The 144,179-nt window shown below is 35.0% G+C and overlaps 9 protein-coding genes across 13 annotated transcripts in view; 3 read left to right on the forward strand and 6 right to left on the reverse strand.

The window, feature by feature from the left end:
• LOC133173125 (uncharacterized) overlaps positions 1-2,627 on the reverse strand; it is a 5,496-nt gene extending 2,869 nt beyond the window's left edge. Inside the window, exons 1-2 of the mRNA XM_061308057.1 lie at positions 2,087-2,627; positions 245-403 (exon numbers count right to left, since the gene is read on the reverse strand). Of these exons, the coding sequence (XP_061164041.1) occupies positions 245-403; positions 2,087-2,525 (598 nt within the window). The 5' untranslated portion in view covers positions 2,526-2,627. The remainder of the gene's footprint in view (positions 1-244; positions 404-2,086) is intronic.
• LOC133173126 (uncharacterized) overlaps positions 1-11,409 on the reverse strand; it is a 22,038-nt gene extending 10,629 nt beyond the window's left edge. For 2 of the 5 annotated variants that reach the window (XM_061308060.1, XM_061308058.1), the window contains exons 1-7: positions 11,314-11,409; positions 7,872-7,910; positions 7,413-7,475; positions 6,349-6,387; positions 6,080-6,118; positions 5,608-5,670; positions 2,832-2,870 (exon numbers count right to left, since the gene is read on the reverse strand). In XM_061308060.1, the coding sequence (XP_061164044.1) occupies positions 2,832-2,870; positions 5,608-5,670; positions 6,080-6,118; positions 6,349-6,387; positions 7,413-7,475; positions 7,872-7,910; positions 11,314-11,395 (364 nt within the window). In that variant the 5' untranslated portion in view covers positions 11,396-11,409. The remainder of the gene's footprint in view (positions 1-2,831; positions 2,871-5,607; positions 5,671-6,079; positions 6,119-6,348; positions 6,388-7,412; positions 7,476-7,871; positions 7,911-11,313) is intronic. The other 3 variants (XM_061308061.1, XM_061308062.1, XM_061308059.1) reach the window with 3 other exon arrangements.
• Positions 11,410-15,366: 3,957 nt separating this feature from the next.
• On the reverse strand, positions 15,367-92,938 carry LOC133173339 (hemicentin-1-like). Its single transcript, XM_061308328.1, has 68 exons — positions 92,673-92,938; positions 88,430-88,659; positions 87,951-88,073; positions 84,859-85,030; positions 84,313-84,537; positions 83,357-83,541; positions 82,816-83,033; positions 82,604-82,725; positions 81,018-81,195; positions 80,426-80,517; positions 78,654-78,920; positions 76,340-76,464; positions 75,290-75,434; positions 74,767-74,946; positions 71,091-71,186; positions 70,847-70,971; positions 70,449-70,596; positions 68,858-69,145; positions 68,298-68,573; positions 67,540-67,818; positions 63,557-63,832; positions 62,851-63,150; positions 57,325-57,612; positions 56,399-56,680; positions 55,999-56,283; positions 55,172-55,456; positions 51,809-52,087; positions 49,835-50,113; positions 48,837-49,115; positions 47,158-47,445; positions 46,675-46,853; positions 46,444-46,549; positions 44,278-44,559; positions 43,924-44,045; positions 43,619-43,769; positions 42,867-43,010; positions 42,641-42,769; positions 42,148-42,337; positions 41,469-41,551; positions 41,060-41,247; positions 40,571-40,652; positions 38,536-38,667; positions 37,170-37,301; positions 36,724-36,911; positions 36,349-36,430; positions 36,023-36,194; positions 35,435-35,532; positions 35,049-35,219; positions 31,787-31,957; positions 31,408-31,578; positions 30,917-31,087; positions 28,493-28,663; positions 27,756-27,920; positions 27,382-27,531; positions 27,100-27,237; positions 26,661-26,816; positions 26,196-26,396; positions 24,626-24,688; positions 24,161-24,412; positions 23,331-23,450; positions 22,073-22,192; positions 21,498-21,626; positions 19,362-19,490; positions 18,328-18,450; positions 17,994-18,188; positions 17,455-17,577; positions 16,811-16,937; positions 15,367-15,827 (listed from the first exon to the last, which is right to left on the reverse strand). Exons 1-68 carry the CDS (start codon positions 92,917-92,919, stop codon positions 15,452-15,454), a joined length of 12,444 nt encoding a protein of 4,147 aa, XP_061164312.1. The 5' UTR covers positions 92,920-92,938; the 3' UTR covers positions 15,367-15,451.
• A 3,116-nt stretch (positions 92,939-96,054) lies between these two features.
• On the forward strand, positions 96,055-98,756 carry LOC133173512 (perlucin-like protein). Its single transcript, XM_061308493.1, has 4 exons — positions 96,055-96,133; positions 96,862-96,941; positions 97,026-97,119; positions 98,515-98,756. Exons 1-4 carry the CDS (start codon positions 96,055-96,057, stop codon positions 98,754-98,756), a joined length of 495 nt encoding a protein of 164 aa, XP_061164477.1.
• Positions 98,757-105,998: 7,242 nt separating this feature from the next.
• Positions 105,999-121,471, forward strand: LOC133173513 (C-type mannose receptor 2-like). The gene is made up of 7 exons (XM_061308495.1): positions 105,999-106,068; positions 108,770-108,855; positions 109,594-109,687; positions 110,057-110,296; positions 116,684-116,769; positions 120,747-120,840; positions 121,205-121,471. The coding sequence occupies exons 1-7, from the start codon at positions 105,999-106,001 to the stop codon at positions 121,444-121,446; spliced, it is 912 nt and encodes a 303-aa protein (XP_061164479.1). The 3' UTR covers positions 121,447-121,471.
• Positions 121,472-129,971: 8,500 nt separating this feature from the next.
• LOC133173436 (uncharacterized) lies at positions 129,972-131,442 on the reverse strand. The gene is made up of 3 exons (XM_061308418.1): positions 131,287-131,442; positions 130,683-130,829; positions 129,972-130,278 (listed from the first exon to the last, which is right to left on the reverse strand). Exons 1-3 carry the CDS (start codon positions 131,420-131,422, stop codon positions 130,091-130,093), a joined length of 471 nt encoding a protein of 156 aa, XP_061164402.1. The 5' UTR covers positions 131,423-131,442; the 3' UTR covers positions 129,972-130,090.
• A 1,895-nt stretch (positions 131,443-133,337) lies between these two features.
• On the reverse strand, positions 133,338-135,466 carry LOC133173395 (uncharacterized). Its single transcript, XM_061308376.1, has 3 exons — positions 135,262-135,466; positions 133,851-134,006; positions 133,338-133,599 (listed from the first exon to the last, which is right to left on the reverse strand). The coding sequence occupies exons 1-3, from the start codon at positions 135,458-135,460 to the stop codon at positions 133,373-133,375; spliced, it is 582 nt and encodes a 193-aa protein (XP_061164360.1). The 5' UTR covers positions 135,461-135,466; the 3' UTR covers positions 133,338-133,372.
• A 2,276-nt stretch (positions 135,467-137,742) lies between these two features.
• LOC133173419 (uncharacterized) lies at positions 137,743-139,347 on the reverse strand. The gene is made up of 3 exons (XM_061308401.1): positions 139,177-139,347; positions 138,675-138,821; positions 137,743-138,072 (listed from the first exon to the last, which is right to left on the reverse strand). The coding sequence occupies exons 1-3, from the start codon at positions 139,316-139,318 to the stop codon at positions 137,816-137,818; spliced, it is 546 nt and encodes a 181-aa protein (XP_061164385.1). The 5' UTR covers positions 139,319-139,347; the 3' UTR covers positions 137,743-137,815.
• A 1,404-nt stretch (positions 139,348-140,751) lies between these two features.
• Positions 140,752-144,045, forward strand: LOC133172914 (transmembrane protein 41A-like). The gene is made up of 6 exons (XM_061307751.1): positions 140,752-140,803; positions 141,066-141,239; positions 142,026-142,182; positions 142,308-142,469; positions 142,734-142,872; positions 143,809-144,045. The coding sequence occupies exons 2-6, from the start codon at positions 141,136-141,138 to the stop codon at positions 143,985-143,987; spliced, it is 741 nt and encodes a 246-aa protein (XP_061163735.1). The 5' UTR covers positions 140,752-140,803; positions 141,066-141,135; the 3' UTR covers positions 143,988-144,045.
• Positions 144,046-144,179: the final 134 nt, after the last annotated feature.

Consider the following 144,179-nt stretch of genomic DNA (forward strand, 5'->3'; position numbering starts at 1 on the left):
TTCTTGATTTATCAATGCATTCTTTTCCCTGGAAAATCCCTGGAAATGAGGAAGATTCACTTGGACAGGGGGATTTTGAGAGAATTCTAGTTTTAAACCTAACACTGTCTCTAGAACCCAGCAATCTTTTGACAGATTTTCCCAGTTTTGATGGAAATATTTCAACCTCCCCCCCCCCCCCAGGGATGTCCTTGAGATCTTCCGTCAAAACAGGAAATTTTAATTCTGAACTAATTGGTCTTACCTTCATTTCTACTGATTTTCTGTCTTTCTGGAGAGAGGAAACTTTGTTGAACTCCTGCCTCTCTGGCTCTGTTGTCCTCTGTTACTGTGGCCCCCAAACTGGTATCTGTTGTTTGAGGGCCCTGTCCGAAAAAACTGCTGGGGTCGACCTGCACCATTTCTGAAAGAGTTCCTTCTCTCATTATTGTTCTCATAGAAATAAGAGTTCTTGTCAGACTTGAATCGTTTCTTTTGTGGAAGAAGATCTGAAATCTCTTGATTATCTTTGCTGTCTTTTGCTAACAGTTTTCTGAATGTGTTGCCAAATAGTTTGTCTTTTGATTTTCTTAATGCTTTCTTTCCAGGACTATCTTCAATTAGGTCAACACACTCTAGATCTGGTACAAGTTTGCCAAGTAAAGTCTTGCGTGTATAATGAAATATATGGAGATAACGAACAGTATTCAAGCTCAAAAGTCCATTAATCAATACAAAATAGGAGCAGAGCAAACACGGACCTCCAAACATCAGAGGTGGGATCAGGTGCCATGGAGGAGTGAGCATCCCCTGCCGACCGGTCACACCCGCCGTGTGCTCCTTGTCATGATCGGGAAATAACGGAAAAATCCGTCGACAATTCAGTGTGTAAATAATGGCCTAACAATTAGTGTGAAAAACGTCAGTCAGCATTTGACTCAATGATAAATTGTATTTGCTGACAAGGTCATTGTATCGACCATAGAACTTACGAAATGATGACTTTAAACGAGACATTCTTGTTTCATCAACTTATTTGTCAATAATTTACCTCGTTTTAGAAATTGTACATACGTAGAGCATGCTCTTGCGTATCGAATCAACTGAGAGATAGTAACCCCGTATGCAGATGATGAAGGTATATTGCTGCATAAGTAAGGGAAGTTGACGATTGAAAAGTTAAAGTCATCACGTTTATCATAAAGCTTGGTTGTTAGATTACCATTAACGTCTTTTTCAAGTAAAATATCCAAATATGAAACAGATGTGTCAGACTCTGTGGTATCTTTTATCTCAAGTTCACAAGGATATATCGTATCGACATAAGAATGGAAATAGCCATTGTTAATTGACAATACGTCGTCGATGTATCTAAATGTCGAGTTGAAGGTCACAGCAAGTGTTTTCTTCTTTTCACGTACAAGATTTTGGACAAATTCTGCTTCATACGAATACAAAAAAAGGTCTGCTAATAACGGGGCGCAATTGGTACCCATGGGAATTCCAATAGATTGTTGGAAGACCTGGTCTCCAAAAACCACATATATATTGTCAATCAGAAACTCAAGCATCTTTTTAATGTCAACTTGAGAGTACTTGTGTGAACAATCAGAATGTTTTTTAACAAAATAATTTTGCAAATGACCAATGACAATGTAAGTATATTTACGAGTTCCTTTTTTATTGAAAAAGCAGCTGTCAATGATATCAAAAAGCTGGATTTTAATTTATCGTGGGGAATACACATAATGAGCATTTCCAATCAACACTAATGCTCTCTGTACAATATTTATAACATCATTGGGGTCTATGCCTTTATTAGCTTTTCTGACCTTCTCAGCTTCATGCCACAGTATGGCTAATGGGTCAGTAGCATCAAGAATGCGATTTTGTGTATTTATTAAAATTTTCTCTTTTTTGTTAGACATGGCCTGATTGAATCTTTTCCTAAAGAGCTTTTTAATGAACCTGTCAGTTTCTTTTGATTTTAGTCTATTTGTGTTTGGTGTTTTACAGTTCTTTGTTATTTCTTGTCGAGTAGCTTTGGTTTTACCATTGTTAGCATATTTTTCAATATATTTTGTTATTTTCTTTGGTAACTTCTCACCTCCCTTCATCTTCAAAACTTGTGAAGGATTGAACATATCTGAATCTGACTCAGAATCATATGAACTACTGCTGTCATCTGAACTTGATTCTCCTGAATCGCTATCGCTCTTCTCATGCTTTCTTTTTCTACTTTCAGTTTTGGAACTGCATGCATTAACTCGTTCGTTTCTCCACTCCCTTCCCGTATCCTCATCAGAGTGAGGTTCTTCATTAGTGCCCTGAATCGGCGTTTTATTATGAGTGCCCCGTATTGGCGTATCTCTTGTGCCCCGTATTGGCGTGTTTTTGTCTTTATTGCCCTGAATTGGCGTTTGCTCATTATCACTTTCTGCATCGTCGGAAATTTGCTCGTTTTCCGAAACATAAACCTGCAGTCTATCTGAAGACGGAGTCCTTCTCCCTAAGGCAGCTGGGGAGAAAAGCTGACTTTGCGCCATTCTAAACGTCTGCAATGCCTACTAAAACATGTGAAACGTGGAGCGATAAAACTTACGTCCACTCACATAGAGAGCTAAAATTGAAAGCATTGTTTAGTGGTCACTCAGGTGTGTTATTCACCTGTAAATGGACGAGTCAAAGAAACTTTTATAGGGGTGGTCACTTTAAACAGCTGATTTTTGAGCTAAATTTGAAGGCATTGCAATGTTATATCTTATGATATTTTCTGAAATATAATATCGTTTCTTGCCTTCTGTCTTAGTTAAGCTAATCAAATTTTTATTGAGTAATGAAAATACACCTACCTGTCGACCGATCCGAAGATGGTGAGTCCAAGAAATTACCTGAAAAACAAAATCCTTATCATGAATCCAAAGTTAATTTGCTAAGAAATCTGAAACATTTCATATACATTGCTGAGACTTTTGACGATTCAACTCGTATCCTAAATCATGATCAAAAGCATCTGCTGTCCAGCAAGATTAACAACTCGAAATTTATAACAATTTACTTATCCACACCCTTTTCCTTCTTTTATTCAACAGCATTTTCAGTTGGTATGAGAATTCTAAAAACTCATTGTCTGGAAATTTTAAATGGAGAATGGGTTTGTAATTTCTACTTTAAAATGAAAAAAATCAAAGTAAAATCCTTCCTAATAACTCAAATATAATTGTTTAATTATTGTTCTATTTGTCTTTAATTGCCTAAAATGTTTAATTCCCATCACTTTAATTTTATTTTGATGTTCTCTCTGACTGTCAGAATGAAGGGTGGAACACTATTGTTTACTATCACTCTGGGGAGCAGAACTGTGCTTACTTCGTGTGAAGTCATCCGCGTGATGCAGTGGTTAGAGCTTTTGCTCAAGAGTCCCGATGTAAGAAGTTGATCCTTACGTCGCAGTTTCGAATTTTACTGTGGAATGTGGAGACCAGTGAAATATATGGAGATAACGAATAGTATTCAAGCTCAAAAGTCCATTTAACATTACAAAATAGGAGCATAGCAAACACGGACCTCCAAAATATCAGAGGTGGGATCAGGTGCCATGGAGTAGTGAGCATCCCCTGCCGACCGGTCACACCAGCCGTGTGCTCCTCGTCATGATCGGGAAATAACGGAAAAATCCGTCGACAATTCAGTGTGTAAATAATGGCCTAACAATTAGTATGAATAACGTCAGTCAGCATTTGACTCAATGATGAATTATATTTGCTGACAAGGTCATTGTATCGACCATAGAACTTACGAAATGATGACTTTAAACGAGACAGCTGGTATTCTTGTTTCATCAACTTATTTGTCAATAATTTACCTCATATCGAATCAACTGAGAGATAGTAACCCCGTATGCAGGTGATGAAGGTATATTGCTGCATAAGTAAGGGAAGGTGACGATTGAAAAGTTAAAGTCATCACGTTTATCATAAAGCTTGGTTGTTAGATTACCATTAACGTCTTTTTCAAGTAAAATATCCAAATATGAAACAGATGTGTCAGACTCTGTGGTATGATGGTATCTTTTATCTCAAGCTCACCGGGATATATCGTGTCGACATAAGAATGGAAATAACCATTGTTAATTGACAATACGTCGTCGATGTATCTAAATGTCGAGTTGAAGGCCACAGCAAGTGATTTCTTCTTTTCACGTATAAGATTTTGGACAAATTCTGCTTCATATGAATACAAAAAAAGCTCTGCTAATAACGGGGCGCAATTGGTACCCATGGGAATTCCAATAGATTGTTGGAAGACCTGGTCTCCAAACACCACATAGATATTGTCAATCAGAAACTCAAGCATCTTTTTTAATGTCAACTTCAAAGTACTTGTGTGTACAATCCCCAGTCCTTCGGATGAGACCGTACAAACCGAGGTCCAGTGTCGCAGTAGGTGCTGGCATGAAAAAGATCCCTCACTGCTCAATGGCCTTGAGTGCCGAGTATATGTCTATATTTGCAATCCTCCACCGGCAAGTGGTGGCGTTTCCATTGAAAAATTCTCGAGAGGAACGTTAAACAACCAAAAAAAAAACATACTTCGTGTAAGACCTCTTTCTGATTGTTCTCGAACGCGAATCTCAGACCCTTCTAACTGAAACTCAGGATATGGACTTCAGAAAACTAAACTTAGAACTTTTAGTGTATGCACCTGTCACGGCAGCCTAGTGGTAGGGCATTCGCTTCTTGATCGGGAGAACTGGGTTCGATTCTCGTTCGCCGCGCCGCGGCAGACCTTAGACGCAAACATAGGTATTGACAGTACCTTCGCCGAGCGCCCGGCATTAGAAGTGAAAGTCACGGGCCTTTCTTATGAGGCCTAATAAACCGCGGTCCCGTGTCACGTATGTGTTGGCACGATAATGAACCCTCACTGTTCAATGTCCTTGAGAGTCGATTTAGGTCTATTTTAAAGCTTTTCACTGGTACATGGTGAAGTCTGTAAATATGAGTTAAAAATTCACCAATAGGATGTAAAACAAAATACATTCAATCAATTACTGCAGTTCATGCTTTTGCACGCACAGAAGGTTTTGTGCGGCGCTCAACTACATACAATAATTATTAACAACATTTGCGATACTTATATTTGACATTTTCCTTTGTTTAGTGAGTTATGATACATGCTTTATATATAAATGATTCCGATTCCTAAGCTCTACATTGGATTTTTTGTGCGGGTCAATATCTACATCTTTTTAAGGTATCGTCATGAATTTGTCATGAATTTAAAGCAATACCGGTAATGTCTGTATTAATTACAAAGATGTAATGTAAGGGAAAAAATAGTTCTTTAAAATTAACTTTAAAAATAAATCATTTCGATGCGTTAAGTCAAAACAGAGCATGTCAGTAAATATGTAATGAATATTATGAATATTTATGAGCAGTAAATAACGAAATATAATTACTATGTAGCAGAACAGGTTAGTGTTTTAGTAGTGTATATGTACCAAACCAAACCTATTTGTTATGGATACATTTGCTGTAGATTTACTATCATGGATCTTATGGACATAGTTGCTCTATATTTATGGATATATAGAATATTCTTTTCCTAATTAAAACTTCTTACCTCCCATGCCTGTAGAAGAAGAGGGTGGCCACTCGGAGCCACTGGATGTTGGCAATAAACTACCTGTAATAATTTATAGGATTTTGTATTTTTGATTTTAAACTCCAAATGAAACACGTATAATTTTATTAATGATGTTACAAAATCGATTTCACCTCAGTTCTTCAATACATGACTGCTGCAGGTTATTATATCCCCTTATTTATATATAGCAAAGGGTTTTTTTTTAGAAGTAAGAAATACTCATATATAAACGCGTCAAAAGTTAAATTTTGATTACAAGTGATGTTTCAAGTACTTACAGCAATGTGAAAATAGAAATTGCTATACACAAACTGCAAGGTTAGGGGGACTCAGCAAACTTAAGCGTGTAGAATATCATCTCTTGCCTTCTGCCTTAATTAAGCTAATTAAATAAAAGTTTTACTTTCTTCTATGTCGTAATGAAAATGGATCCTTTATACAGTCCTACCTATCGACCCATCCGAAGATTGTGAGTTCCAGAAATTACCTGAAAAAGAAAATCTTTATTGCGAATCACAAGTGATGTTTCAAGTACTTATAGCAATGTGAAAATACAAATTGCTACACAAAGTACAAGGTTAGGGGAAAAATGAATCATATCCCGGCAAACTTGAGCGTGTATCGTTTCTTGCCTTCTGTCTTAATTAAGCTAATTAAATAAAAAACTTTTACTTTCCTGTATGTCGTAATGAAAATGCATTCTTTATTCAGCCTTACCTATTGACCGATCCGATGATTGTGAGTTCCAGAAATTTCCTGAAAAACAAAATCCTTATCATGAATCCAAAGTTAATTTGCTAAGAAATCTGAAACATTTCATATACTTCGCTGATACTTTTGACGATTCAACTTGTATTCTAAATCATGATCTAAGGCATCTGCTGTCCAGCAAGATTATCAACTCGAAATTGATAACAATTTACTTATCCATGCCCTTTTCCTACTTTTATGCCATAGCATTTTCAGTTGGTATGAGAATTTTAAAAACTCATTGTCTGGAAATTTTAATTGAAGAATGGGTATGTAATATCTTCTTTAAAATGAAAAAACCTCCTTCCTAATAACTTAAATAATTGTTTAATGATTGTTTTGATTTTTCTTTAATTGCCTAAAATGTTTAATTTCCATCACTTCAATTTTATTTTGATGCTGTCTTGCGTCGCGGGTTCGAATCACACTGCGGGAAGTGGACACCGGTCCTTCGGATGAGACCGTTAAAACTGAGGTCCTGTGTAGCAGTGGTGCTGGCACGAAAAAGATCCCTCACTGCTCAATGGCCTTGAGTGCCGAGTATAGTTCTAAATTTGCAGCCCTCTATCGGCAAGTGGTCTTCATATGATTGAAAAATTCTCGAGAGGGACGTTAGACAACAACCCCCCCCCCCCCCAAAAAAAAAAAACGTGCAAAAGACCTCTTTCTGATTGTTCTCAATAGCGAATCTCAAACCATTCTAACTGAAACTCAGGATAGAGGTCTCAGAAAACTGAACGTAAAATTTCTTGTGTATGCAGCTGTCACGGTAGCCTAGTGGTAGGGCATTCGCTTTGTGATCGAGAGGACTGAGTTCGATTCTCCGCGTCAAACCTAAGACGTAAACATAGGTAGTAACTGTTCCTTCGCCGACCGACCGCCATTAGAAGTGAAAATGACGGGTCTTTTGGATGAGTCCTTATAAACCGAGGCATGCAGCTCTAGATCTACTACTATGGATCGTATGGATATAGTTGCTCTTCATTTATAGATATATACGAATATTCTTTCTTCTAATCAAAATGTCTTACCTCCCATGCTTGTAGAAGAAGAGGGTGACCACTCGGAGCCTATGGATGTTGGCCATAAACTACCTGTAATAATTTATAGAATTTTGTATTTTTGATTTAAAATTTAATTCCAGTGAAAATAATTTTTATTCACGATGTTGTAAAATTGATTTTTCTCCTCAGTTCAATACAAGACAGCACTTTACAGTCCCTCCGAAATATATAGCAATGGGCTCTTTTTTTCTTTTCTTTGTTTTTTTCTTTTGTTGTACATTTCCATTTTGAGAAGTAAAAAAAAATATATTCACTTCAGAAGCTAAATGTTGAGTACTAGTGGTGTTCCAAATACCAAAAGCAATGTGAAAATAAAAGTTGCTAAACATCGTACATTCATTGCCATCTTTCCTAATTAATCTTATAAAATAAGTGTTCTCCTTTCCATTATGTCGTAATGAAAATACATTCTTTATACATTCCTACCTGTCGACCAATCCGAGGGTGGTTGGTACCAATCATTACCTGAAAAAAAGATGGTGAATCCAAAGTTAATTTGCTGATAAATCTGAAACATTTCTTATACATTGCTAAGACTTTTGACGATTCAACTCGTTTTTAACTCTTGATCCACGGCGTCTGCTGTTCAGCAAGATTATGAACTCAAAATTTATAACAATTAACTTATCCACATGCCCTCCCCCCTTTTATGCCAGAGCACTTCTCAGTATTCAATGTTTTGAAATTTCATTGAGAATGGGCATACGATTTCTACTTTACAATAACCTAAAATCCGCTTAATTTAAACAATAAAATGCTCTCTTTGGTTGTTAGTATGGGAATTAATGTTTCAGCTGTTGCAGAAAAAATGCATAACCCGCGTAAGCGGGTTATGTAATTTTTTTCTACAAAAGCCGCAACGTTAATTCCCATAATCACAAAGAAAAAGACATTTTATTGTTTATATTTATATCTGTACAAACAATCATTTATCGATAGGATTTAGTAGATGAAATATTGTATTGTTGATATGTACGTCATTGTACGTTTCATTGATGGAACAGCCATTGTTCAAAAAATCTGTAGAGGTTATCGATATGCTAAGCGTTGTTTGCTGACTGATAAACGGCAATGGTTTTCCTTAGGTGTAATGTCCCTCTGCTAAGAGAGATAACTTTCCAAGGAAATTATTCGAAGCAATCCAATGAATTGTCTTACATGTACCAGATTTTAATAATAAGGACCATTATATACTCAATTTATTCAAAACTGAACTATGTTTCAAATACTGATTTCTATTTTCTTTTGCCAATATTTTCATTAATTACTTATAATAGTTTAAAATGTATCTGAAACATTTTTACTATAAACTATTAAATTGAGATATTTCCATCTCTTAACATATAATTCTTTTAACTGTTGCAGGAATTTTAGATGCAGAATTTTATAATCAATTATTTAAATTTTTTTTCTTAAAAAATATTTTGAAGAAAGAAAACTCCTGTAGATGGAAAGATAACTCTTGTAAATAGATGCATTTTTTTTAACAAGCACAGACAACAATGTGATATTCTGATTTAAAAAGCAACGCTTCATTATGTTTTCTTACATGAATTATATAGGTACATGTATGACAGTAAATATTATTTTCATATATACCTCATATTTTTAATTTCAAGTTGAGATAAAAAAATTATTGATTCTTCTATTCACCATATCAAATTTTCTTCCTATCATGATTAGACATAATATTCATTTCTGAAAAAGCAAGCAACGCTTCATACTTCAAACTATTTTCTATTTGAATCTAATGTTATTGATGTGGATGAAAATCAATGTTGGGAATTTAAAAAAAAATTGTGAAATTTAGAGCAGAGGGATATTTCACCTTAAGAAATAAGGGAGATAATATTCAGTGGATGTAAATATAATTGTATTATTTTTCTTCAATTGCCCAAAATGTTTAGCTCTGATGACTTTAGATTTCATTTGATTCACAACCTGTGCTTGCACAGGTAAATTAAAGGCACAAAACAAGATATGTTATGAGATGTTGTGGATTTTAAGCAATGGGGTATGTAATTTGGAAATTTATATATTGAGAATGGGAAGGAAGACAATAGTGAATATTAATTTTGATACAAAGCACAAGCATACATGTACAATTTTAATGTACTGTTTAAAGGATGAATTCATTAGCGAATAGGAAGAGTACAGATATATCTAAACTCATATTTTCTTAAAAATTGAAACTTAAGACTTTGAGAATACAATAACAAATAAATTCACATATGGATAGCACCCATCTCTAACTACATGTAGGGCTAAACATGAACTAAATATAATTCCTGATTTTGAGAAAGACTATTCTCTCTAATGAAATAGTGATTACTTCATATTTATTATACAATTACCCTAGTTATTTTTATCTTCATTTTTTTTTTTTTTTTTTTGCCTATATTACTGTTTATTATTCCTACTGTCAGATTAAAAAAGTTTTGATAATTTATAAGAGCTCCTAATACTTTTCCTTCCTAACTCTGTTTTGAACCCCCCCCCCCTTTTTATTATTTTATTGCTCAATTATTTTTCAATTTTTTTCTTTTCATAATTTATAGTTACGCTCTTTTAAAGAGAATACAACATTGTACTATTTAATAGTTTGAAGTAATAAATTAGCAATAATTTGTTCAATTGTTTTATTTCATTTGAGCTTGAATACTGTTCGTTATCTCCATATATTTTGTGTAAATCACACTTTACCAGACAACACCAGACAAACCGTACGAAGAGGTCCAGCTAGAATTATTTCATATAAACTAACATTTAATTAAACATGTATAAACGTTTAGTAGTTTAGTTGTAGGGTTCAACATTAACGTTTGTCCTGCTTATTTTGAGATCGGACAAGTCAATCTCTAGACACACTTGTCCGATCTGATCATTATGAAATATTGTGAATACGAAAAAAATCCTATAGAATTCATTAAATACCGTCTTTTTTTTAATTGCCAACATCAATATTACAATGTTAAGTGCTCGATCAGTCCTATTTTACCAGCTATATTGTTAAATGATGAGGACTATACAGACCAGGTAACAGAAAGTGCTACTGTATTTGATATCAGTAATGTTTAAACAAATCACTTCAAGTCAGTATCATATGCAACTTCATTTTAGAGAATAAGTGCTACAATTTTCTTTTTACCAAGAGTAAACAAACGTAAGACCAAAAAATCTACTCACGATCAGAAAACATAGTTTTTTGTCACTAAGTGAGTCTTTTTTAGTGGTGACTTGACAATATCGTGAAATTTACACAACGAAGAAAAGTATCTGAGACCTCGAAACATCATTCTGCGCCGTTAGAGAGACTTTTTTGGTGAATAGGTTGCAATGTCATAACCAGCAGTTGATGAAATAGTCTTATCACAATTAAAGTGCAGAAAATGTCCATAATTGTATGGTTTGACTTTGATAGCAATAATTTGTAAATAAACGTTCATAACTTTAATTCAGAAGCAAAAAATTGTTTTGTATAGATATAACTTAGATGAATGCAATAATTAATTAGAACATTACAAATAAGTCGTATTTGTTCGATTAACCAGTTATTCCGTCCGGAAAAATTTACGACTAACCGGTTACAAAAATTTACCCAGTTTTACCATCCCTAATAAATAAATAAGTGAATAAATAAACAATTATATTTATATATATATTTGATTATGACAATATACAAAGTTTTGCGAGTTTATTGAGCAGAAGTATACAATTTGAATTTTTATAAAAATGTTTTTGCATGCAATTTTAAAACTTTTGATATAATAATCTTTGATATGGCACAGAAAATTATTAACAGAAAAATTATTTGAAAATAGTCATTTGTGCATCTGATTCAAGAGAAATAATGAAATCATAAGCATACCTCTGCTATAAAAAGGAACAAACACCAAAACCCTCCGTGGTAAACAAAACAGAGAACAAAGAAAGAGAAGTGTTGTCTTCATATCTAGGTGGCAGGTTGTCAAATGTTCGAGGGCGTAACGATACACTATAAATATGTATAATATTTTATACTGTCCAATTAAAATACGACCCATTATTATTATTATTTTTTTTTTTTTTTTTACAAATAACGCCAATTTGTCCAGCTATTTTTATTCAAGTGCTATCTCCTTTCTTCAGAACAAATACTTTAGAATATTTTACATTTATCACTCATCCAGGATTCATTTAAATATAACTTTTTATAAAATTTGAATAAAATGCCTGCATGAAATTACACACTAAAAAAACTTGAAAGGATTCTTGATTTTGTTTACTTTAATAATGAATGGTAAAAAAAAAAATACGCTATCAATCATTGTTCTCCAAAACTAAGAAAGTTTTTGACACATTTCTTTAACCATGAGTTAATAATATACATTTCTTCCCCGTTGGCTGAAGTATCAACTGCGCATTTGTTTTCACCGTGTCCTTATATAGTAAAGCTAATAAGGCAAACAGCTGCAAAGGAATAAAAGTATAGACTATTCAAAACGTTTTGTCTGTTTTCAGTCAAATTAAAAGTATGCATAGAAAATAATAATTTTACTTATAAGAGGACATAAAATCTTGCTTACACTATTCGTATCCCACTGCTGGACGTGGACACCGGACCATCGAAAGAGACCTATTTAAAATAAACCAAGGTCCTGTTTCGCAGTAGATGCTGTTACAATTAAGATCATAGTATACTGCTCAAGGACAGTTAGTGCCGTTAACAGACCTGTGGTCAATTACATTGAAATGTAATGACTCAAATTGCAATTACTTTGCTAATGAAATGAACTATTTAAACATTACATGTATGCCATAGTTCGCATTTCATCATCATATTTGCAAACGTTTTATCAACCTGCAACGCTTTTCCTGCAATACTTAAAACTCGTTCAAAAGGGCAGAAAAAAATGTAGTTGAAACCAAATTGAAATGTAATGGTCATAAATGACTTTTTAATGAAATAAACATATTTTCATGACAATTAACTGTTTTTGAAAGAAACAGGTTCATAAATAGATGTAACAGGTTCATAAATAGATGTAACACATTCCATCCAATTTCTTAAGAAAGTGTCATGATAACTATGCTTTATCATTGCACATTACCATTTCTCCAGGCCTTTCTAACAGAATAAAAATTCACATTTCAGCATCTTATTTAAAAGTGGGGTTGTCGGGAGGAGGGTGGAGTGGGGATACAACACACTCTGCAGAAATAACTCAGGCCCGTAACAACGGTTTTAAAAGGGGGTAGGGGCAACTTCCCAAAAAAAATCCGACAAGCAAAGAAAAAAAACTAAACTGACCAAGTTTTCAAAATTATCTGACAAGCAAAATAAATAAATAAATACTGACAAGCAAAATAAATAAACATATAGATAAATAAATTAATTAATAAATAAAAAAAAAAAAATGCTCAGAAGTGGGATGGCCAAATTCCCAAAATTATCTGACAAGCAATTAAAAAAAAGAGCTAATTTACTGTCCAAATCCTGACTGGAATTCGCCAGTGCTTGGCCTTACAACATCTGAAAGTGGGGGAGGGGAGGGGGGAGAGGAGGGCAACCAGATTTACTATAGCAAAATACTATAGTCAGAAAAAAGTGGGGAGCATCCTCCCTACTTTTACGGGCCTGTAACTGATGTTCTAAGCACATGATTTGCCAGAAATGTTATTGGTACTCTCCCGTTCTACCCTCTCCCCTCCACTTATTAGCAGCTACATGTATGATAATTTATGTTCGTATTCTACCAATGTGCTTCCCTTTACTGTGTTACCCCTCTACAACCACACTTAAAGGCCAACAGTGAATAATTTCAAAATTATCGTAAACATTTTTTTTTTTTGCGGTCTTTAACTCACTGTAGTGAAATGATTTTGCAAATGTAAACTAAATATGATATATGCAGAAAAATCATGCAATACTTTATAGTATGTCACGCGAGTGTTACCGATTAGAAGGGCCGTTTGATATCAAATTCAAGTTTTGGGAGGGATTTCTCTGCCAGGGGACCAGGATATGCTTTAACTGATTATGATAAATTTACAACAATCCATCTAACTCCATGATATAGAATGAAACATAAAATATAAGTTAATTAGATCTTTCGAAGGTCGTCCCAGTTAAGTTCATTTGATTATTTACATATGCCACGTTCAAAAAAGTCAGCGAATTTTCTGTGAGGCCCTATAAAATCACAAAACAATTAAAATAATCGCCAGAACTTTTTCCAGAAAGATGGCTTTTCTTACGCAAGAGAAATAAGTGAAATAAGTGCAGGGATATATATATATATATATATATATATATATATATATATATATATATATATATATATATATATATATATATATATATATATATATATATATATATATACATACCAAAGTCTCAACTGAAGATAACAAACTATACTAACATTCTTTTTTGTTCCCTACCCGCGAATGTTTTTGCATTCTTTTAGTCAGAATTAATAATTTTTCCAGAATATTTTTTTTTTTGGTGGTTTCAGACATTGAGTTTATTCTACCTTCCAGAAACAAGAGGCCCATGGGCCACATCGCTCACCTGAGTAACTTTGGCCATGCTGTTCTTTACCAGATTTCCCCCCTTGTAATACCTATTATGGCCCCGCCCTATCCCCGGGGGTCATGATTTGAACAATTTAGAATCTACACTACCCCAGGATGCTTCCACGTAAGTTTCAGCTTTTCTGGCCCAGTGGTTCTTGAAAAGAAGATTTTTAAAGATTTTTCTTATATATTTCAATGTAAAACTTGGATTCCCTATTGTGGCCCCGCCCTACCCCTGGGGGGTCATGATTTGTACAATTTAGAATCTACACTATCCCAGGATGCTTCCACATAAGTTTCAGCTTTTCTGGCCCAGTGGATCTTGAGAAGAAGATTTTTTAATGACCCCACCCTATTTTTGTCTTTTTTTGATTATTTCCCCTTTGAAGGGGGCTTGGCCCTTCTTTTTAACAATTTACACTCCCCTTCACTCAAGGATGCTTTGTACCAAGTTTGGTTAAAATTTGCCCAGTGGTTCTTGAGAAGAAGTTGAAAATGTGAAAAGTTTACAGAAGGACGGACAACGGACAACGGGTGATCAGAAAAGCTCACTTGAGCTTTCAGCTCAGGTGAGCTAAAAAATTCTACAAAATAGACATCAAATAACTAACAAACTTTAATATGTACACCAAAGTGTGTGAGAATTTATTACAAATCACTGTTTCTTCCATAAAATGATCACATTTGTAATGCATTTTAATAACCTTTGAATTAACATGCTTTCATGTACTCAGTCTTTTAAAATATGATATATCTAGAATATAGCACATGAACAGTTTATTGACTATGTGCTCTAAACTCTACTTAAAGTTACCCTAACTGTACAATTTGGATGAAAGAAATAAATTTAATTTGAAGTGGAAGAAAAATCTCCAAATGAAACATTTTTCAAACACATCTACATGGTATATTTATAATAGTATGTACCAAACTCTGAAGGGTAAGCAAACCCTGCAATAAACACCCTGCTGTTTTCAGTATGAATTTCTAAAACCATACAAGAACTAGAACAGGGTCTATAACTGTATATAAAAGCTGTATGTTTAAAATGACTTTATGAATAATGTCATAAGTGTCTACACAGTTCAATCAAATATAACAATTACATAAATCGGTAACATGGTTCATATTCCAAATAAAATACTGGTTATACGTGTTTCAATAGTTCTCAAGCTATTTACATGATAACTAATATCTATCAGTAGATGTACAAAGTATGGCACAAGGAAAAATCAAAAATGCATTTATACAAACATTAGTAACTAAATTCTATGTACACATACATATATGGTAGAGAACTCAAGACAAATATCATTTACACTCAATGAATACCCCCCTTCCCCCCCCCCCCCCCCCCAAAAAAAAAACATGTTGTATTTAAAAATCATTCATTATCAAAATGAAATCATCAAAAATGATATAAAATCAAACAGGTAAGTAGTCTTTAATCAATATGGGTATGCTGAAATTGATATATGAATCATAAATGTAGTTTGATACTGTAAGACTCCTGTTATGGCATTATAAGATTTTGCTCTCACTTTGATCTTATATGTCTCTAACTCCTCTAGCGGTTGTTCTGTGTACAGAATTCCTGTCCCCTCTGATAGCCTTAACTGGAAATCCACTTTAGGGTCATTCTCCAGGATAATGAAGTCATTTTTAGTCATTTTAACATTATTTTGATTCAGCACTGTGAGTCTTATCAAATCCTGCTGAGGTAAAATTCCACTAGGAAGAGCTAGAGTTCTGAACTCAATGACATCAGCATACTCAGCGCCCTCTGGACATAGAGAGGAATCCACACACTCCAATACACAGTATCTGAAAACAAGGTACACAACTCTTGACAAAGTGGACCACAGTAGTTGTTTAGTTATTTATTATGACTGTATATGTAAACCAAGTTTCTACATGTAGTTATCTAAGTGACTTCTTTGTAAGATGCTCCTATGTGAAGTTATTTTAGGTGACTTAGTACTTTGTAACTAGACCTGTGTGTGTTATCTAACTTTTCTATTGGTGAAGGACATTGTGAATACTTATTTTAGATTTGACTTGCTTTGTAAGTAAATCTTTCATGAAGGTAATTTTAATAAATCAAAATCACTTATTCTATAAAGGGAAATTTTCACCCCCATTTTTTTTGCCCTTTTCACCCCTGTTGCACACAGACAAATTTAAAACAGGATGAATTCACAAAAGATGGCATTTTCTTAAAACACAACTTATCAAAACAGGGCAAAATTGTTTGCAAGTGTGAAAGGGCAAAAATAAAATGGGGCAAAATTGACTTTGCATACAACACTTTAAGTTAGTAAATCTCTTAATGTGCATTAGCAGAGTAAGTAAAAGTCTTTATTTAGTTGTTTTTGTGGCTGTCAGGTGAGTTCGATCACCAATAGACAGATAGCTCAGTTGGTAGAACACTTGACTAATGTTTTAGGGGTCCCAGGTTCAAATCCCAGTCCGGTCTATCCCATTTTTCTCCTCTTCCATTTCATTTTAGATACATCACTTTCTATGTGGATCCTGTTTTAATTTGAGTAACTTTGTTTAAGGATTGTGTGTTTATTTTTAAGATGATTCGACTTACTTTCTAAGTGGGCTCTCTCTGAAGTTACTTTGGATGAGTGACTTATCTTGTCAATTGATCCTGATTGTACTTTAAAGATAACTTATTTGTAAATGGATCCCATTTGTAGTTTATATAAGTGACTTACTTTGTAAGTGGGTCCTGTGTTTAGTTTATATATGTGACTTTCTTTGTAAGTGGATCACATGTATAGTTTATATGATTGACTTACTTTGTAAGTGGATCCCGTGTGTAGTTATCAGGACAGGGAATATCTATACAGCTGACATCCCCTCTCTTGTTGAAGCACATTCTCTCTGGTCCACAGTCAATATTGGAGGTGATACATTCATTGATATCTGTAAACATACATAATTCTCTTCAATTTCCACAATAAATTGACTTTCCCTGTAGAAGTATTAAATTCTTTAGTTTAATATACTATATTCTTTGTGACAACTGACAAGACTTTCCTTTGGGTACCAATATTTTTGACTTCATGACCTTGACCTTGGAGTAAGACCTTCTTGTGAAAAAAGCTTTAACATTCGCCATATTATCTGAATGGTTGACACTAGGACTTTATATATTTCATGTACTTCTTGTGATATTAGACCTTTCTTTGGGTACCAACATTTTTGAACACCTGACCATGACCTTGGAGTTTGACCTACATCTGAGAAACTTTAACCTTGGCCTTGAGCTGCCACACAGGGGCATCAGTGTTTCACAAATACATCTTGTTTTTGTTTTGTCTTACACCTGCAGCTCATGGATGACACAGTTTCTTACTGAGATGATTAATTTGATTTTCTTTCTTTCCATTTTCTTTTTTTTTGGGGGGGGGGGGGGTTATTATATATGTAGGTGCCTTACCCACACAATTCCTGCCATTTCTGCCTAATTTATAGCCCGGGGGACAGACACACTGATATCCTCCTACAGTGTTATTACAGTTGTGTTGACAGATACCTGGATCCTCCCTGCATTCATTGATATCTGTGACAATGGAAAATGTCTCATATTGGTTATAAAAAGAAAAAAAAAACATAGCTTTCATATTATAGCACCTTCTTTTTTTTTTTATCTTAAACTTCATCAAGTATCACATAAAACATTGATCTAGCATATCAGCAGAGAAACCTGAAATTGTTGTATCAGATGTTTTAACTTGAGTCAATAATTTGTTAATTTTTCTCACTAAAATGACTTCCAATACAAACATGTATTCTCCATACATGTCTGTTGCAGACATGTTTTACTGTGATAAGGATGCTGGACTTGTACTTTAATTCATCAGAAACACTGGGTGTGTCTGAAATCTTTTATTTCACAGGAATTGGTATGGCCAATTTATTCATTTCTTAGAAAAATAGTTTTTGTGTGAGATTCTGCAGTTGTGTGCTGGTACATACCTACACAAGTTTTAGAAGTTGAATTGAATCTGAACCCAGACAGACATTGGGATCTTTTACTTCGTCTTAAACATTTGCTGGAATGAGCGCAGCCTTGCTGAGGCCCACCATTTTGTCCAAAAGGTTTTGAATTCTGGTAGCTATGGCTACGTTTAGGCAAAGTCTCAATAGGATCGGATTCCAAATACTCTAGCCCTACAACAAGCATAATTCTCTTTTAATTTTCTTTTGTTGAAGTTATTGGAAACTAATTACTTTCAAAATATCAATTTAGTTTTTAAAGAAAATTCTATAGAAAAGTGTGTGAAATTCTGAAATTGTGAAATGTATGTACCAGCACATGACCGTTTATCTGCCAGTAAGATTTGTCCTGGAGGGCAAATACACACAAAACTGCCCTGGGTGTTTCGACAATGGTCAACACATATACTTGGATTTTCTGCACATTCATCAATATCTGAAAAAAATTGTCATTCAATTTTTAAGCACTCCTTCACATGTTAGCTGTCAAATACTAACATAAATAGATTGGACCTGTTAGGGTTTTATTCACCACTTTTCCTCCCAAGAAGGTTGCCAAATGCTTGTGATGATAACTAACTAGTTATCATGTTTAGTTATCACTGACCTAGACAAGGCTGTCCGATGCCTGTAGATCTGTACCCTTTCTCACACTGACAATTGTACCTTCCAGGGGAATTTACTAATCAGATGGATAAGTTAACTAGTCTTATAACTAACTAGTTATCTAGTTAACTAGTTATCATGTTTAGTTATGACTTACCTAGACAAGACTGTCCAATTCCTGTAGACCTGTACCCTTTCTCACACTGACAAGTGTACCCTCCAGGGGAATTTACTGATCAGATGGATAAGTTAACTAGTCTTATAACTAACTAGTTATCTAGTTAATTAGTTATCATGTTTAGTTATCACTAACCTAGACAAGGCTGACCAATTCCTGTAGACATGTACCCTTTCTCACACTGACAAGTGTACCTTCCAGGGGAATTTACTGATCAGATGGATAAGTTAACTAGTCTTATAACTAACTAGTTATCTAGTTATCATGTTTAGTTATCACTAACCTAGACAAGGCTGTCCAATTCCTGTAGACCTGTACCCTTTCTCACACTGACAAGTGTATCCTCCAGGGAAATTTACTGATCAGATGGATAAGTTAACTAGTCTTATAACTAACTAGTTATCATGTTTAGTTATGACTAACCTAGACAAGGCTGTCCAATTCCTGTAGATCTGTACCCTTTGTCCCACTGACAAGTGTACCCTCCAGGGGAATTTAGTGATCAGATGGATAAGTTAACTAGTCTTATAACTAACTAGTTATCATGTTTAGTTATGACTAACCTAGACAAGGCTGTCCAATTCCTGTAGACCTGTATCCTTTCTCACACTGACAAGTGTACCCTCCAGGGGAATTTACACACAGTTGATTGGAGTAACATCCATGAGTATTCAGGAAGCATTCGTCTATATCTGTAAATAAACAAAACTGTGTTCATTTGTTGCCGTGAGACTTTGTTCACAGAATATCCGTAACATCATTTTACTTCTTTATCACACAATATAAATACCACTATGGATATTTTGCTTTCCTTTCATTGTTAATTTCAGTTTTAAAATAGTTTTTTTGTTTAAAAAAAAACAATAACAACAAAAAAAAAACAAAACAAAACAAAAAAAAAACCCATTAACTTCCCTTGTACAAAAAAAATTAGCCACAGAGTTAGCTTCTTGCACCCCTCACCAAATTAACCTTACTTTGTTTGATGTCCACACTTACTCTGTTTATTCATCCCTCGTACTGTTTACTCACTACACATTTTCTAACACATTGGTAACTTACCCACACACCGTCCATTAATCTCCTGGTACCCCTCACTACATTTCTGGGTACACTGGTAACTATCTCTATTTATATAATGCACTTAACCACACAGCATCCATTAATCTCCTGGTATCCCTCACTACATTTCTGGGTACACTGGTAACTATCTCTATTTATATAATGCCCTTACCCACACATCCATTAATCTCCTGGTATCCCTCACTACATTTCTGGGTACACTGGTAACTATCTCTATTTATATAATGCACTTAACCACACAGCGTCCATTAATCTCTTGGTATCCCTCACTACATTTCTGGGTACACTGGTAACTATCTCTATTTATATAATGCCCTTACCCACACACCGTCCACTAATCTCCTGGTATCCCTCACTACATCTCTGGGTACACTGGTAACTATCTCTATTTATATAATGCACTTAACCACACAGCGTCCATTAATCTCCTGGTATCCCTCACTACATTTCTGGGTACACTGGTAACTATCTCTATTTATATAATGCCCTTACCCACACACCGTCCACTAATCTCCTGGTATCCCTCACTACATCTCTGGGTACACTGGTAACTATCTCTATTTATATACATGTAATGCACTTAACCACACAGCGTCCATTAATCTTCTGGTATCCCTCACTACATCTCTGGGTACACTGGTAACTATCTCTATTTATATAATGCCCTTACCAACACACCGTCCATTAATCTCCTGGTATCCCTAACTACATTTCTGGGTACACTGGTAACTATCTCTATTTATATAATGCCCTTACCCAGACACCCTCCATTAATCTCCTGGTATCCCTCACTACATTTCTGGGTACACTGGTAACTATCTCTATTTATATAGTGCCCTTACTCACACACCGTCCATTAATCTCCTGGTATCCTTCACTACATCTCTGGGTACACTGGTATCTATCTCTATTTATATAATGCCCTTACTCACACACCGTCCATTAATCTCCTGGTATCCCTCACTACATCTCTTGGTACACTGGTAACTATCTCTATTTATATAATGCCCTTACCAACTCAGCGTCCATTAATCTCCTGGTATCCCTAACTACATTTCTGGGTACACTGGTAACTATCTCTATTTATGTAATGCCCTTACCCAGACACCCTCCATTAATCTCCTGGTATCCCTCACTACATTTCTGGGTACACTGGTAACCATCTCTATTTATATAATGCCCTTACCCACACATCCATTAATCTTCTGGTATCCCTCACTACATTTCTGGGTACACTGGTAACTATCTCTATTTATATAATACCCTAACCCACACAGTGTCCATTAATCTCCTGGTATCCCTCACTACATCTCTGGGTACACTGGTAACTATCTCTATTTATATAATGCCCTTACCCACACATCGTCCATTAATCTCCTGGTATCCTTCGCTACATTTCTGGGTACACTGGTAACTATCTCTATTATTTTATATAATGCCCTTATCCACACAGCGTCCATTAATCTCCTGGTATCCCTCACTAATTTCTGGGTACACTGGTAACTATCTCTATTTATATAATGCCCTTACCCACACATCGTCCATTAATCTCCTGGTGTCCTTCACTACATTTCTGGGTACACTGGTAACTATCTCTATTTACATAATGCCCTTACCAACACATCGTCCATTAATCTCCTGGTATCCTTCGCTACATTTCTGGGTACACTGGTAACTGCCCTCAGTATTCTGACATTCCTGTTCCCCTGTACATCTATGGCTTCTTTCCTTACATTCATCAATATCTAAAAAAGAATCCCAAAGGACATTTGGTTTTTCATTTTTTCTCATGTTTTTTTTATTAGGATCATCTTAGCTAGACAACTGTTTTCATTGCTGCAACTCTGACTTAAAAAAAAAGCATTGTTTAAACTTTCTTGCTTCTGTGCTGTGCATGAATGTACATTTCGTTTAAGTAGTCCAGCATGGCTAATTCTGTGAGTGGAGTGGATCAGAAATAATTAGCTACAGAGATGATTAGAGATGGTTATTAACACAGTTCACTGTTGTCAAATTGCTAGGATTAAGTTAAATTGGCATTTGTGCAAGTGAAAAAAAATGATTAATATTATACCAACATATTTACCTATACTAAAAATATAAAAAGTGTTTCTTAAAATCTGCATTGAAATGATAAAAAAAATTAAGCAGAAATTCCCATAAAAAAAAACTCAATTCATCAGACACACACCTTGACAAGTGACATTGGAGGCGAGTCTGAAGCCTGAGGGACAGGCACAGAGATAACTTCCGATCCGATTCCTGCAGATGTGGGAACAAGCAGACAGTCCCTCCAAACATTCATTTACATCTGTATAACATCAAAAATTTCTACTGTGGGGATTACTATTACAAATCATATTAATTAACATTACACAAATATAACCATGAAACTGCCTCAAAAACATCTAATCACATTTGTCATAATAGTATGTATACATGTACCTATAAATTCAATATTTCAAAACTGATACTCAAAACTTTCTTTACACATGGATTTTACTAAATCTGAAGGTTATTTGATAAATTGTAATACTTGGATGCTTGTATAATGTCAAAATATCATATGTGACCTGTACACCTGCCATTTGACTTGAGCTTGAACCCCTGAGAACATGAACACTCATAACTAGCTGTTTACCTGTACACCTGCCATTTGACTTGAGTTTGAACCCCTGAGAACATGAACACTCATAACTTCCTATTTACCTCTACACCTGCCATTTGACTTGAGCTTGAACCCCTGAGAACACTTCGTATTTACCTGTACACCTGCCAAATGACTTGAGCTTGAACCCCCTGAGAACATGAACACTCATTACTTCCTATTTACCTGTACACCTGCCATTTAACTTGAGCTTGAACCCCTAAGAACATGAACACTCATAACTTCCTATTTACCTCTACACCTGCCATTTGACTTGAGCTTGAACCCCTGAGAACACTTCGTATTTACCTGTACACCTGCCATTTGACTTGAGCTTGAACCCCCTGAGAACAGGAACATTGATAACTTTCTGTTTACCTGTACACCTGCCATTTGACTTAAGCTTGAACCCCTGAGAACACTTCGTATTTACCTATACACCTGCCATTTGACTTGAGCTTGAACCCCTGAGAACAGGAACATTGATAACTTCCTGTTTACCTGTACACCTGCCATTTGACTTAAGCTTGAACCCCTGAGAACACTTCGTATTTACCTATACACCTGCCATTTGACTTAAGCTTGAACACCTGAGAACAGGAACATTGATAACTTTCTGTTTACCTGTACACCTGCCATTTGACTTGAGCTTGAACCCCTGAGAACACTTCGTATTTACCTGTACACCTGCCATTTGACTTAAGCTTGAACCCCTGAGAACAGGAACATTGATAACTTCCTGTTTACCTGTACACCTGCCATTTGACTTGAGCTTGAACCCCTGAGAACACTTCGTATTTACCTGTACACCTGCCATTTGACTTAAGCTTGAACCCCTGAGAACAGGAACATTGATAACTTCCTGCTGTATTCTCACAATGCTGACCACAGATCAGAGGATCTTCAGAGCATTCATCTATGTCTGTTATAAAGAAGCAATTTAATCTGAAAATCTGTTGAAGTTGATTATGTAATTTGAATATACAGCTTCAAACTTTGTGAAATTGATAGAGAGCTCTCATTAATATTACTTTAAACTGATCTCTTCTACATTAAATAACTTCTACCAATAAGACTTATTTCTTAGCTCCTATTGTAATAGAACATCCCCCCTCCACTTTTTAGGCTATGATTTAGTCCATATGAGTCTCATTTCTTATGAAAACATGAATTAAAAACTTGACCTTGAGAGTAAATGATGTATGTAGCAGAAGTTTCCCCTGATTTTTTAAAGGTGTGCTATATACTTTATCCATTGATTCAATGACTACATCATTTTAAAGTGAGATATTTATAGAAAACATATTTCTTGTGCATGTACCAGGTGCTAAAACAATTTTTAAAAAATTTATTGTGATGGATTTGAGGAAAGGGAACCTTAAAATTCAAGCAAGTAAATGTCACCATAGCAATCCAGATATGTCACCATATTGAACTGCACATGTCACCATATTGACATGGACATGTCACACCATATTGACCTGGACATGTCATTATAGTGACTTGGGTGACTTATTAGATAAAGAAGCTTAAGAAATACCACTATTATAAATCAAAACAATCCCATTTACATTCTTTCTCTCTGTAAATCTATATGTAGCTCAGGATTGTATATGTCTTACAGACACAGACCTATACAGAACATGTCCTCATTCCTCCTGTATCCTGCCTTACAGACCACCACACAATGGTAGGATCCCACTGTGTTCAGACATTCCCTCTCCCTGCTACATCCCCCATTGTTCCGGCGACACTCATCCACGTCCTCGCATGTCCTACCGCCAGGACCCAGAACATATCCCTGTGGACAGGAGCAGGCAAACTTCCCAGGTGAGTTATGACACTGATGGGAGCAGGGGTTGTCAGGGAAACATTCATCGTTATCTAGGCAACACAACTACATTATCATATATACCCTTTCAAGCATCACCAAAATCTAAACTCACAAAAGGTTTTTCTTCAAAAACAAAAATTATTTGTTCATAATCATTTGTTGTCAGATAATATTAATAATCAATAGCAAACTTTAAATTTGCGGTTTTTCTGGACTGTTTTGTAATTTGATAGAGGGGGACCCCCCCCCCCCTTCTTTCTTACCCAGACAGAACTGTCCACTGTTATCTAGGTGAAACCCTGAGGGACACTGGTTACTGGGAGTTCCTGTTTATTAATAATCATTAATTATACATATATTATATAAACAAGCACAAACATTTTATTTTACAATATATTTGACTAAACTTTAAGTTTTCACAATATTTCTTCCATCTGATGTCTGTTCAGATACTTTTTAACCAATAACACCACTGTACCTCTTAACCATTTTGATATACAGTGCGGACTCGTTATTACGATGTTCATTTTGTCACGGTAAAATATCGTAATACCGAGGGCAACGTAATAAAAGTTCCCAATAAAATCCAGTAAAACATCGTTTTGAAAGCTTGTTGTTGTATTAGGAGGTGCATTTTTCTCCTTTTGTTTCCTTCTTCTGTTCAAATTCTTCATTAAAACGCTATATACATATAATTTATTAATAACTTATCTTGAATAGATATCTTCATGATGCTATTTCTTCTATTTCCTTCATTTTAAAAGAAATGTGCACATTTTTTATAAAAACTTCGGCAATCTTCATTTATCTGCCGCCATTTCCGTTTACTTTTACTTTTGTTTCTGTTTAGATAATGCGTTCGTAAAATTTTCAGTCTTCGTATCGTTACTACATAAACAACAACAATACATCATGGGCGGTTTTGGGTGTTCAGTGAGCTTAGAGCTGAAGTGAACAACTGATGAAAGTGGGCAGTGTTATAGGCATTTCATGGACAGGATTTGAAAACACACAAGCTAAATGTCAAAATAAATTTGAATTTTTAAATTACTGAACAGAGTTCAATTAGCAGTTCAGCAATTATTGATTTGTATTTCTGCTGACACCTGTGAGGTAGTCCAAGCCACTATCCAAGCTGTTAAAACGTTATTGGAGTTCAAATTTTGCCAAAATTATGTTTGATACCCAAGCTGTCCATTCCGCAGTTTAACTGCAAATGAAATTACACATTACGTATTAAAAATACATGCATACGATTAAATGTAACCTTTTATTTAATAATTTAGTTTTACTTATTAACCATAGTACAAAAAAAAAATAAACAACAGAGATAGATAAACTAGAGACTTCATTTATAAATAAACAGTTTAATTGTTTAACAATGGCTTTGACACGTCTCCAATTCTGCTGACCTCGCTAGAACAGTCAAGGTGTGTGCAGTCAAGCGTCACTAATCACCTAACGGCCCTGCAAGTTAACACTCTGTCAGAGCACAGGTGTTTCAATGTTTATTTAGCGTCTCCTAAAGTGTCTACCGTCGATCAACACTGAATAAACACGGAGTGAAAAAAAATTTTGGACAGAATTTTTACATCGTAATACCGAGTCCCGGTATTTAAGGACATCGTAATAAACAGTTCTATTTTGTATAGATTTGTTAAGAAATGGTTTTGTGCTTTGAATTTACAACGTAATAAGCGTTCTATCTTATAAAACCGTCACCGTAATAACGAGTCCGCACTGTATAAGAATAATGACATCTTTTATAAAGTGGTTAAGCAATAAATCCCAATATGTAAGCAAAGTACCATGAAATACATTTCATAAACCTACCTGGAGAAACGTTGGTAAGCAGTGTAAATTTGACCTGGTCACCTGTCGGGTTGACTGACGTTGTAATGTCCTTGGTACGTAGCGTCTCCACCAGGAAGGGCATTATTTCTGTTGTCTCATATGTAATGGAATGGTTCCATGTATAGGGCAAAAGGTGACCATCCACCTTGAGTGTGCGGAAAGATCTTGCAAAAATATTTCCTAAAAAATAAATCTTTATTGAGTTCTGTATCAAACAGAATTCATCAATAGAATTCCATTCCAGTTGTGATCATTTTCCTTGATTAATACTAAGGGTAAAAAAAGATTAATCTGTCATTGTATAAGTATTTTGAATAAATCTCAGATTGGCTTAAAAAAGTGGATAAAAAAGGTTTATGATGCAGTGTTTCCCCATCAGAATTTTCTGTGAAACTACATTTATAAATCCATGAACCTCAATTTGTTTTATTTTTTTGTTTTCACCTTGTCCAGTCTGTATGTAGTTTTCGTAGTAAGGGGCCAGTTCCATTCCTGACCCCTGGGACAAGTCAGGAACCTTCCCCCTAACAATGACATCTATCTGTAATACGCCATCCTCATCTACACCATTAGAATACTGAGTCATCTCTACAATCTCTCCTACAACGGAACAACAGTGGCACTGAACTTATCTTAGAAACTCACGAACTTAACATCTATTATATCAATTTTTCTAAATTCATTTAACTTAATTTTTTTTTTTTAAAAATCAGCATAATGTCAACAAAGTATATTCAGTTATGTTAGTAAATGAATCAAATGTAAAATTAATTGATGCAATTTGAAATTAATTTAGTTCTTTTATGTCAATCAAACTACCATATCTAAAAATAAACACCAATTTTATTTTCAGTAAAAGTGTTTTAACAAGATCATGCCTTACCTGTGGCATATTCTACCTGGACATCCTTGGAGAATTTCCCATCTGTCAGGGAGAATCCGTTTTTGGCCCCTCCCCTTTCTGATGCAGTCACCCAATAGACAGGACTCAGTACGGACACCAGATGCTGAACATTCCTCCCTGTAACAGAAAGGATTCCTAAGTCACCTTGTTACATTTTCTTCTTGAAGAATTAAAAAAATTATATTGAAATCTCCTTTCCTCATTGCCTAAGAATGCAGAATCCTTTCTATACCTCACCTTATAGATGGTATAACAGCTTACCCATAAGGGGAGGTAAGTCTTTGATGGTAGCTTCCACCTTGATGTTCTGCCCATCTTCACTTGGTGTCATTACTGCATTAATGGTAGAATCAGTCAGGTCTACTCCATTGATATATCCTACCAGTGTCCCAAAGGCCTTAGTGGGCATGTCTATAAATACCAGTCAAAAAACTCATACAGTGACTCTTTCAGAGTTACACATTGTTTCAGAATTATACAATAGCAAACCCTGTTTTACAAGGTAACACTTGCGATCATAGGTTACAATATGAACTTGGAATTAAAATTCTAGATCTCAATACACAGGTTTGAAAATGAAAAATAAAAGCCAGAATTAGGATTAAAATTCTCCTTTCCATATTCACACAACTTACTGGAACATGGAGTCAGAGCACAGAGGTCTCTCTGGATGTCATCTCCAACACAGTATCGCCCTCCATTCCGGGGAGTGCTACACACACGGCGACGCTCCCTGTACCCCGCCCCACAGGTCTGAGAACATGAAGACCAAGCACCCCAAACACCCCACTCACTATCCACTGAAAATAAAGGGTAAACCTTATATTGACATTTAAGCATTTTAGTAGTAGATTTTTTCAGTATGTTCTCTCTTTGAACACTCTACAGCTGTACAAACATCAATAAAAAAAAAAAAAAATAAATATTAAGGAAAATTCATTTCTTAGTCCTTTTTATGATTTTTTTTAAATTAGATATTACATACAGTTTGACAAAAATGACTCTTTTTTTCACTGCAGATTTCCAGCTTTATACATAAGAGGTTCAGAAGGAGAGTTAACTGAAGGCTCACCTTAAGGTTCATTGATACTCTGATAAGAGAGATAACTCATAATGACATAAATCTCTGTTACTCCTTTATAGATTTGTCAAGTTTAAACACCTTTTTGGTTTCACTTTGCCCCCCAAACTGGTAAAAGTGTTTGTATTTGACTTATAAAATACATTTCCTTCAGAAAATCATAAAAGTTAAAGCAAAATTTCATATGATTGAGAAGAGGGTTTATGAACCTTAAATTAAATAATAAGTTCCTTGTTTTCTAAGTCCACATTTCTTCAGTGAGGTTATCTGCTTTATTTGTAGAGGACTTACCAGGACATGGTGGTCCATTACACTGCTGATTATCCTCACCAGATCCTATACAGGGACGACCATTAATGCTGGGGGCCGGGTTAGAACATGTCCTAAACCTCTTCTGGAGTCCCACCCCACAACTCACAGAACAAGCCCCCCAACTCTCCCATCCTGCCCAGTTACCATGAACTGAAAAATTACAGTCAGAAGTGAAAATATTGAATCTAAGAATTTTAAAATCTGGTAAATATTAATCTATCAATAATCATAATATGGTCTTGGATAGACCATACATTAATTTTGTACTTTTCCTGCCAGTGACCTTGACTTTGCCAGAATGACCTTAATTCAAGGTCATAAACAATCCTTATACTAAGTATGAGTTTCCAAAGATTCTCTAAAAGACATTAACATCACAAACACAATACATTTTTTCTACCAATGATCTTTAACTTACCTAAATTACATTAAGTCAAGGTCAATACATATCCTTGGGTCACAGGCAATATCTGTGATAAGTATGAGCCTCTAATATTCTCCATTGCAAAATATGGTCATGACAGGAATCACAAATTTTCCTAAAAGTGACTTTGAACTTGATCAAGTGATCTTTGATCAAAATGATGACACACCTCAAGGTCATATGCAATATTTGTGTGAGGTAGGAATTTCCAATGTTTCTCCATTTGGAAGTTATAGATTGGAAACAAAGAGCTAGGTTCACTTTATGCATAAAATGGCCCTGTCCTTTTATTAAACATAGGTAATCAGAGATTACAGAGCTCACCTCAACGAATGTTGCCTTTAAGTAAGGCAAAGTCCCACACTAAACTAATAATCTAGGAGTGTGCATCCCTAGATGCAACATTTATGCAATTTTGGTCTGATAGGGCTTGCAGTTACTTGGGAATGGACTTATCTGAAAACTTAAAACTAGACACTCATTCAGAAAATGCAAGTCAAATCCAGCATCCGAAGCAAGTTTTGAGATTGTTCGTCCCTTGATGCATCATCCATGCAAGTTTGGTTCAGATAGGCCTTATAGTTACTTGGAAATGAGATCTGCTCCAAAAACTTTAACCTGGTCACTCATCCGGAAAATATAAGTCAGATCCAGCATCCGAAGCAAGTCAAGTAGTGTGCATCCTTAGATGTATCATCCATGCAAGTTTGGTCAATATAGGGCTTATAGTTACTTGGAAATGAGATCTACTCCAAAAACCTTAACCTAGTCACTCATCCGGAAAATGTAGGTCAGATCCAGCATCCGAAGCAAGTTCAGTTGTGTGCATCCTTAGATGTATCATCCATGCAAGTTTGGTCAATATTGGGCTTATAGTTACTTGGAAATGAGACCTGCTCCAAAAACTTTAACCTGCTCCAAAAACTTTAACTTGTACCAAAAACATTAACCTGGTCATTCTTTAGCTGAAATTGCAGCATCTGAAACCTTGACTGGTACAATGAAACACACTAGAAGCATCCTCCATGCATCTCTGACTAATATAGGCCATAGAAGTACTTGAAAAGTAAACTGCTCCTAAAACCTTAACCTGGGACGCCGACACTGACGCCGACAGCGACGCCGACGGTATTACATAAGCTCCCCAAACTTCGTTGAGGTGAGCTAATAAATTGACTTTCACCCTCTGTCCCATGTCATATATCTAAATAAAGTAGAGACTTGGTGCTCTCATTTCCTAAAGCAAAATTTCTTTTTGAGAATCCAGGTATTGAAAAACAGACTTGGTGAAAGTGCAATGTTCTTGAATTTTCCTTCAGCAAAGAATTAATATAGATGCACAGCCCTCGATTCAAAAATTAAACATTTTATATGATCTTCAGAAACAGAAATTTCAATATGTAATTGCATATCAGAGGTTGTACTCTATATAATAATTGGAAAAAATACTTCAACTTTTGGCCATTTTTAAAGGAATTTACAGGGTAAGGTAAAAATGACGCATTTCATGACGTCATAATGCATTGCCTAGAGAGAAAATTACGTCATGTTCAATAGATACACAATCGCCAAGGCTCCAAGTGATAAATATTGCATTTTCAACCAAAACTGAGCAGTTTCGATTTTTCAGAAATTCACAGGGCCAAAAAAGGCCCTAAGTGGCACTTGCTCTTTTACATTTTTTCCACCAGTGACCTTGAACTTGCTGGAATGACCTTAGAAAGTCAAGGTAATGACATAGTTTCAGGTCATAAACAATCTTTGTATAAGGTATGACATTTCAATGATTCTCAATCATAAAGTTATAACCCAGACAAGATTGCATGGACAGATGGATGGATGGACAGACAGATGGACAAGGTGACTCCTATATACTCCCCTCAAATTTTTGTTTGCAGGGGGTATAATAAATTTTCATATAAAATTAAAAAAAATTAAAAGAAATAGTCATGGAACAAACTACTAAACGCCATGATTACCTGGGCAGAGCTCAGGATTACAGTAATCTCTTTGGGTGGCCTGGCCTGAACAAGATGATCCTCCATAAATGGGGGCAGGGCTGTCACATCTCCGTGACCTTGACCTTACTCCTCCACCACAGCTCTGAGAGCAGGAGGTCCAATGGTTCCACTGTCCCCACATACCATCCACTGAAATCAGTGTCACACAGTCTACATTTCATCATTACCATTAAAGTCACACATGTAATAGATTCACATATGAAAACCAACTTCTTACAAGAATCCAAGTTAATTGAGATAAATCAACTGGTGATCATTATTACTTTGAATTCAACCTTCAACAAAAGGATAACTTAAACTAGAATTGAGAAAAAGTATACCCTATCCCAAAAACCAATCTTTGTTAGTGGGGGTATAAAAAAATCCTTCATGCAAAATAATATTTCAAACTGTAGCAGTTTTTTTTAATCGAATAATTACCATTTATTAATCAGTAATTAGTCTTGTACCTGCACATTGCTGTACTGAACAAGTTTTTAGCTGGACACCATCTCCATGACAATGGTGTCCTCCATACTGAGGGGGTGGGTTGTCACACAGCCGCCTTCTCTCATGGACTCCCTCCCCACAGGAGACACTACACTCCTCCCAAGATCTCCATCCACTCCAACTACCATCAACTGTCAACAGACAATAAATTCAAAGTTTAATTATTTTATCTTAAGATATTTAACAAATAGGACAAAATGACTATAATGGGGGAAACCTTCCAACCAGATTAGTTAATTGGAAATATTTCTTAGAGAGACTTCAGAATTTTTATTCCTTTAAGAAATGTTCAACTGGATCTCTTAAGTAACAGTTTAAATCATTAATCTATTGACCTACCTGGACATGGTCCCTCATTACAGATGTCTGTGCCTAGAGATGGTCCCTGACAGGGGAGACCACCGTGTAGAGGTGCTGGATTGTTACACACTCTCTCACGAGTTCTCTCCCCTTCTCCACATGTCACACTGCAGGGCTGCCATGGCAACCAGTTACCCCAGTCCCCATCAACTGAAGACAGCAAATATTTCCATTACTTTATTTATTTATCTGAACAGGTCGAACAGCAGAAATAACCATGGTAAATAAAGTCCGAGGTCAAAATCAACTCCATAAGATGTTCAGAACATGTAATGCTGAAGTACAGTTGAACTTCGGTATCTCTAATACCATGGATATGTCGAAGTGATTGGGAAGTTCTAACCACATATTTTTTAAAGTATTTTACCCTCGATATCTTGAACCCTCAGATATCTCAAAGTTTTTTCTTGATTCCATCGAGTTCGAGATAACGAAGTTTGACTGTACTTATCTAAGAGGTCAGAAGAAATACCACAAAATGAGGTGATTGGCTATTTTAAACTGTAGGAGACCATCAAACTTCATCAAAACTTACTAAAACATGCATTACTTAAATCCCAAATAACAAGGTATAAACAAGTCACTGATCGCAATGCACTTATCGATGTGACGTCATTTCGTAAAACTTGAAGCAGTTTGTATGCAGTGAGAGGCGGATCAAGTAATAATTTCTCAACAAAAAAATGTATTCTATAATTAAATAAAATACTATTTACAGATATTTCATAGGCCATTAACTTGGATTCAATGTCTTCTTTAGGATTTTATTAATACATTTTTCATATATTTCCTATTTAATTGATACTGCCGTATACAATGTATTTGTATGCAAGTACATTGGAGGGTAATGTGAGGGTCTTAATAAATCGATCTAGTGCAAGGGCATACACTCAGTGGATCATAGTAAGCTTTTACAAATCAACTCTAGAAGTATTAAGGTATCCGAAAAGTGCTGCGATCCTGATGAAATCTTGAAAATAATTTAATTATATCTATATTTAATGCCGTTGACCAGCAAAAAATACAGCATTCGGTCATACAAATACGATTTTAACAATGAAATAGCAGAATCTAGATCGGATCGGAGCACTTTTCAAAAACTACAATGCGTGTTGAAAATATTTATAAACTAAACTTAGAATTTTAACTTGGTTATGCCTTTGCACTAGTGAAATTTATAGGTGACCTCAATACTGCAAGTAAATGTACTAAAATCACATGACTGCCGCATCACGTGACAAGTCTAAATATAAAATCTAATCATCCTCAATATGTAGTTATTAACCATAATTACAATTATCCGATATAAATAATGTACTAAAAATAATCGCCATCCTGATTATGAATACATTTTTAATCACAAACAAGAGGTGTTTGTGAAACACTGATGCCCCCGTATGGCAGCTAATGGTGAAGGTTAAAGTTTCTCAATTGCAAGTCAAAATCCAGGCCAAAAGATAGAAAATGTTAAATTTGAAAGCCCTAACTGCAACTGTTCAAAAGTTATGGCAAAGGTTAAAGTTTTTTAAAGTAAGTAAAACATCAAGGTCAAGGTCAAACTTGTTGGAATCCAAAGGAAGGTCTTGTCACAAGGATTACATATGTAAAGTATGAAAGCCCTAGCACCAACCATTCAAAAGTTATGGCCAAGGTTAAAGTTTTCAAAAGTAGGTCAAACTCCTAGGTCAAGGTCAAAGGGTCAAAGTGGTTGGTATTCAAAGGAAGGTGATGTCACAAGGATTACATATGTGAAGTATGAAAGCCCTAGCATCAACCATTCAAAAGTTATGGCCAAGGTTAAAGTTTTTCAAAAGTAGGTCAAACTCCTAGGTCAAGGTCAAAAGGTCAAAGTGGTTGGTATCCAAAGGAAGGTCTTGTCACAAGGATTACATATGTGAAGTATGAAAGCCCTAGCTCTAACCGTTAAAAAGTTATGGCCAAGGTTAAAGTTTTTCAAAAGTAGGTCAAACTCCTAGGTCAAGGTCAAAGGGTCAGAGAGGTTGATATCCAGAGGAAGGTCTTGTCACAAGGAATACACATGTGAAGTTTGAAACCCCAAGCACCAACTGTTCAAAAGTTATGGCCAAGGTTAAAGTTTTTCAAAAGTAGGTCAAACTCCAAGGTCAAGGTCAAAAGGTCAAAGTTGTTGGTATCCAAAGGAAGGTCTTGTCAAAAAGAATACACATGTGAAGTCTGAAATCCCAAGCACCAACTGTTCAGAAGTTATGGCCAAGGTTAAAGTCTCATAAAATTTTGCAAAAGTGGGTCAAACTCCAAGGTCAAGGTCAAAAGGTCAAATATGATGGTACCCAAAGAAAGGTCTTGTCACAAGGAATACACATGTGAAATATGAAAGTCATAGCTCCAACCAATCAAAAGTTATGGGCAAGGTTAAAGTTGACAACAGACAGACAGACAAACAGATAAACAGACAAACAGATAAACAGACAGACAGGACAAAAACAATATACCCCCGGGATCTTTCGATCCGGGGGCATAAAAATGATGATATTTCCATTGCGCACCTTAACTGTACTGTGTATCAAATACATGTTAAATTATCTTCATTTATCTACGTGTGAAAGTAGTAAATGATCAGAATAAGTGGTCCTCATCAGAAAATTTATATTTTAAACTTCAAGGTTAAATGTTAAAACCAAGGTGATACAGCTCTTTTGGAAAAATACTCTCAAGATTTAACTTAGTGTGCAAAAAGAAGATACATTAATAGCAAGAAAAGGTCATTTTCTACACATATACGTAAATGTTTTCATTTACAAAGACTGGGACAAGGTCAATCATGATGCATTTGAATCATCTTATCTTATTCACCATCATGTTAAATCTGAAGATTATATAAACATTTCATGTAGCTGAGGGTTACATTCATTGAAAATTTTCACTCAAGAAAACCAGTCAACCAAGGTGCTGCTGAGGTTGAATTAAGTTTTTTAGGGGTGAAAATTCTCATCAAGGAAAGCATGGTTTCTGTTTGCAGAAGGAAACTTAATTTTATCAAATGTCTCTCAACCAATCAGACTAATTGACTTATTTACACAAATGTACAATAATATCCAGTAAAACTAGATTATAGGGAAGTCACTGTGACTTAAACTTTTGCTTCCTTAAATCCAAGATTCTTTTTATCAATATAAGGATCTACTGGAGTCATAAATAGGTTCTTATTGGCACAATGCCCAAGTGTTATGTAAAATGCAACTCTACAAAATCCACTGTTTACCAGGGCAGTGTCCTGACACACAGGTTTTGGAGTCCAGGGAGGATCCTATACATTGTCTCCCTCCATTTTGGGGAGGGGGACTGTCACACTCCCGGGTTCTGAACTGTAGCCCCACTCCACATGTACTGCTACACAACCCCCAGGACGTCCACTGAGAAAACCGACCATGTACTGCAAATCAGGTATAAAGAAACCCTTTAAATTCATAACCCAACAATTATCAGGATAACACTGACAGGCATACAAGTTTTTTTGTTTGTTTATTTTGACTTACTTTTTAATGCAATTAAAAGCTTATTAGACAAAAGAAATACAGTTATAGACACTGCACGTCATAAAATCACACCTGATATTTAGCTTTGTCTTTTTATTCAAGTGACACATACCCACAATTGTCATGTTAGCCTCCACAATAGTGATTCCCAGTCTATTGGCTGCCTTACATCTATAGAGGCCAGCATCTAATAGCTGGGCGGCAATAATCCTAAAGGACGCAAGAGAAACAATTAAAAAATACCTTTACATCATTTCTCATGTTTTGTAGTGAAATCAATGTACCGAAAATAAACTCTGAAAGTTCAAACCTCTAATAGAAATAGCTTAAATCACACTGATTATCATACATTAAGAGTAAGTTATCATTAAGTTGTTACTGAGGTGTCACCTGACTGATTACTTACCTCAGTAAGTTATACTATGTTGTTACTGAGGTGTCACCTGACTGATTAGTTACCTGAGTAAGTTATACTGGGGATTCCTAATTTTATGCAAGTATTTACACATGTATATCGGAAATGGCCCTTAGACTTCAAATCACGAGAACAATAATTCGCGAGTAGATGTTCAATCTAGATATTTTACATGCATTTCAGCACCATAAAAATAAAAGTAATTTTGCGAGTGGTGTTCTTGCAAAATTATGCAATAATTAATCAATTGCGTATATTTGGGAATCTACAGAACTTAGTTGTTACCTGAGTGAGTTGTTAGGTAGGATGGAGATTCTCTCCCCTTGGACGATGTCTTTCCAGCCTCGTAACCAGGAGATATCAGGAGTAGGCTCCCCTTCTGCCACACAATCCAGCACCACTGTGTCACCCAGGTTTATCCTCATGTTGGTGGGCTCTATCTTAAAACTTGGGGGTTCTACAATATTACACAATTCATTCTTCATATAATAGGTTGTATATAAACTGTAATCTGTTCCTCTTAAAAAGATTTTCTGAATTTCTTGTATTTTTTTTTATATTTGCTATACTATTTGGTCACTATATACTCTTAGAACAGGTTTGACCTTCACCTTGGACAGTTAACATGGCAACACCCTCTGATGTTCCTGCATCATTAGAGGCCACACATTTGTATTCTCCAGCATCTGAACTCTGTAAAAACAAATTGACCCAAGATTATCAGTATTTACAAGTGGAAAGTGGGTAAGATTTAAATGAACCCCTAGGAAATCTAATTGATTCCTCAGCACAAATTTTTTTGACATGAACTTTGATATATACATGTAGTAAGAAATGCCTTATAATTCTTATATATCAACCAATTAAAAATGCAAACTTGTCTTAAGACTTCAATACATCAATATGCAGAGTTGTAAATAACAGGGTTAATAGCCGAGTTGTAATTCTAGTATTAAATCAATGAGTTACTGTATCAGAATACACACTGTTGAGTCATAGATGACCAGAGATCCATTGCGTAGCTGTACAATTCGGTCACTGAGTTCTACCGGTCGGCCATTCTTCGTCCACCTGATGTCAGGATTGGGATCCCCTCCCACAGAGCAGGTAAGCATCACCTGGTCAGCTATACTGACCGTGGCTTCACTGTCTGGTACAGACACCTGGGGTGGCACTGAAAATCAAAATGCACTTAAAATCTTGTCTAAAGTTAAAAATACTGGGACAATATTTAAAATCTATTAATAGTAAATTCAATATTTTCTGGCATAAAGACCATAAACTGAGAAAAGACTAAAGTAAAAATATTGATTTTGAATATCTTGTTTTTAATTTATACCACATTAAAAAATTGCAAGTCTGTATAACATTCCAATACAAACATATGATCAGATATGAATGACCTATTCCATTATCTTATGAGCGTATTTACCTTTCATAAGGACTGGAGCTGAGGCTGTAGCAATCCCCGCTGGGTTCTCAGCGATACATGTATACATCCCAGCATCCTGTCTGAGGGCATGGTAGATATACAGGAAACTCCGCCCATTTATACTTGGTGAAGCTTTTTAATGACAAAACTTAAAACATAGGTAATCAGAGATTACAGAGCTCACCTCAACGAATGTTGTCTTTAAGTAAGGCAAAGTCCCACACTAAACTAATAATCTAGGAGTGTGCATCCCTAGATGCAACATTTATGCAATTTTGGTCTGATAGGGCTTGCAGTTACTTGGGAATAGACTTATCTGAAAACTTAAGACTAGTCACTCATCCAGAAAATGTAAGTCAAATCCAGCATCCGAAGCAAGTTTTGAGATTGTTCGTCCCTTGATGCATCATCCATGCAAGTTTGGTTCAGATAGGCCTTTTAGTTACTTGGAAATGACATCTGCTCCAAAAACTTTAACCTGGTCACTCATCCAGAAAATGTAAGTCAAATCCAGCATCCGAAGCAAGTCCAGTAGTGTGCATCCTTAGATGTATCATCCATGCAAGTTTAGTCAATATAGGGTTTATAGTTACTTGGAAATGAGATCTGCTCCAAAAACTTTAACCTGGTCACTCATCCGGAAAATGTAGGTCAGATTCAGCATCCGAAGCAAGTCCAGTAGTGTGCATCCTTAGATGTATCATCCATGCAAGTTTAATCAATATAGGGCTTATAGTTACTTGGAAATGAGATCTGCTCCAAAAACTTTAACCTGGTTACTCATCCGGAAAATATAGGTCAGATCCAGCATCCAAAGCAAGTCAAGTAGTGTACATTCTTAGATGTATCATCCATGCAAGTTTGGTCAATATAGGGCTTATAATTACTTGGAAATGAGATCTGCTCCAAAAACCTTAACCTGGTCACTCATCCAGAAAATATAGGTCAGATCCAGCATCCGAAGCAAGTCCAGTATTGTGCATCCTTAGATGTATCATCCAAGCAAGTTTGGTCAATATAGGGTTTATAGTTACTTGGAAATGAGACCTGCTCCAAAAACTTTAACCTGCTCCAAAAACTTTAACCTGCTCCAAAAACATTAACCTGGTCATTCTTTAGCTGAAATTGCAGCATCTGAAACCTTGACTGGTGCAATAAAACACACTAGAAGCATCCTCCATGCATCTCTGACTAATATAGGCCATAGAAGTACTTGAAAAGAAAACTGCTCCAAAAACCTTAACCCGGGACGCCAACCCGAGGGTATTACATAAGCTCCCCCAACTTCGTTGAGGTGAGCTAAAAATATAGATGTTGCTTCAGTATACTATATAAACATGAGAATATGTATAATTAGGTTGTTTACCTGGGACTGGTTTTCCATTTAGAGTCCATGTTATTGTGGGAACTGGAATTCCTGTGGCAGCACATGACAACACAATTCTGCTGTTCTGTATGACTTCCTGACTCCTGGGGGCCACGGTTATCTGGGGTGGATCTGACAAAACAACATTTTAGATCTGACATACAAGTAAAAAGTTTCAGACCCAAGCACTGTACATGAGTCTTGAAAATATTGGAATTTGGTGAAAATACTGGATATTGCTCATTAAAATATTGTACAATATACTGCACAAAATATCAACAACAAATATTTTGATTTTATAACTAAATTTCAGATCAACAAAAGCATACAGTGTTATTACTCATGGCAAGCAACTTTTGCTGCTTTTAGAATTTCATTCCACAACAATCCCCTGGTGAGCAATGTTGAATTTTGTAGACTGTCCAAAGTACAGTGTACCAAGCGAGTATCTGTCTCCAGTCAGTCAGAATAAATACAGTCAAAACTGCCATAGTGACCCACTGTATTAAGCGTCTCACTCGCATATGTGACCGTAAAAATCCCTCCCTAGACTTTTCCCTATATATTATACCTGTATTAAACAACTACCTGTCTGATGCGACCAGTGACCATGATTTTTGCGACCATTTTTAGTGATTTCAGGCAATTTTACCTTGATTTAACGACTTAATAATTTCCGATTCCTACTTCGATTTCGGTCGAACATGCTACGTTTTTTGGGCTCTAACATCTACATACACATGTTTATACCATTTAATAATAATATAGCAAGTCTTACATGTATACTAGGCTATCATGTAAAAAGAAAAAAAAAAGATTATTAAAAAATTTTCCACAGTTTTCATCATGTGTAAAGAAATCTTAATATTTTCAGATGTTCAAAATTTTCCAATTTTCAAAATTACTCATGGGTGGATCAAGCGCAAATTTTATTACCGAATATTACTATTGTTCCCCAATAATATACCCTACAATATGCAAGCATTTACAGTTGAGCAGTACTTATTGAAAATCAAAAATATACAATACATGATACAAGTGAGAATATACAATACATGATAAAAATATAAATTCCACATACTTTAATTGTATAATACTTTCAGCATTGTACACTTGATCACTGGTGACTGCGGAAAATAAGCAACCTGTACTTAGAGACCACCTGTCATATGTGACCTTTTTTCCTTTCTCCATTGAAAGGTCTCTTAATACAGGTTTGAGTGTATGTCATGGATTGATTTTGTGTCATTTTCATGAAGAGTTGGCTCTGATTCATGTCATTTTCTCTTTGTCATGTTTTCTACCACATGGGCTTGATATCGGAATGTAAACAATATTTATTAAAATAAGCAGGCCTATATAATTTCTTTAATTAATATTGCTTAATTTTCTGAAAATGGGGACAAATTTTCCTTTCCTGTGAATTTTGGTGTCCTGCAGACCATGATCCCCTGATTAGGGTAAAAAAAATGTGATATTTTGTGTACAGCCATGTATGATCTGAACTAATAAATTACACATAGAGTGAAATAATAAAAGCCACATTAGCTGAAAAAAAAATCTTTTGGCATTTCTTATCAATACTAATACACTTTCGTACGCTCGGTCTCTTGCCAGGGAGTCCAGTGAAAAAATGTTCATCCTCTGTCAATGCAACCTACACACATAGCCCCTGGCTAACCATGAACCCCTAGGAGAGGGCTGATAGATCCACCAACAGATGTATACAGTATCTGAGGAATCTATCTACACTCTCTGCATGTCCAAGGAAATCTTGGTTGACAATTTTGAATCAAAATTAATCAGACTGACCTTGAATACTGAGGCCCTTTTTAATGAGCTTCTGGCCCACTTTTACTTTGATCCCTGGGGCTCTTACTCATGGAATCTTTCATTTAAACTTGAACCCTTTCCTTGTTTAGAGTCTTAAGTTGACTTACATTGAACCTAAAGGACCTTGACCTACTTTAGAACCCAGAGGACCTCATTCATTGAGTCTCTAGTTGACCCTTGAACATTGAGAATCTTGACCTACCTTGAACCCTGAGGACTCTATCCATCGAGTCCCTCCCAGCTACATTAATGGCTGTACAGGTGTAACTTGCAGTGTCATCTTTCTGAAAAAGTTAAGTGACTTGACACAATGTTCCTTCCTAATTATATCAATGTTTAATAATGATAAATAACAGAGATCAGTTAAAAGTGGATATATCCTGTACTTTTGCAATCATAAAATATCAAGGGAGATATTTTCAGTAATCATGAACTTGTTTGGCATTTCAAATTTATGTGCAAACAATGGAGGATAATACAATTATAATATTATCATTATTATAATGATAATACAATAAGCAGATAAAACATATACAGTTGAACTTCGTTATCTCAAACATGGATATCTTGAATACCCTGTAATGTCAAAGTGAATTCCAAGCCCCAACCATTCTTTCTTTACGCATTTTAACCATTATTTAATTTCAAATATAAACCAATAAAATTTCCTCCTGCCCTGGGGAATACTTACATCCAGTGAGTTGATGACAAGTGTTCCAGAGTCCTCAATCACGTATTTACCACCTGACCTGACAAGTCGACCGTCCTTTAACCACGTAATGCTTGGTCGTGGTTCACCGGTTGTGTTACACGGTAACCTGGCTGTAGATCCCACCGTGGCCGTCAGTAGACGATGTCCCTCCTCAATCCGTGGTGGTACTAGACAAAGGAAAGGGATCAAAATTACGTATCATCTCCATAGAAACAATCTATCATCAGCTTATAAGGATTTATACAAGGAGCCTTCAAACTTAAGTCATGTTTTCAGATGTTATAGTAATACAGAAAATAGAGTTTCTAAAAGTTTTCCGTAAGATATTTCTGTATACTTTAAAATTTAGAAATTTTAAAACATTAGTTCTGTAAGTGACAATGTGTACCGTGTACAGTAAGGGTGATGCTGACATCATCAATGCCTGCTATGTTTGTGGCTACACATCTGTAGGTTCCAGTGTCTTCTGGTCTAAAAAAGATAAACTAAAGGTCGAGCCAAAGACCTGTAGAGTTTCTATAGTCCTCAATGTTGACATAACATGTAACTTGGCAGCAGACAGGGCTAAGATCTAATACCACCTTATTTAAGGGAAAATATGTACTACAACTTTACACTTAACTAAGAAGGGAACATGTTCATCTAAGTAACTGTTTTCTTCCTGACAAATTTGACTTTTTGTGAACCTGCTGCAGAAGCTTTATTATAATAGAATTCTTTAATTCATATATATTCCCATGTTAAATTTTGACCACTTTTAAATAATAAAAGACTTACTTGTGGCCCTATCCTACCTGCCAGGGGCCACAACTTGAACAAATTTGAATTTACACTCATCAAGGAAGCTTTCATATAACTTCTAATTTTCCTGACCAAGTGGTTCTTGAAAAACAGATTTAAAAAGAAATCACCAAATTTTCATCATTTCTTAATTACCTTCCCTTGAAATAAGTGTGCCCCATTGTATAAAATTATTTGAATCCCCTGAGCTAAAAATTAAATAAATGATTGTAGTAGCTAAGCCATCATACTCCAGGAGACTCCATTATCTATGGTTAAATTCTTACCTTGAGTAAGGGATCAGTAGCCAACCAGATCGTAATAACCTGTAATGGTAGCTACCAGAGAGTTTCTCTCCATCTTTCTCCCATGAGATCTGAGGTCTTGGTCTTCCATCAGCTCGGCAGGGTAACACGATGTTACGACCCTGCTGTATGGAGTACTGGGTCTGCGTCACACCTGTGATCTTGGGAGGAACTTTAACAAAGGCAAAAAAATTCAATTCAAAGCTTATTCTATAAAAGAAAGCTTACGTGAAAATTGGTCACTTTTAAATTCTTTGTATTTGAACCTATTCACCATAACCAGAAAAGGTTAAGCTTTAACACGTGGTAATATATGTAACAGGATCCTCTGTGAGACAAAAAGATAAAGAAATTGCAAACAAAGCCAACGCCTGTTCTTTATGTTTCCGTATTTCTACATTAATTAAGCTTTTTCTTCCCTAGTGAACTATGAGATTGCAAAATGACTAGAGGAAACAATTAACAAAGCACTGACTAAACATCCTGAGGTAGATTTGTGCCATGGCTGTTCCTGCGTTGTTACGTCCTATACAGATATACATTCCTGTATCCCTCTCATCCGTCCTCCTCAATAAAAGGGTCCCATTTGCCATTATGTAGTGATCTGAAGACACAAAATAATTTCAGCTGACAAAATGTAGAGCTTAAAGCAATTGATCCATGTTCTTTAAACAATTTGCTGTATAAATATCACCACATACCTGGACCCCCAGTTAGAATGGAGGTTCCCTTCTGCCACATGATGGTGGGTTCAGGGCTTCCTTCCATATTACAGGGAAGGTAAACATCATCTCCTAGAACAGCCTGCATACTTCTCTGGGTGTCTCCTACTATCTTAGGGGGGACTGTCGACAAGAAACAAATAAAAACTGAAGATTACTAGTACAGTGTACATATATAAAATACAAGGCTACTGTCTTGAAATATAAGCGATATTTGGGCGAGGGTAAGTAAACGTGATAGAGGGCGAGGCTTGCCGAGCCCTCTATCACGTTTTCGACCCTCGCCCAAATATCGCTTATATTTCAAGACAGTATCCATGTATTTTGTTTATCCTGCAATATATTTTTACATCAGACCTCCAAAACGAGCTATTTTCAACCGATTAAGGAACAACTCTGCAGTTGAAACTAAGACGCCACGGCAAAACCATTGCAATGTGTATGACGTCACAATGCTTTTAGAACGTTGGAATACATGCATGAGGCTTTATTAGGGCATTGACTGAATAAAGCTTTGGTTTATTAGGTTACCTTTATTAAGTCAATGCAAGGGGTAGTTGCAGGATAAAATTTAATCCCTCCCTCTTAAATGGATCATTTTATAGGGAAACATCTCTTAAGGTTCTATACTAAACATGCTTTTGAATCAACTTCTGATAATCTTAAAACCTAAAAATTTATACTCAAAATGCTCCCCTTTTGGTATTTCTTTAAATCTAATTACAAGTTACCTTGAACATCCAGAGTTATCTCCCTGCTGTCACTTCCTGCCTCATTGGAGGCAGTACATATATACTTCCCAGCATCCTCTAGTCTCACTGATATGAACTCTAGTGACCCACCCACTAACATTCTGTGTCTCAGTCCAGTGGTAGGAAACACCTACAGACAAAACCATAATGGCAATGTATACTTTACCCTCTCCTACATTCAGCATGGACTGTTACAAGATATTGGATCAGATCCTATCATGATAAAGTAACTTCTATATGTACAAAAGAGAAATCTTTAGGAGAACATATTGTGTACAACACACCTCATTGTTTTTCTGCCACTTGACCTGAGGTACAGGAAGTCCGATACTGGTACAGGAGAGGTCCACCCTGGTGTTCACAATCCCCACTACATGTGTGGGTCCTTCCTCAATGGAAGGAGGGACTGAAAAAAAATTCAGAATGTTACAACTGACCTATATGTTGAAGTTAAATGCAGAATCTAGTAATTTTTAAATGAATGCATAACTAAAGTGCTGAGCAACAGATCATATTCCATTTCCAATCCAAAACAGAGCATCAATAAAATGAAAGCCTTGTCTATGCCACAGGCGACCATCAAATGTCAAACGTCTAGATAACTGGACACACATGTATATAGGAGGAACCCTGAGTACCTTGTACAGACACAGAGAAATCCACTGAGGCATTTCCTGCTGGGTTAGTAACCAGACAAGTGTACTCCCCCTCATCCAGGAGCTGGGCATTAGTCAGCAGGAGTTGTCTTCCCTGGTCCCTAATCCTGACACTAGGGTTCCCATAGGCAGGAATAATCTGATGATGCCTCATCCATGTGACCTTTGGTGGGGGAATCCCCTCAGCTTCACAGTTCAGAGCCAGCTGCTGGTTTACAATCACTGACTTTTGCTGAAACTGGGAACCATTAATTCTGGGTGGAACTGAAAATAGTGATAACAAGAATACATAGTGTTATCTGATCTCTATGGGAACATCTACAGTTTTTAGCATAGCTAGGATTTAGCATGATTTCTCATGGAAATTCTTTTTTGATTTGAATTATAACTTCTTTTAAGAATATTTACTTCTTTAACTAATATGTTTTACAGTCAATAATCAAAAAGTAGTACATGGATGATTTCAGGTAAGAATATCCAGCTTTCAGTGGTATTTTGCTAAAAAATAAAAACTAATTGGTGATATTTGAAATTAAAACCCTTAATTTACTTATGTCTTGAATGCATTTCAGACTGATCTGAAGGAATAGGTGGCTATGATGGACTAGCTATAGTGGGGGAAAAGTTGTAAAATGAGTTATGTTCAATTCATTTTCTTCATTTTTTAAAAAACTAAAATATACCAGTATTACCTTGAACTTTATTCCATAAACCTTGAAATACGAGGGCCATTCAAAAATTACGTGGACTATGCTATTATTTACTTTTACTAACGTCAAATAGCAATGAAATTTTACAGAAACATATTTCTTAATGATTTTAGTAAAAGTTTGGAACAATTTTTTGATAATAATTAATTTCTCTTAAAATTATTGCTGTTTTCATATTGCTGATGGTGATGTACGGAGCATGGAGTAATATTTGAAAAACAAACTCACAGAACCCATAATTTTTCTCATTGATTTTCTATAATTCGCGATATTATTCGACAATTTTCTATAAAGATTCTTTATATTGTTACATTATTATGAATTAAAATTATTGACGTAATATTTCAATTATTAACAGAAATATTGCTATTTTTCTCCGATGTGTTCCCTATAAAAACAACTGCAAAAATGACGTCGAGTGATTCGACAAAGCAGAGCACATTTGTCATATCATGTGTAGAATATGGAAAATGCAAACAGAGACCCAAAATATACTTGATTAAACATGTAATAAATCAGCGATAAGCCAGACATCTGTCCACAAATAGCACAAGAAAATTTCAGATGGTAGGACATTATTAAAAACGGTTTGGGGGGGGGGGGGGGGGTTCGGAAGAAGATCATCGACAAAATCGTGATCTGGACTGTTACCATTTTAACGGCAACCGACGTCACAGAATATTTCAGAAGTAGATGCAGTTTTGGGGTTTAAGAACAAACAAGATTTAAAACAATTCTCTAGTTTTATAGTTCCCAAGCTGGTTTAGGAATGATATATTAATGTCTATTATGAGTGGATAGAGTGACACGAATTGTGTATCAAACAAAAAAGAGAACACTATTTGAGAAAATGAAATCGCATATTTTATATGATGCGACGTCGCAGATTTCACTTTAACTGCGCCATGATTTCTTGATAGGTCTGAAGTAATCACTCCAAATCGAATTGATATTTATTTACAATATATTGACATGAAATTTTGGTGACCACTAAAGTAAAGATTCTGTTAATAATATGTGTGACTTTTTGTGTGTTTTTGTCGTCAAATATTTTTTCTCTGCAACAAGTCCGCGTAATTTTTGAACGCCCCTCGTATTTAATCTATTTTAATCTTGAAGTTGTATTACTGTTAATATCTCAATCTCTGTAAAATTACAGGAATTCCATTACATCATCTTGTATTCCACTACATCACTTTGAAGTCTATAAAGTAACCTATAACACTGGCTTTATCCATATTACATTATCTCAAAACTTGATCATTTGACCTTGAACTCCATTATTTTATCTTGAACTCTATCACAAGTCTACCACATCATATTGATATGTATTACATTAATATCTCAAACATGATAACAATCACTTCACCTTGAACTCCATACACTACTTTGAACTCCAAACATAACCATGAACTCCAAATAACTTTGCACTCCATACCTTGAACTTGTACTCTATAGTATTTCTCTGTCAGCCCAGCCTGGTTCTCTGCCTGACATGTATATTTGGCTGCATCTGTTGTTCTGACAGCTAAAATCTGGAAAATCTGAAATCATCATGTATAAATATGTGCATAAACTGAAATCCTGTCATGAGGTAGACAATTATGTAAATTATTAAATCCCACCTTGAGGCTTGAGCCTCACCATGGATATAGGCATGTTAACCCACCTGTCCCCCCGAGAGGATTCTGATATGTGTGTTGTCTTCCATATTAAGAATATTCCCATCTTTAAGCCATGTGACCAGAGGTTCCGGAGTACCGCCCACCTCACAGTTCATGGTGACTGTCCCACCCTCTACCGCTACATGTAGCTCCTCCCCCTGAGATGTGGCAATGAATGGAGGCACTGCAACACAAAATCAACACAAAGTCAGATAAAGTGTCATCATTATTTATATCCTGGAACTACTGTAAACCAACTTTTATTTGCATGCGAGAAATATCCGCGAGTTTTGTGACATACTTTAACTCGTGAATATTAATCGCCGTGAACCATTTATTTTACTTAGTTTTCATAGAAAATATTTCCTCAGTCGCGAAAATTAGTCGTTGCAGATTGATTTCAAACTGACAAATCGCATATAAGAGATGACGTGAATAACAGTTGGTTTACAGTATTCAGAGTTAAATGTACATGTAACCTATCTCACCGTGAACCTGTAGATTGAACACTCTTTTTTCCTGGCCCGCTACATTAGTCACAGTGCATGTATACTTCCCAGCGTCCCTGCTCTGAGCATTAGAGATCTCCAGGACCTGGTCATTGCTGATGACCCGCATGTTCCTGTATGAGGTGTCCAGTAGGGGTACCCTGTTCTTCAGCCAAATGATGGATGGTTGGGGGATCCCCATCGCTGGACAGTTAATGTTGATGGTCTGATTCTGTATGGTCACTAACTCTGTATCCGAGGACACCTCAGTAAGGATGTGGGCGGGAACTGAAATAAGATTGACACTTGATGATGAACTATAAAGGGATTTATCTCCAGAAAAAACTAGAACTGTCTAAAATGGACAAATACCCCCCGCAGGGTTTTTCAGAGAATGTGCCAAGGCACTAATACTAGTATTTAATGGATGTAAGAGGTGTTCTCAATTTGTTTAAACATTTAGAGTGAAAATTTACCAGTAATTGCTCATTATATTTTTTTAATGAATGAAACTAAGGTGCAGCCTAATAAAACATCACTACTTATATTAACATTTTTTTTTTATTACATTGAAAAAATAAATTCTTCAAGAATTCCTCTATTGGAAAGTATGGATGATTAATTTATCATTTTTTTCTATAGTGACTATAGGTCAAGATCATGACACACCCTCAGGTCATAAGCAATCTTTGTGTGAAGTGGATTCACTCCCAACATTATTCTCCATAAGAAAGATAGAGCCGGACATGAATTATGAACTTTTTCTGTCAGTGACCTTGAACTTGCACAAATGACCTTGGGTCAAGGTAATGACACACCCTCAGGTCATAAGCAATCTTTGTGTAAAAAAACTCACCAAGTTTCTCCATAAGAAAGATATGGACCGGACACAAATTAAGAACTTTTTCTTTCAGTGACCTTGAACTTGCCCAAATGACCTTGGGTCAAGGTCATGACCCATCCTCATGTCATGAACAATCTTTGTGTAAAATGGGAACTCACCAAGTTTATACATAAGAAGATATGGACCAGACACGAATTCTGAATTTTTTCTTTCAGTGACCTTGAACTTGCCCAAATGACCTTGGGTCAAGGTCATGACACACCCTCAGCTCATAAGCAATCTTTGTGCAAAATGGGAACTCACCAAGTTTATCCATAAGAAAGATGTGGACTGGACACGAATTATGAACTTTTTCTTTCAGTGACCTTGAACTTGCCCAAATGACCTTGGGTCAAAGTCATCACACATCCTTATGTCATGAACAATCTTTGTGTATAGTAGTAGACTCTAATGTTCCTCAATAAGAAAGATATGGACCGGACACGTTTGCACAGACAGACGGATGGATGGACAAGGTGATTCCTATATACCCCCCCAAACTTCATTTGTGGGGGGGTATAAATATGATATTTCTAAACATGCTTAACTTGTGTAAAAACTTTCAAGTCCAGAAATTTTATTAAAAATTTTTATTTCTGGACTTTAAAAGTTTAATATCAAACACTTCATAATACAACATTAACTCTATCAAGAACAAATGTATGGGGAGTAAACTTATTGTTGATTGACATTTGTACATCATGCAGTTTTAAAATTAAAGTCCATGTTTCTTTTTAAAACCTGCAAAACATGAAACAAAGAATGCTGTATTAGGAAGTTTGTAATTTCCACCCACCTAAAACTTCTAACTGGAATATTTTGCGTAGTTCCCCTGCCTTGTTTTCAGCTATACATGTGTACACAGCTGAGTCTGCCACCTGAGCCTGATCAATGGTCAGTTGTTTGTTGTTGTTCAGTAAGTGGATTCTGTCTTTGGGGATCAGTGGACCATCATTGATTTTCCAGGTGACTGTTGGCTCCGGCACTCCAGACACTGGACATTCTATTATCACAGTTCGATTCCGGACCACCTTGGGGGTGTACACTACATTGGACTCATCAATGGATGGGGGAACTAGAGACAGGAAACAGAACAAGATGTAATCGTGCAGAACTAAGGTACTTATAGTGATTACTGATTTTAAAATAATTGATGAACTAAATATTTGCAGTGCAGCATCACATAATAAAATGCCACTAAATTAGGAAAGAATGAATAAATCAATTATATGGTTACACTTGGAATTGAAAGCGAGACCCCTGTATCACTAGTCAGGTGCTCTAACCACTGAGCAACCCAGGCCAATATCCATGGTCCATAAAGCCCAAACTACCACAGCTATCAAACCATCTACAGCTAAAAACAACTGTTGTTATCCTTTAACATAATCCTTTGTAACAGGAGAGGAGAAAAATGCAAGGGACCAGACTGTGATTCCAACCCAGGCCCTCTGAATCTCGAGACAAGTGCTCTACCATTCGAGCTACCTGGCCACTGGCCATCAAACCTGTCTGACTGCCATGCCACATTCTCCCCGCCTTAAAGGTCTTTGCCCCTAAAGACACCAACCCAGGCTCTTCCCTGGCAGGTCTTTCACCTGTCACTTCCAGGGCATGGCACGGCACCAAATGTAACGGGAGAGGAGAAAAATGCAGTGGACCAGACCTGGATTCTAACCTGGACCCCCTGAATCTCCAATCAGGTGCTCTACGAACTGAGCTATCTGGCCAAAGGTGATCAAACCCGTCTGACCGACACATACCTTCATATTGTACTAAATTATGAATTCTTACCCATGACCTCCAGTCTCATCTCTACACTGTCCTTTCCGGCAGGATTTACGGCAGAACATTTGAACATCCCAGTGTCGTTAATTGTGGTGTTGGTGATTTTCAGCTGTAGACCACCTGTCAGTAGCTCCATGCGTTTGTCCAGTACCAAAGGGGTGTCGTCTTTATACCATGTGATGTTAGGGGGAGGTAGTCCATGGGCGGGACAGTTCAGTACGGTGGTACGACCTTTTATGACCCCTGTATATTTCTCAAAGGATTCCTTGTCAATTACAGGAGGAACTGCATTAAATTAAAGCAAAAAATAAATAAAGATGGAAATCCTTCCAATTTCAATTATTTTGCAGGAATTTATGAAAAAAAGATGACCCCAAAATTATATCTTGTTCATTTCCAAAATAATTTTAACATTAATAATTAAATGATACACATTTCATTTAACCTGATAATGTTAAAGGACTTATCGCATGTTTCTAAATTATTTGAAATTAAAAGCGTAAAGCTTTCCTTATGACCACATTTCATAAATTTTGTGTTTTTACTGCGGATAAACCGCGGTAATTAACCAATTATTGACTCAAATGAAAACCCCTGAATTAAAAATCTAAGTTAATTAGATAGCGATCACGTGACCCTGTGACGTCAAAGGCGACAATGGCTGATCAGCTCTTCACGTAAATCTTACTAAAATATACGCGATACAACCTGAATTTTCTGCGTAATGGACGACCAAATCACTGATTTTATCGATATGAAATTTAATATCCAACCTTATATTTTAGAATTGTCAGCAAGAAATAATCTGAAAAATCCGTTAACATTGTAAAAATAGCAGCGGCGATAGCGAGGGAGACGCGGCGAAGACGAAGAAACTCGCCATCACAATACAATTTGATTTGTCATTCTATCACATGTATTAACTTATTTGATTCACAAATTTAATATTACATAGCTTTGTTATTCTTCGTTTTTACATAATATTAATTTATGCAAGTATGCTTTCATATGTTTAGTAAAGGATGGCGGTCTTGAAAAATAATTTTCCGATCACGAAACATTGCCGTAATCAGACCTACAGATTCTAAATGTTTGGAATAAAAAACGAAAATATCTCAAAATTCCTATACCTTAGAACTAGTTAATGTTTCTATAGTAATTGAAAATCACGTTAGGAATTAATTTTTTCAGCATTTTTCATAATTAAGCTGCATTTGTCGTTGATAACTTCGTAAATAGTGTGCAACTTCTCATCTCTCTATCACTGAATTGTCGCCTATGACGTCAGAGCAGTATTTCGCCGAAATCCGACTGAAATATGCATATTGCCGTATTTGATTTTCAGCTCTCAATATTTCTTAAAATATGCTTTCAACAACGTTTATTGTATTCAGAATTTTAATAAACAAGGTTGTAGATAATATTTTTCATAAAATTAAGATTTTTGAAAAATCATGCGATAAGTCCTTTAATGTATTATATTTAGCGTGTACGATATTTGGTGGAAATTGATTTTTGAAGTTAGCAAGTTATACACTACATTCCCCCATAATCTAATATATAGAATTGTGTATTACATTTCCCCAGTCTACTATAGCATTTTGTTCTACAATCCTCCATAGTCTACTATAGCACTGTGTACATTCCCCCATCATCTACTATAGCATTGTATACTACACTCCTACATTATCTACTATAGCATTGTGTACCACATTCCCCCATAGTCTACTATAGCACTGTGTATTCACCCAGATCTCAAACTCAATGCCTAATGTCTACTGAGTCCTCCAAGCTGAGTTTGAGGCAATAAAGGTATATATTCCCCAATAGTCTACTATAGCACTGTGTTCTACATATCCCCATAGTCTACTATAGCATTATAAACTACATTCCCCCAAAGTCTACGATAGCATTGTGTTCTATGTTCCCCTATAGTCTTCTACAGCATTGTTTACTATCACTATGACATTGTGTACTTACCCCATACCTCCAGCTCCATGTCAACTGAGTCCTCCCCAGCTGAGTTTGAGGCGATACAGGTATACATTCCCCCATAGTCTACTATAGCATTGTGTAGATGTAGCTCTCTTCCTCCATTCTGTTCCCTCAGACCTGAGGTCAGAGAAAAGTCTATTGGCTGACCACTCTTTAGCCATGTTATCTCGGGCTCAGGGGTTCCAGAGGTGGGGCACTGTAATGTTATCTCCTCCCCTTCTCTTACTTTAGGGTATGGCTCAGTATCAGATATAGACGGAGGAACTAAAAATAGAAATTGTTCTTCTAATCTGATGGTACAAGTTTTCATAGCTGAATTTTGTTTTTAAATACATGTACCTTCAAAAGATACAATTCAATATTGTAACAATAGTCTTCAAATATTTGATTGTTCCTCTTTTTAAAAAAAATCTTACAACTGCAATAAGTATTATAACAAGAGGTCCATGGGCCACATCGCTCACCTGAACACAATGGCTAGGAAAAAGCACAAATCAATTCAGTATTGAAAAGTTTACATGGGGGGGGGGGGGGGGGGGGAGGGCTTGAATTTTAAACTACCTGAGGATGCTTCCATATCAATATAACAAATGGCTTTGCTGTTCTTGAGTAGAAGATTTTTAAAATATTTTTTTCTATATATTCCTTTGTAAAAATTTGATACCCCATTGTGGCCCCTCCCTACCTCCAGGGGTAATCAGTGGAACAAAATTAATCTACACTACCCGATGATGCTTCCATATCAATATGACTAAACATGGTTTGCTGTTCTTGAGACAAAGATTTTTTTCCTTTATATTCCTATGTAAAACTTAGATCCCCTATTATGACCCCACCCTACCCCTGGGGGTTGTGATTTGAACAAACTTAAATCTACAATACCTGAGAATGCTTCCATTTCAATATGACTAAACATGGCTTTGCTGTTCTTGAGAGAAGATTTTTAAAATTTTTCCCTATATTTCTATGTAAAACTTTGACCCCCCTTGTGGCCCCACCCTACCCCAGGGGTCATGATTTGAACAAATTTGAATCTATACTACCTGAGGATGCTTATATATCAATATGACTAAACAAGACTTTGTTGTTCTTGAGAAGAAGATTTTTGAAGTTTTTTTCCCAATATATTCCTTTGTAAAACTTTGAACCCCCATTGTGGCCCCACCCTAACCCCAGGGGTCATGATTTGAACAAACTTAAATCTACACTATCTGAGGATGCTTACATATCAATATGACTAAACAATGTTTTGCTGTTCTTGAGAAGAAGATTTTTTAAAAAATTTTTCCTGTATATTTCTATGCAAAATTTTGATCCCCCATTATGACCCTACCCTATCCCCAGGGGTCATAATTTGAACAAACTTGAATCTACATTATCTGAAGATGCTTCCATATCAATATGACTAAACAAGACTTCCCTGTTCCTGAGAAGAAGATTTTTGAAGTTTTTCCCTATATATTCCAATGTAAAACTTTGATCCCCCATTGTGGCCCCACCCTAGCCCCAGGGGTCATGATTTGAACAAACTTGAATCTACAATACCTGAGAATGCTTCCATATCAATATAACAAATAATGGCTTTGCTGTTCTTGAGAAGAAGATTTTTAAAGTTTTTTCCTATATATTCCTATAGAAAACTTTGATCCCCCATTGTGGCACCTCCCTATCCCCAGGGGTCATGATTTGAACAAACTTGAATCTACACTATATAACAAAGGTTTCCTATAAGTTTCAACTTTTTTGGGCCATTGGTTCTGGAGAAGAAGATTTTTAAACTATGCCACCAAATTTTCACTATTTCTGAATTATCTCCCCTTGAATGAGAGCATGGCCCTTCATTTGAACAAATTTGAATCCCCTTCACCCAAGGATGCTTTGTGGCAAGTTTGGTTAAAATTGGCCCAGTTGTTCTGGAGAAGAAGTTGGAAATGTGAAAAGTTTACAGACAGACGGACAGACGGACAGACAGACAGACAGACAGACAGCCTACAGACAAAATGTGATCAGAAAAGCTCACTTGAGCTTTCAGCTCAGGTGAGCTAAAAACATTCAAAATATGAATAACAAGAAGTCTGTGAGCCAATGCTCACTAGTAATACCCCCGCTCTGATGTGAATATACACTCTTAGCATGGATAAACAGGAAGTTGACATCGGATTCATACAAAAATGAATCCCACCATATGGCATGCCTAAACAAAGAGTGTGTTAAAATTTCAAGCATCTGCGATGAGTAGTTGCTTAGGAAACTGTGACAAAAATTTGTGATGTATAGTATGGACAGATGCACATATAAACAGGAAGTTGACCACGGATTCATACAAAAATGAATCCCACCATATGGCATGCCTAAACAAAGAGTGTGTTAAAATTTCAAGCATCTGCGACGAGTAGTTGCTGAGAAAACTGTGACAAAAATTTGTGATGTATGGTATGGACAGACGCACAGATAAATAGGAAGTTGACCACGGATTCATACAAAAATGAATCCCACCATATGGCATGCCTAAACAAAGAGTGTGTTAAAATTTCAAGCATCTGTGACGAGTCGTTGCTGAGAAAACTGTGATGAAAATTTGTGATGTATGGTACGGACAGACGCACAGATAAACAGGAAGTTGACCATGGATTCGTACAAAAATGAATCCCACCATATGGCATGCCTAAACAAAGAGTGTGTTAAAATTTCAAGCATCTGCGATGAGTAGTTGCTGAGAAAACTGTGATGAAAATTTGTAATGTATGGTACGGACAGATGCACAGATAAACAGGAAGTTGACCATGGATTCATACAAAAATAGATCCCACTATATGGCATGCCTATGCAAAGAGTGTGCTAAAATTTCAAGCATCTGTGATGAGTAGTTGCTGAGAAAACTGCGACGAAAAATTTGTTACAGTCATTCCAAAGACAAGGTAGGTTGATCAATTTCGTCCCTTTTGCCAGGAGACACTAATAAAAATTCATTAGTTTCTAAACACTAATTATAAAAGCCTGTTCAATATTTAAAATTGGTTTCAAGACATAGCATACATACAGACCACATAAAGATCACAAATTCGTTCTAATTCTGCATTCTCTGATCTAGTGTTGATTTTTTTACCTATTTTAGAGTATATTTTGTATACACATAAACCTCGTAAGAGCCTTGAAAATCAAAGAAAGGCTTGTTTCAATCCGAATTTTCCAGAATGTGAATTTTGAAAATGTGAGGGTTAAATGTAGCTGGTCTAATCTGTCACCTTCTTGTAACCTCTGTGTATGTTGTTAATTTAGAATGACTTTAACTGCATTTGCATCTCACCATACCTTGTCCTATGAAGGATAAATGTAAATAGTCCATACCTTCAACAAAGACACCAAAATCCAGTTTAGCCACACCTGCTTCATTCCAAGCCTCACAGCTGTATGAACCTGTGTCCTTGACCCCAGTGACCTTGATGGTCAGTTCCTGGCCGTCCTTGTCCACCTGAATGTTTTCATTCTCGGTGATATTTATCTTCTCTCCGTCCTTATACCAGGTTATGACTGGGGGAGGGATGCCAGTTGCTGGACAGGTGATGGTCAGCGGATTATTAACAATCACCCGGGGCTTGACATTTGTCCTGAATTCATTTATCTTGCTTGGAACTGTCATATAAATGTACAAAATCTACCCTTAGTGTTGTGAACATAAAAATGATGTTATGAGATGCAAAATATAAACTTTTGAAAGTTTTAAATAAATATATTTCTGGTCACAGGGAAAAAAAACAATGCCATCCTACTGGGATCATATTCCGAAGGGGCAGAATCAAAAAGGAGCAAGTAAAATTGCACATAGGAACACTGTACTGTGCAAGAAATTTACCTTGCAACAGTGAGTGGCCTTACTATTCAATGTGACTGCTATTCCTATATATACACCCCTCATACTTCAAACTTGGTTGTAGTATTTAATTGACCCTATTCTGAGGTCAAAGGTTATGGTCACATTTGGACTGAGATGGTACATGTTAAATGAAACACATAATAAAGGACTAGTATTTTAGAAAAGATAACAATAACTAAAGAAGGGGAGAGAAACATGACAAGACCATCAGAAAGATGAGAAAAAAATTGGTTTAATAGCACCCTTCTTTATTGAATAAAAAAACTGCATCAAGAAAATATTAATATAAAAAGGTGTGTACCTTGTATTTGTACTTTGTAGTCCTGTTTGTCTGCCCCTGCTTTATTTGTGGCTTCACAGGTATATGTTCCACCATCCGTAAGCTGAACATTGGGGACCCGGAGTTGTCTCCCTGAGGAGAGAACTTCCACCCGAGGGCTGCTGGAGAAGTCCAGAAGAATCCTTTCTTTGTACCAAGTGATGTCTGGGGTAGGAACTCCTGCCACAGGACAGTTCAGGACCAACGTTCTGTTAAGGATCACTTTAGGCTCTGTTTTTATCTTGTCACGCTGAATGTAAGCAGGAACTGTTGGAGAAACGTATAACATAGAAATTAAACAAAGAATTCCAACAAAGAAACCTATTCATATAACACTGCAGAAAAAAAATAAGGAAAAAAGTCAAGTGAACATAGTTCTTACCTAAGACCTGAAGATCAAAAGCTTTTTCATTACTCCCAGCCACATTTATAGCCCGACACGTAAACCTTGTAGAGTCTTCTTCAGATGCATTCAGTATGGACAATGTCCACCCCTCGTCCAGTAGGACATAGTTTGTAGAATTCTCTTTGATGGCCTTGTTGGCCCTGAACCAGGATATGTCTGGCCGAGGGATCCCAGAGGCTGGACAGGTCAACTGAATGGACCGGCCTGCTACAACCTCAGGGTGGTCTATCTCCCCCTCTCTCTGAATGGATGGGGGAACTACAGCATGAAGAAACATTTTGTTTTTACTCTCAAAATGTTTAGGGCCAAGGGAACCAATAAACTAAATTGTTTTAATTTCTTCAAAGGCAGAGCTAGAATTTCACATTTTTTAAAATCATCATTAGTATAAATGTAATGTTTTAGGATATCATAATTTATTACAAAGATAATGTGTAGCTTTTATGTCTTTTTGAGAACTTAATGAAATCAGGTTTAATTTCCATATTTAGCAGCTGCTGATAATCAATTAGTTTTCCACTCTTGATCCACTAATTGTGCACAGACAACACTTCTACTGATTTCCCACAATATACATGTATATTGTATAAAAGTTTCATTGATAATGCAAGAACAGCTCCAAAATGGAGCTTGAAATGTATTTATACACCTAGAACATTCATTACATTGGGAACTAAGAAAATAAAAAACTTTCTTTACACTGTGATGAAACTTAACTATGGACTTGTTTATACACTAATTAAAATTAACCTTAGATCAAAGTGTTGATGAGGTATTTATCCTGCTTAATCCCTCTAAAGTTTATGGTATTGATAAAACAATATTAACATTTAAATTTAAAAGGATGTGCCATGACCTTCCTCATTTGAAATAATTAATAAAAGCTTATCATTTAAACCTACCGAACACCTCTACTTCATATTCATTTTGAGTCTTGCCAGCAATGTTGACCCCCTCACATCTATAGAGCCCGGTGTCCCTCACTCGTGCACTGGCCAACTCCAGTCGCTGACCAGCAGCAAACAACCGGAAGTTTGGGTCCAACTCAGGGGAGATAACCTCATTATTCTTGTACCAGGTGATTTTTGGAGGCGGGATCCCGGACATGGGACAGCTGACGAACAAGGAGTTACCGAGGACCACGGAGAGGTTACCAGGGCTAAGGGAGGCGTAGTCAATAATAGGGGGAACTGCAATACAAGTTCAACTACCACAATATTGTTTTGTCAACAAGTTATGTAAAATCAAGTTTGTGTTACAAATGAAACAGAGGCATACAAATCAAAGCAGAGTAAGCTCCTCACTTAGAAAGTATCCAAAATATAACAGTGTGTGGGTAATTGTCCTGATGAATGCAAACAATTATTGTCAACATTCTAAACTTTTTTACAGCTCCTGCATTTCTTATCTATACTTAGTATTTACAATGGAATAATAATGAGTTTGAGTGATAGTTCTAACCTCTTTAAGTCACTTTTGGACTCATTTACTGGATTTTCAACATCATTTATTGTAAATAATGATCTACCAAATGAATCTGTGAAACTAGATTTTGATGTGCCAGATTTCCTACAAGTTAAGGAAATTCAGAAGAGTGTCACAATAACTTTTGATGGTGACAAGTACCCTATCATCTTGGACCTACTACAGAGTGAACTTGTACTGTTTAAAAATCGTGATAAAAGAAGACATGGATCTATTTATAAATCTGGAGATGACTCTGTCACAGTTACCATTTATGAGAAAACAAATACCCTTCACATCCAAGGAGACTCATATTTCTCGTGGTGCCAAGAGTTCCTCAAGGATTTGAAGACCTCTAATAGATATTTGGAGACAAGATGTAAGACCATAGATGACACGTACATCTCCCCAGTGTACATCTACTCCTAAAGGTAAAGCCCCACAAAATGATGAACATCCCCAAATGAATTGCCATCAGTGCATTGACAGTGCAAAACTCATTAAGGAACTTTCAGATACTGTCCAACTTCTGTCACAAGAAGTCAGTGATCTTAAACAACAATTAAATGCATGGCCACATCTCTTCTTACAAAAAGTACCCAAACAGTTCCAAACAGGACAAAGGAAAAGGAGACATCAACAGAAGGAATTCAGATTCCTGGATCTGGTGTATCAAGGCATAGTCAGTGTGACATTAAAGGTCCCTTAATCAGTAGCAGTACTATGACAGATACCAGCGAGTCTTCAGATATCAAGATTTCTCCTGTTTTATCCGATCCCACAGATTTCACAAGGGGGAAAAATCAACCTGGAAAGAAACCAAAGGATAAATCTGTCCTCATCATTGGGAGCTCGATATTACAAAGGATCCGTACCAGAGGATTGCATTCAACAGTACAGGTCAGCACAAATCGAGGAGCAACCATCTCTAATATAAGGGCAAAACTTTCCAAAATGGACGTATCATCCTATCAGAGTATTATTGTTTTAGCTGGAGGAAATGATGCATCAAGACGGCGAGATGCAGAGGGGATTGAACACGATTTTGCGGAAATAATTGCAGATCTCCAAAATCGGAACCCTAGTGTAGGTGTGTTTATTTCAGAAGTGTTAGCAAGACGTGATACGGATATTAGTGATATAAATGGAATTATTAAAAATATTTGTGAAATGTATGGTGTCACAGTGATCCCTACTTCAAAGTTCTTTGGAGATGGAAAGTTTAAACAGGGATTCTACTGGAAAGATGGAATCCACCTGTCAGACAGAGGTACCGCAGCACTGCTGAAAATTTTTCAAGGATATGTGAATATTCTGAAAATAGGAAATATGCGAGCAAATGTCAAAAAAATGACAACATCGGTTGGCGATGATTCCTTCCGTTCAACCTTCTGCTATTTCTGTGGGGAAAGTGGCCATATATCGCGACACTGCAGACATGGAAGAGAGCTGGACTGTTGGAACTGTGGAGAGCTAGGACACAAAACCAAGCTCTGTCGCATAGCCACTAGGAAACAGGCAATGAAAGTGTAGCCGTCACCAGTTCCCGAGTGTTAATTAATAACAAAAATGTATATTCTTTTCTTAATAGTTTATGCTCAGAATGTAAAAGGTTTATTGTTCATGTCGTGTTTATGAATATTCTTGTGCATCTGTTCAAAATTCTAGTATTAATTCAAATACTTTATCTAATTCTTATAAAATCATTCAGAAAAATAGGAATATCAATAGAACTGCTACCAAGAAGGTTTCACATTCAGACAAAGACAAATCTACTGTATTTATAACAAAAAATGACAGTGTAAAAAGCAATAATGAATTCGGTTTGATTAAAAAAGGCTTAAAATTTGGGAACCTGAACATTTGCCACCTAATGCCCAAAATTGAAGAAATTAAAATTCTGCTCCAAAACAAACAAACTCTTAATATTCTAGGACTTTGTGAAACCTTTTTGAATGATAACATTAGTGATTCTGAGTTGAATATTGATGGTTTTGATATGGAAAGGAAGGATCGCACATTGAGGGCAGGAGGTGGAATTGTGGTATACATTTCTAATAATATAAGATACAAACGTAGACCTGATTTTGAAATTGGTAATATAGAAACAATTTGGCTGGAATTAAATACAAAGAATTCTAAACCAATTTATTACTGTTCAGCATATCGTCCACCATCTGCTCCCTCCTGCTGGGCGGAGGATCTGGCTAGAGAAATAAATTGTGCCTCCTGCTGTGACGATGCAGAAATTATCTTAACAGGTGATTTTAATATAGACTTATTCAAAGGACCCCCACAAAGTTGGACATATGCTTTAGAAGAGTTTGGTTTTTCACAATTAATTACAGCACCAACCAAAGTAACTAATACCTCAAGTACCCTAATAGATCACTTTTACACCAATAAACCAGATAACATGTGTGAAGTGAATGTACCTTTTATAGCCATCTCTGATCACTACCCAATATGTGCCACTAGAAAAACTAAATGCATGCAGCAAAAAGGAAAACACATAGAAATTCAGTATAGAGATTTCAAAAAGTTTGATGAAAATAAATTCCTCCAAGACTTAAAAGATGTAGACTTTAACAATCTCCTCCAGATGCATGACCCTAATGAAATACTAACTGAATTCTACGAATTATTTAATAGCGTACTTGACCAGCATGCACAAGTTAAAACCAAACGAGTAAAGAGTGAAATCCGTCCCAAATGGATGACACAAGAAATAAACGATGCTAGACACTTACGTGACTCTTACCACAAAGAAGGAGATATGGAAAACTATAGACTTTATCGGAATAAAGTTAGTCTTCTTATAGATAAATCAAAATCTTCATACTATAAAACAGCGATTGAACAGAGTTCAAATCCCAAAGAAATGTGGAACTATCTTAATCAATTAACATGTAATTCAAAGACTATAACTCCATCTCATGTGTTTTCTAATGGGGGAATTATTGATAATTTACAGGATATTGCAAATACTTTTAATAACCACTTTTCAGATGTCTCAAACAAGCTTCTTTTGGAAATGCCAAAACATGAGTATGATCCAAATATATTACGTACTAATTTTGTTAGGTCTAAGCTTGATAATGAAACCTTTTTTAGTATTCATCTAATTGAGGAAAGTGAAGTTTTTAACATGTTAAATTCTCTTAATATCAATAAATCAGCTGGCGTTCGACTTTATTGGACCACGTCTTTTGAAAGTCGCATCTAAATATATATGTAAACCTATAACTCATCTTATTAACACTAGCATAGTAAGTGGTATTTTCCCGACAAATTTAAAACAAGCCAAAGTAACACCTATTTTTAAGAAAGGTGACAAAGCTGACCCGAATAATTATCGTCCAATTTCTATTCTACCGACTATATCTAAATTGATAGAAAAACATGTAGCTAAGCTAATACAAAATTTCACCAATGAATTTAATCTACTAACACAATCCCAGTCGGGGTTTAGAGAACTCCATTCGTGTCAAACTTCACTTACAAAACTAACAGAAAGTTGGCTTAATGCAATGGATCGTGGTGAACTAATCGGTATTACATTTATAGATTTTAGTAAAGCATTTGATTTGGTGAATCATAATATTCTTCTAGAGAAATTAACCCATTACAAATTTGACCATACAGCTATAAAGTGGTTTAAGTCATATCTTTACGACAGGACCCAGTGTGTTAAATTTGGAACATGTGTCTCCAATATTCTACCCGTCACAGCAGGAGTACCACAGGGCTCAATTTTGGGTCCACTTTTATTTTTATTGTACATAAATGACCTTCCATTACATGTAAACAATTCCAATATTGATATGTTTGCTGATGATGTAACTCTGTACTCTAATAATCATAATGCAAGATGTTTAGAAAATACACTAAATTCAGATCTTTGCGAGATTGAGAAATGGTGTGCTCAAAACCAAATGGTATTAAATGTAGACAAAACAAAATGTATGCTAATGGGGACACAGTAAAGAAAATCAAAACTAGATAATCCAAATTTACAACTTTATGCCTCAGACAAAACAATTGAAATGGTTGAAACTGAGAAACTTCTTGGTGTACATATTGATGATAAGTTACAGTATGCAAATCATATTGAATCAGTTTGTAAAACCATAAACTATAAGTTATTTACTCTACGTAAGATAAAAAAATTTCTTCCCCTACATACCAGAAAACTATATTACAATGCTTATATTCTACCATCTATTAACTTATAATTGTTTGACTATTTGGGGTAATGCCCCCAAGCAGGACATGGGTAGACTATTTAAATTACAAAAAAGGGCAACTAGGATTATTCTTGATGCAAGTCCTGATTCTTCTTCTAAACCACTGTTTGAGAAACTTGGATGGTTAACAGTTTATGAGCTAGTTGATCTATACAAATACATATTATTATACAAAATTTTCAGCGGAATGACTCCCGAATATCTTTGTAATTTATTTGAATTTCACTCCTCAGCTTCTTATAACCTGCGATCTGAAACTAATTATGACCTTAAATTACCTAAGTTCCGTACAAACTTATTCAAGACCTCTTTTCAGTACTCAGGTGTGCACCTATGGAATAAACTTCCCCAGCTCATAAGACTCTCTCAATCTCTACGAGCATTTAAGTGTAATGTAGAAAATTATATTATCAGCTGTCGTACAATTATTTGAGCACAGTAAGATTTTGATATCCTATCTACAATGTGATTGTTAGTTGTATGTACATATTACCAGGCATGAACACTTTATTCATAATTTTGTGATTGTAATTCCTTAAGACTATATCTGTTTTATGTTGAATTGTATAAGTACATTTACATGTGTACTTGTTTATCTTTGTAATTGATATATAGAAGGCCCTGGGGAAGTATAGTGCATGCACTAACCAGGTTACCTTCTTTAAATAAAGTTTTATTATTATTATTATTATTATTATTATTATTATAAACTCTTACCCAAAATATCTAGAGGAAATGAAAGGTCTGTTTCTCCAGCTTCATTCCTGGCAGTACATGTGTACCGAGCTTTATCTGACACCTCGACATTCACAATAGTCAGGTTTCGTCCCTCGTCCGAGATAAAGACTCTCACCCCGTCCTCAAGGAGATCCTCCCCATTTTTCTGCCATGTGATGACAGGTTTTGGATCGCCATGGAGTGGACAATGGAAGGATACTGTGCTATTAATCACTGCTGTAGTCTTGATGGGAGTCCCAAGTGATAAATTGATTTCCCCTCCTATCAGTCTGGGTGGAACTATAAGAAATAAAAATAGAAAAAAGCTGTTGTATAGCACCAGACCGACATTACTTCTGGATAGAAAAAAAATACTTAGTTCTTTATAAATAAAACTTTAGCCATGAGATATACATGACAAGTTTTTAGTCTTTATATACACAACAAAAGGTCTGAGTATTGTGAAAGTGCTTCTAAGCAAAAGGACTTTTGATAACCTATAGGCTTTATATCAGCTCTATGCAAGAAAATCTGGTTTGATTTATAAACTGTAAAAATCTATAAAAAAAAAATTAAAGACGTTAAACGGTTTCAGATCACACTATCTTACATTTCTGGAAAAAGAAAATAAATCCTGCCTAACATTGCAAGTTCACTGAAATGACAAACATCTCCTGATAGTGACTGATTGTCATCTAAATCTTACTGAGTACATGAAGTGCCACAGAGTGATCAATCTCCCCTGCTGGATTGGAAGCCACACATTTATAAGTCGCCGTGTCCTGGGCGCCCACATTGTCCAGCTCCAGCGCTCCGTCATCAAGGAAGGTAACTCCACTCTCGTCACCAGTCAGCAGAACGTCTTCTTTATACCATCTAATGACAGGGGGTGGGGTCCCTACGGCAGGGCAGGGAATTGTCACAGGGTTGTTCTCTATCACTTGTGTAAAGTTGGATACAAAGGGAGGGATAGATGGGGGATCTGTTATTAGAACAAAATTTAATGGTGCCTTAAAGTTCACTCAATTTTAAAGACTTACTAAGAGATTAGTCTACCTAAAAGATTTATGCATTTAATGCTGTGTAAACTTTAGTGAGAAATAATTTATTATTATGCATAACAATTATTAGTAATGATAAAAATAGTGGCCATGGACATCTCTTTCATAGGAATAACCACTTTTTAGCATCATGATCCATGAACAGCTAAGATGATGGAAACATTTTTTTAGCCAGTGAAATAACTCCTCCTCCTTCCCAATGAAACACATCAACATCAACATAATGTGTGACTTCTTTTCTTCTTGGTTAAAGGAGGAAGACATTCCAAAATAATTCTTATATTGATACTTTTTGATCTCTTTTAACACGCTTTTTATAACCCCTTATAGTGGTGAAAAAAATACAGAAACATAAATTTCAGTGAGGGGCAGTTGTAACGGCATGTAAATATGGAAATGTGAAAAATTGTCTACATTTGTTAGCAGGAAACATGGTGGATTGAAGAAAATTCAAAAATGAAACAGACATGAGCCAGATAACCCTAGTTATAACCTATAAACTGTTGACTACTCACCCTGTACTATCAGAGTGAAATCTCTCTGTGCTGAGCCAGATAACCCTAGTTATAACCTATAAACTGTTGACTACACACCCTGTACTATCAGAGTGAAATCCTTCAGCACTGAGCCAGTTATAACCCTAGTTATAACTTATAAACTGTTGACTACTCACCCTGTGCTATCAGAGTGAAATCTCTCTGTGCTGAGCCAGATAACCCTAGTTATAACCTATAAACTGTTGACTACACACCCTGTACTTTCAGAGTGAAATCCTTCAGCTCTGAGCCAGATAACCCTAGTTATAACTTATAAACTGTTGACTACACACCCTGTGCTATCAGAGTGAAATCCTTCAGCTCTGAGCCAGATAACCCTAGTTATAACTTATAAACTGTTGACTACTCACCCTGTACTATCAGAGTGAAATCCTTCAGCTCTGAGCCAGATAACCCTAGTTATAACTTATAAACTGTTGACTACACACCCTGTACTATTAGAGTGAAATCCTTCAGTTCTGAGCCAGATAACCCTAGTTATAACTTATAAACTGTTGACTACACACCCTGTACTATCAGAGTGAAATCTCTCTGTGCTGAGCCAGATAACCCTAGTTATAACCTATAAACTGTTGACTACTCACCCTGTACTATCAGAGTGAAATCTCTCTGTGCTGAGCCAGATAACCCTAGTTATAACCTATAAACTGTTGACTACACATCCTGTACTATCAGAGTGAAATCTCTCTGTGCTGAGCCAGATAACCCTAGTTATAACCTATAAACTGTTGACTACTCACCCTGTACTATCAGAGTGAAATCTCTCTGTGCTGAGCCAGATAACCCTAGTTATAACCTATAAACTGTTGACTACACACCCTGTACTATCAGAGTGAAATCCTTCAGCTCTGAGCCAGATAACCCTAGTTATAACCTATAAACTGTTGACTACTCACCCTGTACTATCAGAGTGAAATCTCTCTGTGCTGAGCCAGATAACCCTAGTTATAACCTATAAACTGTTGACTACACATCCTGTACTATCAGAGTGAAATCTCTCTGTGCTGACCCAGATAACCCTAGTTATAACCTTTAAACTGTTGACTACACACCCTGTACTATCAGAGTGAAATCTCTCTGTGCTGAGCCAGATAACCCTAGTTATAACCTATAAACTGTTGACTACACATCCTGTACTATCAGAGTGAAATCTCTCTGTGCTGAGCCAGATAACTCTAGTTATAACCTATAAACTGTTGACTACTCACCCTGTACTATCAGAGTGAAATCTCTCTGTGCTGAGCCAGATAACCCTAGTTATAACCTATAAACTGTTGACTACACACCCTGTAATTTCAGAGTGAAATCCTTCAGCTCTGAGCCAGATAACCCTAGTTATAACTTATAAACTGTTGACTACACACCCTGTGCTATCAGAGTGAAATCCTTCAGCTCTGAGCCAGATAACCCTAGTTATAACTTATAAACTGTTGACTACACACCCTGTGCTATCAGAGTGAAATCCTTCAGCTCTGAGCCAGATAACCCTAGTTATAACTTATAAACTGTTGACTACTCACCCTGTACTATCAGAGTGAAATCCTTCAGCTCTGAGCCAGATAACCCTAGTTATAACTTATAAACTGTTGACTACACACCCTGTACTATTAGAGTGAAATCCTTCAGTTCTGAGCCAGATAACCCTAGTTATAACTTATAAACTGTTGACTACACACCCTGTACTATCAGAGTGAAATCTCTCTGTGCTGAGCCAGATAACCCTAGTTATAACCTATAAACTGTTGACTACTCACCCTGTACTATCAGAGTGAAATCTCTCTGTGCTGAGCCAGATAACCCTAGTTATAACTTATAAACTGTTGACTACACACCCTGTACTTTCAGAGTGAAATCTCTCTGTGCTGAGCCAGATAACCCTAGTTATAACCTATAAACTGTTGACTACACACCCTGTGCTATCAGAGTGAAATCTCTCTGTGCTGAGCCAGATAACCCTAGTTATAACCTATAAACTGTTGACTACTCACCCTGTACTATCAGAGTGAAATCCTTCTGTGCTGAGCCAGATAACCCTAGTTATAACCTATAAACTGTTGACTACACACCCTGTACTATCAGAGTGAAATCTCTCTGTGCTGAGCCAGATAACCCTAGTTATAACCTATAAACTGTTGACTACTCACCCTGTACAATCAGAGTGAAATCCTTCAGCTCTGAGCCAGATAACCCTAGTTATAACTTATAAACTGTTGACTACACACCCTGTACTATCAGAGTGAAATCCTTCAGCTCTGAGCCAGATAACCCTAGTTATAACCTATAAACTGTTGACTACACACCCTGTACTATCAGAGTGAAATCCTTCAGCTCTGAGCCAGATAACCCTAGTTATAACCTATAAACTGTTGACTACTCACCCTGTACTATCAGAGTGAAATCTCTCTGTGCTGAGCCAGATAACCCTAGTTATAACCTATAAACTGTTGACTACACACCCTGTACTATCAGAGTGAAATCCTTCAGCTCTGAGCCAGATAACCCTAGTTATAACCTATAAACTGTTGACTACTCACCCTGTACTATCAGAGTGAAATCTCTCTGTGCTGAGCCAGATAACCCTAGTTATAACCTATAAACTGTTGACTACACATCCTGTACTATCAGAGTGAAATCTCTCTGTGCTGAGCCAGATAACCCTAGTTATAACCTATAAACTATTGACTACACACCCTGTACTATCAGAGTGAAATCTCTCTGTGCTGAGCCAGATAACCCTAGTTAAGCTGTTGACTACACATCCTGTACTATCAGAGTGAAATCCTTCAGCTCTGAGCCAGATAACCCTAGTTATAACCTATAAACTGTTGACTACTCACCCTGTACTATCAGAGTGAAATCCTTCAGCTCTGAGCCAGATAACCCTAGTTATAACCTATAAACTGTTGACTACACACCCTGTACTATCAGAGTGAAATCCTTCAGCTCTGAGCCAGATAACCCTAGTTATAGCCTATAAACTGTTGACTACTCACCCTGTACTATCAGAGTGAAATCCTTCAGCTCTGAGCCAGATAACCCTAGTTATAACCTATAAACTGTTGACTACTCACCCTGTACTATCAGAGTGAAATCCTTCTGTGCTGAGCCAGCCGGATTAGAGGCAATACAGTCGTATCTTCCATCATCCAGAATCTTCACAGAGCTAAACTGTAAAGATCCAAAGGGGGTCAAGGTTATGTCAGGGTCACTGGTGGGGTCAATAATGACCCCATCCTTCTTCCATGTGACTTGAGGTTCTGGGTCCCCTTGTGTATCACAATTCAGGAATGCTGACTCCCCCTGCAGGACCACTAAATCCCTCTCTCCTTCAGAGCTGATTGTGGGTGGGACTGAAATACCATGCTATATTTAAGGTCTAGCTAAGATTAGTTTATTACTGTGGAATCATTACTGTTTGCTGGTGACCACTGTCCGTGGATTTCATGGTTCAATCTTACAGTCCCACGAATTTACATCCCCTCGAATGATAATTTTGTCATTATATTGATTCTCTGAGTCTTTTGTAAAAACAAGTTACCCACGAAATTACATCCCCAAGAACAGGTAAAATTTTGCTTGCCCTTAATCCCAACAAAGTAAAATGATTCCACATTAATCTCCAATACTGAGATCATTTTACACTGAATGTAATTCATCAGAGTTCAATAAGAACATAAAGCATTAACTCTTGAGAAATACATTGTATAATACTGATGGTAGATATATACAAATCTGTAATATTATTTAAATTTTTTTTGTCGTACCTATCAGTAGTTATTTTTTGAATACTAATTTACGACTGTGCTAACAACTGTAACAATATATTTACTCTGCACAATAAGTGTGATAATCTTGGTTGTCTCCCCTGCCACATTACTGGCCACACACTCATAAATAGCCCTGTCTGAGATCTCCGCAGTAAAAATTGTCAAGCCAATGTTACTGGACAGGAAACGCTCGGAGGAATCGGGTGAGAATCGGACAAAGTTCTTCCTCCACGAGACCTCTGGGGTGGGTTTTCCTTTCACAACACAAGGCAACACGATTGTCTCGCCCGTAGTGATGGTATACTCCTCTGTTTCGTCACCCTCTATCTCTGGGGGCACTGAAAATAAAGACCAGAAAAAATCACATCAAGGATAAATTACAAGAAAAAATCATTAACTGCAATTGTTAATATGTATCTGAAAATAGAAAACATTAAAAAATAATTAAATCAAATGTCATGAAATAATTAATGAATACTAAATGGTGTGTCGTTTATCAAAATCATTCAGTATAGCTAAAGAAAAACTTGTGATATAAAATGAAATATGATGTTTTAACATGACCACATCTACTGACCAGTTTCAAAAAGGTAGTTTTAAACACTTTTAATCATTTGTTTACCTTGAACAAAGAGCTGCACAGTTTTATCGACATCTCCGGCCTCATTAGTAGCAGAACACCTGTAGGTGGCGCTGTCCTGGGGGTCGGCACTAAAGATCTCCAGACTACCATCCTCCCTGATAAAGTAGTGGTAGTCAGTCAATGAGATCGGGCTCCCGTCCTTATACCAAGCTATGGTAGGGCGGGGATCACCCTCCACACTGCAGGGCAGGATTATCCCCCCACCCTCTACCACCGTGAAGTTATTTTTACTGTCATCCTCTTTGTGAAAGGTGTGACGTGGAGGCACTATCAAATAAACAACGATGGTAAATGAATAAACAAAGGTGTGAGGTAGGGGCACTGTGTAAAATAAATACAGGACTGATGGGGGAGTGTTCAATAATAGGCATTTGCACTGTCACATAGATAAAGGTGTGTAGTGTTATTAAAGTAATAAACAAATTTATGTTATTAAAGAAACAAATCCTGGAGTTTCTGATGAGATTGTAGCTCTATAGTTTTGTTCCTAAAATTACGGAAGAGAAAAGTTGCACCTGAACTTGAACCCCCCACCCCCACTCAATCTGGACCCTGAATAATTATACTAGTTTTTACATCTACAGAGGAAAAATAGTTCATTTTTAACTGGTATGCAGAATACATAGTGTACATAGGCCTATATTAGAGATTAATTTGAAAAACAGACCATAGGAACTCTTTATAAACAAAAAAAAAACACCCCCCCCCCCCCCAAAAAAAAACAAACACATTGCAGGAGCTATTACTGAACTGATCTCTAGTTTTTTTGTTTTTGCTTTGGATTTACACACCTATAAGCTAGGTAATGCAGTATAAGTAGTGATGGAGAGTTAGTTAAATATTCATTTCACTTAGTAAAGGGTAGTGTCATTTTATAAAGCATAGGTAATCAGAGATTACAGAGCTCACCTCAACGAATGTTGTCTTTAAGTAAGATAAAGTCCCACACTAAACTAATAATCTTGTAATGTGCATCCCTAGATGCAACATTTACGCAATTTTGGTCTAATAGGGCTTGCAGTTACTTGGAAATGGACTTATCTAAAATTTTAAACTAGTCACTCATCCAGAAAATGTAAGTCAAATCCAGCATCTGAAGCAAGTTTGAGAGTGTTCATCCCATGATGCATCATCCATGCAAGTTTGGTTCAGATAGGCCTTATAGTTACTTGGAAATGAGATGTGCTCAAAAAACTTTAACCTGGTCACTCATCTAAAAAAAATAGGTCAGATGTTGTGAAGCAAGTCCAGTAGTGTGCATTCTTCGATGTATCATCCATGCAAGTTTGGTCAACATAGGACCTATAGTTACTTGAAAATGAGACCTGCTCCAAAAACATTAACCTGGTCATTCTTTAGCTGAAACTGCAGCATCTGAAACCTTGACTGGTACAATGAAACACACTAGAAGCATCCTCCATGCATCTCTGATTAATATAGGGCATAGAAGTACTTCAAAAGAAAACTGCTCCAATTACTTTAACCTGGGATGCCAATGGCGACGCCAAGGGTATTACATAAGCTCCCCCAACTTTGTTGAGGTGAGCAAAAATTGACAATATCATGATACCTTGGACATTAACAGAAACAATGTACGTCGAGTTTCCTCCCACATTTGTGGCGACACAAATAAAGTCTCCTTCATCTGATTTCTGAATGTTTTTTATGGTTATCTCCCCTGGTTTTGTCACATTGAAATGATCACTGCTTTCTAACACCTAGAAAGAAAATCTCAGCATTACATCAAACACTACAGGTACACTAACACTTGGGTAATCCCCTAACATATCATCAAACAATGCAGGTACACAAACATCTGTTTAATACTCCATATGTAACATCAAACAGTAAACATTCTTTTACCTCAGTAGCACATACATGTATAATCAAACATAATTAAGGTACTCTATTCCCTACTATAGACTGTGCATGTTTACACTTTTCCATCATAGAATCAGAGTTGCCTACCTTAGAACCTTTCTGCCAGTGGACGGTCGGGGAGGGATTACCCTGGATGACCACACAACTGAGGTCCACCTCTGACCCTTCCACCACATCGAGGTAAGGGTTTGTATAGGCAATCACAGGACTCACTATGTAACGTACAAAAGATTCTCAGCACTCAGCAAGCAGTTATAAAATATAACAAAAAGAGAGGAAGTTTTCAAACAGAAATGCCTTCACTTCACTAGGAAGTATTATGTCAGCGTACCTATGCCAGTAATGCTGAGATATGCTGAGATCTCATGCATTCCAAACTGATTCTGAGCAACACACGTGTACCTTCCTTCATCTGTGTACTTCAAATCTTAAGGAATTACAAAAAATAAAATAAAATTTGAAATACATCAAAGCATCTGATGAAGAGTTGTTTATCATTAAATTCAGATTTTCAGAAAAGTATGTCCAAAGTTGCTATATGAAATCAAAGTACTGAAAGTACTGGGAAGTGCTAAGCATATTGCAATTTGAAATTCATCAGAATTATTTTGAATTTAAATTGCCTGTTGTATTGGAATTTAAGCGATATCTTGACAGTGTGGCTGCGCTAAGGCGAGCACAGTTGTTTGTTACAGTTGTTCGCTGAAATTCCTTTCATTTATGTGCAACACCGACAGCTAAAATGTTCTGGTGATAATTTTAATAATAAATTCATTCCGTGTGTACGAGTGTTTCAAATTGAAGATTGGTTGTTAGTGACTGTGCTTTAATTTTAGAAACTGCACTCGGAAAATAAAGATGCTATTTGTTTATTGCGTCGATAAATAATTCCTTATTGATAGCATAATTACAGTGTATTTATCAAAGTTATGAATAAAACATCTCAAAAATATCAATTACAAGTATTCTCACTAAATTGTTTTTAGTATATCTCTTTTTTCAGATTCATAAGCGATTTATAAATTTAGGATTTTATAAAAAGGATTTTTACAAGAAATACAATAATGGAGTGTGTAAGATATATTTTGTTTTGAATATGCTACAGCTGTGTTTTATACATTTTTAATACTTCACATTCATCGCGCTGCATGTGCAGCATATCGGCATCATGTTTGTAACAATGTCATGTGAAAAAAAAACCTTATGACAATGAAATGAGCACCCGTAGAGTTAACGTCCTTTTGTCAGAGATAATTGTTAAATATACATTTTGAGTATAAAGATATTATATTTGTCTTCTTTGTTTGATGATAAAACATTCGGTGCTATCCTTTTATCTCTGATTTTCATATACATGATTTATAATGTATTTGCAACAAAAATTGTCTTTTCTGTTGATCTCACAATATGTATATCTGATTTGTAATTATTACTTTTATAAAATAGAAATTTTATACTTTTCTTCTTCGGTTTAAAAATATGTCATTAAATCCCCAAATGTATTTTGGACTATTGTTGAAATACGTGTACTTTAAAATGCTTCAGTATTTTAATATGGACGTTTGATGCTCTACACCATTCTTTACTTGTTTATGTATGATTTTAACTACCACAAAAAACGTGTTTAGAGAGAAAAAATATCCACAGCACTGTTGTGTTAGTTGAAAAGGAATACTGAAAATGATTGCCTGTAATTTTTCTGCTATTTCCATGATAAATAATTCAACAGCCCAAGAAAGAAAATACAGTATATTAATCTCAAGTATTAAAAAATTGTCATGAAGGTATACAACATTGTTTAATTCTGTTTTTTGTAGTCCTCATTAAGTTGCTTAGCAGTCAAATCGGCAACACACGCACATCTTTACATAAACTATTTCTTCCTAGTTTCCTAATATAAGTATTACACTGTTTGCTTAACATTTCATCAGCGCTATTCCTGTCCATTGCTAAGAACGTTTAATTAAGGTTTTTGCATTTTTCGCCATATCTTGCGCACTGCACACACAATTAGTTTTCCCATTTGAGTGGATTCGTTGGAAACACAGCCACCACATGCGCTACATGTATGTAGAGCCGCAAACTGCCTTTCCTTGAGAATTATTTACATCATATTTTTACCCATATTACAAGTATAGAGTACAACACAATTATAGACAGTCCATGAATGCATTCCAGTCTGTTACTAATTGATACTGAGATGCGAAAATCAACTTCATTGATAGTTCTCTGCATGGTGAACGGGTGATAATAGGAAGACTTGTTTTGGTTACATTGCCTGAAATAAGGGTCTAGAAGAAGAAATAATAGTTTATATGGATATAAGTTATATAGAACGTACATATGTACGTATTTTGTTACTGAATTATATGCCAAATTTTCTACTAAATAACTCAATTTCAGTTTGAGTTTTAAATACTTATTAAAATCCCGTCTGAGTTTTAAAAATATGTACTTATTCAATCACTGCATTACAGGTACATGACATATACATGTAATAAATCGTTTTTAATTAAGTACCGTATAACGGGTATTTTCTGCGGTTGTCCAATTTTTGCGGAATTTTGCGGATAGGACAAATCCGCAAAAATTACAATCGCAAAATATTTTTCAATATCTCTACAGATATATATTTTATACATGCAAGTATGATAAGTGAGGCGTATGTCCTCGTTAGCGAGAAAATTCGGGTGTCATCGAAATTCGAAGATTTTAGATATATGGATTTTCCAAAACATTTTGCATTAAAACATTGCTATAAATAATATCAAATTAATAAGTTTATACAAAAACATCTTTTCTTGTACCTACTTCTTTATTTTATACGGATATACATGTACATGTAAATGACTAAAAGAGATTTCGCAATTAATAGTCCAAACTCCGATAGCTGCAAACAACACATAGTAGCTTTTCTTTCTTTCTTTAACACTTTTTTCAATCTTGTGTTTTATCTGGAGACCATAATTACTGCTTGTATACACAAAGCGGCTTGATTGTCTCGTGAATTTCACTCAATGCAGACGACTGACAGGATTAGTTACGCCTCAATGCACATGGCACCTGTGATTGTACAAGGTCAACTTTAGGTTACTTGATTATGCAACTGTTTGTTTGAGCTTAAAATATAAACACCAGATTAATTTTGATGGCAATAAACTATAAGTGTATTTTTTAGAATATGGCTTGGATGCATTAATTATCTATATATTAAATATTTTAATAGATCGCATAAAACGTTTGTTACAATGTAGAATCAAGATTTTTTATTGTTGTTTGGGTGGACCGATACTGCAATAATTCATTTAAATTGGGACTCGACATAATTTTACAAAGACTAACTGAAAGATAGTAGTTTAATTAATCTTAATAGCTTAATACCGGTACTCATGCAACTTTGATCAATATGTCTCAATGAATTTAAAAAACATAAATATGGCAGCTATCTGATAATTCTTAGAGATTGGTGATCATACCCAGTAAATAATTTTTTGCGGTATAATGCAACCGCAGAAATTGAAAACACAGAAATTAATTTGCTATCTTTTAGGGGTTAAATCGCAAAAATTTCCAACCGCAGAAAATACCCGTTATACGGTATTTGCGCCATAGATGCAGCAATTGTAAGCCACATGGTACACAAGTGATGAGTGCCGACACGATTTTAAATGAACTACAATGTATAGAGATAAGCATGACAAGAACCGCCCTTATCTACTAACAGTGAATTTTCGTAAAATGTACATGCATATATCTTTACCTTATTAATTGACTCCTATTAATAGAACTGCACGTAATTCAGTATTACACTAAAATAGCCGAAAGAGAGTCGGGGATTTCCAGTTGCATATTTTTAGAAAACCCAGTGGAGTTATCTAACTTGCTTAGTGGCGCTGGATCGCGAACGGAAGTAGATTTAAGATTACAGTAAGCGCTTTGCGCTGCGCTTAGCGCTTAAAAATGATATGTAATTGGCTGTAGTTCCTGCTCATCAAATAATAACTCACTGTCAATGAACAGATTGCCAGTCTTGTCCTGCCTGAAGCGTCCCCCCGTTTTGACGGGGTTTCCCTTGAAGAGCCAGTAGATCCTGGGGGCGGGGTCACCAGTAGCCTCACAGGGTAGAGACGTGTTGGTGGAGATGTCAGCTCCCATGTTAAACGGAGCCTTTGTGATCCTAGGATCAGCTGTAAAGGAAGTCCTAAAATGATAAGGTGACCAGAAGTCTCTGATGAGACTTTAGCTCTCTAAGATTGGAGCTTATATCATATTCACCCCAATAGGTGCCCGCTCCTTCAGAGCGGGGGGTATAAAAACTAATGAAGGTGAAGCATTCAGAATAAAAATTGTTTACAAACAGATATTTGGACCACAGATATATGCATAGCTCTCTTTATTGTAAACCAGTTTCTAACCTGATATCACTAAATAGAATATTTACCCTTGAAAAGATGTTTTAATCTCATGCTAGTGGAAATGAACATACATCATATTTGCTATAAATTTGATGACTTGCATGTGTTTACTGACCTCCGACCTCTAGGTTAATAATGACTGAGTCACTTCCTGCGGCGTTGGTGGCAATACACATGTAGTCCCCTTCATCTTGTTCCTGGGCCCCCAGAATCGACAGATCACCATTAGCTGCTATCTTTACATATGAAAGCTGCTTCAACTGTCAAAAAAAGAGAAAACTTCTCAAATGATTTCAGACGAACCACGGTTATGACGAACCTTTGTCATACATACATATATAGTTAAGATCTAGTATTCTAAGAGCTAGTATTCTAAGTGCAAACATGTATAAAGTATGGATTCACCAGTAAATACAATATAGTGTATAGATTCAGTAGCCTCAATAAATAGATATAAAGTGTGGTTTCAGTAACCTCAACATATATAAGTGAAGATTCAGTAGTCTAAGTACAGATTCAGTAATCTTAATACATAGATATTTAAAAGTATGAATTCAGTAATTTCAGAAAATACATATTAAGTATGAATCTCATTACATACATACTAAACATTTGAATTTCAAATTCTGACTGCATAAGTAGCATTAATCATGTTAAAATTTTACTGTATTTGATTTGAACTTTGAATGTTTAATTTATTCCAAATCTATTACCCTCCAAGTGTTTAAGAAATAAGACAAATTCAAAGTGAAGCAGTCATCAGAAAGTACTGGAGCTCATCCAATGACCCAGTGACCTAATTGAAGATCTCTACTGCAGTTTATCTATTGACCCAATGACTTAAGTGTAAATCTTTACTGCAGCTCATCCATTGACCCAGTGACCTAATTGTAAATCTATACTGCAATTTAATTATTGACCCAGTGACCTAATGTAAATCTTTACTGCAGTTAATCCATTGACCTACTGACCAAAGTATAATTCTTACTGTAGTTCATCTGTTGACAAAGTGACCTTATTGTAGATCTGTACTGCAGTTTATCTTTTGACCCAGTGACCTAATTAAAATAGATCTCTACTGCATTTATTCACTGACCCAGTGACTCAAGAGTAGATCTTTAATGCAGTTGATCTGTTGACCCAGTGACCTAATTTTAGATCTTACCTCCAGTTCCCCTTTAAACCAGTGGATTTCAGGTGAAGGAATACCTTTGGCAGAACACTGAAGTGTGGCCATGTCCCCACTTCCAACCAAAACTTTCTTCTCATACATATCAATCTGGGGTCTCTCTGAAATTGTTCACTTACACATATCAATCTGGGGTCTCTCTGAAATTGTTCAGTTACAGCTACATAATATTCCTAGTAACCACTGATTGATATTGATCAGCTTACATACCTGTGTGTAATAAACATTCACTTGGTGAACTTTAAAAAACCAAATGCTCAAAAAAATATCTGCCTTTTATGACCTTGACTTTGATACAACCTTAGACACCATCAAGTGTTATAACTTGCTCTGATAAATATTACCATGGTTTCACCATGATTTTATTGTTTTTTTTTCTCAGACAGAAATGTCACATTTTCATTGGTTTAAATGTGACAGCTGACTGCCGTCTACATTTCTGTGTCCGCCAGGTGAATATTCATATCTGGCTATATGGTTAACCATCTCAATATTAGGAATCATTTATTACAGTCTATATATCTATCACATTATGATAATCAAGAAAATAAATATCTTATTAGCACAGGCAGAAATGAGACCTTTCAGTTAAAACTGAAAAGCAGCAGTACTTTCAATGACTTTTCAGTGGCTAATCAGTCATTGAATGACAGATACATTTTAGTGACTTTTCAGTAATCTTTCAGCCACATATCAGTCACCATTCAGCAGACACATTTCAGTTATCTTTCAGTGACCTTTCCATGCCCTTTCTGTCACCTTTCAGTGACCATTCAGTTGTAGTTCAAGAACTTTTCATCGGCTTTTCATTGGTTCATTAGCAATCATTTCTTAACCATTTGGTAACATTATTCAAATCTTTAACTGTTTTCCTGTTATTCTTATTGTGGTAAGAATATTCAGGTAGAAATCAATACATTCTGCTGGTAATTGCTTGATGTTCAATTATGTCTAAATTGTTTACTAGAGTTTTTAAAATGTGATTATAGACATGAAAAAATTTACAATTCAAATGATTAAAATGAGTGTGGATTAATAACTATCTAAATCATTTCAGAATTTATTTTTCCTTGCACTTAAAATAGATGTAGAAAAGAAAATTATGGTTAAAAAGATAAATATTCTGTACTGCTGTAGCCTATGTACTGTAGTGATGTTGTAGCCTAGTACTGCAGTGTTGCTGTGGCCCACCTACTTATTACTTAACATTACTGTAGCCCATCTACATATGTACTGCAGTGCTTTGTAGCCCACCTTCCTACTTACTGGACACTGCTTTAGCCCACCTACCTATGTACTGCAGTGTTGCTGTAGCCCACCTACCTATGTACTGCAGTGTTGCTGTAGCCCACCTACCTATTACTGGACACTGCTTTAGCCCACCTACCTATGTACTGCAGTGTTGCTGTAGCCCACCTACCTATGTACTGCAGTGTTGCTGTAGCCCACCTACCTAGGTACTGCAGTGTTGCTGTAGCCCACCTACATATATACTACAGTGTTGCTGTAGCCCACCTACCTATGTACTGCAGTGTTGCTGTAGCCCACCTACCTATTACTGGACACTGCTTTAGCCCACCTACCTATGTACTGCAGTGTTGCTGTAGCCCACCTACCTATGTACTGCAGTGTTGCTGTAGCCAACCTACTTATTACTTAACATTACTGTAGCCCATCTACATATGTACTGCAGTGCTTTGTAGCCCACCTTCCTACTTACTGGACACTGCTTTAGCCCACCTACCTATGTACTGTAGTGTTGCTGTAGCCCACCTACCTATGTACTGCAGTGTTGCTGTAGCCCACCTACCAATGTACTGCAGTGTTGCTGTAGCCCACCTTATATGTACTGCAGTGTTGCTGCTGCCCACCTACTTATGTACTGCAGTATTGCTGTAACCCACCTACCTAGGTACTGCAGTGTTGCTGTAGCCCACCTACCTATGTACTGCAGTGTTGCTGTAGCCCACCTACCTATGTACTGCAGTGTTGCTGTGGCCCACCTACTTATTACTTAACATTACTGTAGCCCATCTACCTATGTACTGCAGTGTTGCTGTAGCCCACCTACCTAGTATATACTGTAGTGATGCTGTACAAGTAGCCCACTTATCTATGTATTTTACTGATTCCATGATCCACCTACCTATATACTGCAGTGCTGCTGTACAAGTAGCCCACTTATCTACATAGTTTAGTGTTGCCATGATCCACCTACCTATATACTGTAGTGATGATGTACATGTAGCCCACTTACCTATGTATTTTAGTGATTCCATGATCCACCTACCTATATACTGAAGTGTTGCTGTTGCAGTGTCATCTCCAGCCAGGTTTTCTGCCAGACAAGTGTAAGCCCCGCCATCACTCCGTACCATGTTGGTAAAAGTCAGTCGGTTGTTATTTATAGATATCCTGTTGTTAGGGATAACCAAAGCTCCGTCCCTCAGCCAGAAATAAGATGGCAGAGGAAATCCATCAGCATAACAATTCAAGGTCACAGTGTCCCGGACCTCAAAGGTCTGTTGGGAAGGTTTGATGTAAACATCTGGTGGCACTGGGAACAAATTCTCAGAATAAACCAAGAGTTGGACAATAACAGACATAGCATATAGCAGCTAAACTAACAGAGGTCAAGTCTCTGGTGGTTTCTCTTTCTAAATTATTATTTAATCCATTAAATATAAAGAATATATTTCTGAGAACACAAGTATTTGTTATCTCTTAAGCAAAAAAGTAATTATTTTTGTTATACATTTTTTCAGTTTACAGTATAACACATGTACAAGAATTGCATACAAATATACATAATGCTTTCATTCAAAATTCTTTTACTATGTAATTCTTTAAACCTAATGAATTTAGTCCACTCATATTTTCACAGACATTTTGTTGATACTTACCATCACACAAGTTCCACAGGCCACAACACTGACCCGAGTCACAATTTTCACTTTGATAAACATGTATATTTAGATAAATATAAAACTCCTAATTGTGGTCACCAAATATGGCTAAGATTCCAACAATTTGAATATTTTTTTGTTTGTTGAGGCTTCGTTAATATTAATATATTATAATAATGCGACCATTTTTATTATTGTGAATGTCAACATGTTTCTGAATAAAACACATAATACTCAATCTCCAAGGCCATAAACTGAGAACAAACTAAAGTCAAAATTTCAAATTTTGTAGTTTGAATTCATTTTGTCTTTTAGAAAAATGTGCAACCTTTTATACATTTGTTAAATAAAAATGAAGATATTTAAAATCTGAATTTTGACTTTAGTCTATTCTCAGTAGGGCTGTCACGGTTGTAAAATTTTTCTGGTCAGGTCAGTTCTGTAAATTTTTGGTTCGGTTTCAGCTTTCTCTGTTCGGTTATTTACATCTATTTTAAGCCTTAAATCCATGAATTTAACTTGAAAAATCTTTATTTGTTACGTTTAATTCACCTTGAAAACAAATCTTTACCATGTTAACGTCTTAACATCTGTGTTCAGGACTACTAGGCCGACTATTACCTACAACCTGACCATTCTTGCTCGTTCCGATAATTACCTAATTCTTTTGCGACAAGTGTTTTGTCATAGAATGAAGTAGAATTCACTTCAATTCAGCTGTGATGTTAATTCATCACTGTTATCATCATAATTCTTTTGATTTTGACGCCATTTTTAGTATAAAACAGATTCTAATATATAAACCAGACCCAAACCGAAATCCGGAAAAATGGAACCGAAACCGAACAACTTGGACCGCAGTTTTTGTTTATTTTGGGGAACCGTGTCAGCCCTAATTCTCAGTTATTAATCTTGTGGCCTGGTCTGCATCAGTTAGAATAAATATATGCATCTACCTGACATGGTTTAATTATCTAATTATGAACAAGGGTGTCTGGAGATTAACTTCTCTGATCACAAGATAAATTGGACATGGACAATCGGACAAGTGTTAATCTTGAGGCCTGGTAGCATTTATTTGTACTATTCTTTCTTACATTGTCAATTCTGACCTTGAACTTTGTCAATTCTGACCTTGAACTCTGCCATTTCTTACCTTGAATTCTCAGGAACACTTTTTCCTGAGAGTACCCTCCTTCATTGCCAATTCTGCAGACATACTGTCCTTCATCTTTCAAGTCAACAGATCTGAAAAAGCATATTAATAAAGACACCAAAATAAGTATGTATAGTACAGTTCCCAAATAATAGCCATTCAAACCACAAAGTGGGAAACAAACATGGAGATACATGTACATGGTCACAGTGTGTAATATTGTAAACACATAGCATGGAGCACATACTACATGTAGAGCCATTTTTTTCCAGCAGACTGAATATACATGAACAAAGTGATTTAATTGAAAAAAAAAACCTATGCCATCAGCAACAATCTATTTATTCTATGATACAAACTATGTATGGTAAATGCACATATAATGATAAGGTTAAGGTTAGGGTTGCTTAGGAGAAAAAAAATAAGCACATAGTGGAAATTTATTTTGATTTTTGAGTCTCAGTCTAGTGTAGTGATTTCACCAACATAAATCTAGCTATATTTTACTCTTTTTTTTACACGGTAACAAAATGTCAGACATGTGTGTTAAAAAAATCAATTTTATGAAATGTTACCTGTGCCAAAAACTTACCTTATAATTAAGGATCCATTATTGAAGATAATGAACTGTTGATTGTTACGGATGAGTCCCCGAGGTCCATACCATGTGACATTATACGGGACGGTACTGAATACATTACAGACCAGTGAAGCACTGTCTCCAGGTAAGACGGACACATTGACAGTGGGGGCAATATCAGGTGGAGGTTCTGTAAATACAATAGTGTATAATACTGGGGCGATATCAGGAGGGGTTCTGTAAATACAATAGTGTATAATACTGGGGCCATATTAAGAGGGGTTCTGTAATATGAATTTAGGTTAATATAATACTGGGGGCAGTATCAGGAGGAGGTTCTGTAATATGAATTTATGTGAATAAATAATACTGGGGGCAATGTCAGAAGGGGGTTCTGTAATGCAATAAGGTGAATGTAATACTAAGGGCAGTATCAGGATGGGTTTTATGTAATGTAATAAGGTGAATGTACTACCCTAATATCCAAAAGAGTGGTCCTAGCCAAACTACCGGAGCAACTTACCACTGATATCCAGTACAGTGGTCCTAGCTGTACATCCAGAGTGACTTACCACTGATATCCAGTAGAGTGGTCCTAGCTTTACTTCCAGAGTGACTTACCACTGATATCCAGTAAGTGGTCCTAGCTGTACTTCCAGAGGGACTTACCACTGATATCCAGTAAGGTGATCCTAGCTTTACTTCCAGAGTGACTTACCACTGATATCCATTAAGGTGATCCTAGCTTTACTTCCAGAGTGACTTACCACTGATATCCAGTAAGGTGATCCTAGCTTTACTTCCAGAGTGACTTACCACTGATATCCAGTAAGGTGATCCTAGCTTTACTTCCAGAGCGACTTACCACTGATATCCAGTAGAGTGGTCCTAGCTGTACATTCAGAGTGACTTACCACTGATATCCAGTAGAGTGGTCCTAGTTGTACATTCAGAGTGACTTACCACTGATATCCAGTAGAGTGGTCCTAGCTGTACATTCAGAGTGACTTACCACTGATGTCCAGTACTGTAGTCCTAGCTGTTCTTCCGAAGTGACTTACCACTGATTAGGAGTGAAACGGTTCACCACGGTATGGATTCATCGCGGTATTTTCTCTCGGTTTGATACACGGTGCAAAATCTCTAATTTTCGGTTCGGTTCATTTTTCGGTCAGGATCGTTATTCAGTCGAGTTTGGCATAAGGTAAAACACGTTACTCAGTATACTAAGTAAGTATAGAAAACGTAATTTTTTGAGGACTGATAGTTTGTCTAGTCAATTTGCAAATAAAATTTGTAAATAAAGTGACTAGATTTAGTAAAAGAAAGCATAAAACAACGTTGAATTTGTTTCCTTCTATCAAAATGTATCATATCGAAAATAACCGTACCGAGACAAAATTATACAATACATATCGAACCGTGAAGGAAGTGTATCGTTTCACCTCTACCACTGATATCCAATAGAGTAGTCCTAACTATACTTCCAGAGTGACTTACCACTGATATCCAGTAAAGTGGTCCTAGCTTTACTTTCAGAGCAACTTACCACTAATATCCAGTAGAGTGGTCCTAGCTGTACTTTCAGAGTGACTTACCACTAATATCCAGTAAGGTGGTCCTAGCTGTACTTCCGGAGCGACTTGTGGCATTACATGTGTAGATGCCTTCATCACGAGTACTAGCTGTTGAAATCTGATATGTTGCATCACTCGACTCTCTAAAATAAATTACATTTTTTACAATTACATAATCTGTACACTTAAATTTTTAAATATAATAATTAGTTTAAATATAAATCAAATCTTACTGGAAAAGAACCTCCGATCCTTCTTTACGGCCATTCTTGTACCACTGGACGGTGAAGGGAATGACCGACTCCACCGTACATACTATAGTAGCTGTTGAGTGGTAGAAACTCCGTGTAATCTCAGGCATGAACACAGTGGGTGGGTCAGGTGTCCGGGGACTTATGGCAGTGGGCGTTGTCCTCCACAATACGTTACCTCTGTCATCTTCTCCTACAACCTGTATAAGAATATACAAAATGCAACAATTATTACATAAACCATCTGTAAATTATCTGATTTATTTTGACTTTATCATCAGTTTTTAAAATGTACATCTTTTTTCAAATTACTTGAGAGTTGTGATGATTAAAAAGTTAATTTTACATTCAAACATGCATTCAAGGCTAAATATCTGTATGAACCATTGAAAAGAATCACTTTCTTTTTCATATACCTCATAAAATTTTTACTAATTATATAATTGCATTAAGTAAAGATATCATTTTTCACTGTCAAACAGTCACATTTGCAGAATTGACATTTGCTACCGTACTTTATTACCTTAACGTAGAAGTAGTTAGATGGAGGTTTAAAAGCCTCTGTCAAATAAATATTTTTGAGGCTCGTGTCCACTTGGAGGGGGTACTCAGACAGTACGATGCCATTCAGACTGACCAGCTGCAGTTTTTGTAAGTAACCGGGAGGATCTAGATCTGTGGTATTGACCAGCACATAACTAGAAACACCTACAACCAAAGATGTAGGGTCAGCAATACACAGTCTTACCAGAGGACTCATGGTGATTAGCAGGGTTCACAAATATTACCTTATGTTGCATTTCCTGCAAACTTCGTATGCTTTTATTAATAGAAATCTCCAGAATAATTATGATGCACAAGAAATGGACAAAAAAAGAAATTGTCTGAACACTATGATAATGCTTTACCTAACAATATACAGAAAAATTCCAAGAAAAGATATTTTTATACATTACATTAGGCAATATTTTAAAAAATCCCCGATTTTCTTCCAAATATTTTTGAGAAAAATTTTGGCGGTCAGGTTGATTTTTTTTTTTTATATTTACGATATTTTTTTTTTTAATGAACACAATATATTTTTGTTGACCTCATCGATCAGTGCAGATTTATCTATTGCAAACGAATAATCGAGTTCTATTTAATGTATATTTCTCATACTATGCATCCTCACCAATCTTTAACAATCAGTGGTCCTATAATCTTTGCGAACACCATCCTGTCAGCTGTCAAAATATTACACTGAAATTCGCGGGATTTAAACGAAAGTTGAAAGGTAAGTTGAATATTGATCCCGATCAAAAATAAAACGAATAAAAAATAGAAAATTTAATTTACAGAAAAAAATCGAGGTTGAGAATCTAGATTTTTTTTTCAAATTAAAGGCCTAATATTACCATCATCAATATCATTAGATTATTTCTTGGAAAAAAGATTTTTGGGAAAAAAATCATTTTGAAAATTCCCCCAAACCCCCACCTTCTAAGGGCCGTAACTCTGTAGCAGCTATGTGGCGTGGTTTTTCTTTGGCAAATCCGGCCGCGAAGTCGATTTTGCTTAGTCCTGTCACTCTCAGTGTATGCGCACTCCCACTGTCCACACGTAGTCGCCACATTCCAGGGTCTGGACCCCGAACATTGACCACCTTAACATTCTTAATGTCCAGTAATTCATAAAGACCATTACTGACTGTAACCTCTGCACCTATAGTATTGAAACAGAATTTTCCATCATGAAAAAAAAGATTGCATGCAGACACCTTACTTATAAATTATAATCTGCTCTTCCATGACACCAAGCTAAAAGTAAAAGTTTTCTCATGACAAGAAATATACCAACATGTACATCTGAATGAGAACTTAAAGACAGTGGCTGATCCAGGATTCTTGAAAAGGGGGGGGGGGGTATTTAAAAAAAAAATCAGTCTTTAAAAAAAAGATATGGTCTTTAATACCGCTCTTATCTGATAACCTCTAGGGTTGTAAAGTCTGAGTTTTGGATTATAGAGCTCTGTTATCTAGTTACCTTTAGGGTTGTAAAGTCTGAGTTTTGGATTAGAACCACTAAGCGACACAGTGAACTCCTGGAGCCTGGAGTCTATAGGAATCTGTATAAACTGGGAGTTAGCTCTTTCCTGGTCCACAGACATTAGGTTCACCTTTCTGGCCTTGACCGTCAGACGGACAACTTCTAACACCTGTCAAAAGATGAAATATACACTCACAACTCTTGTAAAATGGTGCAAATTAAGGTGATAACAAAACAAACAGTGCGCCAGACACTAATGTAACTGGTGTAAAAAGGTCAGAGGTTATAACAAACAGTCCAACAGACAGTGTATAGCTTTTGTAAAAAGGTTCAAAGGTTATAACAAACAAAACCAGAAGTCTCTGAGGAGACTGTAGCTCTACTGGTGTGCACTTATAAATAAAGAAAGATATATCATAGTATAGTCTTAGTATATTCTAATCAGACCAAAACTATAGCAGAAGAAACATTTAAAAGAATTTCGAAGAAAATTCTATTTTTAGTAACCATGGCAAAACATTTCTTGAAATCAATAGCAAATAAATAGAATTCTAGTATGGTCTACTTGTGTATAAAGTCTTACTGAATTGTAGGAAGACTAGCATTATGAAATTTCTAGTTTTAGTAACCATGGCAAATTTATTTGTTGAAATCAAAAACCGATAAACTGTAGCGTTTTGAAAAATTGTTTACAGACGGATAGACAGCAAGACAGACAGACGCACAAATGACAACACCAAACCAATGCATAAGCTCTTCTAATCTCTGACCAGTAGAGCTAAAAATGGACATACTAGTATTCTAGCTCCAAGCTCCTGGAATATAATAAATTGTAGTGGAGGGGAAAAATGCTATTTATTTCAGAAAGCAGTTTTTGTTTTATTTCAGTAAATCTTAAGATAAGCAATTAAGAAAGTACTTAAAGTGCATTTCAGTCAAAACAATGGCAATCCAAGAAATCTGCACAATTTTCTTTCTGATGATTGAATAGAAATTATGATTCAGTGGCATTATGACCCCGTGGAAAAAGTGCATTTACAGTATATCACAAATGCAGATATAAATGTCAATGTCATATTACTTGTCCAATGCATTTAACATTCTTTCCAATAAGTCAATTTGCTGAAAACATAAGCCTATTGAATTAAAAATCATGGGTTTTATTTTAGCAGTATTTTTAATTTTTTCTCTGAGATTTTACACAAACCAGAATTTTCTGATGAGACTTTATCAATTATGTATAGCTCTCCTGGTGTGTACTTAAAATGAAGATGTACAGTGTATACATGTATCTTATAGTCTACTTTTGTAGTAACTCTATTTGAAATCCGTTTGTGCAATATATGGCAACATTGTTTATTGAAATCAAAAACATACAAAGAAATGTGTATTTTAGTAAAGTCTACTTATGAAACAAGTCTTACTGTAAATGAACAAAAACTGCAGGATGAGAATTTGGCGTTTTGAAACAATCACACAGAAATTTCTATTTATAGTAACAAATGCAAAATCGATCGTTGAAATTTAAAAAAAAATTAATAAATTATTATTATTATTTTATCTAAGTTAACTTGTGTACCAAGTTTTATTGAATCAGATTTTAACTGTAGGTGGAGAAATAACAACGATTTTTTCTATTTTAGTAACCATGGCAATATCATCTGTCATGATCAAAAACCAGTTTACAGAATTACGTATCTTAGTAAAGTCAACTTGTGTACGAAGTCTTATTGAAATGGGATAAAAAAAAATATAAGAGGAGTAGAGTTTTGAAAGAATTTTACAGAAATTTCTAATTTTAGTAGCCATGGCAGTACAGTCTACTGAAATAAAAAAAAAACACAGAGAAAATACGAAGAATTAAGCATTATAGTGAAGTCTACTTATGTAACAAGTCTTACTGAAATCGACCAAAACTGCAGGATGGGTACCTGACGTTTTGGAAGAATTTCACAGAAATTTTATTCTTAGTAACCATAGCAACCCCCTGTGTCAAAATCAGAAACTGATTATACATATATATATATATATATAGAGAGAGAGAGAGAGAGAGAGAGAGAGAATTTTATTAATGTTAGCATCTTCAGTCTATATGTGTACCAAGTCCTACTGAAATTGGACAACAACTGTAAGGGAAGTAGCATTTTGGAAGAATTTAAACTTATTTCTATTTTTAGTAATCATCGCAAAACCATTTGTCTAAATCAAAAACCAAGAAAAAGAATTATTATTTTAGTATAGTCTAACTGTGTAAGAAGTCCTATTGAAATTGGACCAAAATTATACGAGGAGTAGCGTTTTGAAAGAATTTCAAACTAATCTCTATTTGTATTTGCCATGGCAACACTGTGCCATTGTCAAAATTAAAATATAATATACAGAACTATGTATCTTAGTATAGTTTACTTATGTACAAAGTTATATTGAAATCGGACCAAAACTGTAGGAGGAGTAGCGTTTTTAAACGTTTACAGACAGATCGACGAAGGAGGAACACCGTATTAATGCCAAAGCTCTTCTGGTCTCTGACCAGTAGAACTAAAATGAGTTAATAATGTGTAATATGTCAAAGTTTCATTTAATTTCATCTAATAATTAGCATGATATAAGGAGATAACGAACAATATTAAAGCTCAAAGTCCATTGAAACAATACAAATCTGGAGCAGAGCAAACACGGACCTCCCAAAACAGAGGTTGGATCAGGTGCCATGGAGGAGTGAGCATCCCCTGCCGACAGGTCACACCCGCCGTGTGTTCCTTGTCATGATAGGTAAATAACGGAAAAATCCGTCGACAATTCAGTGTATAAATAATGGCCTAACAATTAGTATGAAAAACGTCAGTCAGCATATGAATTGATGTTAGATTGTATTGCTGACAAGGTCAGTGTATCGACCATAGAACTTACGAAATGATGAACTGTCGATATTCTTTACGCTATATATTCTTTAATAGCATCCATTATGTTTTTATCCGACATATTACAAGTGTTTAATAATATACCTGGTAGACTTGTTCTAATAATTAGCATCCATGAAGTTTTTTTTTTCTTATTTTCAGGCATATTACATCTTTGTAATAATATACCTGGTTGACTTGGTCTTTTTTGAGCAGAAAAACCTGACCAGAGCTGGTGGAGGCAATTCTCTCGTAGACTTTGTATCCGGGACTCAAGGGATTCCCACAGTCCCCTGTCAGTACGAACACAACCTACAACACGACCGTCAAGGCAAAATTAATAAATAACAGTCAAAGGCATAAGTAAAAAACAAATATTCACAACCTTCAACACGACAGTCAACCATGCAGACAAATTAATTACAAATACACAAAGAGATCTGACGGATTATTTTTTTTTTTTGCACCACAAATATAAATATTTTACATTTAAATCAAAATCTAGATAAGAAGTTTGCTAAAGTCAGCTTTCTGGAACAAAAAAAACAAAAAAAACAAAAATAAAAAAAAACAAACAAACAAACAAACAAACAAACATAATTTATGATGTCAAAGTTCCATTGCTAAGAAATAGAAATCTAAAGAACAAGATGACATCATGATCTCACCTGACTCTGTTTTTGCTGAATGAGGGCGAGAACCTCCTCCCCAAGGTAGAAATCCTTAGATAAGGCGTCAGTGAACACATAGATGTAAGAGTTCGGGAGGGACACGTCCAGGGCCTCCTTGATAGCCCTCACACTCATCTCAGGACAATCCCCACCACCCTGGACGTATAGGTTACGGAGCTCAGTCTGGAATTCATCAGGGTCCTTCGTTATCACAATAGGACCAACATCTGTAAAACGTCACAGTTTTATCAATTCTAACTTTACCATTTAAAGCATCTTACACGTGTACAAGAGGAAAAAGTGTTGGTTTTAGTATTTTGGTACAAACATGCAGTTGTATAAAATATATAAGGACATTGTCTAACTTTATTGAACAAGACTTTTGGGTGTATTCAAATTTGTAGCAGCTACTTAGCTACAGAGCAACCAACATCATGAAATAAAAGATCGTAAGGAGATGCCTAGGCGCCCTGGCTGCTGAAGATTATCATTTCGTTTACTTTAGTTTCTGATTGACAATATCTATGTAGTTTTTGGAGACCAAGTCTTCCAACAATCTGTCGGAATCCCCATGGGTACTAATTGTGACCCGTTATAAGTAGGCATAGTTTTGTATTCATATGAAGCAGAATTTATTCAAAAACTTCGACATGAAAAGAACAAGTCTTGCGGTGGCCTTCAATTCAATATTTAGATATATCGACGACGTTTTATCAATTAATATTTTTCATTTTCATTCCTATGTTCATTCGATATATATATCCCTTTGAACTCTAAATAAAAGATATCACAGAGTCTGACACATCTGTTTCATATTTGGATAATTTACTAGAAAAAGACGTTAATGGTAACCTAACAACAAAACTTTATGATAAACGTGATGACTTCAACTTTTCTATCGTCAATTTCCCTTATTTATGTAGTAATATACCAAATCACCTGAATATGGAGTTATTCGATACACAAGAGCATGCTCTACATACGAACAATTTCTAAAACGAGACAAGCTATTGACAAACAAGTTGATGAAACAAGAATATCAACAGTCTCGTTTGAAGTCAACATTTCGCAAGTTCTATGGTCGATACAACAACCTTGTCAGCAATTGAATACAATCTATCATTCAGTCGCATATTGACTGACGTTTTTTATACTTATCGTTAGGCCATTAGTTTCACACTGAATTTCTTCAGATTTTTTCCGTTTGCCTGATCATGACAAGGAGCACACGGCCGCTGTGACCGGTCGACAGGGATACTTATTCCTCCATTGCACCTGGTCCCACCTCTGATGTTTTCAGAGGTCGGTGTTTACTCTGCTCTAAATTTGTATTGTTTCAATGGACTTTTGAGCTTGATTACTGGTCGTTATCTTCATATTTCATTACATCACTGTCAACCAGGAAACGAACAATGACAATACAATGTAAGGAATACGACTTATTATAATACTTTTTTATCATAATAGTAAAAACTAAAGGTGGACAGTTATGAGAATTCTGATATTTCGAAATTGGAAGAATAAATAGAGAAACTGTAAGGCGTACTTTAGAACTGTACGCCTTAAGCCAAATTTGTAGGGGTTGACAGCAATGTAGCTACCATTTTAATACAACATTAACTCCTGTTCTCGAGATGAAGATTTTTAATGATATTTCATGCATGTACATTCCTATATAAAACTTTGAGCCATATTGCAGCTGCATTATACCCCCAGGGGCCATGATTTGAACAAATTTGAATTCAGATTACATAATGAAGCATTCAACCAAGTTTTTCTTTTCTGGCCAAATGTTCTTAAAAAGGAGATTTTTATACGAAGCTGTCGAATTTTCACTATTTCTCAATTATCTCCTCTTCAAAGATCTAGGACATGGCCTTTAAATTTGAACAAATTTGAATCTACTTCTCCCAAGGATGCTTGGTGGCAAGTTTGGTTGAAGTTGGTCTAGTAGTTCTAGAGAAGAAGTCGAAAATGTGAAAAGTTTACAACAACGAAGATGTACAACGGAGTCTTTGGCACAGGTGAGCTAAAATCTGAGCTGGCTCCCTTATGTGTTTTGTAAATTTCTCTTTCGTGTAACTGAGCCACAAGACAGTGATAATCAAACCATCCATAAACATACAGTGTCTGTATGTTCAGTAAAATTAAATAAAATATAATGGTATATTGATTCAAACATAAACTGGCTACAAAAAATTTCACTGGCAGTACATGTTTTGCCAAAATAAATATATCATAATATTACTTTAAATCTTACTAAACATGTTGTTTGAGGATGATTAAGATATCATTTATAGCTTTAAATCAGTGACATCTTAATTTCTATGCGGGTCTCAGCTGGAATGACTCGTTACAAAATAATACAGTTGAACCTTTCTTCTCTACCGGTGATCTTGCGGTCATAAAGTGAGTTTTGAAACATAAATGCTGAATATAAATATTCAAAGTCAGGAAGTGGCTTGCTGGGAGGTTTTTCTGAATACGCCAAAAACTAACTTTAGATAATTCTAATTAAATCAGATGACATATAGCTTAAAATAATTAATGAGATAATATAGAAGATCACAATTTTGTCATGTATACATACTAACTACAAAATCAAATTTTAATCTAATTAATCTCTAACATATGTCCTTACATTGTTGTGAGTGAGATTAACACCTGTGGTATTGAATTGATTGTGATTAGAGTACTTAATTGAATTCAGATCATCAGGAACACGCATTCCTGTAAAAACACATGTCTGTAATGGTACAGTCAAGCTAGCACTGCACATTCATGCTGTAACATATAAACTGCTTGCCTCTCTTCAGCTAATGTAAGAGACATGCAATTTTTCATCTGTACTTAAAAACACATCAGCATGTTTTATAATCAGTAGATCATGAATCTTAAATAAAAACGTCATAAATTTCCAAAGAGCTGATAACCGCTGCTAAGTTTAGGTCTGACAGAGAACAGATGGGGACAAAAACTACTGGCAGGCAGGTGCCCCTCCAATGCTCCACAAAGACCCAACAGTACAGGCTTTATATCATTTTCCATTTAACATGGAAACACTGCTCTAAATCATAAAGCTAATTATAAAGATTTTTTTAAATAAAAATAATGGTTAAAACCAAGAACATTTTTTTATCTTAATTTACTTCGTTTAAATAAATAACTCTATTACTGTAACTTGATTTTCCATAAACCTTATGAAGTCAGTGTATATCCACAATTACTATAAAATCAATTTTTTTATTATTATTGTTTTTTTTTTTTTTTTGAGGGGGGGGGGGGGAAGGTGTCTCAATATAAAAGTTGTTCATCAGAATAGAATCACAACCCAAACTAAACATGCTAATTGATACTTTCAAAATAGATCAGGGATTCAATAATAACTAACACGTACACTCCAACTACATGTATTGCAAGCTTTTAAAAATATTCTAGTAAGAAATGCTTCAAGATACACTGATTACAGTAAGCAATCTTTATAACAATGAAAAAAGGGGGAAGCTTTTCTGAATCTAATACGTGACCTTGATTTAAATGACCTTCCTGTCAGAGGCAGATGTACCTTAGGTATGAAACTTGAGCATATCCGATCCCAAAATTACACACTGTGTCTTCAGTTGATACATATTTTTAAAAAGTTTAATCTGTGTTTCTCCTATACTGTCCAAAAGTACCAAATCTTATATGAACTTTATATAACAGTAAAAAATATCAAATATCTGAATCTCTTGGACCAGCTCAAACTGACCCCAATGATTTTTTTTGAAATCTGAGTAAATGTGTTTTAATGCTTTTGACCGATTTGCTAGATGGATCAAAGTTTAATGACAACTGTAACGATATCTTCTTAAAGAAATTCTACAAGCCCAGCATCGGGATAGTAATTTTTAATCAAAGAAGAAAATTAAAATATTAACTTTTTACTTTTAATAAAATTGTCTTAAATAGCCAAATCTCTTATAGCAATACATGTGGTATAGCCAATTTTCTCCAGACTTTCTCTATTCACAAACCCAAAATTGATAAAACTTTGTGCCAAAGTAACAAAGCACGTGAAAATGGAAGTTAGACTTTTCTACTTTCTAAATTCATTTGCAGGAATATTGTACTTCGACCACGATGTTAAACCCTCTTAAAAAGAACTTTGATATGACAGATTTTTTTTATTTCTTGCATGCTATCTATTAAATTAAGTTACTTTTGCTTTTAATCTTTAAATTTTGTAAAATTCACTCACCTGGATCATGGAATGGTACAAGTACATAATTATATAGTGGTTTTTCTATACGGGCAAGCGTTGTAGCCATAATTTTAGCTGCCCCATCGATGACCTGAACCAAGTCGTCATACATAGACCCGGTAATGTCGAACACAAAGGCCAGTGTAGCAGCTCCAGGGGGAACATCGTCCTGGGAAGCTACCAAGGCCGAGAAAGTTAAGAAAATTGTCACCAAAACACACTGTTGCAAGCAGTTAAACATCATCAATATGGTATGTTGTATAACAAAATATTAGTTCCTAGAAGTTTTCATAGAAAACAGAAGGAAATTTACATCCAAACACTTGCACACATTGTTCAGTCTTCTTTACATGCTTAGTTTACATTGATAGAATTCCGCCTTGTTTGTCGGTGAAATGATAAGACCCATAATTGTCTTAAACTAATTAGATGAAGAATTAAATAGAGATGTGAACACTTGATCTACTTTGTACAAGTGTGTTTTACTATCAGCTGTCTTTTAAGATAAACTTCAGCAATCTTCTAAAGCTAGGTTTAATTCTAAATAGATTAGATCTCAGTGCTCACATTTGATTTACGAGTTTCACCAAGTTTACAATTTTTTACCTAGTTTCATTCATAAAAAATGTATCTCGGGAAAATATATTTAAAAGCTCTGTACAAATAATTTATCGTGCATATTTCTAGATAAAAAATATATATTATAGAGCTTTTCGGCTATTTTTTTTCTTTTGGTTACATTTCTGCACTTTTAAAATATCACGATGTATAGAAATGAGAAACATGCATATAGTATAATGTGGAAGTTTTTTTTTTAACTTTTCATCTGAAAATAACCAAAAGCCAAAAAAATATTGTTAAAAAACCAAAAGTAATGAAAAAAATAACCTCTGATCTCTCACTTGTCAAAGATTGTTCACAAATCTTTTTTACGCAACATTTTCTTTCCAAAGATAATATAAGGCTGGCAATTAGAAAGATAGTTAAAATTAAAATGCCATAGAAGTGTTACCTGACACAATGGTTTCAAAAGTGATTGGAATGGGGGGGGGGGCTCCCCAATACAATCTGACAAGGAAAAAGAAAACCTAAATTGTCCAAAAGTGGGGGAGATGGGGGGACTTCCACAAATCATCGGACAGAGAAAACATTAACTGTCCAAATCCTGGAATTTGCCAGTCCTCGAACTTACAGCAAAAAAAGTGTGTGTGTGAGGGGGGGGGGGGGCAGCATCTTAATGAAAATTTACTATGGCAGAATGCTATACTCAGAAAAAAATTGCCCCCATTCCCTACGTTCTTAGGGTCTGCATTTGCGGTTCAGTAGCACATACCTTGACCTTTGATCTGAGAAATTCAGACTAGTTCTCCAAAAAACTGTTTCACCATAAAATGCGGTGCTACTCTTCTGCAGGGCAACTTCATGTAGATTAGACAAAAATGACACAAAAGCAATTGTATAATAAGTGTCATTTAATTTATCATCTATTTGATATTTTAATGTTCCCAACAATCAAATTGAATTTGAATTCCAATACTTATATTGGATTCCTTAACTACATCAAAATCCTTACATTCAAATAAAAGATGCATTGCGGTTTCCAGTAACTGTTCTACCAGAAGCCTCTTTCTTTACTCCTCACTAAAATATCAACAGCAGTAAAGGAGAAACTTCACGAGTACTATACAACAATATATTCGAGAAGTGGTGTAAATCAGATGTGGATACTTAAAAACTCCAAGAAACTTTTAGAAAATTTGAAATAACAAACAATTACCAAAATCAACAACATCAAAACGTACGACTTTTCAACACTTTAAACAGCCAATCGCCTTAGCTTAATAAATCCAGGCTTTTTGACATCATAGACAGCTGCTTTTTCAATAAAATGGAACTCGTAAAATTACTGACCTTGTCATTGGTCATTTGCAAAACTATTTTTATTATTCAAAAACATTCTGATTGTACACACAAGTACTCTGGAGTTGATATTAACGAGATGTTGGAGTTTCTGGTTGACAAAATGTATGAAGTGTCTTCCAACAATCTGTCAGAATTCCCTTGGGTACTAATTGCGCCCCGTTATTAGCGGACCTATTTTTATGTTCATGTGAAGCAAAATATATTCAAAAACTTCTACATGAGAAGAAAATATTTGCTGTAGCCTTCAACTTGGCATCCAGATGTATCGACGATATTTTATCAATTAACAATACACTGTAGTTACTTCAATTCATATGTCGACTCGATATATCCCAGTGAACTTGAAATAAAAGATACCACGAGTCTGACACATCTGTTTCATATTTAAATATTTTAGTAGAGAAAGGCGTTAATGGTAACCTAACAACAAACCGTTATGATAAACGTGATGACTTCAACTTTTCTAGTGTCAACTTCCCTTATCTACCGGGTATATAGCAATATACCATTGTAACCTGCATATGGAGTTTATGTCTCCCAGGCCAGTTGATTTGATACGCACGAACAGTTTCTAAAACGACTCGAGCTTCCACAAACAAGTTGATGAAACAAGGATATCAACAGTCTCTTTTGGAGTCAACATTTCGCAAGCTTTATGGTTGATACAATGACCTTGTCAGCAAATACAGTTTATCATTGAGTCAAATGCTGACTGACATTTTTCATACTAATTGTTAGGACATTATTCACACACTGAATTGTCGACGTATTTTCCCGTTTGTCTGATCAGGTCCGTGTTTGCTCTGCTCCCGATTTGTATTTGAGCTTTGTGTGTGTGTGTGTGTGGCTGGACGTGTATTGAATCCATCACCCCTGCATCACTACTTTTTAGTGGCTCCAACCATTGAGATGACCAGGCCGATATCCAATGCCAGACAACTATTTTCATTGTTTTGCCATCTTAAATATATACAGCTTATGCAGGTTTGTTTTGCCCCCGTAGGACTGTAAGTCCAGGGGTGTCAACAGAACCAAATTATGCAACTTGAAAGGAGAAAATGTATGGTTGGACTGGGAATCGAACCCGGGACCCCTGCATCTCTAATCAGGTGCTCTAACCAGTTACCCTGGCCGATATCCACAGCCGAAACCATTTCACAACGTTTAGCAGCTCTCATAAACTCAGTTGTATCTAATCCCAATAAATTTCTATCGTATACAATCCTATGGCACTTCATTGTTGTTTGTATAATATATCCTTCGAATTGAAATTACACTGCGTTTTGTTGAAAAATAGAAAGAACGGATTTACACTGTGAAAACAATAATTTTCCACCCTACACCTTAGATGCAAAATAAATGTTATCACGAAATCATTAAAATGCAACGTTATCCATTATAAATAGGAGCTGTTGGTCATCAGATGTAATATCCCAGCTAAGCTAGTGTAACAATCATGACGTACATCGGTCTTCTCCTGATGTGTTGGCTGTATGCTACAGTTTTACGTGTGTCTCCTTCTTACGCCAGGAAAGGTAATGCATGCAGTGATTGAACGGGAATTCATAGAATATTGATTGATTGTTTGTTGTTTTACGTCCCATTCGAGAATTTTTCACTTATATAGAGACGTCACCATATACCGGTGAAGGGTTTCAAATTTGACCTTTACTCGGCACTCAGGGTCATTGAGCAGTGAGGGATCTTTATCGTGCTAACGCCTGCCGTGACACGAGGCCTCGGTTTATAAGGTCTCATCCGAAGGACCTGCAACTTTCACTTCATAGTGCCGAGCGCATGGCGAAGGAACAGTTGCTACCCATTTTTTATCGACTTAGGTCAGTCGCGGCCGAGATTCGAACTCACGACCTCCCGATCACGAAGCGAGCGCTCTACCGACTGAGCTACCGTGAACGGTAATTCATAGAAGAGAATTCTTCCATAGAATTGTTCTGTATAGATTTTTTTTCTGCAATATAAAATAAATTATCGTTTTAGATTTTGAATTGTAATGCATTAGACTCTTTTTTGTGTAATATTAAATTTTTGCTGATTTTTTATTTGAACTCTATTCTCTGTCATTAAATATCGCCTAAAATATTGGTTATTATTGGCTAGAAATGAAGATCATTCTGTATGATGCCTTTAATAAATCCGGGCGCACAATAATTGTCGGAGTTACATCGGAATCTGTATCTTTATTATCAAGTATGCGCATAAGATCTTGACATAAAATGAACAAGTCAGATTTTCATATTTTCAGCATGCAAACCTCCTTTCCGTATTTTTGGGGAGAGCTGTTACTACATAAGCAGGCACAAAGTGACAGGAGATGGGGCTTTCGTAAGTTGATATAAAAATTATACACGAAAAATAGAACAGCCTGCATATTTTTTGTATACTCAGGAAGTTTACATTGTTGTTCAGGCTCGTTGTTACCATATGGGTGGATATCTTGCAAACTTTGAAACACTGGAGGAAGCTATGCTAATGAAAGAAAAATTAATGCGAATGCGTACAGGTGAAGTATAAAACACAATATTTTTAGATTAGTATTTTTTTAATGTAAAAAAGGGATAAAAGAATTATAAGCTAAAGAATTTCTGAAAAAAAAATGAATACTAGTACTAGTAGATTATGGAAACACATATAGAGGTCTACAGTTGTGTTATATTTTGTTAATTGTTGAAGCATATTTTAAAGTACATTGAGTATTATATCTTATTCATTTATACATATCTAGATGTTTTGACATACTTTGAAGCACTTTCTTTTTATTTTATTGCTATAAGTTAAAAGCCTTAACAAAATATTGATATGAAAATATTGATCTAAGCGTGAAATTGAAACACATCAAATTACGTAACTTAAATTTGACATGCAAAAAAAAATATGTACGTAGTTGTGTACGTTTTTCTGGGAGAAAAGTGAGAGTTTATTTCTATCAATTTCACTTCACATATTGCCGCGTGCCGCGAGTCCGATCAAAAACTTTGGGCGATCGTAGATTCGATAGAGTCGCACCAACACCTTGGAATCAGCTTCCAGTGAATTTTGACAAATCGACACGTTTAAGTTTTAAAAGGCGAACTCAAGACTCATCTTTCTAGAAAAGCCTTTCTTTGAAGTGTGTATATACAAATGGTTTGTCTTAATATGTGACTGCATTTAAGATTTTCTGATTCATTTTATAGGTGTATATAAGATTATTTTAGTCCTGCTTCTTATGCCGTTTGTTATATTTTTTTAAAGCGCTTCAGATTTAAGAAAAGGTGCTATTAAAGCGCTTCAGAGTTTATTTAAGAAAAGGTGCTACATAAATTTTGTTTATTTATTAATAATTATTATTATTGCAAATTTATACAAATCCAATAAAAAAATTATAATTTCTTTAATTCATAGAAATTATGTCAATCTCTTTTTAGAATAAACATAATATTTTTCAAAGTAGACATAATTACATTAATTTTTGCTTCATTGTAGACAATGTACGTCCATTTTAACTGACATATAAGTCCATTCTTTTTGTGAAACTAGAGTTAACTACGGATTATTCCGTCTATTTAATCAATACATATGGATCACGGAATAAAAAACTGAAACGCAGAAATCAAAGTGTATTTTAAACACTATTAGCAACTACCCTCATTTTAAACAAATTAATTTTTTTATTCAATTAAGTTGCTGAAATATGTAATCGTCCATCTTATTATATATAACCCTCCAAAACCAGTAAAATGTTTGGTTTTATTTGTTTCTTTAATTTTTACTTTATGTATTTTTGTTAGAGTGGACAATGTTTCAAAATCTGTAATTTAAACTATACCACATGTGACCTGATTGTAAAATATTGTACAATTTTGCTTCATCGTAACTTTAACAATAAACTTACTTATTCAGTGCTTCTTTTTCACAGGTCACAATTATTTCGTCGGTGGGAGAAACATAAACAGAAGAAAACCTGGAGGAGACTGGAGATGGATCAAAAATGGAAAAATGAGCAAGATGACATATTTCGCCTTTGGTGCCAGACAACCTGATGGAACTGACAGGGCTCCCCAAGACTGCATGTTCTTTTATGCCAGAGAGCGGTACATTTTCCACGACGTCTATTGTGACCATGATTCATATTATGCTATGTATATTTGCGAGAAATAAAACATTGAATTCACTAAAAAAAGAATTTGATGATTATTTGAAAATGTTATTTGGTTGCAAATGAAGAAACGTTCAGACAGATCTGTATAAACACAATGGACTATTTCCATTTAAAGACGAGGTAGTCAAAGATGAACTAAAATTTTAGCTTTTTCTGTAAGTGTTAAAATCAAGTTTCGTTTACATACTATCAATCGGTACGGAATTAAAAGTATTCAGAATTTCAGTATAAATGATCAATTTAGTCACCTTCATAGAGAATTAGCTTTTAAACTTAAAATCGATTGTATAAATCGTACACAAATGTTCATATCAGTACAGCGTAGAAACACGAGATGAAAATACATGAAGAATTTATCTATTCAAAGTCCTGATACATGTTTATTGAATTAGACGACTAAATGGCAAAATGAACATCTATCCCTCCGTCTTCCGTAAACTGGAAGTGATAAAGAAAGACACATGAACAATGTGCTGATAAAGCCTGTGCCAATATTTATTTTTGTAAGGATTATTATTATAACTGCATTCCTTCAGGTTTGGGCTTTAATTCTTCAGTTCTTGGAATCCAATTCATTCTCATAATGATATCATTCATACTCACGATTCAGTAAAATAGCTATTCTTTAAAAAGAAAATATATAATGCAGAGTCCAGAATGTTCAAACAAGCCTCTATCTTTACTCCTCATAAAAATATAAAGGCATACTTTGAAACCTAATCCCGGCACCTAACCATGACCTGACCTCAAAGTTGATCCGCCTTCTATTTTGGCGGCCAACCCATTTTTTGACTTAAGGAGGTTGGATCCTGCCTTCAAAAGTAATGAGAATTTTTTATAAAGTATATTTTAAGAATTTATACACATAGCTTAATTAAAAATCAAAACAAAAAATGGGGGTCAATGCGCATCTTTTGGCGCTACAGAGCATTAAGTTTGACCTTTTTGCACTGTGAATACGTCTTACACATAAATCAATTTTTAAAGTTTTCCTCCAATATTTTTTATTCAAATAAATTATGGGAACAAACACAGCTTTATTTCATCTTGAATAGACAACGAAAAAATTTTCAAATTACTCCGCACGTTCAATTATTTGACCTTTTTGCACTCAAAAAATTTCATTTTTCTGGCATTAAAAATTTAACAAGCAAAAAAATAATTTGAAAGTAATGACATTTTACTGAATTTAAGAAGAATGGTTAAAAATATCTTATATATTCAGAAAAGAAAATAAAAAGTGGGGGTCTGTGATGTTGATTTTTAGATATTACTAAAATAGTGCTAATTTTAAGCTTAAAATAGGGATATTTTTTCTTGATTTTCACAATATATTTGCTATATTTATGAAATATGATGATAGAATTCATGACAGTTTATTTGATATATAAATTAGGACCAGTACAAAACAGTTCACTGTACAAAATAACTTTGTGTGCAGGCTGCATGGAAAAATGGGAACCCAAACTTAACATACTTTAACACTTCAAAAGAGAAAACATGATCATTTTCTTCTAAAAAAAAACTTCCGCCACAAAATATAGTTCCTCACTTAATGCTTTTGGTATGGAATTTAATCATTGAGTTTTAACTGAATATAGTTTAATTGGCATTGTAGAATCCAAATTTATTGTAAGAACTAAAACTTTATGCAGAATTTTTAAAATATAGGTTAAGATATAAATCTGCTCAAAAGCTCAGGAGCGAACCTCGTTAAGAGTTGGCCTCAAATTTGGCCTATGAAAAAATGTTTGGTATTAAATTAAATTATGGCCTCAACCGCAAAGAGTTTTTTCTCAGAATTTGATTTCACTGATTTTTTACTCGTTTTAGTTTTTCATAGCAAATATATAATACATGTCTGTTGTTTTGTTGACGTTGGTATATAAAATGTAAGGAATAACTGTCTAGTTTTTGGTTTTATGATGTGATCAATAAGTTTGCGCGTGTGATAAATTGCTTCGGCGTTTATGCGTAAAATTATCACGCGAGTAAACTGATTGATCATCATCAGAGCCCGTGAGAGCGAAGCTCTCCCTATAGGTAACACGTATGTATGTAAAATATATTGATTTCTACTGTAATCTATATTTTTATTACAATACCTATGGAACTGAGAACCTTGTCGCCAGTATGGCGTCCATAGTCTTTTCCATCTTGAATCTCGCGTCAAATTCCCGCATAAACGAGATGCTGGAGAATCGCAATTTTAATTCCAATCCTGCGTTAATGAAGTTTTATCTATTCTAATAATCAAAAACGTCCTTATAGTACATATCCTTGTTACTTTCGTTTTCAACTAACTTGCACTCGATCGTCAAAGACCTGACGTGTGACGTCATTCATTGACTGAATTAGCTGAAACTGTTAATTTTTTTAACAACCCGTAATGTTGTGATGATATTTCATGTGCGTACTCTCTTTTTAAAAACAGATTTATTCACCTTTTAATAAACCTTACTATATTTTGGTGAAACAAAAAAACTCAGTTTAACGAATTCCAGTGACGCCACTGTCTAGACTGCGTACTACGCACTATGGAGGGTAGGATCTTTTTGTGGCCCCTTTCACCAGACTTTAGGGAAAAGAAACAACTCTAAATTATTTTTTAATAAAATTTATTAATTAAGAATGTCTTCAGGATTATTTTCAATACACAAACTAGAAATATTAGATTTTTTGTGATATAGTATAATTTTTCTATTGAATAATGCATTTAAAAAAAATGTTTTAGTGGGAAAATATTGCATGAAAAGCTTTACTGAATTCTGGTATGAACCCAAGAAGGGGGGAAGGGTATGCGTTTTAATTTTTTTTATTTTTATTTATTTTTTTATCTATCTCTTCATTCATTCATTCTTGTCTTTGATTACTTGCTTGTTCCTATAAACATTTGCAGGTGGAGGCCTGTGTCTCATTCTTGTTGTTGTGAATTTTTTTTCTCTCAAAAAGATTTATCATTTTTTAAGTGTCAAGTTTCAGTTTCGTGAAGCTCACCATCAAAAGAAAAATCTTTGGACATGTCTGAAGCTCAAACTACCACACCAGACACATGTTCCATTTATACATATGGATAAGCCTCAACGGATAAAAAAAATATTTTTATTTTTATTTTAAAAAGTCTATAGAACAGAAAATCCATGTATTAAAGACTTCAATGTTGTTGAGTAGTACTAAAATATCTTTTTTTTTTAGCTTCCTTATATATGATCCTTTTTATTAATTATGTGGTGGATAGGGATGTCACAAAACATCAATTGGGGGGGGGGTTCGATACATCGATAAATATTCTATTCGATACTTCCCAGAAATGTACCCTATTATTCACAAGTTTTGGTTTTAAAATTCTAATAGTTTTCGCATAAACAATTCAATATCTGGATAAAAAAACTTTTATTGAGTTAAATTCGTTTTTAAAGATATTAAAAAGAAAATATTTTTATCTTGCTTTTATATTAGTTTTACAAAACACTAAAGACTATTCGAATCAGATTAGTTTTTTAAAAATGCAGAAACGTTAAATGTACTCTACATTTTTTCCATTAAAATTAAGAAAATAATTCTCAGAAATTTTGCGATGCTGATACTTTTAGCCCTCACGATACACAGCCCTTGTGTTGGTCAGATGATCAGTTTCCAAATGTCCTGATAACCCAGGAATTAGATCATCTTTCTGTAGTTTGGGTCCCAAGTTCGACTTTCGATGTAGTCCCTGACAATTGTCCTTATTTGGTTTGATGTCATGACCATGCATTTGGGAATTAAATGACTTGATGTTTCTGGATTGGGGTTTTTAAATTAAGTCGTGAAAGATAAAGAAATGATGCTCATACAAGTTCACGTATCAATTGTTGGATCGATATATAGATGAAAGAGTTTAAGAGTTCTTGGGCCTTGGTAGGTTGAATCTTTGACTGGTCTCGTGCACGCTCTTTCCCCGTTATGGTGCTCTGGCTAGGCATTTCATGATGAAATATCTTAGTAAAAGTTCTCCAGATTTATAAAACCAAATACGCTTAAATTTCTTTATATGAAATGAAAAAATATTTGAGGTAGGCTATAAGAGAACTTGAAGCTTTTTTTAAAAAGGACTGAGGTCTTTGTTATGATTTTCTGACAATAATTGCAACTTGATTTTAACACTGATTTATCATTAAACAATCAAATTTAGAAATGTTCACTTGATGGCTCCGCCCTCACCAACGGTCGCACCGTCTAACATATTAAGTAAAGTTTTCCCTATATTTACATTTTTACCTAATCCCTGATTCAATAAAAATATTTTTATTTGAAAATAATAAATCTCAGCATCCCCCCCCCTTTATAACTAAACAACACACAATGATAAAGCATGCAGTTTTCTGACGTGCTGAGCAAATCGCTTAATTAATTAGAAGTTATAAAGCCATAGCCTTATTTGTAGTTTTATTTCGTACATACAAATGAAAATGCAAATATATGAAGATAATAAACAGTGATCAATCTCATAAATCCAGTAAACAGAACGAATCATGAACAAAGCAAAAACACGGACCCCTAGGAACACCAGAGGTAGGATCAGGTGCCTAGGAGGAGTAAGCATCCTCTTTTGACCGATCACACCCGTCCTATGTATGAGCCCTATATGTTGTTCAGATATACGAAATACTCTGAAGTCAAATTAAGAAGATAAGCAATAGTCCAATCCACACTTTGCAAAAGTTGTTTCCCTTTGTGGGGTCAGCCAAAAGGTCATACGGGAAAGAAACATTTCAACTCTTTATACTACCAAACCTTTGGGCGTGCTCCGAAAATCCACTGAATTTAATTTTTTTTCTTTCGATGTATGGGTAACCTCATCCCTCTGGACAATCAATATACAAGATGTACAGATTTTTCCGAGTCAAATGACAATGTTACAAGCCAAACTACAAAGGCTACTGTGAGGATTCCATGGTTTTTTTTCCCAAAGATAGTGACCAAGGAACATAACTTTTGAAATGTGTGGATTCAACTATGACCTATCAAACATGTCAGACAAGACAAAATATGGTGACTGACATATTTAATACCAATTGATAGGCCTTTGTTTTTATACTAAATTTGACTGCGGAATATTCCGTCTACCCAATCAATACTTAGGGCTCACGACGTATGTGACTGGTTGACAGCGGATGCTTACTCCTTCTATGCAACTGATTCCACCTGTAGAACTTCTGGGGGTCCGCGTTTTATGCCCTGCTCACAGATTTGTATTGTTTGTAGGTTCTTTATTAGATTGATCACTGTTCGTTATTGTCGCCTTTTTCATTGTCATCGGACTAATTTTCAAATCGAACCAGTGTTTATCAACGATTATCAAAATAAACTAGTTAGATAAAAATGACATTAACCGTAGAATATGTTGATCGGGTAGAATAATTTTGAATTACAACTCAAAAGATATTCGATGCAGAAGGTTTAAAAGGGAAAAATCTATTTTACAAATGCTGCTTTCCCTAAATATTGGAACCGTACATATATTAAAAGTCCCCCGGCTATGCCCTGGTCAACTTACCACACGCAAACAAATGCCTCTACTGATATTCCACAGTATAAGTATGTCAAGTCGCTAAATTAATTATATGCAATGGATTCATTTGATTATTTTAAATTTGGAATATATCTGCTTAACTGGTGATGATGTACGTTTGAACAAAATAATTTTGCAGATCACCCATGACAAGATATGTTAATTTACGAATCCCATTTTTATTAAACAAGAGACCACAAGGCCTAATTGCCGGTCACTTGAGTATAATACAACACTGAAGTAGGAAATAAAACAAAATAAACTGAGAGATGAAGGTATGTTGCCCCAATGCAAGAGAAATAGGATAATCAGGGATCAACGAAATGATTAGTCTAAATCATAAAGTATATCTATTTATTCCCCAGTACTTATGCATAAGCTCTTATGTGATTGTCATCATGCAGAATAAACAATTCAATAGTGTTTGAGAACATGCATTCAATCACACATTGGCCTCTCTTGGTCTTTGAAGAAATATATAATGTATGAAGATAATGTGTTTTTGTCTAATTTTTATTTCTATTATCTACAAGTCTACCTGACCAAAGTACTTTTCTAAAATTTCTTGTTTAATTCTTTATTCAGTTGACCTATCAGTTATATGATATACAGTTATTATTTTTCATAAATAAATAGCAAAGGGAAATAACTTCTCTCAGGAGAGTGCAGTTTTCTCTACAGCATCAATAAAGCCGAGCCCAGAACCAGAACCACAGATCCAGGGGTCAAGAATTTCACAAATCTGGTAGAAATATCCTTGCTCATTACAACAACATGTATGTACTGTTTGCCTCCTCCTAGATGCCCGGGAGCAGAGAATAAGATTTTCAAAGAATTTATGCATTTTCACTATATAATCAGTAGATTTAAATCTCAGCCTTACCACCAAAACCCCTGACCCTAGGGCCAGGAATTTCACAATTTTGGAAGAGGCACTCTTGCTTATTATAATCATACACTTATGAGGGTGAAAGAAAAGTTTGCGGACACAATGATTTACGGAAAATTTGTGTACTATGAAGAGTGGCATATGTTTGATTACATTCTTATATTTTGTTTATGGTGTTTATACCTCTCACTGGATTCTATACGCAAGAGCATGCTCTTAGTATGAACAGTTCATAAAACGAGGTAAGTTACTGATGAAACTAGAATATCAACAGTCTCGTTCAAAGTCATCATTTCTTCAGTACTATGGTCGACATAATGCCCTTGTCAGCAAATTCAATCTATCATTCAGTCAAATGCTGACTGACGTATTTCATACTTATCGTTAAGCCATTATTTACATACTTAATTGTCGATGTATTTTTCCGTTATTTCTCGATTATGACAAGGAGCACACGGCGGCTGTGATCGTCGGCAGGGGATGCTCACTCCTTCATGGCACCTGATCCCACCTCTGATGCTTCGCCTTGGCCAGCAATGGTTTTCGTGGGATAACAATGTCACATGATACCCTAAAACATATAATATTTTATAATGATACCTGAACCAAACAAATGTGGTACCTGAAGCTAGAATGAATAATGTAATTTTCAGTTATTTTTTTTCAAATTGGTTATTATTGCTTTGACAATGTCACAGATTATTTTGTCAGATTACTCAATCAAATGATGTAGCACATTTTTGCTTTTATTCACTCAGCGTTATATTTATAAGGTTTCCTATCTTCAACTTTATATTCAAAATGAAGACGTGGTCAGTTGTTGTGTGTTGGCTGTGCGCTACAGCCTTGGTAGGGAGCTCTGACAAGCAAGGCAAGTAGTAAAGTCAGAAATGATAAGAACATTTACATTTTAAAAAATAAATCAAACTTAATATGTCTTTTAAGATACATAGCTCTCATCAATTTACTTGGAATATCTACACGGTGCGTATATACTGATTAATATGAAAAGCACATTCTGTAGTAGTAGAGATTGTTCTATCTGACGTATCCGTATACGTATCCGTATCCGTATACGTATCGAGGTGAGAGAGGCATCTCGATCCCGATGATTTAACCGTTGGGTAACACTTCCATCGTTTCTTGTTTTATTTTAACCTCATTCATTGGAAAATAAGATATATAGTAATATTTCTACTAAAACGTATCAAGTTGCTGTTCACACCTATCATTTTATGGAAGGATTAAAAAAAAAATAAAATTAGTAAAAAAGTAAGAATATTTTTATAAATTTGTTTAAAAATAAAAAAAAGGTTAAAAAAGGTACTTCCCCCTTCTCTCTCTCTCTCTCTCTCTCTCTCTCTCTCTCTCTCTCTCTCTCTCTCTCTCAATATCAGGATATATTATTGTTTCATTCTCGAAGTTACCTTTACCAGTACAAGACATATTCCCCATAATGCATACAGTCAACGCTCGTTATCTCAAACTTGACTGGACCAATTCAAACTTCGATATATCCAAGGATTTGAGTTAACAAAGTTTAAATGTACGAGGTGTCAGAGATCAAACATTCTAGATGAGTATAAATTTGTCTACATCAAGCAGACACTTAAAATTGATTAACAAAGTGGAGAAGGGGGAAGCTGGGCCAAGGCATGGAGAAACCAAAAAATACCAAGTCACCTTTGCAAAACTTTGACAAAAAAAGATGTAGAAATTAATCAAACCTTTAAAAAACCTATTACTGGGTATGTGTGTGTGTGGGGGGGGGGGCAATTTTCTTCTAAACGCTTGTAGATATTGAGCTGATTTTTGGTATGTGGCTTTACCTTGATTAGTTAAAGATCAAGTTTGCATTTCCTCCCGCTTCATTAATTTTTGACGGAATTATGGCATTTTCAATTTTAAACGGGAACGGAACCAGATTACACTTGCCGGTAGGGGACTTGTATTGCTAATGCAATACTCTCAGAATGCTTGTTGAAATTAAGATGACTGTAGTTCTTTGTGTACAAGAGGGATCAAAACTCTGAAAAAATGCTGACATTTTATCAATTAAATGTTTTGTATAAATTTTATTCTTTATTCTGTGTTTTTTATTTTTCTGCTACGTTGAAGAGCCTCTTCTCTTCAATTCTTTAAACTGCGTGTTGAATTGACTCACACTTTTGGGCCAAAATGCATAAATAAATAAATAAAAATAAATGAATAAATAAATAAAAATCAGCTAGATGGACAAGGTAGCATAGAAGAAATAGATATGTCTATTGTTTTGGCATTTTTTAGCCTAGTGTTCTTTTCTTTCTTATAAAAAGAGAGTTAAGATAATAAATACCCTATTCTGAAACAGTTTCTATATCAAACCATGAATTATAATACACATGTACGACAACAAGAGAACTAAAAGGAAAAATCAAATTTAACAATTGCATTTTCATTTCATTACCTATTTTTTTTGTCGACATGAAGTCTTTTCAAGTTTATACTGCTGACAGGACAAAATATAAAGCAAAATCAAGCCGTATGAGAATAGGCACGAAAGTAGCAATTTCAACTCGGGAGGGGAAGGGGAGACATACAGGTATTTGTCAATTAGTTCATTGAAAAAAGAATGAAGAAAGTCAACAGACGCTATGAAAGTATATGCTTAAAAATGCCAGTTCCCCCCCCCCCCCCGAGAAGGGGGGGGGATGAACTGGCATTTTTAAGCATATACTGGTAAGGGTCTGGAAGCTAATTCTCTTCAGAAAACGGCTACACGGTTTTATTGATTGTATGGATACAACGTCCTTTGCATTTTACTGTGTGTGTGTGTGTGAGCTGGCGGGGGTGGGGGTTAATTTTATGTCATCTAATGTAAATTACAGAATCAATCAATAAAATGTCCTGATGTTAAAGGAGAGAGAGAGGGGGATCCCGATAAATGTTTTTAAACAAAATTGCAATTAAAGTTTTAAATAATATAATGAAAACAAATACATCTATTTTTTAAGAAATTTTCCAGCGAAATGATAGACGTTTACAGCAGCTTAATACATTTTATATTAGAAAAAAAACCCATATGCTATTCTTAAATGAATGGGGCTGCTTTAAAACCAAACAAATAACGATGGAAATTATAGTAATAGTTTAGACATCGGGATCGAGATGCCTCTCTCACCTCGATACGTATACGGATACGGATACTTATACGGATACGTCAGAAAGAACAATCTCTAGTAATAACACTTCAGCTACGAAAAATGTAAAAATGGTATTGAAACTCTTTTTGTAAAAGATATTGCAGTAAGTGATCGGAAACAATGTCAGCCTATAATATCATGGCTCAAGAGCGTGAAAAATCCTTAAACACAAACATATTTTTGGAACAACTGCAACTAACATAAATTGCCAAATGGTGAATTTGAATAACAGCTAGGAAACCTATATTTTGTCAGCCGCGTAAGTATCGGATAATGATCTTTCAGCTTTTCCGCACATGTACTGTAGCGGTCATACAAAGTTTAGCTCTGTTTCTAAAAAGGAAAGTGTGCCATAACATAAATTACAGGATATAATTTCTTAATTAACAGCCTACATATGCACACCTCCATTTCAAATTTACGAGGGAAACTGCTATCACATCAGCAAAGATAAAGTGTCTGGAGACGAGGCATTTGTAAGTACACATTTTACAAAGATTCAAAATTCGCACCTATTTTGAGTAAGAAAAATGTTCACACAATTCTTAATGTCTGAGGTGGTTTAGTCCCTTTTCCTGCTCCAATTAGGGATTCCAAAAATCCATAATTGTTTTTATTATATAGTCCAGGATATAAAGGAAACGACAATGAAGGCTGAATAACGACACATTTTCACAAAAGAATATGAAACATGAAGATAACGAACAGTAATCGAGCTCAAAAGCCATTTGAAACAATACAACTTGTGAGCGGAGCAAACACAGGCCTCTAAAACATCAAAGTTGGGATCAAGTGCCATGGAGGAGTAAGCATCCCCTTTCGACCCGTCACATGCGTCGTGTGTTCCTTTTCATGATTGGGTAAACGGAAAACCCGTAGACAATTCATTGAGAAAATAATGGCTCAACATCTGTTGCTCAGTTTGTTCAAATATTTTGAATGTTATCTGAGGTGTCGTGAGTGATATCACTTTTTATCTGAGGTGTCGTGAGTGATATCACTATCTCACATGCGTGGTCCCCCGCTTCATATCGTTGCATAGGCAATTAATATTGAATTTCATAAACAGATTGAATGTATGCCTTAGAATAGACTGTACATTAATTAACTTTGAGGCATTTGAAAAAAAAACAAACATTATACAACCACTGAAGAAAAACAGACTTTTGTTCTTCGAAGTTAGACTTCATTTTATTTTAATGTATTTTTCTCAGGCCCGCTGTAGTCGTATGGGGGCATATCTCGCCAACTTTGAGACACTTGAGGAAGCAATGTTGATGAAAAAAAAATTGAAGGAAATGAATTCAGGTACTTTTTGATACATCAATGTATAATTTGATTTTCCCCCCAATATATATATATTTAAAGAGATAACAAATCAAAATTGTCACAACAGTTATTGAAGCACTAAATTACATCACCATCAACATCAATATATCAATTTATGTAAGCAATTAGTGCAAATTCGTGCATTTATTTGCAGATCAATAATTCATAATTATAATTTTGTAAAATAAACTAATGGTTAGTCAAATATAGTTTGGAATATGCATTATTCATTGAAACTTCTAGTTTGTCAAATACATCATTTTACAAACAAAAGCAATTACTAGTAACCATAATTCAGTACACACAGTTTAAGACACCAATTATAGCCATTACGTTCTGTTTTTACAGGTCTTCACTTTTACGTCGGTGGAAGAAACATTAACAGAAGAAAACCGGGAGGGGACTGGAGATGGATCAGAAATGGAGAAATGAAGGAAATGACGTATTTTGCTTTTGGTGCCGGGCAACCAAACGGTTCTGACAAAGCTCCGCAAGAATGCATGTTCTTTTATGCAGCAGAACGGTACATTTTCCACGACGTCTTTTGTGACCATGATACATACCTTGGTGGTTATATCTGCGAAAAGTAGATCAAAGAACATATTATAATAAAATATATTTTACATGATTCCTTGAATAAAAATTTGTCGGTGATAATTCAAGTGAAATGTGAAGATAACACACAGTAATCAATCTCAGATCAATCCCATTAACTTTTACAACTTGAGAAAACGGCAATAATGGACCCCTTGAAATGTCAGAGATAGGATCAGGTGCCATGAACAAGGAAGCAATTACTGTCGACAGGTCACACCAGCTTAAAGTCTCTTGTTTTGATCGGGTAAACGGAATAATCAGTCGAAAATCAGTTTAAAAATAAAGGCTTAAAATTTGTTTAAAAAGTCATTCAACACATTTGACTTAGGTCAGGTTCTCCAAAGAAGGTCATTGTATCGACTTAAGAATTTTCCAAATGTTGTTTGTAAACGAAACTTTGGATAATGTTGTCGTAAACTTATTTGTCAGTAGCCTATTTCTATTCAGAAATTACTCGTATGCAGAACATTTAATTGTTTGTTTGTTTATTGTTTAACGTCCCTCTCGAGAATTTTTCACTTATATGGAGACGCCACCACTTGCCGGTGGAGAGCTACACATTTTGACCTATACTCGACACTCAGGGCCATTGAGCAGTGAGGGATCTTTTTCGTGCCAGCACCTACTGCGACACGGGACTTCGGTTTATACGGTCCCATCCGAAGGACTGGTTTTCACGTCCCACAGTGGGATTCGAACCCGCGACGTAAGGTTCAACTCCTTACTCCGCGACTCTAGAGCGAACGCTCTAACCACTGCACCACGCGGGCGACCAGAACATTTAATAAACTTAAGGATAAAATAAAACAAATTAAAATTAGAATACATTACGGATGAAATGCTTTGAAGTTAAACCTTTCTAGATAGGATTTTGGTTAATATAGTATTTTATTTTATAAAATTTAAGTAACAATAAATGATCAACTTACATTGAGACTTGAATCAGGGTCCCAGGGGTGATGTTTTCATCACCTAGGGGATTTAAATCTCTTCAATATATTCATCTAATTGTTTTCTGAGTAATGGCTCGACCTTTATGCCATTAAGAGAACATAAAAGCAAGATGTTTACATCTTAATTCATAAATGATTATTGTTTAAACAGAAAAAAAACTGAGTTTAACAACTATGAATAGGTAAAAAATGCTAAAAAGTTTTCTCATGTACGAAGAATAGCGATGGAAAAAAACAGGAAACAATGTTACCGGATTGACTCGGATAAAGTTTATGTAAGTATGATTGTGGTAAATTTGCTTTTTGAATGTATTATATTTTGAAAACTTTCAAGAAAGTTCAGTAAGTCACCTTATAATATAATGTAACTTATTTTCTTGGGTCGTATTATATTTCTGAAATACTGAAATTTTTAAAATTGCAGAAAATTTTTCAATTATACAGAAAGCTGAGACAAAGTATATGAATACAGATTATCTTTCTTTTGTCATTAAAAACCCGTAGGGAAAACTTACAGAGAATTCTATGCATGATCCTTTGCTTCTTAATTTTCTTCAAAATGAATTTCAAGTGTATGAGATCAAAAGAGAACAATTTCGGTCCAAAAAAGAATAATAATGAAATTCGACTAAGCACATCTAATTGCCAGGTGCTTATTCTTGATGCAGTAACAAGATTGATTCATTGTAATTGATTGTTTGTTTATAATTTTACGCCGAGTCGACAGTACTTTGGCTATATTGAGGCGTATAACAAGAACAAACTTAGATTTGTCATTCTACATATTCTATTAAAATTTAAACATAAGTGAATTCATAATGAACACTACATATGCAGGTGATACTGGTACATTGCTACATAAATAAGGGGGTTTCCAATAGAGAAGTTGAAGTTATCACGCTTGATAAATGAAGATAAAATGTAAGTTCGACATCAGTGTCTATCTCTATTAAAATATCAAAACATGAATTAATTCATTAATGTCAATTTTAAATATTTGTAACATTCCCAAAATCAAGTTGCATTTAATTACCATACTTATACTGGATTCCTAAACTTCTTAAAAATCCTTACAAATAAAGATACAAAGCGGGTTCTAGTAATTGTTCTAGCAAGCCTCTTTCTTTAGTCCTCAATAAAATATTAACAGCAGTAAAGGAGAAAGGTCAGGGCAAGCATCTTGAAATATTAAATACAAATTTCTTGTATATAGAAATAGAATGATTTTGAACAAAGTAAGTTTGTATCTACTCCTTAGCTTGACTACATTTGTGCAAAAAGGTGATAATAACTATCTGTGACCTTTGTGTAAAGAAGGAGAGCTAAATTTAATATGTTGGCTATGCTCATAAATCATATTTATATGGAATTTCGATCACTGTTCGTTATCTTCACATTTCATTTTTAACCATCGAACATGCATCTCTGCTGGTGGACAGTCTGTTCCCTGGAATGCATGTCGTTCTGTACTTATACAATCATGAGAAGAAGACAGAATAATAAAATATACTGGCTGGCGAGTCGCCTGGGCGGCACTCTTTGAGTCTACAAGGGACACGGACTCTAAGAGTCGGGTGGTGTCCATCAGATTATATTTCGGGATATTGAACATATGTCTTATCTGCAATTGTAGATTACCAGTTTTGGTATGAATCCAAAAAATCATATAAAAAATGAATGACTGTAAAGTTTCAATAAGAGGTATAACAGATGATTCCTTTTAAGTACCAAATCCAAGATGACCTCCTTAGTTACAACTTCGCAGCATACAAGATTTTAAGAAAAAGGGGGTGTTTTCGATATTTTAGCGAGTTAAATGTAAATTTACGTATAAAGGAAAAGATAGGCTAAGACCCCTTTTTGACCCCCGGTTCGGGGTGTCTTTTAGAGGGATGCAACAGTTTATCAGTTAAAAACCTGCTGTCACCCCTGCCACAAAATGAGTATTGGTTCTAAGTTATGGGATACACAGAGGTCACAGGAAGGTCAGGAAATATGTCAATTTCCGAATTTTCTCATTTTTATACAAATTTTCATCGATTTTACAGCACATTTTGGTTCAAAAAACATAGAGCACAAGCTTGCCTGTCTACCAAATTTATATATTTCATACACTAGTATCAGATGCACCTTATGTATAAAAATCTCAGATAGGCAAGCTTGTGCTCTATATTTCCTGAAGTGAAAAGTATCTCAAATTTGACGAAATTCGACCAGAATTGAGGAAATTCGGGAAAACGGCCCACTTTGCACCCTCTTGTGGCCTCCGTGTAAGCTTTGAATCAAAATAAGTGCTGGTTTTAAAACCAGCATCACTTAAAGTTCTTAACTACAAACTGTCACAACTTTAACTGTGTTCTGATTTTTACTTCAAATAAGGGACCAGATTCGGCCGTTACCATACCTTGTCCTTTTCTCTTGAAATAAACCCTTTTTGATCCAAAAATAAGTTTTTACTAATTTTCTTTTTATCCAAAATTTAACATTTACCAGCTAGTCTAGCTGTCCGTTCAATAGATATCTACTATCTAGCTGCTAGATTAGCCGCAACGATCTTGAACACAGCCCTGAAGTGAAATCTTCTTACGTTGTCTACGGAATAGAATGATTTATTTGTGGATTTGTTTATTTCGAATCCAGGACTTAACTGACCATTGGTAGAACTATACGTTTAGAGAAAGGGTATTCTAAGTTTGTCGTATCCTAGTAAACTCTACAGTGAATTTTGACTCAACAATGGGGAGTGCACAAAGGGCAAAAAATTAACACCTTGTTTTAAGCTGATAGAGTTTTCCATGTCATGTTAGAGTAAAAACTCTCAAATCTTCCAATTCTGAGCATTTATGTAGGTTTCCTATGAAGCCTTACATTTCAATCATCTAATCCGATTTTAGTGGTGTAAAAGAACAACCAGTTCATTAATTTATCTTAATTAAGTCTGTGGCATTATTTTGCCATCATCATGACAAGACATATCTTTAATGAAATATCTAATCTGTCAGTGACTGCACAGTGATGGTTCTACCCAGCCGACAAGTATTACTGGTCTATGGCAATACAAGAAAAAACGAATTCACCAATTTCTTTGATGATTATGATATACTATATACTGTTAAGGATAGGGACAAGAAGGTATGCCTCGGTCGAGTTAATAGTTGAAACATTTATTTACAAATTAGCTCAATAAATTCATGTGTACTGTCCTCAAGAAACGCCTTCTTGTGAGGGGTATTGAAGCATAAAATTAAAAATCAAAATTTGAGAAAGGTTTATAATTATCTCTTTTCCAAACTCTTGAATTTTAGATCAAATTATATTGCAAAATGCTCCGCCTCATTATTCTGCAACATCTGTTTCATATTTGGATGTTTTCCTGACGATAAGTACTGACTAACAACATGCCTGTATGACAAATGAGATGACTTCAGCTTTTCCATCATCATCTTTCCTTATCTATTTAGTAATATTTCAACATCACCTGCCTCTGGTGTTTATGTATCCTAACTGATTCATGACCCTAAGGATTCTTTCAGTACGATCATTTCTTAAACCAAGGCAAGCTATTGACAAATAATGTGATGTTTCAAGGATTTCAAAAACTCAGTTTTCATTAAGCTTTCCGCAAATTTCATAGTCGTACCTTATATATAGTGACCTTGTTTTAAAATACAACCTATCATTGTATAGTATTTTAGTTTAGCATATTTCATACCTTTTGGTCATTCCCTTTTATACTAAATTTGCCAACGGATTACTTCCATTTATATGATCAACACAATTATGATTAATACAATTGTATGGCTCACGGAGGGTGTGACCGGTCAACAGGGGATGCTTACTCCTCCTAGGCACATGATCCCACCTCTGGTGTTTCCAGAGGTCTGTGTTTTTGCCCTGTTCACGATTAATTTTGTTTACTGGATTGTTGAGATTGATGACTGTTCGTTACCTTTTACCATTTGAAGTACACACATACAAGCATGGTCATTATAATATAATAACCAGAAATGTATGTATCTACTTTAAATGTAATCATCTGCTGGTTTATGGAATCACCTCTAAATCTTTTATGCATTTATTAGAGTTTTTATAATTTTAGAATTCTTGTATCATTTTGAGTAGTTTCATAACAATTTAGGCCTTCCACTTACGCTTCTTATACTTTTTTATTTAATTTTGAAGAGGTTACAAGTCGTTAGGCGTACAGCACATCAATTTATCTTTAACATCATCAATGTAAATTGATAAATACATGAAGTTTAACTTGATGTTGTCTTAGAAAATCCCGTTCAAAACCCACGTCTAAAATGCCTGTTTGTAAATCAACATTGAATCTTTCTTGTAAATCTTTGTTAATATGAAGAATGACAAGAAAGATGAACAATGTATATCTATCAAACAATCATATTCTAATGACTGGCTACTATTAACCGACAGTAAATTGCCTTAAAACTACATTTTCCTTTAAACATGTAAAATAAGGTACTAAATATCTGAATTTCATTAATTAGAACATTTTTATCACGGGTTAAGTCGTACAACAGACTGGATGTTGTTTATATACACTATAAATTAAACACAATAATTTTGTTTAAATAATATTCACTCAGAATACTGAATACATACAATAATTTATGCCTGATGCAGAGCCAAGCATTTGTAAACCAGCAGTCAGAAAAAAAAGCTGCTTATATTTATATTGTCACAGATAGTTTTGTCACATTACTTTATCAAATGATGTAACGTATTTTCTGTTTTTTTTAATTTAATGTTATATATATCTATCCGATTTCTGATCTTGATACTTATATTTAGGATGAAGATATGGTCATTTATTGTGTGTTGGCTATGTGCTACAGCTGTGTCAGGGTGTCTGGAAAAGCAAGGCAAGTATTTAAGTTAGAATTGATTTATTTACCAGTATTTTTTTTTATTTATTTTAAATTTTTAGTGAACTTTTTATATGTAGTTAACTGTGCCTCTTATCAATTTTAGTTTTTCAATTCTCGCAGTGTTTATGAAATTGTATGGCAAACTAACAATTAGGTAATATTTATTTAATTAAAGTATTTACGTTCTTTTTGTATTTAATACGTCAAATGTTTTGTGGTTACACAAAGAAAACTTGATAATAGTGGTAAAAGAGAGTGATAGGTCTTTGAACACCAAAGCAAGTGTTTATAAAACAACTTTAAATAATATAGATTGCTTATTATACATAAGAAAATCTGCAGACAATAAGCATATTTTTACAGTCTTTACATATAGATGATAACCTATGAAACTTTTTACATATGTAGTGGTCAGATTCGACTATTTTCGTTCTAGCTAAAAATTGACTATGTTTGTCGAAATAAGATTTTCACGAAAGAAGAAATCAAATTTCACGATAACAGAATAATACGTGTAGTTAACTAATTCACAGCCTACATATGCTCACCTCCATTTCAAATTTACGAGGGGAACTGTTATTACATCAGCAAAGACAAAGTGTCTGGAGACGAGGCATTCGTAAGTAAACATTTTACAAATATTCACTAAGTCATAGTTATTAAAATTTTTGAAAATCTATCTTATTTCAATAGAATGAATTTAATGAAAGACTTTTTGAGGTCGTCAATATCCATTGATGTTGATATAGAAAATATAAATACTGACCCAGGCGAATCCCCTTTCCTATCCATATTCATAATAGACAAGTTTTATAATTGTTTTCTTTCATAGTGCAATATATACAAAAAAGAAAAACCAAAACCACAAGGAATGTTGAAAAAGGAACATAATTTTCATCAAGAAACCTCTTTTTGTGTGTCTATTTGTAGGTATCACATGGTAAAATTTTGACCGACATGTTTCTTAGATGTGCATATTGTTAGGTGACTTTTTTATATAAATTTTATCTATGCATATATACATTTCCAATGTCTTTCTCTGAGATAAAACTACAAATAAGGTAATAGCTTTATAACCCCATAAATCGATTTGCTCAGCACGTGACAGAACTGCATGCTTTTTGCTGCGTGTTGCTTGGTAATATACCTGGTGGGGATGCTGAGATTTGATTTTTTTTATTGAATCAAGGATCAAGTAAAAATGTAAATATGAGGAATATCTGTCTGGTTTTTGGGTTTTATGATGATGATCAATCAATTTGCTCGCGTGATTATTTTACGCATAAGCGCCTTTGGCGTTTATGCAATTATCACGCGAGCAAATTGATTGATCACGTCATAAAACCCAAAAAACTAGACAGTTATTCCTTAAATATTACCAGATCAACACAGAGGGATCACTGGGGATTTGTCGAAAATTGTTTAAATTCAAATACAAAGATAGGCATATTTAAATCATATTTCGGAAAAATACTGCTCTGGCGTCAAAGGCGACAATTCAGTGATAGAGAGATGAGAATTTGTAAACTTCAACGGAGTTATCAACGACATTAGCAGCACAATTACGTGAAATGCTGAAAAAATTAATTCATAACGTGTATGGCGTGTAAAACGTTGCATTATTATATTTTTTGTTATTCCTATTCAAAAATTTTGTTATTCTTATTCTAAAACATATCATTCCTATTCGATAAAATGTGATGCCTATTCGATGAAATATGACGATAACGAACATTATTCAATCTCGAATATCCAATGAAACGATACAAATTTGGAGCAGAGCAAACACGGACCTCAAAATTTAGAGGTGGGATCAGGTGCCATGGAGGAGTGAGTATCCCCTGCCGACTGGTGCTCCTTGTCATGATAAAAAAAACCCCGGAAAAATCCGTAGACAGTTCAGTGTATAATAATAACAATCAGTATGAAAAACGTCGGTCAGCAGTTGAATCAATGATAGGTTGTATGTGCTGACAAGGTCATTGTATCGACCACAGAACTTGCGAAATGATGGCTTCAAATGAGACTGTTGATATCCTTGTTTCATCAACTTGTTTGTCAATAACTTACCTCGTTTAAGAAATTGTTCGTACGTAGAGCATGCTCTTGCGTATCGAATCAACTGAGAGACATAAACCCCATATGCAGGTGATAAAGGTATATTGCTACATAAGTAAGAGAAGTTGACGATTGAAAAGTTGAAGTCATCACGTTTATCATAAAGCTTTGTTGTTAGGTTACCATTAACGTCATTTTCTAGTAAAATATCTAAATATGAAACAGATGTGTCAGAATCTGTGGTATCTTTTTTCTTAAAATCTAACTGGGATATATCGAGTCGCATATGAATGAAAGTAACTATTGTTAATTGATAATACGTCGTCGATATATCGAAATGTCGTGTTGAAGGTTGACAAGTCGGTCGAAAATGGTTTTCCTTGAAGTGTCAATTTCAGCTGTTACCCTCCAAACAGACACCATAATGTTGTGTAAGTTATAATGGTTGTACATCAAAATTGTGAAAATCATTCGACTCCGTTTATTGTTTGATTGTTTGCTTTTATATGTCCATTTCAAGATTATTTCACTCAAATGACAGGTCACCCTATACCGTTGAAGAGCTTCAAATATTTTACTCCTCACTCAGGGTGAGAGATCTTTGTCGTGGTAACGCAAGTCGTGACATGGGGCATAGTTTTTAAAGGTCTCGTCTAATAGACCCACTATTTTCCCTTTAAAGTACCGAGCGCTTAGCATAGGAACAGTTGCTACTTATTTTTTTCGACTTGGGTTTTTCGCGACCGGAGCTTAAACCCACGACCTTCCGATCGAGGAGCACCGGTTGAGTTACTGTGACGGTAAAATTCTATAAGTATAGGCCCTATTGGCATTGTTTCATATTGAATTACACCATTAAAAGCACTGTCACAAAATTTAAATGAATTATTGACGTTTTGCTATACTTTATGATTGGGAGTATTTCCGGTTTTGAGAAGAATCATCAAGTTGTGTACTACGTCATTGGTGATTTACTAGATCCGCCAAAAATACTAAATAAACAAGCAAAATCCTTTAATTTGGAGTACACCAAATTGACAGGAATTTCCATAGCTCTGTTTATTTTGCTGCAGTCATATTCTATTTGGATACACCTTTTTACTTACGTTGTATGTAACCGGCGAGGGAAAAAAATGCGACGGAGCAGACCAGGATTCAAATCCGAGCCCTAGTCACTGGTCAGTTGCTCTTCAAGCTGGGCTTTCTGGTCCCCGGAGATCAAACCTGCCTGATCGCCAACTTCGTTCCTCCTTTAAGGTCTTCGTCCCGAATTTACCGACCCAGGCTTTTCCCTGGCATGTCTTTCACCTGTCACTTCCAGGGCATGATCACGGCCCCAAATTTAACCGGAGAGGAGAAAAATGCGACGGACAAGACCGGGATTAGAACTCGGGTCCCCTGAATCTGAAGTCTGGTTCTCTACCAACTAAACTACTAGTATCTGGCCACCGACAGATCGAACCCCGCTGATCGCCACACGAGCATGTATGTAGTACCTTCCTTTTTGAAGTAATACACGTATTAAGTACCAAAATGTTCAAGTGATGGCAACTTTGTAGGAATAGAGAGATTGACATTTTTCATTATCAACTCCTGCGATACCCCAATATCCTTTTTCATCGCATGGACGTTGTACTCAAGGATTTTGTATTGTTTCTCATACCTGATCGTTGAACTGCGTAAGATTTCACTAACGTGTATATATATATATATATATATATATATATATATATATATATATATATATATATATATATATATATATATATATATATATATAAATCAGAACACCGAAATAAACTCTACCGGTTTTATTTTCAATCTTCAGGAGTTTTGAAAACTTTTGAAAACTTTTTGAAAAAGTTTTGAAAACTCCTGAAGATTGAAAATGAAACCGGTAGAGTTTATTTCGGTGTTGTGATTTTTTTGATGTACGACTACGTGTGTGGATTTATACTATATATTTCTGGTATATATATATATATATATATATATATATATATATATATATATATATATATATATATATATATATATATATATATATATATATATATATATATATATATATATATTCCGTAAATCAATGTGTCTGCGATATTTTCTAACAACCCTCGTATGTGTACTTAAAAAAATTTGCTTCATATTTTAGTGGCATTAGCGCAGACAACAATGCTCTAATTTAAGAATACCATTAATAAATCATAAATAAGTTCAATGAAATGCGTGGACAACAGTAATTTATGACATCTCCAACAACTCCATACCAAGTTACTGTGCTAAATTTTGAATACGTTAATTTATGTTCAGGTACGGTATGTCCACAGAGAATAAGACTTTTTTGTGAAATTATACTGTCTGATAAAACAAGAATTAAGATATTTTAGATATTTAGTTTATAACATCCTGCCCAGGTACTTGCAGCCCCTCTGCTTAATATCGTTTCAAATAAGGTTAATATGGATTCGGATGTTGCATTAGTGTAGATGTTTACATGTGTATGTTTTTAAATAGACTACAATAATTTCCTTTTTTCAGGCCCGCTGTAGTCGTATGGGGGCATATCTGGCCAACTTTGAGACACTAGAGGAAGCAATGTTGATGAAAAAAAAATTGAATGAAATGAATTCAGGTACTTTTAAGAGAACATATCTAAAGATCATTAAAATAAAGCTATGATTTTTTTTATAAGTCACAAGCATATCTGAAAATTTTACCAGACTTAATGCTATAGGTACATATTCTTTCTATTAGCTATAAATGGAACATTGATAAACAATGAATATGCTTTCTTTTCACAATGCACTAAATATATCAAAAATATTTGCTGGTTGCAATATAAGGCAAATTCATCATTAAAATTTAGTTTGATAAACTTCTAGTAAGTTACATATGTAACGAAATATGCTTGTTCCTGTAGAATTGGAATTTGTAACTTAACATCTAATTACAGGAAAATAAACATTCATTTTTTTATTACCCTTTTATTTTTACAGGTCTCCATTTTTACGTCGGTGGGAGAAACATAAACAGAAGAAAGCCAGGAGGGGATTGGAGGTGGATCAAAAATGGAGAAATGAAGGAAATGACGTATTTCGCTTTTGGTTCCTCACAGCCTGATGGGGCCGATACTGCCCCACAAGACTGTATGTTCTTTTATGCAGCAGAACGATACATTTTTCATGACGTTTTTTGTGACCATGATGCATATCTCGGCGGTTATATTTGTGAGAAGTAAAAAAAAAAAAAATGAATATAATGACTTTCGAGTATATTTCTTCAAAATGGACTGGTTGACAAGGGTGATATACAGTGTATCTTAAGAAGACTTTATTTATTTGCTGAAAAGCAGGATAAAAGGATGACTTTAATTTAATTTAATTTTAATCCATATTTCTTTTAATATGAACTATTAGTATTCAATAGAATTTAATTTATTTTAAAGCAAACTAAAGTTGATTTTTATCATATTCCCAGGGCACAAGTTTTCACAATTCTTCAATATTATTTCTTTTTCTAAAACCAAACTCCATTAGAAAGTATAGTTTTTTTAAGATTAAGTATAGTATCGAATAGCAATAAAAAAAAAAAAATCTATATTGAGAACTAGCAAAATTTAATTTCCTATGCAAAATGCCGAAAGATTGCTGAAATATTACCGACTCGGTGTTAAACAATAACAATCAATCAATTAATCTGTTGTTATTGCGAATGTTGACTGGTGTCTATCATGCAACTGTGGGGCCATTATTTTCACACTGAATTGTCTAAGGACTTTTCCGTTCACTCAGTCAAGATAAGGGACACACGGCGTGTATGACAAGGGGTGTTTACCCATGGCACCTGATCCCAGCTCTGCTTTCAGTGGTCTGTTCTGGCTCTGATTACAATTTATAAAGTTTAAAAGGACCTCTGAGCATGATCATTGTTCTACTAAAGCTCACTGAGGACCTTATCAAAAATAATTTTAAATTGGATATTACGAATGTTTTATTTTTCATTGTTTTTAGTCTAATAGACCCAACAGAATGACACCTTTTTTTTACTAGAGGACGTGTCAGTCAGTGTGGAATTCTTCATCTTTCCAATATCCTAGATGAATATGTGTAATTATCGACAAGTATCCTCGTGGAAAGATTGTCTACTAGCAGCGATACATTCTCAATGGATAAAATGTAAAAGATTAAGATTACGAACAATCAATTTAGTAAACAAAACTAAATGTGAAAAGGGCAAAAACAAGGAACCCTGAAAACATCAGAAGTGGAATCGGATGCCTAGGAGGAGAAAACATCCCCTGTTGACCGTTCACAGTTCACAACCACCGTGCAGTGAGCCTTATATATTGATCACGTATACAGAGTACTCCGTATTCAAATCCAGTACAAAAGAAAATGACCTAACAATTGGTGTGAAACAAATCACACAGAATAAGACCCAACCATGGCTTGTATTTACATACAAAGTTATTAAAAATACCGTGGAATATTTGAAATGCTGACTTTAAGTGGGGTTGTTGAAATACTTTATCGACTTATTTTTCAGTAACTTGACTCAGTTTAAAAATTGATTGTATTCAGAGCATGCTCTAACGTATCGAGTAGGTTGGGATACATAGACACCATATACAGGTGATGTTAGAATATTACTACATAAATAAGGGAAGTTGACGATGGAGAAGCTGAAAACATTCCGTTTGTCAAACTTGAATACTGTTCGTTATCATCATTATATAGTTTAGTTCTAAGTTGGTCCTTATCGCCTATAGTCAGTAAAACATCCAAATATGAAACGGATGTGGAAGACTCTGTGGCGTCTTTTATTTCATGTTCACTGGGATATATGGAGTAGACAAATGAATGGAATAACTATTGTTAATTGATAAACGTCGTCGATGCATGTATATTATATCAGAATGTCGAGTTGAAGATAAAGGAGAGGTTGATTTTGTTAATTTATGTTCTCATTTTCCACCAATATATATATATATATATATATATATATATATATATATATATATATATATATATATATATATATATATATATATATATTACATATTATATTATATATACTATATATATATATATATATATATATATATATATATATATATATATATATATATATATATATATATATATATATATATATGTGACCGTCACTGGCAAGATGGGCCCAGATGAGGAAAATTCACATTTTCTCTTTTTCTTCTTATTTGATTTGTATGAGTCTAGAACAGAGATCCAAAATATTTTTGAAAAATTCCAACCCTAAAGGAAACTATGCCAATTTGAATGTGTCAACAATTTTTGGCGTACGTTCTTTGCTGCAAGAATTTAGGAAACGCATTTTTTTTTACATTTCTAAACAAAGTACTGATATTCGTTTGTTTTATGTTTATATATCTATATATATATTTTTTTTTCATAAGAACTTTATGAATGAAACATATCAAATAAATACTGTTTTGATTTCTTAGTTTAGTATATTTCAAAAGTATGTTGCCATGGTAACACTAACAAAATCATGCTAAATAAAAACTTTTAATTTTTTTTTTCTAAGAGAACACTATCATACTGGTGATAATTTCATAAATAAGAAATGGATGACATAAAAACATATAATATACATTTGTACAATTTTTCATATTTTCAAAAGAAATATACAAGGTATATTCTGATAAAACAATAAACATACAATTTAAAAGAAATGTATGTAAAATACACGTTATAAAAGTTGTACAATTTAGTATTACTACATGTTCGACAACGATGTTGCATTGAAAGTTCACTGAATGATATCCTGTTATTTAACAGGCAATGATTTTTGTGATTGGTCTTCAGATATAAGTTATGAACTTGTAGTAAGGATTACATCTGTTTTGCATTAGCAGGCTTGTCCTTTTCTTTATCTGTAAGTGTAATAACCTCAGGTTAGGGTTGCACAGGCCTTGGACAAACAGCATCTTTTGCAGCATCTGATGAGCAGAATTCTCTGATACCTTTAAACAAGTATCCGTGTCTTCCAATATCAAGTCTTCTCTATGTGATATGATGGTATTTAGTTTAAAGTTTCAAAGGTCTGGAAAACATTCTAAAGAGATGTCACTGATTTTTTCGGTCATAAAACACCACTGGGTTCTTCTGGTCCTGAACAATATGGTGAATGTTTTGTCCATGCTTACTTGACTTATGAACAGATTTTGTTATCTGGAGAAAAATAAAAAAAAGTGTTTTCTTTCAATCATTATTCAAAAAACAATTTTACAATACTGAAAGGATGACTTTGACAACATGAAAATACCAATTCATTATCTGCATTAATAAATTCAGATATTTGAGTTTCTCCACTTTAGCTTCTATGCTCCAAAGTGTCAGTCAGGTTCAAACTTGGTTGAAAACTGTATCTGTTTATGCAGAACTAAATTGAACAATAATAGCGTTAAATTTTTCATTGTTTGCAGAAAAAATAATCATCAATGTTAAGTAATAATAAGGAATGATATGAAAAGTTTGTCATACAGAATATCATCTCAGTATAAAAGCTATAACAATGTTCTAAGCACAAGATCTTTAAGTTGTAAAGAAAATACTAGTAAGTTCTACTAAAATACTTTCTCTACAAAGCAAGTAAATACATGTATATTTAAACTTTGGTATCTTGAACATTGATATCAAACTCTTGGATATCTCGAAGTTTTTTTATCCCAGTCCTATAGAGTTCGAGATAATCAGGTTTATCTCAAAGTGGGAAAACCCACTAGCCCAGGGGCTAATGATCAGTAAAAAAATTACTAGCCCAAACCTCAAACTAACTAGCCCAACAACTTTTTCATGCAAAATGAAAACATAACAAGTTGAAGTGTTATAGGCTGTGTTGACAGAAACAAATTAAACTACAATGTAGTTCTCAGTCTAATGAAACCACTCTACATAGAAATGTGAAAGTAAACTGTTGAGATTTTTTTCCCATTCTGCTAGTCCGATGGACTATCATTACATTTATATTAGCTAGCCCAAGTCTTAAAATGACTAGGCCCGAGCATCGGGCTACCATATATTTCAACCCCTGGTTCGACTGTTTAATTTTTTTTGAAACAAGTACATGTACAAACAGTTTTTGCACGGTACCAAGGAATCCACAATGCATGTTAAAAGCTTTCCTTCACCTCCAGTTTCAGATACTTTCCTACGTTCAAATGTTTTACTTAAAAGTAATTAATATTCTTTAAAACAAACCAAAAAAGGCTGAAGTATATTTCTAAAAAATCAATTTTTAATAAAATGCAAAACTTGGTCATGCTACAGATAAGTGATATTCAAGAAGAATTGATAGCGAAAAGATACCAAAGAAGAGCATTAGAGAGTCGAGAGAATTTTCTTTTCGGTAATCATGGTATTTTATGCTCAGAGGGTATTCATGGTACCTGATATAAAAGTACTTTTATTGTCTTTCTTGTTCGTTGACCTATGAACCCCAGTAAGACAACACCTCCAATCAAGGTATGCCTATGATTGTAATAGTATGGGCTCAGTCCCCATCTCATCACCACAGCACTTCTAGTCCAAAGTTCATTTACTTAATATCTACTTGAAATATATGGAGATAATGAACAGTATTCAAGCTCAAAAGTCCATTAAACAATACAAAATAGGAGCAGAGCAAACACGGACCTCAAAAACATAAGAGGTGGGATCAGGTGCCATGGAGGAGTGAGAATCCCCTGCCGACCGGTAATACCCGCCGTGTGCTCCTTGTCATGATCGGGAAATAACGGAAAAAATCCGTCGACAATTCAGTGTGTAAATAATGGCCTAACAATTAGTATGAAAAACTAGTCATTCAGCATTTGACTCAATGATAAATTGTATTTGCTGACAAGGTCATTGTATCGACCATAGAACTTACGAAATGATGACTTTAAACGAGACTGTTGATATCCTTGTTTCATCAACTTGTTTGTCAATAATTTACCTCGTTTTAGAAATTGTAGTAGAACATGCTCTTGCATATCGAATCAACTGAGAGATATAAACCCCGTATGCAGGTGATGAAGGTATATTGCTGCATAAGTAAGGGAAGTTGACGATTGCAAAGTTGAAGTCATCACGTTTATCATCAAGCTTGGTTGTTAGATAACCATTAACGTCTTTTTCAAGTATGGGTACCACATCTAAATATGAAATAGATGTGTCAGACTCTGTAGCATCTTTTATCTCAAGTTCACCGGGATATATCGTATCGACATAAGAATGGAAATACCCATTGTTAATTGACAATACGTCGTCGATATATTTAAATGTCGAGTTGAAGGCCACAGCAAGTGTTTTCCTCTTTTCACGTATAAGATTTTAGACAAATTCTGCTTCATATGAATACAAAAAAAGGTCTGCTAATAACGAGGCGAAATTGGTACCCATGGGAATTCCAATAGATTGTTGGAAGACCTGGTCTCCAAAAACCACATAGATATTGTCAATCAGAATCTCGAGCATCTTTTTAATGTCAATTTCAGAGTACTTGTGTGTACAATCAGAATGTTTTTTAACAAAATAATTTTGCAAAAGACCAATGAATTTGCAAATGACCAATGACAAGGTAAGCAAATTTACGAGTTCCATTTTTATTGGAAAAAACAGCTGTCAATGATATCAAAAAGCCTGGACTTTAATTTATCGTGGGGAATGGTTGTGTATAAAGTTGAAAAGTCGTTAGTTTTTAAGCTGTTGATTTTGGTAAAATCTTGTGTTTTCAAATTTTCCAAAAGTTCTTTGGAATTTTGAAGTAGCCACATCTGATTTACACCACTTCTCGAATATATTGTTGCACAGTACTCTTGAAGTTTCTCCTTCACTACTGTTAATATCTTAGTGAGGAGTAAAGAAAGAGGCTTGGTTGAACATTTACTGGAACCCGCTATGTGTCTTTGTTTGTAAGGATTTTTATGAAGTTTCGGAATCCAATATAGATATGGTAATTCACATTCATTTTGGTTGTTTGGAATATTTAAAATATTCAAAACTGACATATGATTTTTAAGAATTTCTTACTTAGAAAGGGAACTATGAGTATAAGGTGGATTACCATTTGTAGAATTAAATCCAATTTCCTCTAAAATACATTTAATATAATGAGCCTTACAAACAAAGACATTGTTTTTACTTGCTTTGTCAGCAGGGACCAGTACATACTTCAAAGTTTCCAATTTTATTACTCATAAGAATCATAATGGTAACAGTTCCTTTCAAATTTTATTACTTTAGTTAGTGTTTAGGGGTTTTATTGGTCTATTCAGCTCAATTCCATTGTAAAACAATTTATAAAAATTATAGTTCATTGTACCAACATCGAAATCCTATCTGTTCTATCAAGATAAGTATAGTTCACAAAATTATAATCTTTTTGCTATTGCAGTCATTAAATGTGTTACACCATTAATATCCATCTCGTAATTGATGTATAGAAAATGGAGATAAAGAACAGTAACCAAGTTCAAAAGTCCATTGAAACAACACAAATTTGGAGCAGAGAAATCACGGACCTTTAAAAACATCATAGTTGGGATCAGGTGCCACGGAGGAGTAAGCATCCCCTGTCGACCGGTCACAACCGCCGTGTGTTTATTGTCATGATAGGGTAAACGGAATAATCCATTGACAATTTAGTGAGTAAATAATGGCCTAACAATTTGTATGAAAAACATCAGTCAGCATTCGACTTAATGAAAGATTTGCTACAAGGTCATTGTATCGACCAAAGAAATTGCGAAATGTTGACTTCAAACGAGACTCTCGATATCCTTGTTTCATCAACTTGTTTCTTAATCGCTTGCCTCGTTTTAGAAATTGTTCGTATGTGGAGCATTCTCTTGCGTAACGAATCAACTGGGAGACATAAACTCCATATGCAGGTGATAAGGGTATATTGCTCCATATTCAGGTGATAAAAGTATATTGCTACATAAGTAAGGGAAGTTGATGATAGAAAAGTTGAAGTCACAAAGTTTATCATAAAGTTTTGCTGTTAGGTTACTATTAACGTCTTTTTAAAGTAAAATATCCATTTATGAAACAGTTGTTTCAGGCTCTGTGGTATCTTTTATTTCGAGTTCAGATGGATGAAATATATGGAGATAACGAACAGTATTCAAGCTCAAAAGTCCATAAAACAATACAAAATAGGAGCAGAGCAAACACGGACCTCTAAACATCAGAGGTGGGATCAGGTGCCATGGAGGAGTGAGCATCCCCTGCCGACCGGTCACACCCGCCGTGTGCTCCTTGTCATGCATCGAATCAACTTGGGAATTAAAATGAATATTGCTGGTTGTTAAAACGTCGTCGATATATCTAAGTGTTGAATTGAAGGCAATAGCAAGAGACTTCTTCTTTTCATGTAATGTAGAAGTTTTTGAATAAATTCTGCTTAACGTGAATTCAAAACTAGGTCTGGTAATAACGAGACGCAAACTTTGTTTTTTGTATAACCTTTGATTTTTTCTGTCACTAATCAGTCCATTATTAATAACGTGTGTGTGTGTGTGTGTGTTTTAAATGTTCTGATGAACAGATAAGCTTGAATGTGATGCTCACTCCTCCATGGCACCTAATCCGTCCTCTGATGTTTTTGAAGTGCGCGTGTTTGCTCTGCTCCAAAATTTGTATTGTTTAATGGACTTTTCAGCTTGATTACTGTTCGTTATCTCCTTTTTTTATACTTTCATGTTAAATACTAAAATCTGATTGGTTTAGAGGCATTTAACAATCCGTAATGTTACCCTCAGCAGTAGCAACACACTTGACAACGGGTAACATTACGAAAATATCACATGCGTTCAAATGATGCGCGTACGGTTCACCGTAGAATTCTCAAAACGTCGGTTGTGCGTTTGAAAGAAGTCGAATAAACAACGACAATAAAAGCTTGCGTCCGATGTAGCTTACTTGAAAACAACAAACGACAGACGAAACATCCTTGCGAGTGCAAAATTTAGATCATAAAGGACTTTTTGAGTAGCAAACAAACAAAAAAGAGGTTGGTAAATCTTTTCCGAAGCTTTCTTATTGAAAAAATAGAAGTGGGGAGTGTGAAAGCTTTCTAAGCGTGAACTTAACGACGATCTCCGAATTTTTTGTATGATATCCGAAATCAAGACATTCAGTATAATAAAATAATTAGTGCACGTTTTTGAGGGTAACAGTTGAAATTGACACCCCTCGGAAAACCATTGTCAACCTCCGCTGACGCGTCGGTTGACAATGGTTTTCCTTGGGGTGTCAATTTCAACTGTTACCCTCAAAAACGTGCACTATTTATATAATATTTCATGAAAAGTTCCGTTTTGGATATCAACCTTTGCATAATTCGACCTTTCCATTTCTTTTTCTAATTTTTCATTTGTATTGTATTGTATTCACAATCATTTTGTTTACTTTTTATTCTATATTTTCTATTTGCATTCTTTAATTTCTATTGATAATCTGTTTTATCTATATTGTCTTATTTCCGTTTGTATTATATAATACAATATTTGCATTCTATAATGTTTTTAAAAATTTGTATTGTATGTGAATTCCTTTTGTATTCGCTCACAATTTTTATATTCTATAAAAAATATAGAAAACAAATAAAAAATCATACAATACAAAGAGAAATATACATAGCAATTGAAAATTATGGGATATAAATAGAAAAGATCGAATATTGCAATATTTGACACGCAGTGTACATGTACTTTGTATCACATAAGGACTCTGGAAAACGTAAATATAGTATTGATTTTATTATGGCTGTATTCTGACAGAAAAGATAAGAGCACAATCAAAACATTAATAAAATAATGTTCCAAGTTGAAAATATATATTATATATCTAAACATTCTATTCATTGACCATGATGTCGTCTGGGTAGGCGACTTTTAAGTAGCGTCTGAACATCTGTGTCGCGATCCAGAACATCAGTAGGCCAGCGGAAATGATGCAAGCAAAGACGCAGAACCAGAAGTACCAATAGATCCGTGACGTCACTAAGGCGCCATACACTACTGTTCCCATCAGAAATCCCAAGGCTGAAAAGGAAAGCGAAAGAAATAAAAATGTAACTTAAAGATAAAGATTACTTCTCTGTGCAATAAAATGGAAGAAACTTTTCCCTACTATGCCATTGATGAATTATGAATATAACGAACAGTAATCAAGTTCAAAAGTCCATTGGAATGATACAAATGAATCAGAGTAAACACTGATATCTTAAAACATCAGAGGTGTGATCAGGTGCCATGGCGGAGTAAGCATCTCCTGTCGACCCGTCACCCCCGCCGTGTGTTCATTGTCATAATCAGGCAAATGGAAAAATCCGTAGATAAATCAGAGTGAAAATAATGACTTAACAATTTGTATGAAAAACGTCAGTCAACATTCGACTTAACGATAGATTGTATTTGCTGATGAGGTCATTGAATTATTAACTTACTTCCCATAAAATGGCCTACAACAGATATATGGAACCAATCTGCCTTCTTTTGCCCACAGCATTTCTTCATTGCCAGAATGAAGAAAAGAAACGTTTCTACAATGGCACCACAGGCTATCAACCCAAAGGAAGACTGGAGAGCACAAGCTTGTTAAAAAGAAAAACAAAAAAGATCAGTATTATTGATTTCGACATTCACTATGTCAGTCTCTGAGGTACAGTTGATGTGTAATAACATATTAACAGTTGAATATCTTATATTAATTTGTTCAAGTTGAATATTTAATAACATGTTGAGATTTGAATATCTTAATTTATCTTATTAATAGTTGAATATCTAGTCTCGTGTTAAAAGTTGAAGTTTACTAACATGTTGACGTTTATTCATCTTACTTGTTTACAGCTGAATAAATAACTTGTAAACAGTTGAATAGTTGGCAACATGTTAGCATCTTGTTGTAAATCTAATAGATCTTACATGTTAACAGTGGAAATTCCAAATGCTTAAAATGAAAAACTGTTCTTTTTAAATACATCAGAACTTTTAATTAATATGAAATGTTTGAACTTATATTTTGTAGAGTGAATATTACTAGATACTTACACTCATTTGTAAATAATCCTGCAACAGATATGTCATTGTCCACCGCCATCCCGATTACTCCTGTCAATCCGAAACTCATGGTGACGAAAGAACCCACCAGACCAATCTTCTTTCTAGAATCCATCAGAGACGCCATTTTGGAGATTAGTCAATATAATCTGTGAATTATAGGTGGAAAACGAGTCGTAGAAAAAGAAATGAATAAAATTGTCCGGAAAGACGCTTTGTAAATGAACAACTACTTTTTCCGCTCCTTACGGAAACGAATATTGCCGACAAGTCCACTGACATCTCGTAAAATACATTTGATAAATATCTATCCCACACTGCTCTTATATTATTATTGGTATTGCATTAGAATTTTGTAATGGTCCTGATAATTTATTATAAAATCAAACAAAAAAGTGTTACTCCTTATCCCCCCACTCAGTAGAAAAAAAAAATGAAACGTCTGGGGAGACGGATAACTCTGTGGTACAGCTACGTCCATTACTCTTCCGATACAATCTAAAAATAATATTGAGAATTTAAAAGGATAATTAAAGCCAAATGTTTCCCTGTTCAGTAAGCCTTCTCATGAAAAAGGACAATCAAAGTTATATATATATACTATATTTTTGCGGAAAAACATGCATTCATGCATATGTATTCATGCGCGTTGATGGAATACGAAGTATCAGGTTTTGTGACTGCTGCATTGATAAATATTTATTTGTAATCTAATGTGTCTCTTTTTTTAATGCCAAAGGTAAATAGTTCACTTTGTAGCTCAACTGAGCCAAAGGCTGAAGTGAGGTTTTCTGATCAAAATTTATTTTAACAATTTCATCTTCTTCTCTAGAACCATTAGGCCAATTCAAACTTGCCACATAGTATCCTTAGGTTAAGGGGATTCAAGTTTGATCAAATGAAAGACCATGCCCTGGATCTATCAATGGGAGATAATTAGAAATTAGTAAAAATTTAATGGCATCGTTTAAATATCTCAAGAAAGGATATAACATGGCATAGATTCAAATTTGTTCAAATCATGAACCCCTGGGGGTAGGGTGTCACAGGCCACAACAGGGAATCAGTTTTACATAGGAATATATAGGAACAAATCTTTAAAAATCTTCTTCCCAAGAACAGCAAAGCTATGATTATGAAAATATATATTAGTTTGGATTCAAGTTTGTTCCAATCATGACCCCCTTGAGATAAGGTGAGGCCACAAAAAGGGGTCCAAGTTTTACAGGAGTGTATATATAAAAATTCCTAAAAAATCTTTTTCTCAAGAACATTAGTTCGATGATAGGTCATACTTATCAAATTGCAAATAAGATTAAAATTTGGGTAGGGCGGGGAAATAACAGGTGATCAAATTTTTACATAGGAATATAAAAAAAATCTTTTAAAAAATCCTCTTTTCAAGAACAACAAAACATTGATTATTTATACGTCTAAGGAAACATCGTCGGGTGGAGTAGATTCAAGTTTGTTCAAATCATGACCGCCGGGGGTAGGGTGGGTCACAGAAGAAGGTCAAAAATTTCCATAGGAATATGTAGGAAAAAATTTTTCAAAAACTTCTCAAGAACAGCAAAGCCATTGTTATTTGTATTAATATGAAGCATCCTCGGGTAGTGTAAGATTTAAGTTTGTTCAAAATAATGGTCCTTTGGGTTGGGGTTGGATTGGGCCACAATAGGAGTTCAAATTTTTAAATTGGAATATACAGGGGAAAAACACTGCTGAAGGGGAACAGCAAGGCCATCAGTGACTCAGGCGAGCTATGGTAGTGGGCTTGTAAGCACTGATGTCATAAACAAATGATTTTTTTTAAATATATGTACTGCAAAATATTTTTGGAAGCAAAATCATATATGATATGTAAATGGAAGTTTTACAAATTAAAGAACTCTTTTAACTAATGTTATTTTCAACAATATCTAAATAAATGTCATTCGATACTTTCTGGATTTTATTTTAGCTAAAACAAGAAAGACTACTTTGATGACAGACAAGAAGAAAAATTTAGCATTATTTTAGTTTTATTTATTAGGGTATATTGCAAATATGTAACTGAAATAGCACGGTGAAACATTTAGCTTTCATCCTCCTCGCTACTAGACGGGTAAGAAACATCGTCCTTCATTTCTCTGTAGGTTAAGTATCTCTCGGCATGGCGATGGTAGTACTCTGTCACGAACCAGAGGAACGTGTTAATTAAGGCGAAGGCCACGCTGTCCCAACCCAAAAAATAGTACCAAAAATCCATAGTAGACGTCAGTAGTGCCACGTACATCGTCATACCGACAGTCAAGGCGAGCACTGCAAAGGAAGATTGGGTTATTATTATTTATAGATGACAAATGTATATAAAAGTAAATTTATCATCAGTCAATGAAAAGAAGAAACTGTACATAAAATCTTCACATTTTTCATAAATGATAGCTTTGATTTCTTTTCTTCTTCTTCCTGTTCTTTTTGATAGACTAGCTTTCGTATTTCAAATGAGTCTTAAGCCGTTGTAGCCAGAAAAATATTGCACCAAATTCCAAAACGTAGCATCAGAAACTTACAGGATAAAAAATTAGCAGACACGTTGATGTGGTAGTCATCTACACGTGTCTTGCTAAGCCTCGTTCTGAAGAACTCGTACAGCAGATACAGAATCAGAAGAAACTGAATCCCAGAGCCCACACTAATTAACCCAAAGGAGGCCTGCAGAGCACAAGCTGAAAGAAAGGTCTTCATATTCTTAGTAGAATAGTAGTTGTTTACACTGGTCAAAGTCTAAATGTACAATTTGATATTCAGATTCATATTTTATGTCTAATGCTTTATAACTGATATTAATTACACATTAAAGTGCATGCAATCGTAAAAAAAATATGTAATTTTAATATAACTTTTTGTACAATGATGTAGGATGTATAATTGGTTGATGACAGAACAAGCCGTATTCTTTAATTGTAAAATGAATAATAAATGCATTGTTCCTCCTAAAATCAATACCCAAACTTGCTTTATTTACCACTTTTGGGGCAATAAAAATTCATTTCAGCTTTATTATTGATATCTTTACAGAATAAAATATCCTTCTATAATTTTACTGATAGATCAGAGTATAATTGTTAAAATAAGATCAAAATATTGGTAGAGTCACCCCTAAAATATTCTCTCCTTAAAGATTAGACTGCATTGAAATCAACCCAAACTACATGACGTTCTATGTGAATTGTACTCTCATTCTTTGTTGTAGTAATGTAGGGGTCTAAGGTCCCTATCAAATTGTACTCACATTCTTTATTGTAGTTCTGTAGGGGTCTGAGGTCCCTATCAAATTGTACTCACATTCTTTGTTGTAGTTCTGTAGGGGTCTAAGGTCCCTATCGAATTGTACTCACATTCTTTATTGTAGTTCTGTAGGGGTCTAAGGTCCCTTTCGAATTGTACTCACATTCTTTATTGTAGTTCTGTAGGGGTCTAAGGTCCCTATCGAATTGTACTCACATTCTTTGTTGTAGTTCTGTAGGGGTCTAAGGTCCCTATCGAATTGTACTCACATTCTTTGTTGTAGTTCTGTAGGGGTCTGAGGTCCCTATCGAATTGTACTCACATTCTTTATTGTAGTTCTGTAGGGGTCTAAGGTCCCTTTCGAATTGTACTCACATTCTTTGTTGTAGTTCTGTAGGGGTCTAAGGTCCCTATCAAATTGTACTCACATTCTTTATTGTAGTTCTGTAGGGGTCTGAGGTCCCTGTCGAATTATACTCACATTCTTTATTGTAGTTCTGTAGGGGTCTGAGGTCCCTATCGAATTGTACTCACATTCTTTATTGTAGTTCTGTAGGGGTCTAAGGTCCCTATCGAATTGTACTCACATTCTTTGTTGTAGTTCTGTAGGGGTCTGAGGTCCCTATCGAATTGTACTCACAAACTTTGTTGTAGTTCTGTAGGGGTCTGAGGTCCCTATCGAATTGTACTCACATTCTTTATTGTATTTCTGTAGGGGTCTGAGGTCCCTATCGAATGCCATCCCTACCACCGTCCCTCCGCTCAGTGTCAGGGTAATAATGGACAGGAGCAGCCCTATCTTCTGTCTGGAAGCAGTGACCAGCTCCCACGAGCTCTGACAAAGGGCTCGAAGGAAATTGTAACCAAAGCATGGTTCCTTGTTTGTGGACATTTTATTTTTGTTGGCCACCCGAACATATGTGCTCTGTTAAAAACATTACAAGGCAAAATAGCGGAAATATTGTCGGTATATCCTGTGCTGTCGCTGTGTAAAAATTAATGATTTGAACGTGGATACACATTGGATTGTGACGTTTTTGTCAGTGATATTGTAGACAATTTGTTAAAACACATTTTATTTAATTTTATTTTTTTTCCCTTATTTTTTATAACAATGAAGTTTGTTGCATACATTGTGGTAGACTTACTATAATGGACCTGCACAAGCTGCAAGTGTGTGACCTGCGTATATATTTGTTGATGTAGAGAAAAATCAGAGCCATATTTATGTACATTACGAAATAAATTGGAACATATAGTAAATCAAAGAAAAATAAATAAAAATGTGATGTCAAAATAACAATAGATTCCATTATCTCAGACTAAAACTTATCAATGAATTCTATCAATATCAGTTAATGTAACAATGAAATATGTGGAGATAACGAACAGTATTCGAGCTCAAAAGTCCATTAAACATTACAAAATAAGAGCAGAGCAAACACGGACCTCTAAAACTTCAGAGGTAGGACCAGGTGCCCTGGAGGAGTGAGCATCCCCTGCCGACCGGTCACACAACAAGATATTCTATATGTTCAATAGTTACATCTCAATTTGGAACAAAACAGAAATCAAAGAGGATGATGCAGAAACCCGTGATTATTCCCTATATCGAGAAGGACATTTAAATACCCAAGGCGCATGAAGAGTTATCTCTAAATATAGATAATGCTACGTAGATGACTTTATTTATACGACGGGTATTTCCAGCTTGTTATAACAAAACATTTCACATTTTACGTTTATTTCATGAATAGTTTTTTCCTAACATAGACTAGCGACCTGTAATTAAACTTTTTTTCACATCTATGTTCACTGTCGCCATGTTGCACGAGAAAAGTTAGAACGATAAAAATCACAATTAATGGCAAGTGCACCTAGCTCGCACATCATTTTGAAAGATGTGTACTGTAGCCAGCGTGCGTTAATATTTTTCAATATATAAAAATGTGTCCAATAGTCACGCCGTTGATGCAATATCCAAGAAATTCCATTGAGTCATTTCAATTTTAGTTGTTTCAAGTCAAATCTGAGCCACTAATTAACAGAACAATAATGAAACGAAATGCGTATGAAAAAATGAAATTATTTAAAATGATAGTACTTTATTTTTTAAGACATCGCCACTAAATAATAACATTAAATATATGTCTTATTAGTTTTAGATCACAATATCGAGGAAAACAATTTAATTCTGCATACATTTAAAATATTACCCATGAATTTTCTGACATTCTCTCCCTCTCTCTTTCTCTCTCAAGAGAGATGTGACACTGTACTTCCATTATATAAGAAAAAAAAATATGTTTATATATAAACCAGCCATTCCAGGATTTGAACCCATTCTAAGGTAAAAGAATATTTGCATAAAGTCCACACACTTTACCACTAGACCAGCTCCGACAGTGAACTATCATGTGCTATTTTATGTGCACATTTTGCATTTCGGATGGATAATAATTTTTATTCGATTTTTGTGATTTTCAAAAATATGCCTCTTTGAAACAAAAATCGGAAATGGCAGTTTTGAAGAAAAATTCTGTCTCTTTATGCGTATATCAAATTCATTCTGTTTCAAGGAGGCAATTTTTCAGAACAGTGGGGATTCCCTATTTGAAAAACAGAAAACTTGACTTATTTTGCTATGTGACTAATTTACACTTCATTTAATGGCAAACTGGAAGTCGATATGCAGTTTCTGAATATTGTTCTACATTGTGCTGTATATATCGTTGTATCTGAAAAAATTTAAGACCGTTTTCTGTTACTTAAATTTTTTCTTTTAAACTGCTACAACTTTAGGGAAAATAACAAAAGAACTGCAACACCCTCTTTAACAGAAATTCTACCCATTCAATTTTTCTTTTCATCTGAACCCCCCAAAGCCTACAACTCAAATATTTCCAATATGTATTCTACAAACTTGGCATGAACAAGAAAACAAGTATTTGTTTTATGCCATGTTCCTGCATTTAGTGTTTAGTTCCCGGGACTTATCTGTAAACATGCTACTATGTTTGTAGGAAAATCGCAACTAGCTATAATTTCCTAATTTTAAAAATGACAAATAACTTATCGTATATAATAATTTATTAGATTCTGTTTTATAATCAAAACTTAAAAGAGTACAGTGCATGTATAATTTAAAGGTTTAACTAATGTACAAATCTTCATACGATACATTAATTTATGTATTTTTTTGACACTGCATACAAAATAAATAAGAGCACATTAAGTAAATGGGGATTCAGTTGTCATAATCCATATCGTCGTCCTGTCCCCCGTAACTCGCAGTGTCGTTTTCGAGTGCGTCACCTCCGACATTAAATATTGGGTCGTCTGGGTGATGTCTTTTTAGGTATCGGCGAAACATTTGTGTACTGAACCAGTACAGAAAGTTTCCGAAGGCCAAAACCCCGCCAAGCAGTCCCAGCCAGAAATTCCACGTGATCCGAGTGTTTAGTTTTACGCCAAATACAATGGAGGCGGAACCAAGAGCTAGGACTAAGGGGGAAAAAAGAGTATTGAGAAAGTATTTCACAAATTCAAGTCAAGTTTTGAAAAAGTATTAGCAAGGCCGTAACTACCATTGAGGCAAGTGAGGCAAATGCCTCACTAAAAATTCAGAGTTTTCTGAAAAGTGAAAAAGTTTTACTTTGATCTTAAATTAATTATGTGTGTCTTTGTACTAAATTAATACTTTCAACTTCAGTTTCAATTTCCGTGAATCGATCATCTCACCAGGTGCTTCATAATAGTTTAGAAAGCATATAAAAATAATTCAAAACGTGAAAACTTTCAAAGATTAAGTCTTTAATTCGCTAAAACTCAGGATTTGGGACCTCTCCCTTCCCCGAGAATCCCTATCATGGACACTAGCCTGGGACTACCCCCAGATCCATGGCCTCACTAAAAAATTGAGCCTAGTGACGGCCTTGATAAGAAAAGTATTAACTTCTGGTCCTCTTTTTTCAAATTTTGATCAAGTAAATAAACCAAAAATTAATACGTACATGTAAACCTTCATATAGAATTCAGGAAAAAAAATCATCATCGTATTTTTATTATTTCTGAAAAAAATCCTCGTAGTGACTTTGAAAACTTACAGGCAATGGCGTGACTGAGAAGATTAACGTAGTAGAAATCCTTCTTAAGGATTTGGATGAATATAGTGAGCGCAACAAATACAGTCACCGCAAGTTCGACAATCGTCCCCACCGTGTACATTCCATATGAGGACTTCACCACACAGGCTATGATAAAACAGTATCATTGCTGAGTTACACACAGCATAATAGCATGATTCTTTTAATTATTATTCATAAATGATATAATATGCATTTTTTCAACTGAAATATAATATTAATTGCAATATAAGAATACATCAATCTTGCCGAAAGAAGAATTTTGATGACGTAAATGCTTGAACAGATTACCCTTATCTTTTAATTATTATTCATATATATAAATAATATAATATACATGTTTTCAACTAAAATATAGTACTAATTGTAATAATAACTCTTGCCGAAAGAAGAGTTTTGATGACATAAATGCTTGAACAGATTACCCCTATCTTGATTTTTTAATCTAACTTTCAAATATTACCTGCATCACTCGCTACAACGATGTCTTTCAAAGTGACTCCATTGCTGACACCCATGGCAACGATATTGACTATACTGAACGCTGACGATATCGAACCAGTAACGAGAGAAACCATTTTTCTGTGCTTGATTAGTTGTGTCATGACTGGAATTCTTTTTGTGGAGTTTTAATGCAAAAACACCCATACATGAACGACAATGAAAAAACGGAAATGGAAAAAAGCCGACCAGCATTCGACATCCTGTGATGTTTCCTTAAGAAAAAAATTGTGCACTTGTTTATTTGTCAATGTACCGAGAACATGTATACTTCATTTTTTTTTCTTTTTTTCTTTTTTCTTTTTCTGTATTAGATATCTAATTAGATAGACAGTCAATTTTTTTTTACTTTTAAAATACACAAGCTAAAACAAAAACTGATCACGAGATTTTTTTTCACTTTAAATTTTTTTCTTATCTTTCTTTGAAATTCTCTCTGTCTTTATAAGGAAGCTAAGGATAAATTCTGTTGTAACGTAAAAAAGTTTTTTCTAGACCCCAGTGTTTTTATCTTCCTTAAATGCAGACACCACTAATTAGTCATTATGGTTATTCTCTGACTCTATTTTTTTCAATTTAAATAGAAATTAAACATATTTTCATAACACAAATAGTGGGAATTGACCCAACTCATATAGAACAGCAATATTAGATGATTTTCTATGAACATCCAAAACGTCTTTAAATATCTGGAGTTGTATTTTTTTTTTAAATGTAAAATGATCTGAGGATAATAAATCACATTTGTAGTCAGCAATCCAAATTTCAGAACCATAAGTTAAGATTGGAGTAGTTATAGATTGATAAAGTTTTAATATAGTTTGAATATTAAAAAATTTATATTAGCGGGAGATTTTATAGCATGTAGGCTTTTCTAGCTCTTTCTGACAGCTGTTCTGCTGAGAATTTCATTTTTCCATCAGATCTAAATACAAGTCCCAAATATTTATACTGATTTGTTATTTCTATAGAACTATGATTGTAGTAAAAACTATATTCATTTTCATTGTTTGTACTTTGAGAAAAAAAAAATCATAACGTTTGTTGTTTTTATTTTCATGTTCACGCATAATTTCCATTCATGGCAATATTCACTTAATATATCTATATACATTTCTGTAAACTAATCAGAGACAATGTCTTTTCTCTATATAATACAAGAATAATATCATCAGCAAAAACTTGTGGTTAATAGGCATTGAAACTAATGAGCTGGATCTGTGGGAATAATAAAGAGTTGTTGTTGTTTTTTTTTTTTTTCATAATAAACTTTCTTTTATATCTTGATATTTTGTTTTTTTTTTTTAATTTTACATATATGTAAAATACTTATATTATGTATTTTTCTTGAATTTCCTATAAAACCATTTTAAAAAGAGTTCCTTTATCAATTAAGCAAACAATTAAACAAATCTATTCATTTTCTCAAAGAAAAAATACGTGTATTCATTTTCTTATGACTTATCTAGATACAGGGATGTGTACTTTTTTGTCGGGCTCGACATCATTATAATGTGGTCATGTGACTCAGATCCGCAGCCGATGTAAACATCACACAGAAGTTTCCTTGTTGGAGCGTCAAATGTAAGGTAAGTTTTATAAGTTTTATATTTTTTTAATCAGTTTATTCAATTGGAAAACAATTGTAATAATTTGTTGGCAGTACGTAAATTTATGAAATCATGGAAGATCAGGTGGCAACAGCCCTAGGGTACTAATTAAACCCGAAATGACTCAACAGGGTAAAGGTGAATCACGGATTGGTGACGTGTTGCTTGTCAAGTACATGTAATTATGTAGTTTTACATCCGAAATATTGCACGTGTCGTATTTTTTCCTTATTATTTTTAGGTGATCATAAAACTCATAGATTGATGTCTGATTATTGAAGAATTCACATGCCATTGGGAAGTTGAGTACGATGGAACCGATTTTATGGATTCCAGCGATTTTGGCTGGGATGACCTCGTGGTTGTACATTTTATCGGTCAACATTCCAGAGTTAGGAACAAGCAGCACTCAAAAGTTGGTGTCTTACTTCTGGCTGTACATAATCTTATTTCTAAAACAAGAATAGCTGAAATAATATTAAAGAAATAATATTAAAGTAGATATATATATATATAGATATAATTTGAATTAAGCATAGAATGACCATGATGACCAGCTGTTATTTATTTTTAATGGGAAAACATGTGGAATATTTGAAGTTTTTCATAATTCGTTTTTCTTTAATTATAATATGTTGACGGTGTGACCATTGGGGCGAGCGCATTGTTACTTAATTTTAAGATCCACCTCTTCAAACCGCAAGAGACATTTAGAACGTCTAGACTGTGACGTCACATGACGTCGTATATGTTAGCTACATTTCCATAAACGAAGTTTGAGAAGTGCAAAAATTTTAACAAAGAATGTTTAATCTACTATCTGGATGCAATATCCATTAAATTAAGGTGAGTTTATTTTTTGTGAATTTTTAGTTGTTGTTACCTTGCGAACAAAGTTAGCAGTGAGAACAACAAGCAATGCACTGTGGGTCCAGAATTACTGCAGAAAAATTTTTATTGAATGAATGTACAGTAGTCCGAATTTTCTCTTCCCCCAGGCATTGTCGTTAGACTCGCAGTGACGAGCGGTGCTTTGCGCCGCTCTCTACGCTCTCTATTAAAATCGTGACTTTTTGAGTTTCAACGCTTAAATGTATCTGATGTCTAATATAAGATATAAATCAGAACATGAACATTGCCTACACTTGTTTCATCATGTATAGAAATACATTGATTGAATTGAGACATCTTTGAATTACAGGAGTGAACTGAAGTTCCCTACCTCACTGGAAGATTTACAGTCGGTGTCCAACTTATTACTGATGTACAAAGAGGAGCACTTTCTCTATGTTCTAGTCTTATTCTGCAGTGCATATATCTATAAACAAACATTTGCTATCCCTGGATCAGTTTTCATGGTCAATATTTTATAAACAACCCTCCCTACCTGAAATAGGACAGAAAAAATCTAAATATTTTGCATATTCAGAAGTCTGCTTTTCAAATATAAATCGATAAAGGCAATCTTTTCATTTAATTTTAGAACCTGTTGGCAGGAGCTCTGTTTGGGGTGTGGAAATCATTTCCTCTTGTCTGTCTCCTCACAGCGACAGGGGCCACATGTTGTTACAGTCTGTCTAAATACTTTGGCAAACAATATGTCATGAAATATTTTCCAGACAGAGTAAAATTTATGCAGGAAAAGGTGAGGCATACATTTTTTTTCTGGAGCTTGCTTTTTAATTGTGAATTTTCATTCATAAGATTGCTTTTTTTTAATGTAATTTTTCACCTATTGTCCCATAAGCAATAAAGGAAGAAGATGCAATGTATTATGTTGTATTCATGTACTTGACTTGAAAAGCATACATGTCTATGTCCTCCCCCTCCCCCCGCCCCTTCAAAAAAAAAAAAAATTATGTATACATGATTGTAGAATAGGAATATAAAGAATTTTTAATAATTACAGGTAGAAGAGAATTATGACAGCTTGTTTTTCTTCCTTTTATTTCTACGATTTTTTCCTATGTCTCCAAACTGGTTTTTAAACCTGGCATCTCCAATACTCAACATACCTGAACATATGTTCTTTTTCTCAGTATTTATAGGTAAGTGGTAACACATATAAAATACTATACAATTAATTACCCCTTATGAGGTCAACATGGTGAAATAAGGACCCTCGACCTGGCCCACGAGGTGACCTGACCTGACCGAGGCCGCTTAGCGGCCTCGGTCAGGTCAGGTCAGTGAGTGGGCCAGGTCGAGGGTCCTTATTTCACCATGTTGAACTCATAAGGGGTAATCATTTGTTTTATTATACCGATATAAGTCAAGACAATTTTTGTAGGCTTAATTACTAAAATAATCAACTGTGTATTAGATCTACGAACTGTTATTATCAGTGTTTCATCGGGATCGGGATTCGCTAGTGAAGTTGTTTACTTTTTGCCTGCAAGTCTTGTAAGTTTTTGCACCGCCGATTTATTAAAACATTCTGTGATTGTCAGTAACATGCATTTTTATAAATTCACAAATACCATTTCCGAGTACAATGACAATCTGGTGCAGATTTTTTACTGTACAAAAGAGCCAAGTCTGCATTCGTTGAATTTGACATTGTAACGAAAGTTTCAATGAAAACAATAAATTTTATGACGCATCTAAAGGACAATCGTATTCGTATCATAAAAAGACTATACATATTTTTTAACGGCATTTTTTGTAATGAAGTCATTACTGTATGCATTAATTTTTAAATTTGAATGGAATTTGGATGAACAGGTCATTTTTAGCGGTCATTATTTTTATTGACCAGTCATTATACCCCTCGTGCATTGATTCTTAGGTCATTATTGCTGTAAATGGTACTTTTTGGAGTCATTATTGAGTTTAAAAGCCTTCTAACAAGCCAATCAAATTTGAGTATTCTTAATAGAGGTATAATAAAGAATAATAAAATTGAAGTAAGATATTTCTGTTAACAAAGGCTATGTAGTATGTACTGCTTTAAATGTTCTATAAATCAAGAATAATACTTTCAGGTTTGATGCCATATAATTTTATCTGCGTACAGACGGGGAGCATGTTGTCTCAAATCAACAGCATGGAGGACATCTTTACAACAGGAACTTTTATTAAGTTGGCAGGGATTGCTCTAGTAGCTCTTGTGCCAAGTTTTATTATGAAGAAGCTAAAGAACAAAAAACTCAAGTCAATGTAACAATAACATTGTTTTAGATGTATTTAAATGTTTGAGATAAATATGTAAATGAAAACAAGTCTCTTTTTTTTAATGAGTTATGATTGACATGCATCAAAGATGATATATTAACATCATTATCTACAAAGACATAACTAAAGTGTATCTTGAAGATTTTAGTAACTTTCCAAGAGATTGGAATTCCAACATGGC

The sequence above is a fragment of the Saccostrea echinata genome, unplaced genomic scaffold, assembly GCF_033153115.1.
Source record: "Saccostrea echinata isolate AGI-Se365-2 ecotype Australia unplaced genomic scaffold, CSIRO_AGI_Sech_v1 ptg000056l, whole genome shotgun sequence".
Lineage (NCBI taxonomy): Eukaryota > Metazoa > Mollusca > Bivalvia > Ostreida > Ostreidae > Saccostrea > Saccostrea echinata.

Excerpts from the sequence above, each read along its gene's own strand:
- LOC133173339 (XM_061308328.1), bottom strand. The coding sequence starts at position 92,919 with ATGATGTTTAACTGCTTGCAACAGTGTGTTTTGGTGACAATTTTCTTA. Across the intron at positions 88,660-92,672 it reads TGTACCATTCCATGATCCAG|ATGTTGGTCCTATTGTGATA; the intron begins GTGAGTGAATTT and ends GACGTTTTACAG. Across the intron at positions 56,681-57,324 it reads ATATGAAGTAGAGGTGTTCG|TTCCCCCATCCATTCAGAGA; the intron begins GTAGGTTTAAAT and ends TTCATGCTGTAG.
- LOC133173512 (XM_061308493.1), top strand. The coding sequence starts at position 96,055 with ATGACGTACATCGGTCTTCTCCTGATGTGTTGGCTGTATGCTACAGTT. Across the intron at positions 96,942-97,025 it reads TGACAGGAGATGGGGCTTTC|GCTCGTTGTTACCATATGGG; the intron begins GTAAGTTGATAT and ends ATTGTTGTTCAG. Across the intron at positions 97,120-98,514 it reads ATTAATGCGAATGCGTACAG|GTCACAATTATTTCGTCGGT; the intron begins GTGAAGTATAAA and ends TCTTTTTCACAG.
- LOC133173513 (XM_061308495.1), top strand. The coding sequence starts at position 105,999 with ATGAAGACGTGGTCAGTTGTTGTGTGTTGGCTGTGCGCTACAGCCTTG. Across the intron at positions 106,069-108,769 it reads AGGGAGCTCTGACAAGCAAG|CCTACATATGCACACCTCCA; the intron begins GCAAGTAGTAAA and ends CTTAATTAACAG. Across the intron at positions 109,688-110,056 it reads ATTGAAGGAAATGAATTCAG|GTCTTCACTTTTACGTCGGT; the intron begins GTACTTTTTGAT and ends CTGTTTTTACAG.
- LOC133173436 (XM_061308418.1), bottom strand. The coding sequence starts at position 131,422 with ATGGCGTCTCTGATGGATTCTAGAAAGAAGATTGGTCTGGTGGGTTCT. Across the intron at positions 130,830-131,286 it reads AGGATTATTTACAAATGAGT|CTTGTGCTCTCCAGTCTTCC; the intron begins GTAAGTATCTAG and ends CTTTTTAACAAG. Across the intron at positions 130,279-130,682 it reads TGTAGGCCATTTTATGGGAA|CCTTGGGATTTCTGATGGGA; the intron begins GTAAGTTAATAA and ends TTTCCTTTTCAG.
- LOC133173395 (XM_061308376.1), bottom strand. The coding sequence starts at position 135,460 with ATGTCCACAAACAAGGAACCATGCTTTGGTTACAATTTCCTTCGAGCC. Across the intron at positions 134,007-135,261 it reads ACAGAAATACAATAAAGAAT|CTTGTGCTCTGCAGGCCTCC; the intron begins GTGAGTACAATT and ends CCTTTCTTTCAG. Across the intron at positions 133,600-133,850 it reads GTCTGCTAATTTTTTATCCT|TGCTCGCCTTGACTGTCGGT; the intron begins GTAAGTTTCTGA and ends CTTCCTTTGCAG.
- LOC133173419 (XM_061308401.1), bottom strand. The coding sequence starts at position 139,318 with ATGACACAACTAATCAAGCACAGAAAAATGGTTTCTCTCGTTACTGGT. Across the intron at positions 138,822-139,176 it reads CGTTGTAGCGAGTGATGCAG|CCTGTGTGGTGAAGTCCTCA; the intron begins GTAATATTTGAA and ends GTTTTATCATAG. Across the intron at positions 138,073-138,674 it reads TCTCAGTCACGCCATTGCCT|TCCTAGCTCTTGGTTCCGCC; the intron begins GTAAGTTTTCAA and ends TTTCCCCCTTAG.
- LOC133172914 (XM_061307751.1), top strand. The coding sequence starts at position 141,136 with ATGGAACCGATTTTATGGATTCCAGCGATTTTGGCTGGGATGACCTCG. Across the intron at positions 142,470-142,733 it reads TAAAATTTATGCAGGAAAAG|GTAGAAGAGAATTATGACAG; the intron begins GTGAGGCATACA and ends TAATAATTACAG. Across the intron at positions 142,873-143,808 it reads CTTTTTCTCAGTATTTATAG|GTTTGATGCCATATAATTTT; the intron begins GTAAGTGGTAAC and ends TAATACTTTCAG.